This window comes from Centroberyx gerrardi, chromosome 22, assembly GCF_048128805.1.
Source record: "Centroberyx gerrardi isolate f3 chromosome 22, fCenGer3.hap1.cur.20231027, whole genome shotgun sequence".
NCBI lineage: Eukaryota > Metazoa > Chordata > Actinopteri > Beryciformes > Berycidae > Centroberyx > Centroberyx gerrardi.
Genome location: NC_136018.1, coordinates 21,472,969 through 21,617,147, shown reverse-complemented (window position 1 = coordinate 21,617,147; position 144,179 = coordinate 21,472,969). Strand labels below are relative to the sequence as shown.

At 41.4% G+C, this 144,179-nt stretch overlaps 2 protein-coding genes across 3 annotated transcripts; one reads left to right on the top strand and one right to left on the bottom strand.

Annotated features, from left to right (window-relative positions):
* The first annotated feature begins 1,708 nt into the window (after positions 1-1,708).
* Positions 1,709-38,496, top strand: snx7 (sorting nexin 7). Its single transcript, XM_071924067.2, has 9 exons — positions 1,709-1,872; positions 7,104-7,310; positions 7,994-8,104; positions 8,947-9,105; positions 10,883-11,081; positions 11,338-11,537; positions 12,628-12,714; positions 18,372-18,524; positions 37,198-38,496. The coding sequence occupies exons 1-9, from the start codon at positions 1,789-1,791 to the stop codon at positions 37,279-37,281; spliced, it is 1,284 nt and encodes a 427-aa protein (XP_071780168.1). The 5' UTR covers positions 1,709-1,788; the 3' UTR covers positions 37,282-38,496.
* A 21,178-nt stretch (positions 38,497-59,674) lies between these two features.
* Positions 59,675-124,989, bottom strand: LOC139930788 (phospholipid phosphatase-related protein type 5). Of its 2 annotated transcripts, none has more exons than XM_071924069.2 (6): positions 124,762-124,989; positions 102,462-102,594; positions 90,483-90,733; positions 74,476-74,652; positions 67,426-67,560; positions 59,675-59,704 (listed from the first exon to the last, which is right to left on the bottom strand). In XM_071924069.2, exons 1-6 carry the CDS (start codon positions 124,963-124,965, stop codon positions 59,675-59,677), a joined length of 930 nt encoding a protein of 309 aa, XP_071780170.1. In that variant the 5' UTR covers positions 124,966-124,989. The 2 variants fall into 2 exon arrangements, with proteins under 2 accessions (XP_071780170.1, XP_071780169.1); XM_071924068.2 differs by lacking the exon at positions 59,675-59,704 and adding an exon at positions 65,849-65,980 and having other exon boundaries at positions 124,762-124,965.
* Positions 124,990-144,179: the final 19,190 nt, after the last annotated feature.

Here is a 144,179-nt window from a genome sequence, read left to right as displayed (position 1 = left end):
CCTAGCAGGTAACAGTGATTGGTAGCTGTGTGTTTTATATAAATAGGAATAAACTGACATGGACACACAGGTGGAAGTAGCAAATTACAATTATTCTCATTACTTTAATTGAGTAGCTTTTTGTATAACTGTGCTTTTGGACTAGGCTATTGTTCATGGTTAGTACTTTTACTCAAATGTGTTTTAACTTAAGTATTACATTTTTCTACATTTTGAATAAATCCATTACAGACTACAGATTTTGCAGGCTTTCCATAAGCATTGCATCAGAAACTGTGTAAATGTAATTGTGTTGAATGAAATCATATTGATCCATTCTTTACTTTGTTTATGCCTTTTACTTTGTAATGGTTTTCTTTGAATGAAATAAATCTAGCTTGAACTCTCTGACCTCTCCTCCTTTTTCCATGGCTTTGGAAACATCACATGGAACAACATCTGTTTTTTAAAAGTAGCTCAGTAACTTATACTTCAGTAAAGTAATAGTAGTTCTGCTGGAGTAGGATATTTTGGTCATTTTCTACCTTCGAAGGCATACACACAGGGATTCTCGTTCATTTCATTGGGTTAAATCAGGATGTTTTCCACTTCAGAGACTGTCACAGCAGAGTATGGTTCTTCCATCATTTCTTTTCATCGGTTTGGAGCTGACTGGAAAAATAAAAAGGCTCCATAGCAGCTGAATCATGAAGGGAGGGATCCCTGCTCTGCTGCTTCCGGAGCTGCGCGCTGGGGGCTTCAGCTGCGTCAAGCGAGACAGTTAGGCAGGATGATACCGGAAGCATAACTATTTCGCCTTCAAAATAAAAGCGTACAATTTGTCACATCTGGAATAAAAAGGAAATTGAGTGTTAGGTTGTGCAGAACAACAAACAAACACATCAAAGATCTTAGTGGAATCATTACATTAAATAATGGATGACGACTATAGCAGTAAAACAGATACCAAAGAGATTATTTTGTATGATGGCTAGATGTAGTGGAGGTTAAATCTACCTTAATTTAGTTTTAGTTTTAATTTTTTGTAGCTTATACATCATAGTAAGTAATGTCAAAATGATGTAGAAGTTAAATGAGGATAGGGTCTTTTAGGGAAAAAAATATAAATTAATGCTTGATTGATTTGTTATTGATGCTTTTGCCTCATGATAATCACTAACTGGAGATCCTTTTTATTTACCACTACATCTGTGATTATGGTGCATGGTATGCCTTGTGGACATTGAACTTGTGGGCCATACAACAATATTTGGTGATAAGCACAAAAAATACCATCTGAGATATCTAAAGAACATAACAGTGCCACAATTTTTATTTTTGGTAGCCCAAAATATATCCCAATATTTACCACTGAGAGGGAAATTCAGGTGACAGCGGCATCCACATTAGAACAAAAAAAGTTTTTAAAACACAAAAAAATTACAAAGGGGAAGAAGAACAAAAAATAAAATACTCACACACATGCACTCAGTTTACAGTCAATGTGCTGAAAAGTGCATTTAACACTGAAAGTAAAGTGCATTTAATATGGCTACAAATATATGATGTGAAAAGAAATTTGGGGAAACAAACATCATTAATTAATCCTTAAATATATTCTGTATTTTCACTTTGGCACTTTATATTACCTCCCAAAAACATCAATGCGGGTTTTATTTTGAAAATTACCACCGGAAGTCATGTCCGTTGTCATTCTCGGTGTCTTTTCGCTGCTCTGAAGTTGTGATTGAAGTTTGTCTATCAGGTTTCTCTGATGAGCTCTGCTCATTTAGAAAGTTTAAATCTGAGATGAGCGGCCAGACGGTCCCTGCGGACTTCTCAGGACACATGCTGGACCTGGACGAAGACGAAGACCTGGAGGTTTTCAGCAAGGTAAAGCGAAACAAAGTTGAAAAGAAGCCGAAAGCCTCGGACTCCGAGCTTTCAGAGAGTTTCATTGCCATTCTTGCTACGTGGATTTTACCCAGGCGGTGACAGGGTCCGCTTTAGTTGTAACATAAATAACATATATGTGGATTGATATATATGTATTTCTCCCACCTTTGCGGATTTTTGTGATGGTCGTGGTTAGGAATTGATAGGCGTTAAGTCCTGGTCTTTTGGTCTCAGGTTATTGACTGGAGAGAAGGGAGGAAACCAAAGTGTATCAGCTGATGACCTGACCTTAGGACCTGCCTGACGGTCTGCTATTCATTTCTGTTGGTCTCGTGCATGGAGAGACCGTCACGCGGAACTCTATTCCAATTTAATGCAATTTAATTTCTTTGCTTATCGACAAAGAAATATATACCAGGTAGCGCATGGCGTAACAGCTTTCACGAATCTTTAGGATCCACTTTTCAATTCGGTGTGCATCCAATACACCAAGCAACAGTTATTTCAGTGCGATTTCAACTTGTAGCCCTGGGTCGCCTCCTATTTTCATAACCCCCTTCCACCAAAACACAGCGCGGAGGGCGTTAGCAAGTGTGAACCAATTCCAAAAAGTGAAATGTTATTGAAATAAACGCTGCTTGGTGGATTATATGTGTGCCGAATTGAAGAATGGCTCGTAAAGATTTAGAAACGGTCCGGAGTCATATTGTATGGGGTGTGCACCTTTACCGATAGTCAATGCGACATTAAAAAGCGAGATTTGTAATGTAGTTTGGCGTGACGTTGTCTCCATGCAAGAGAACGGCAGTGCTATTTGGCCACAGGCGGTGTAACAAACAACTCTAATGGACACTACTCTCTGCCTATTCCCTTCCACAGATTACAGTCAGTCTGTTAATCCTTTAACTGCTTGCAAAAACGTTTCTGTTCTACTCACTATTCCCTTGAAAATTTGTCACGTAGCTCAAACTTTTTGCTTTGACGTGAGGTGAACTCACACTGGAATCAAAGATGGTATGTTTTAGAAGAGGAACCACTTATTAGTAAAAAACAAAACAAAACTTCCATCTTCCAGTCTTTTAAAGTGGGCGTTAACCTTCACCATGCTCAGATAACCTTTGGTAGCTGTGGATGTTACCAACGCATTCGGTTTAGGTGTAATATGGTCCATATAGGCAGAGTGAATGTCACATCCAGTATAGACTTTTCTACTTTATATAGCATAAATAACGAAATATAAGAAGTTTTGATGTCTTGGACATTGTAGAGATTTCCCAGCATACACTTGACAAATCCATCTTTTCCTCTCCTTGATGTGTGATGTAAGTCTATAAAACAAGCAATCGTTTTTCACATTATAATGTTTGCAGTCCGGCATAAAATACACACATGTCAATAGTAATTCCCTCGCTATGTACCTCATGTTAGGAACCCAAACAATAGATTAATTATACAGTAGATGATGAATATAGATGATAGATGAATGATAGATGAAGTTTTCTCAGTACCAGTCAGTCTAAAAGTGATGGTTCTCACTTCTGACTACTTCCATCTTCCCTGAAAACACCATTAGGCAGACTAGACTGCTCCTTTTTTGGCTGGGAGTCAATGAAAATGTCTCTCACTCGACCAATATGCTTTTTCCTGTCATGTTTAAAGGTCTTGGTAAGCTTCAAATAGTGGCATGAGATCCAGACGTGTCATTGATTATTCTCTAATAATTATTATACATCTTACAATATAAATATAATTATTATTATTCATGAGTATTGTAATTTTAGACAGTTTTACAAATGTGCAAGATTATTTCCCCGCCCCTATGCATTTCCGCTTTAGCAGACAAGGGTTTCTATAGGCTGGAATAGCATGTGCAGTATCTTTCCTCCTCCAGCATCTTTGCCAGTACGTATCAACAGAGAACTTCCATAATAAACCCTTGATGTCTTTAACAGAAGATATTGGCAACAGTCGGCCATATGCCACTACTTTTCCATTAACGCCAATACACTAAGAGCAGACTCCGGTCTGTTTGGCAGTTCCTGGAACAGAAGGGAGAGTGAGCGCTCTCTGCTTCTTCCTCCTCTCTGCTGGAATGCAACATCAGATGATAAGGCATCAGAGGGAGAGAGAGAGAGAGAGAAGTGGTCACATTGTTGTAAGCTGTTGCTGCTGCGCCCTTTGTTTTCTAGCACGGAGCGGTCCAGGCGGGCGGGGCTGCGGGCTCTAATGCTGACTGCAGCAGCTTCTTGGTTGTTTTTACAGGAAACAGAGCCGGATAAGAGCAGCACAGTAACGCTCGTGCCGGTTCGTTGCAGTTTGCATAAGCCGGATGATTTGAATGCGACAACAAACACGATGTCCGCTGTGAAAAGGTCCTCACAGATGAATCACTCCGACGTCACAGCATCCTGTTTTTACTCATCCTTAATAACAGCAGGGATGGCAGCATAGTGATGAAGTGTTAAATCAAAAGGAGGGTAACTCTGACCTCCAGTCTGTGATCATCTACGACCAATATGAACAAAAATCTGTTTTAGAGAAGCATTGGTTGTACTATACATATCACTCTACTAATATAGTGCATACATATTACCACTTATGTAGTGTTAAATAAAACAGTCGGACAACTATGACCTCCAGTCGGTGATCATCACAAGATAAACAACCACCAATATAAACAGATATCAATATATTTTCAGTAAAGCATCAATTTATGCCCCCCCCCCCCCCTTTAAAGACCCTATCCTCATATCTTCCATAAGTTACTTACATGATGAAGCCTATACTTTGAAAGTACGTTATAAAGACTCATTTCAGCCTAAAAACGTGGCTTGACTCTACAAGCCACGTTCCACAAATATAACGGTGAGTAAACTGACTCTTAGGTGTGTTTATCCTCCACTACATTCCTGGTTAGTCACATTCGGAAAGGCTTTGACAGGTGATACACACCAAAATAAAGCGAGTCAAAACAAATCCAGTTCCAGTCCCTGTAACAAGGGATGGGGACTTTAGTATGTGACTCACACTCGAGTCGCACTTAAAGTCACAATGAAATAAAAAAAAAAAAAAAAGGTTTTCACCTTGTTAGCTAATTTTCCATGTCATAATATACACCTAATTAACAATAAATGCCAGAACATTTACAAAATTTTCATTTTCTTGTATTTTTATGTCAGAATCCCATTACTTTTACTTCCTGGAAAAGATTCTATTTTTAATGGTTACCTCTTGCTGTACCAATAGCCGTAAATAAAAAAAATCCAACCAATAATTCCATCACAGATCTTAGAACAATCGCATCTCACCCATCAAATAAAACTGCCATACTCTCCCTAACTGATATCCAAATGATTTACACTTTTAAATGATCCCTTTTCAATTTCAACATGTTCTCAAAATGCTGTTTAATTGGGACTTTAAATCACGTACAAATTGACTTCTGACTCGACTCGGACTCTAGATTAGTGACTCATGAACAATGGCAGTCTGAGAAAGAATGGCATTGTTGCACTCTATGAAAATAAGTGTTTATTTTTAGGTTTTTAGGCAGCGCATCTAGCGTCGCTCTGATGCACAGACTAACACGACAGCAGCACGGCATCAGCTGCGGTGCCTTTTGTAATAACTTTTGGACACAAAAGGACCCAATTAAAGGACTGCAATTTGTAAAGCCTGCAGTATCACAATAAAGGATGCTGGATCGATGATGTCAAACTTTATCAGACACCCGAGAACACACCAGGATAGGTCAGTTTTAGCATGACACCTGTGTTACTGTAGGTAATGTTTACATGTGTCACCACTGATTGAGAGCTAGCTGAGAAAGAGTTAGGAGGTTTCATTGTGTTTTTTTCCTATTGCAGGGTAGTGTAATACATTGAGTGATTATGTACATTTGGGGTTCTTATCTATACCTTAATTTAGGTTACATTATCATTTTATTTGACCAGTACCTGATATTCAAATAGCTAAATAAGACATATTATAATCAGCTGGCTGTAAATATCTTATAACTATGATATGGTTTAAGCAGACCGTCAGAGACTTGAGACTTGACTTGGAGTTGCACAAAGTGATTTGTGAGACTTTTTCTGCACTCTTTGCTGTAATTTCCCTTCTCTGGTGTTCATACCAGTTAAGAATGTCCAAACTCCGTCAAGTGCGAGCACAACTCGATCAAAAAATCCTCCTTAGGTGCACGGCCAAAGATTAATACATGAAGAAAGAAAAGCCAGCACTCATAGTGCTGGCTTTTCTTTCTTCATACCAGTTAAGAACACATGAAGAAATAGCTCAATATGAGCATCGGTCCAGACTTGGTTCATTTTGTTATGCTAGGCTTTACAAGTATGAGAAACTGCTGTCTGTCAGATGTCAACACCTGTCTCCTTCTACCCATAAACGCTTGCGTTTTGGGGCCGTTTCCTGTAGTTGGTTCGGATTACGTTCTCACTCTTAACAAACCCCATTGCAGTTTTCCTGGAAGACGACTGAAACTCTTAGCAGTTTGAATGGCGTTGTTGTCACCTGCCCAAACGAGCCAAATCAAAGGCGTAGATACTTCAGTGTTCCAATGAATTGCTCCAAACATGCTTGAACACGCCCTTAGAAGGCAAGGAAGACGCCATGACGTCTGTATATGATCATTCTAGGGGTCACAGCAATATTTGCTCCATCTGTTGTATGAGTGCTGTAACCTCTCTGGCCCTTGACGACCTTACTATTGTTTGCTTGTAATCTTGGTAATCTAGGAATTGAAGCTTATTCTACGCTTGCACTCATTGTTGTCAGCTGTTCTGGATAGGAGGGTCAACTAAGTGTCTGAAATGTCAAAAATGTAAATCCCTCAATGGAGTTTTCAGTGATTTCTGAGAAAACCTCTGACAACATTTGAATTTGTGTGTGTGGAGGGGGGGCAAACTAATTGGTGCTTAATCAAGTCCAAATTTATAATTGAGCATATTTAGCCTCATTTAAGTACTTACCCCAACACGCCATCTGGATAGGTTCGCAAATTGAAAATGAGCCCACAGGATCCAGATGGCATCGCAAAGTTAGCCGTCAAAGACAAATTGTAAAAATCCTGCTTGGAAAATCCTAACTTTTGAAAAGTCCCCCCAATATGGCTTCCAGAAGGCACGTCGCACCCCCTGAAAGTCGGTAGTCTTTTCTAGCCTGTAAAAGTGCCGACAGTGGTTCACAGTGATGTCTTACCTTTGGTTCAGAATACGTCCCTGACAGATGGAAGTCCTGTCCTGTCCCCCATGCCCAATTCTCCCGGCTCCATGGTCAACCAGTACCGCCTGGAGGAAGAGGAGGAGCGGGAGGAAGAGCAGGCGGCCGACACCAAAGACATCTTCATCACCGTGGACAATCCTGAGAGCCACGTCACCGCCATCGAGACCTTCATCATGTACAGAGTGGCCACCAAGGTGAGTGTGCAGTTGTTTGTTCTTGTGCCTGTACATGTGCTTTGATGAAACATTTCAGCATATAACACAGAAGCTTTAATACATACAGGTCAATCCTTAGGTTTATTCCATTTCCAGTTGCACTTTAGGTCATGGTTGGATATTTGACGATTGAGTGACTGAATAAGTTAAAAATTACTACAATTATAGAGCTTTGTTTTTCACTATTATTATTATTAAAAGTTATATACCAACTTTTGAAACACCTGGTATATTGGTTTGCCGATATATGGGGCAGATGCTGGCCTTGTATTAAAAATCAGATCTGGTTCAGTCAGTGTCGTCCACCACTGATATGATGGATATGATGCAGTTTGATTCATCACACATTTATTGTAAAATTGATTCATACTGCACTGGCTGTCCATGGGAAGCCCTTAATCTGAATTGATTCTAATGGAGCGTTTTAGTGCCCCATGGTCTAAATACTGTTTCAGCTTTTCCACCCTGGCAAGAATAAAATTCTGGGGGGAAATACTGAATACTTTGAATTTTTTGGAATTATTTGTCATGAAAGTGGTCAAAATTAAAGGTGTTGAATATTGGGTGACCCCAAAAACCCCTATTGTTCAAACCCTAGCACTCGTAAGTTGAATCTGCACGTCCGGTCAGTCAAGCACCCTGATATTTGTGTCTCCCTTCAGACCACGCGGAGCGAGTTCGATTCCAGCGAGTACGAGGTGCGCCGGCGCTACCAGGACTTCCTGTGGCTCCGAGGCAGACTGGAGGAAACCCACCCGACGCTCATCGTCCACGTATGTAGCAGCGCTCTGCTCTCATCACGTCTGTGGGGCATACTGATCTAATTTCCCCAAAGGGATCATTAAAGTTTCATCTCATCCTTAAAATTGGAAGGGAGTCCATGTCACAAGCACTGTGTAATTGAAGGCTTTAATTTCATTCCAAAACCCCATATATCTATTTTGGAAATAAAATTTGCTACCTGAAATCCTTTACGTCAATATTCCAGTAGATGATTTTATTTGAGAAAACATAGTTCAGTGACCAAAAGTCTTAAGATTACTTCAGTGCTAGGTTTAATAGTTAGGATGAGATTGATTTAACTATATTTTAGATATTTTACTGATTGGTTTATTGATTGCATATTTTCTTGCTTAATTTATCAATATTACACTGGTTGTCTATGTGACGTCTTTAACCTGAATTGATTCTAATGCATCATTTGTATTATTATTATTATTATTATTAATAGTAGTAGTAGGTGGGTTTTAATGGAGACTTTTGGTGTCCCATGATGGTCTAAATGCTGTTTCAGACGCCTCTCCACCTTGACAAGAACAGAATTCTGTTGGAATGAATATTTGTAGTTCTTTTTTTTTTTTACATGAAAATGGTCAAATTCAAGATATTGAATATTGGCGCAAAGTATCGGCTATCGTCAGCTTCAATCCAAACTAAACAAGTTGTGGGGACATATTTTACTCACTAATACTTACATACTCAGATGATCCACTAGTGAGGCAGCAGTTTCAACTGAGTTAGGCTTGGAAGTTTCTCCTCGTCTGATAGATGGGTTGATATATTGATGGACTGATTAGATGAATGGTGCTGAACTTGTGACCTGCACCGTCCTCAGCCGCTGCCGGAGAAGTTCGTGGTGAAAGGCATGGTGGAGCGCTTCAACGACGACTTCATCGAGACCCGGAGGAAAGCCCTGCACCGCTTCCTCAACAAGATCTCCGAGCACCCCATCCTCTCCTGCAGCCAGCACTTCAAAGTCTTCCTCACCGTACAGGTCACACACGCGCACACACACACACACACACACACGTTGAGAATTACCAATGTAAACCAAAATCCAATGGTGTTAATCTGACCAGTATGTTCTTCAATAAGCCACATTTTCATTGAACTTGCGAGGGCCTGACACAACTTCACACTTTTGAATATCATGAGTGTATATAGAATGAAGGTTTACTGATTTAAAAAGATGATTAATCTCTCTCTTTCATAAATTAAGTTAAGGATTTATGAGTTTACCCTCTGAGCCCACGCAGTTCTTTCTAGGTAATTCCTTCCTGATTTCCTTTTCAGCACTTAAAAAAATTACTTGGGTGTTGGGGCTGGATGGGAGAATTCTAATGCTGTCTGAATACAATTACTCTAATAAATGATTTTGCATCATACTTGATTCCTCACAGCACAAAAATTCCTTGCTTAGAAAGCTGCCTGAAACATCTTTTCCTGTTAAAAAAAATAATAAAATGGCGACCTGGAAATTGCAGGATTTATTCTTGCGATTTTGATGTTGTTTTGATTAACCAGCTCATGTCTAATAGCCCACATTCAGTAAGTCATGCCCATACACATCCAGCATCACCATACCCTGGTCCTCTACCACTAAAGTAGATTAGTAGCTTAATTGTTAGACTTTGGCTGTGCGTATGAAAGCTCTCCTTGTCCATGTCTTCAGTTACAGCCTGATTATGTCTAGACTGCAAACATAAATCATACTGTCTCAGTTTCATTCCACTAATCTACAGCTTTGCTCTCACTTTAAATGGAAATAAGAGCACTTGTTTTTGGTCTGTTGTATGTGTGTGTGTGTGTGTGTGTGTGTGTTTAGTCTATAGTTTTGTGAGGATAAGATAAACTGAAGGTTACTTCAACCTCTGCGTTCTTTACCAATCTTCTTTTGTGTCCTTTTACATCCCTAAGTCCGCCATTTCGCCATTCATCAACATCATCGCTCAGCAGAGTCACTGATTCAGGCAGAGTCTTCAGTGATCTTCTTAACAAAAGCACCAAGGCATAAACTGAAATCCTCAACCAGCAAATGGCTAGTGGGTTCAGAATTCCCCTATCCTATTTTAAGTTCCTAGCTGCCAGAGTGGTTTTCTAAGCAGAAAAGTCTGACAGAACACCAGCTGGCTACCTGTAGACTTACCAGCCACAGAAAAATTATAACATTAAATGCTAAATGAAATAGGAAATAGGGTACATAACAGGCTAGAGGATATTGTTTTTTTTCTTTCTTTCTTTTGTTCTGGTTCTGGGTGACGGGTGACGTCACCACCTGTTGAAGCTGACGTCACCTGGCACCAAAGATCAGCCAATAGCAGATGGCCATTTCAGTAGCATGCTTTTTGCCATTAGATGTCAGGCTTTACACAAATTTGGTTTTGGTTTTTAATTCCTCTTTAATGGACTCTCAAAAACAGCTTAACAGCTTATTCAGAATAGGTTAAAATAAAAACAGCTTATTCAGACTAGGTTAAGAGATAAACAACAGTGCGGTAGGGTTAGAGCCTAATAAAACAAAATGACATTCAGCCTGCATAGCCAAGGTTCCTCTTCTAAACAATAGCTGCTATGACTATGAACTTCCCAAATAGCAACATTTTCATCTCAGGAGACATTTTGCTTCCTACTGGAGGAGTTTCAGATTGTGCCAAAGCGCATGTCGTTATAGTATCGCTATCAGGACAGCTTCATTGGATGGACGCTGATCCAGATACCACAGATACTATTGGTGCACCTCTAATGTAAGGCTTTCTGTTGGACCGCTGTAGGAGTTGACGCCTCACAGGAAGCAGGGCCCCGGCTTCCTGAGCCGGATGGGGGAGACGGTGAGGGCGGTGGCCAACTCCGTACGGGGTCTGAGGAGCCGGCCAGAGGAGTTCACGGCCATGCAGGAGTATGTGGAGGACTTCAGCAACAAGATCTCCTCCCTGGACAAAGTCACCCAGAGGATCATCAAGGAACAGAGAGGTACTCAGAAGCTGTAAAACATGACCTCAAACACATCACTCACTAAGTGCGTCGGTTTTAAATGTGAGAAATCTGATCAGGAGCAGCTAATGTGTCCAGAAAAGTTCAATCATGGCATCTTGCCGGATTCGAATGACTTTGAACGCGAGAGCACTTCCAAGTCTAATTGTCAAGTCATTCCGACAGTTCTGACGTGAATGCAGCATGCAGCTCCACCTTGTTGCATTAGCGTTAACGTAGTCCTCTATGTCTCCAGAGTACCTGGACGAGCTGAGGCAGTACAGCCCCACCTACGACCAGTGGGCGGAGTCGGAGGAGGAGCTGGCGGAGCCGCTGAAGGGCGTGGCCGGCTGCGTGGAGCGCTGCGGCAAGGAGACGGAAGAGCAGATCGGCCATCTCTCGGAGGTGCTGGTCCCTGCGCTGCACGAGTACGTCCTCTGCGCCGAAACACTGAAGGTGGGTGGGAACGAGACTAGGGTTAGACCCATATATCATGTCAAATGTTCATATGGTAAAATCCACCCCTAAAAAAACACTTCAACCCTGTTTAAAACAGCTTTTAGCGATGTACCTTGCATTTCTGAGTCCATTTTGTTGTTTGGTGTATTTTTCTTATTCCTGTGGATAACTGGACGTGATGCCAAGTCGAGATATTTCCAGCAGCTACAATGGAGTTTAATGGCAGAAAATGTTTCAGCGATCTAAAACGTCAACCGTAATCATCAGGTTTTCAGTCCCTCAGAAACAAAGAGAGAGGGCTTCTTTCTAGAGCTGCCATTTTGCATTGTTCAACAATCGTACAGGGAGAAATCCATCGTAGAAGAGGCAGAGAGACCAACTTCTAGACCATAAAGGAAGGCATTCTGGGAAATGTAGGAAATCGCTAACTTAAAGGGTAACTTCGGTATTTTTCAACCTGGACCCTATTTTCCCATCTTTTTGTGTCTAAGTGACTAAAGGGGACAACAATTTTTGAAATTGGTCCAGTATTGAGCGAAATCGCTTCAGCCGGCAGCCGCGAAATGGGCTGCAATGTAATCCGACGGGGCAAATGTGAACCGTCAATGTACGTCCACTAAAAGTGCTTGTTTTTGCCACTGACAGGCTCAGATTGTTATTATAAGTGTCTGACAACATTATGGAAAGGACCCTACAGAGAAATGAAACGTTTCTCTTTACCTTTCTCTTGATCCGGTCTGTGTGTAACCAAGTCTTGCTCAAGTCTCGCGAGAGTTGAGTTGTTGCAGGAAGTTACACACAGACTGGAATGGATTGAACATCACATATTGATGATATACAACAGTGGAAGAGTATCTAAGGGTGGACCAGTGTAGTATTGGTCAATTCATTTACATCAACATATAAATTGCATCTGGGCCATAACCCATTTTTAATAAAAGGCTAATATCGGCCCAATATAGCGGCTAACCAATGTATAGGTCTAAATAGCAGTGAACTATTGAATTCAGTGAATTCTGTATGAAATGTGATTTTGATCATATTATAAGTAGTAACGCTACTTGCTCTGTGGTGGTTTCTCCACTAGGCTGTGATGAGGAGGAGGGACAACATCCAGGCCGAGTTTGAAGTCAAGAACGAGGCGCTGGCCTCCAAGAAAGTCGACCAAGAAGCGGTAAGTGCAATACACACACACACACGCTGACAGAAATCAGACACACACACACTCCCTCCCACCCTCCCCGCTTCCCCTCTAAGCCAGCCGATGCGTTTGTGTGTCCCCCCAGTCATTTTCCCAGAGATTAGGTGTAATAAAGTGAGGCACGGAGTGAGGCCTCTCCCATAGAGCCGCCTTGAGCTCATATTGGGGAGGAGGGGGGAGGAAAAGGGCTTCCTGGGAGGATTATCTAAATAACCAGGCTTGTCGGCTGGAAGTCTGTCCTCAGCTCAGCGCCACTCACCGGGAATAAGAGCTGTCAATATTATTTCACACTGTAAGCCCGGCAGCTAATCGCGCCGTAATGAAAATTCCCATATCCTTTTTAGATGATGGCTCGCTTCAAATGTCAGGAGAGAGAGAGAGAGAATGAAGATAGCAAGTTGGGAAGCAAAGGACAGAGCTATTTTTGACTTGAGGTGTGTGTGTGCGCTTGTACCCACATGCACAAGCTTGCGTATGTGTGCATTTACGTACCCAGGTGTGTATCCACCCCCACCCCTCCCACCCCCCAGCTGATATTTAAATCCATCTGTGAGATTTTAATTAAGGCGCAAGGCGGAGACGTTCACCTGCAGACTTCTATTATAACTTCCCGCTTTAATTAGCGATGGGTGTGAATGGACCGGCTTTCTTCTCGCCCTCCGTTTTGGAATATGTCATTCAGATTCTGCCTTTAACAGATCTCCGCTAATGAGAAGGGAAATGTCAAACGGACGCCTTTGTTACCGTTTCCAATGGGGTTCTTGATGAAGAAACTCAGGGGCCATAGCAGTTCCACATTTTGAACTGAGCAAGACCCCAGGTAACGGCGTTTCATTAATATTTAAAGGATCTGGCACTGATACCAGTAGTTTGTAATTAGTTGTGAGGTGGAAAACTTTCTAAAAAGGCCACATTTCAGGAATTAAGAAGATCACAGATGAAGCCCTGTGCATTTTAGAATTTTTAGGGTTTTTTTCCATGGCTTAACAGGTGATTGGGATGAAGTGTTTGGGTTTTTGAAGGCCAATACCAGTATTTTTGAATTGAAACTAATAGCCAAAATTTAGTGTTAATATTCATCATCTTTAAATTTGACCATTTCCATGGCAAAAAATGACAAGGATTCAGTGTTTTACCCCAGAATTTATCTTGGAACATCCCTTTGAAACTGCATTTTAGCAGCTGGTGACACTAAGGCTGCTTTCACACTGCAGCTGAAAGTCACATTTGACACAGATCTAATGTTTTCTATTCAGTATCAACATCAAAAAGCTGCACATAGTCACATTTTTTTTTCAATTGAGTTAAAACTAGAAGGCACACACCATAAAGCAGGATGTCTTTCTGTGTACTTCTACTTCAAACAACACAGACTAAAATCCTTACTGTGTAAATATTTACTTGACCTGTATTACAGAGAAGATACTGAGGTTTTTTTATGTAAGAGTCAGCCATTCAGATCCAGACTGCATGCGTTTGTCATGACCCAGTGCAGCCAGGAGAGGACGGTGCTGCTCCACTTTAGCAGCACATACTGTGGAAACAGGTCGATCTCTATTATTAGTGGACTGTTAGTCAATTACACATGTCTAGATTTGGCCTGGCTGAACCACACAGTCCATCTAAAAAAAACATTTAATCTCCTGTTCAGTTTTAAATCTTACTTTTCTTAAAACAGTTGAAAAATTCTGCCACTGGGGTGAGATAATTCCACTTGATTCCAATGCAGTTTGATTTGTTTTCTACTAACAAGGGTCAATATCTTGAGACAAGGCAGAATAAGGTGGATCACTCCACTAGAATTGAGAAAATGTAACTCGATTCAAGCAAACAAGTTGATTTGCATTGGAAACAAGTGGAATTATCTCACCCCAATGGCAGAATTTTAATTTAATTTAGAATAAGATTTTAAGACTGAATACTAAATTTAATTAAGATAGATTTTTTTTGTTATAACACAAGTCATCATACGTGCATTATAAGCACCGAAGTGCTTATAATTATAAACAAAAGAAATACATAGGTTCCAGTGAGTGGTAAATTATAAAACATCACATGTATTAAAAACTGTTGAAATATTATTAGTGCGTCACAATGTCTTATAAGTAATCCATGAACTCATATTTTATCACATATCAAGTGATATGTAAAAGAGTCATGACAACTAACTATATGCATTTGCATTTACAATGAGCTGTAAATGTCTTGCTGTTAGTATGGCATGCTAAAACTTTACTTGTTTCATCTCAATGTGACGTCTTTCAATAAATGATCATGAAACAAGGAATTGAATCTGGCAGTAAGACATTTATTTTAATACATGTTCCCCTGTTTCAAGCAAATATCTTTAAATAAGTTGTTCTGTTGGAAAAAAAGTTAAATATCTACAAACCACCAAAATGATAAGCTTATTTTCAAATTATCTCACTACAATGGCATGATAAGATACAAAATAAAATCCCTTGTCAAGCTTGTCATTTTTTGCAGAAACACAACTATAAACTTGCACTAATTTTGTGTTCTGTCTCTCCCACACTACTCCCACTCTCCTGACACACAAACACACACACACACACACACACACACACACACACACACAGTTGAGTCTCCATGGATGTGGAACAAGCTGCCTGTCAATCACCCTGCTTCCTCTTCTGCATAGCACATAGCGTGTGTGTGTGTGTGTGTTATCTTGGTCATGTTTGTCCCTCCACATGTCATCTGTTTAATTGTTAAACCAGTGATGTTGTTGAGCATCACCACAAACAGGCACTCAGTAGGGACACGCACACACACACACACACACACACACACAGTGATGGATAGAGCTGCTAAGGCAGCCACAGCCTTGATGAGGTGGCTGGATCAATAACACTGCAGTAACAAGCAGGCCGCTGAGATCTCCACTGTGTGTGTGTGTGTGTGTGTGTGTGTGTGTGTGTGTACATGCCCGTGGATAGGCCCATGTACAGCGTGCTTGATTGTGTTGTTGATTTTACTTCTGTAAATGCCATTGTCACTCTAAATGTCAGGCAACCGATCCATGCTGAGACTCGGTGAATACAGCTACATACAGTAGCATGATAACAATGTGATTATTACTGCAGTAAGACGGTTAATACCAACTTACTGGCAGTTGGTGTCTTTTACCATGCAAACCTTTCTCTGACATATAGAAACATCTGAGAGTTGCGTTAGCCTAATAACTTGGTGGAAGAAATTACGTCTTTTAATATCAACATATTGGATAGTGAAGGGCAGAGTTGATGTCTATAGAGGCTTTACAGTTGCGTCACAAATCTCCCAGCAACCACAGCTGGCAACAGGGAGGTCTACTGGAGAACTGGCTTTGCGCAAATAAAGCCTAAATACATAACAACCAGGCTAGAAAAGGAGAGATACCTGGAAAGATTGTTGTGGTGTGGATAAAGTTCAGTTCAGTAATGTTCTAATTAAAAGTGAATAGTGTGATAAGGTGGATTTGTTTCCAAATGTATGTTACTGTGACACAGTAAACTGTCTTGTCTTTAGCTCTAGTCTCTACTCCAAAACACTCTGAGTTGTAGCTTGAGAAGAGTCAGCTCAGTTAACCTGAACAAACTGTTAGCTAGCTAACTAGCCAGCAAGCTAATTTAGCAAAGCTGTTAATGTTAACGTGCAACAAACGTCAGTGTGGCCAATTGGACTGGATTGTTTTTTAAATACTCTTCACATTTATATTCATTATTATTTAGTATGGGTCCTCTACATGAAGACCTGCTCACCCAAAATGCAATCTAAGGGTTTGTGCTTCTTGTTCATGCCCAAGTTCATTGTCTTTCCATATCTAAATATCTATAGATATTTATGAAATGAAATATTTAGCTTCTCAAATATGTATGTGTTCACATCACTTGCATTCAAGAGTGTGTGTCCAGAATTGGCCACATCTCATAAATTCTGAGATTTACAGATTTACTAATATAAATAATACTCATGATAAGTACTTGAGAACAAATACTATTATGAAAGATGGTAATAAAACCTAATTTGTCACTGAAACAAAGCCTTCCTGATGCAGTGAACGTTCGCTCAGTATCTAATATCTATGTGGGCCCTAATGTTTTAGTGGCCACTAAATTGTTATGTGCCATTACACTGTGGAGTAAAACTTAATGTCTTCAAACTTGTGACTCTCCCAACTTATTCGTAGTGAACAGATGCACCGTGGTCAGCTATGGGGGTCAGCAGAGGGAGAAATCATTTTAATTCATATGGACCATTTATCCTTATAGTTCACATTTACTACCACTCTTTTAGTCTAAGTTTATTGTCCAGATTTAGGGCTCCCATTCTAGCAAAAAGTCCACATTAGCACTGTAGCACTGCTGTGGTTCATACTGTCCACAATCCACATCTCCACATCATGTTTTGAATAAAAATGAATAGCTGTTTCAAGTATACAATAGATTAGGGTTTGACAGATGTGGGGTTTTCAAGGCCGATATCGATATTTACCGATATTTTTGGATAGACACTGCCGATAGCCGACATTTTGGGTGATACAGAATTTTTATTATTACACAATAAATGTAATCAAACAAACTACATCACATCCCTCATATGGGAGGTGTATATGTATATAAAAAAAGAAAGAAACAGAAACTGAAACACCTTGGATCCAAAAGTGTTCATACCCTTCAGTTACTACTTATATTTATGTTTGTCACCTGAAACAAATACCAGCAACTTTTGTTCATGTAGTAGCTGAAGTGCTGCTCATGAATATTATGTGTCCATGTGATTTTCATTTGTGATGTTGCTTATATTCTATGTTGTCTGCTTCACTTATGTTTGCCTGTCCCTTCTTGGCCAGGCTGCTCTTGCATAAAGGGCCTCTTAATCGCAGTGGGACTCTGCGGTAGGAGTAAAGGTTAAATGAACATTTTACAGTGAGATTGCTGGGCTTTCACAGAGCATACTGTACGTGAGATGATCAAGGCTCTTGGGCACTTGTGGCATTTCTGGATCGTAATTGAATTTTCCACACTGGGACAGTCGGGGAATCTAAAGGTTGTGGAATTTGTGGAATATCAGGGACATGTGACAAATGATTCACTTTAAAACGCTTTAAACGAACAAAACAAAAATACAAAATGTACTTTTTGAGCTCTTTTGACAAAATATATTGTACCGTATGGCGGCCACCAGAATGGGTTTACATTTGAAGGTTTACAAACCGAAACGTGATATATTCATTTAAAAAAGTTACTTGAAATTCTTCACCCTCATTACTTGCAAAATCTAGATGATTTTTGGAAAAACAGATGGCAGGCTTGAAAGCTTCTTAGCTCCTGTTTGAGATGGGAACCCCAAATGGGTTAAAAAGCCTTTATTCTATTCAGCTATTCATTATGAAAAGTCAAGCCAGATGGTTTTCACATCACGTTTTTTTTGCAGCATATCCATGGAAATTCATGGAGAAGTCAGGGAATTTGACACAAACATTTGATTTGTTTGAGGGCTGGAACCCAAAATTAGTTTATTAGGACCATATGTGTTCTAATAAACAGATGATGGTATTTAGTAGATGATTGTGATGTTTTCTTTGAGGAAGCGGTCAGTCATTGGTTTGTGTGTTTGGTTGGCAGATGAAGGAGGAGGTGGACGGTCTGGCGGACCGGGTCGAGTTCGCCAACAACGCTCTGAAGGGAGACTGGTCTCGCTGGCAGGAGAGCATGAGGACTGACCTCAAATCAGCCTTCGTTTCCACCGCCGAGAAGAACGTGGAATACTACGAGAAGGTGAGCCGGGCCCAGATCAGTGTCCAACCTCAGTATGTGATACAAGGCAGACCATGCTATTTAATATCTTTAAAATTTTAACATTTTCATGCCAACAAATTCCAAAGTTGTTTCCTGCAGAATTTTATTATGGTCAGGGTGGAAAAGCCATCTGGAGACTGCTTTGCACAGAGTGATTAATGTTTCTTATTAAAATTAATGTTGTGCCAAGAAAACGAGAAATTTTGATTTTGATTTACAATTAATTAGTGCTGAAGAATTTAAATCTCAAATCATTAAGTGAATGAGCATTTAGACCATGGGACACTAAAACTCTACATTGAAACCCAGGATAATCATAAAATATTAATGATGATAAAACATTAATGCATTTTCAATTATACAACAAATGTGTAATCAAACATGCATCATATCCATAATTTTGGGGGTGGATAACAATGATTGGCCACGATCCAATTATGAATAAAATCCCAATATCAGCCTAATATGAACAAACTGTATGCAGGAAAGCTGAAAGGCAAAAGTTTTTTTTCCCCCACAATGTGACAACTAGCTGTAGAACTAGTGAAAACCAGCTTAGTACTAGTTTCAAGCTCACCAACTGTTTTGTCTGTGAAGCTGACCAATAGAACAGCTTAAAGTATCAAACCCAAGTATATCAATTGTACATTCAGTTGTACACTCAAACACACACACACACACACACAGCTCCCCTTAAATGTCTCTCCACAGTTATTAGCCTAACCACTACTATAAGCAGCTCACTTAAAAATCGGAAGATGTGCACAATACTATGGAGCTCTGAGGCAAACACAAGTTATCGGAGCAACATACACGACTCTAGAGTGATATTGTGCTGATTACACTTTAATTAAAAGATAGCAAATTTTAATTTCTCACTGCAACACGCTTGCAATGAGCTGAAAACAGTCAATATTGTCAATACTAGCCAAGTAGCTTAGAGTTTTTGGCCCGGTGTCCACCTCTGATAGTAGTTAGGTTGATTACATATGTATTGTAGAATTGATTAATACTACACTGGTTGTCTATGGGAAGACCTTAACCTGAATTCATTCTTGTGCGACATTTTGATCAGATTCCAAGCAAGTACATATAAGTATGTTTTATTATTATTATTAGCCTGGGTTTCAATAGAGCTTTAGTGTCCCATGGTCTGAATGCTGTTTCAGAGGCTTTTCCCCCCTGCCAAGAATGCATTTTTGAGGGAAACGCTGACTGCTTGTAATTTGTTGGCATTAAAATGGTCAAATTTGAAGATAATTGTCACAAAATATTGGAATCGACCCTCAGAAACCCACATCCGTGAAACCCTAGTTTGAATCATGGCTGTTTCGTTGACTTGCCTTGACATAAATTTCTGAGAGAGCGGATTTAAACTGAGAGAAGAGGAGGATAGAGAAGAATAGAGGCAGGAGGGGGGCGAATACAAGAGTAGAAAGAAAGAAAGTGAGCGAAAGGGAGGGGGAAAAAAGAGAGGGAGAGAGGAGTGGAAGATGCAGAGAGGAAGAGACAATCCCAGATCCAGATTAACGAGCGGGGAGCCCAGCAGAGACAGCGGGGAATTAGACGCTGCAAAAAAAAGAACAATGGAGAGAGCTGGAGCGAGAGAACATAACGGCGAGAGGAGAATGAAACGATGAAGTCGTTACGGTAACAATAATTTACTCCTTTATAGGTTTTGTTAGTCACACTGGAGTCTAAGCGTGCAGTTAGGGCAGAAATATGGTTCAATTTGCTGTGGATTTATTTCAGTCCTTGAAGCTGGAAGTTTGCCAGCAGAGGGTAGCAGCGCTTCACAAATAATTGGCCTTTAAAGGGGCTGTCAACTCTAATCATTCCTTTGGATGCAGTCGTGTCTTCTCCCAACAGTTAAAGGGTTTTTAATGTCTGCTGATTATCAAGCACTCGGCCGTAATTAGCTGTGTGTCTGTTCGCCTGGATTGTATTTGGGATGAATGAATGATGCAGGCCTGTTCTATCAAAGTACTCTTTAGCAAGACACTTAACCCCCCAACTGCATAGTTGCTGTAGCTGTGGTTGTACTGGGCAACTCCAACTGCCCAAAAGTGTAAGACTGGTTATACTGGGTGGTATGTGATATGATTGATATCAATATCACGATAAGCATAAGGATTTTTTTCAATATCGATATACATCAGTGATTCCAAAATATGAGAATATTTGTATTGTTAGATATGATGTTGTCCAGAATTCCATGACTATCTGTATTGTAGGTAGAGAGATAACAGAGAAACTATGATCCAAATAGTCATTCTTCTACATTCTCTAATCGTGTTAACTTCTTGTAAACGAATTGATGCTGAAGTTTAACAATTCATCAATTTGCTGGGGACCCCCTGGAACCCCCTCAAGGACCCCTGGTGGTCCCCGGACCCCACGTTGAGAACCACTGATATACATCATCATATGACTTACATATGCAAAACCACGTGTTAAATAATCACATCGAACTTCATGGTAGGTGTGATGTCAAACAAAAACAGATTTTCAAAGAATGTTCCTTCATCACCCATTTTCTCAGTTTTTAAACAAAAATTGCTTGTTATTATCAGTTTAGACAACAGAATTGTTTATCATGATATCACAATATCATCATATCATCGCCCAGCCCTACTGGGCGGCTCCCAGTGGCCAACAATAGAAGACTGTGGTTGTACTGGGCATCTCTTAGTGGCTGACAGTAAAAGACCGGTCATACTGGGCAGCTCCCTAAACGTGTGTATCTGTATGAATATGAAGGAGGGTGTTGCTGGAAAAACATTTGTACTTACTCAACCTTCCCTGTTCAACACGGTCTCCAGTGTTGACAACACACAGCGAAAGCCGGTGGTATTTGGGCGGACTGATCTTTTTAACAGCGAGTGTAATAATAGAGACGGCGCGCGTGGGAGACGTCCTTGTCATATTTCTGGTGTATTTCCAGTTCGTCTCTCTGCTGTCTCTCCTGGCCTTTCCCCGCAGCAGCCCCTGACACAAACACTCATCACTCTGCCAGGCTGCCCCCGGCAAGCAAATGCAGTACAACGAATGAAGAGTACTGGTGTGTGCGCATATGTGTCCGTGTGTGTGTGTATTCGCCTGATACAGCCAAAGGGCATTGGACGTCTGCACTAAAAAGCATTTCTAATGCACCCACTGAAAATCATTTGTTAGAATTTGGGCTTTAAAAGATTGAGTGTGCCGGTTTCATGGATACGGCCTTGGACTTCAGAAACTCAATGTTATACATACACACAAGAGTTGATAAATGATTAATAGTTTTTTAACTGGGTATCTACACTACACGCAGTAATACCTGAGAGGGCATCATTTTCGCTAGTAGGTAGTGTACATGGGATTTTGAAGGCCAATACCGATACTGATAATTTTAGATGGAAACTGCCAATAGCCCATATTATGTGCTGATATTAAATGTCTTTAAATTTGATCATTTTCATGCTAAAAAAAAGTACATGTATTCAATGTTTTCCGCAGAATTTTATTCTTCTCAGGGTGGAAAATCCTCTGAAACAGCATTTAGACCATCATGGGACACTAACACTTTTCATCGAAATCCAGGATAATAATAATAATAACCAAAACATATTTATGCATACTTGTGTGGAATCTGATCAAAATGTTGCATATAATACATTCAGCTTCCTATTGATAATCGGTGTCGTGTTAATCAGTTATACAATAAATATGTAATCAAACAAACTATCCATATCCATCATATCAGAGGTGGACAACACTGACTGGACCAGATCCAATTTTTAATAAAAAGCCAATATCCGCCTGTGCATGTTTAAGAATAAAACCCCAAAAGGAAGCAAGAAGGATTGACGAGTAGCTCCCTCGTTAACACAAAAAATGCTAGCTATTCTTTATGGGAACCATCAACACAGTGGGGATATGTTTTTACCCATCAGATTGTTCGGCTGAAACTACACAGAAAAGTCACATGGCACGTCCTTGGCTGGTATCACTGGTGGGCAGAGACATCACCAAATGCTCAGATCCACACAAACACAAAGGGAACACTGGTCAATTGGTGCAAATGTATTATTTAATAGAACAGAGTTAAATAATAATAAGCTACATGCAGCAAGATGACTCTATAATAGGCTAACCGTGCGTTCACACTGCGAGCCGCTTGGTTGATGGGTCACTCTGTTCTGACTGATTGTGGGCGCTGCAGCTAAAAAGTGTTGGAGGAGTTAACATTGCATTAATGGAAAATAAAAGAAATACTTGAGAGCTTAATGTCGACCCTAACAATGGACGCAACCATTTTCGTTTTTGAGACGTTTATTCCTCTAGTCTTTTAAATAAAAGTTGTAGAGAACTGTGAAACTTTGAATGGCTGTAATCAACTTGATGACCGCCAAGCTTGTTGACTGTCCACATATCAGCTGAGTTTCCCTGGTCGCTCAGTTATACAGCAAATGAATGGACTTCCATTGGCTTGTTGATTGTGTTGCTTGCAGTCTGAATGCACGGTGGAAGAGAACCTCGGCAATATTAGTTGAATGCATTAGTTGAAAATAATGTGATTTGAATTTTGAGGCTGTTTAAATGTACATTAAGTGCACCTCAACGAGATGAAATGAAATATTTGATATCATAGTGTCCCAAAACAGCAAGATATCACATAACTGAACTGACCAATTAACAGCAGTGGTAGTGTCAGTGTTGTTGGAAAATGTCCTGGGTCTATTTCTTGTATGTGTGTGTGTGTGTGTGTGTGTGTGTGTGTGTGTGTGTGTGTGTGTGAATAGTTAATTCAGTAGTTAATGATTCTTACCTGACAGGATCTTGGAAACCTGTCTCGTCTTCCCGAGTCTGTTGTCACTCCTCTTGTTCCCTCTGCCAACCAGGGAAGACTGCTAATCAATCCAGCTGCTTTTAAAAAAAAAAAAAAAAGTCGCTTCAAGTAGCTCATCCATTATCGGCTAAAGACAAAGAGAATCTAGATCTACAGCAGATAAAACCCATCACCCAGAACTTTTTCTCCTTGTATCGCCCCGGAGCTAGCCATGTTTTTGATGAAACTGCTGTGAGAGACAAGTTTCTCTTAATGCGAGCAGAGCAACTTCTTGTTTGAAGGCTAGTTTGAGGCACTGGGATCAGTCATGCCCTGTTTATAATGAATATTCTATGACTCGCATTATTTGGAGATGTTTGCACAAGCCAGTACATTAACTCTAGTTCTTAGCACAGTATTCTCTACATTTATTAAGCAGCAATGGCCTCCCCATTGCTACAGAATTGCTCCCATCACAAGAAAAAGGCAATCAACTCCATTACAACAGTCCATGGTGATATGAAATACCCTTGACTCTGAGATTGAAATCAGGATACAGAACCCAAAATGACCTCTACAACCCCCATACTCCAAAAAAACAGGGAGAAATACTGTAGGATCTGATAGGATAACCTAAAGGTTAGAAAAGCAGGCAAGTGACTCCAAGTTTCCAGTTTGAATCCATTGAGCGGCTTGGAAAATACAGGTGGGGAAGGGTAGACAAGAAAAACCTTCGTCCCAACAACATTGCCCTTAAGCAAGGCACCCAGTGTCCAAGCGGTGGAGCTGCTCAGCGGCCAACCGTAGAAGACTGTGGTTGCACTGGGCAGCTATCTGGGGAGAATGTGTGTAACTGCATTCGTAAAGCGGGGCAGTGCTGAAATAGAGCATGCATGCTCAGCAAAAAACCCTTCCTGGAATGAAGAATGTTTCAAAAAAATGTTATTCTGTTTATAGCATGAAACCAGTTCATAGAGGAATGCACATTATGGTCAAAAGAGTGTCAGTTCTTGCGCTCATACCTATAGGCCAAAGAAGAAAGGGTTACGCCAGTTTTAATGTGTTGAATGCACTTCTCTTCTCTCTAATGAGAGAATCCATGTTTAAAACCAGTGCTGTTTTGCCCCGTTTTGGACGACGAATCAGAGTTGCAACTGAAGTTTATGTTGCAATATGGCGATTGATAACGCATCTAATCGGCCTCATCTCCGTGACTCACTTGACTCGCAGGATCCTTAGTTGAACTCATAGTTTGCCGCAAACCAAACTTCCATCGAATAGAAACGCTTTCAACTCCTTAAGTGTTATCCTGGGGTTAGAGTTTGTTCCATACTACACAATCTACAAACCATAATTCTCTTAGTGCGCCATGGAGACCGATCAGAGGATGAGGACAGTGGCGCGATCATACCACTCTTTGGTATGTGGTGACATTGTTATTCAGGTGCAGACGTGGGCTACTGTAGCCATGGGGCTTGTGAATGATTTATGGGTGCAGAACGCAGACAGGCGGCCTATAAGAATCTAATAAGACGCCTGTACCTGGGAGGGTTCGACGCCACCTGGGTGTGGTAGAAGGAGAGACTGCGAGATGGAGGAGGAAGGATGAAGGCGGCTGGGGAGATGGGAGGAAAGAGAGCAGAGTGCATAAAAGAGGAGGCATAAAGGGCGAGGTGAACGAGGAGCGTCGGGGAGCGAGGGGGAGAGTTTCACAGGACGACTCAAGGAGAGACTCAAAGATGAAGGGAGGAAGAGGAGGAAATGGAAGTATGTGGAGGAGGAGGAGGGAAAGTAGAAGGGAGAGATGAGGAGAAGGAAGGATTCTGCATTCATGTCACATGGGAAAGACCATAGATATGATCTTCTTTCCGGAAAATACTGTTCACCTCAGCTTACAGCTATGCTACTTACTCAGAATTAGTAATCCTGATTTCCCCGACTTCCTGGATTCCGACATCACCAACAAGGAAATGCTTGTAGTCAAGTGTAGAAAATAATGTTTTAATTAAAATACCATGGCAGGACACAACTGCTTGCTGGTTTGTGGTGGACACTGCAATGTTTGGTTTGCTGTGAACTCAAATGTATCATCACTAGGGGTGTCACGATTCTCCAAATCCACGATTCGATTTGACTTTCGATTTTAAGGTCACGATTCGATTCGGTTTTCGATTTTAAACTTTTTTTTTCAGCACTGACGGCTATGCCATTGTTAGAATATCGAGTCTTGATTTGTAAAGATCAACAGATCATTGGTTTTATGCCCTGACAACTGTCATTTACATTTTCAAATTCTTCTTGAGAAAAAGATGGTATCAAGTGTGATATAACTGCCATATTTTTTTTTTTGGAATGTACCACACTAAGGCCATATGGTCAAAGTTTTTCCATTTAAAAAAACACAACTTTCCCTTTAATTTGGTAGCCTACCAAATACATGGCAAGGCGATTCAGGGCGTCCTTACTTCAGTGTCAACATTCACAGTATGACAACAAAACGGATCCTTCCCATCTTGGCTAACGATAAGCTTTCAAAATGCATACAAAACCTCCAGCGCTTCAGCCCACACAGTAATAAGATCAGACAATAATAGTCGCCAAACAAATATGGAAAAAGTCGCCAAACTTATATAGATAAAAGTCGCTGCAACCCGGGCAGTCCTCCTACCGGCTCTTCGGCGCACTGCCTCCCGGAAAACAGCGTCCGTCTCCGGCGGTGAGAGCAGGTAGGTCCCGCTGTTTAGTGAAGGTGATCTTGTGTCTTGTTTTATCGGGCAAGAACAAGCGATTTCGATCAAAAGACTTCAACTCACAATGTCTTCGTAACTTTCCACTACATACGGCGGGTCAGGTTCTGTCTCACAGCACAATCTGACAGCTTCCAGAAGGTTTTAAAAGCGTGACGCTTAGCCGGCGAAGCAGGTGGAGGACGACCAAACCCAGGGAAAATCAAACGTCTCAGTGTCACCAGATATACAGTATTTTCCGGTTCCGGTTCATCGATGACAATTTGAAGTATATATAAAACAAAGCTGATAACTTGATTTTCAGTTTTTGGTACATTTTAAATGATTTAAAAATGACGGGAGCTCTTGGAGGCTATAGTGAAATATAGAACGGGCGCTCTCTAGCAGCTACGCTGTGTCGTCATTGAAATGTTGTTTTTTCTTCAGACAAGTAGGCAGGGGTGGAGAGAAAAAAACACTGGGAGAATCGCGAACCTGCTTGTGATGTCGAAGGTCGAAATCGAATGCTTATTTCGATCGATTTTCGATTTAGAATCGAAATCGTGACACCCCTAATTATCACCAAGTATGACAAAGCCGGAACAAACAATTCTACAGAAACCCTTGACAGCGTCTTGACAGATTCAAACAAGTTTCAATGCACTTCCAAGTCCTTTGCTTTTAACTGTTGAGTCCCTCTGACAGTTATTCCCATATGACCCTGAATGCAGCATTAACACATGAGAGACTCTGACAGGGGAGGAGGAGGAGGAGGAGGGGGGAAGAGAGTGGGGGTGTTAAGTGGATGGCAGTTACGAAGTCACCATTATTTCACCAGCGTAGAGTACCTCTTGCCCTCTGCATGTCTACGCACACACTTCCTACTCCTCCTCTTCCTCATCAGTGATCTACCCTACTGATGAGGAGGAGGAGGAGGAGAGGCGATGAAGAGGGTTAGAGGCCGTCTAAGGGAGAGGAGAACACAAGAGCAAGTGTGGAAAGAAGGTGAAGCCATGAGAGCTGTGTGAGAGACCAGGAGCTAGAACGTGGGAGGGAAGAAAAGGTCTGACGGAAGAAACGAAAAGAGAGGGAAAAGCTGAAGAAGAGTCTGAGGCACTACCCTAAAACCAGGGCTAAGGAGCATGAATCAAAAACACTGTATTCACTGCACACATTAAATATAAAGGAATTTGTTGGGATAGAATGGGACGATATATCGAAATTCAGTATACCGCAATACAAAAATGTGACAATACGTATCGTGGGGCAGAAAAATGAATCGCAATATTAGCTCCATTTTATTCTGCTGTAGTAATCACAAATGAGACGCTTGACCATCACAATTTCACAAGCTCTTCTTGCAAAATTATATTATTTGCACTTTGTAATGAGATAATGATTTTTAAATTGTTGTTTACATTCTAGCGAGCCAGTACCATTGCTAGAAAGATTTGTGTCTCAGAAATAAACATAATTCTGCACAGTCAGACTTTGTTGTCATTGAACTTTTATTTATCACATTGTATCGAATCGTGAACCCCATATCACGTATCGAATCGTGAACCCCATATCGCGTATCGAATCGTGAAACCCATATCGCATATCGAATCGTGAACCCCATATATCGAATTGTATCGTGACATAAGCATATCGTCCCATCCCAAGAATTTGTCTTGGTGACACTACTGTAGAAACATATTGACAACTGATCGAATTTCACAGTTCATACTAACAAACATGGTACAGGACAACAGGACCTTAGATACAATGGAAAGGGAGCAGTGCAAGGTTCACAGCACACTATGCATATCACTCTATTTATAGACAGTAGAATATATAAATCACTTTACATGTAGATAGTAGGCGTACATCACTACATCACCTGCTACATCACACTCAACACGTGATTCCACCATGTTACCCTCAAGTTCCGATATAGGGCAGTTAGACTGTGTGTGACATGATTACCTTCATTTCACGTGCATATTTGATGTTCCCTGAACCCCTATGCTCGCTATTAGAGAACTTCCATCCCTTTAATGTCTATAATAGTCACATGCTACTGCAGCGGATCAGCACAGAACACTGGTTCCTATAAATATATGCGCTGTATTAGGGCTAAGCCATACTCTGATCAAATGGCCTTACGTGGGCGTAGCAGGAGAGGGATGTGCTGATATTTGCAATTCTGTTAGCATATGTATATGCTGAGCTGTCGTCACTGTTGTTCTTCCCACACTGCTCCGCATGCCGCCATACAGCAAGACAGACGAGTTATTTGTGTCTGCAGGTCCTTTTAAAAAAAGTCTTAAAATAAGTTATCTAATTTTAAGGCTTTTTTTTTTTCACAGGTTTCTTTGCATTGCATGTCCACTCTTAGATTAATACAGAACAGGGTTAGTGGTGCAATATGCATCATATCCACTTGCCTTAACACAATTGGACTTCATGTCCCTTAATTAATTCCCTGGTGTCCTTTTTCTTTAACTACCCATTTATTTATTTCTGAACTTTCATTAGCTACGTTCAATCGGAAATAGGCTGCTTTTGCCAGCTTTGTTTCTATATTGTGGTTTTAAAAAAGATTTTTAATTAAATGCCAGGTAGCATTAAAAAGGTCTTTAAAAACGTCTTAAATGAGGCTTTCTGAAACCTGCAGATACCCTGAATGAGTTGCACTTTGTACTATTCTACTAGGAAGTCACACAGTTAAAACATCCACTATGTTCATTCCAAGTCTCATTTGACAGTGAACAAAACTGCTTAACACCAGGTTCTGTAACTTGGCTGGGATCTTTCAAGATCGGACTGAGTCGATGCCAATTTGTGGGGGCCGTACAGATGATCTTGAATCTGGATAAGTCTTGATATTCTCCTGTATTGTGAACTGGTCAACCAGTTGCATCTCAATGGAGACCGGCAATAGCCAATGAGAGTTGTTCTGTTTGGGTGTTATAGTGGCATAAAAGTTCAGTGTTGGTTATGCAGTGATATTGTTATGCAGATCCAGGTTTGTGTCGAGCTGAGTGTGCTGTGTGTTGCATGCTCTGCTCTGCCTTCGCCATGCGTGGCAAAGGCAGAAACTTCCCAGCATTACCATGGTTACCCCATAGCAACAGGGGATCTGGTGGAGAATGAGACAGTTATAAATATGAGGATGTCGCCTTTTTTGTGTTTTAACACAGGCTGTAGTCTGGGGGATGGCGCAGAACCATTACTGATTAGTCTTTTTAGGGTTGGATTGATTTTTAGAAGATCAATACCGATATTTTTGGATTGAGGCTGCAGATTGTGTGCCAATATTCAGTGTCTTTGAATCTGACCATTTTCATGCCAAAATGGACAATGAATTTGTGTTTCTCCCAGAATTGTATTCTTGTCGGTGCGGAACACCTTCTGAAGCACAATTTAGACCATCATGAGACACTTAAAAAGCCATAATAATGAAATTGGTTTAGGTGGGTTAGCAGCTACTTAAGGCAGAGTGATGCAGGTTTCACTGCAGGTATTAGCTGCCAGTATCAGCCCCAGGTATCGGTCTAACCCTACTGTCCTAACTGTCAAGGTTCTCATTTTTAAGTCATTTGCCATTGTGCACTAACTCTAACAATGTATGTTACTGCTATCCAGTGGAACCTCACTTACGGTGATTTTCATGTTTGTTACTTGAATTGAGTTCCATGGCACATGTTGACACATGACACATGTTGCGTCCTTTGGGCTCATGAATCCATTTCTAAAGCCATTGTATATTTTCAGATTGTCAATCTAAAACTAAGGCTTCTTTCTCTTAATTCCTGATAACAATGTAGCACTTGATTCATCCCCATAGCGAAATTCTCTTTTCTCAATTGCAGATGTGAAGGGCTGATGAATAAATCACTATCAGTAATCAGATCTTATCCTTCTTTCTCCTCAAAACCAATGACAATTACACCGGGGAGCGGGAGGGTGGACAGGCAGCAACAGGGTTTATGAGAAATGTGGTCTTAATTTTGAGAAATAGCTCTAACAATACCACTGGCATGAGAGAGAGGCTACCAACTGTCATGCCCAGGGTCTCATTTGTTTACAGTAAGTATACCAAAGTATCAGAATTAATTTGACAATGATATATATTCATGTTTAAAAATGCTATACATGGCACTTTAATCTACGAGGCCACCCTGCCACCAAGAAAGTTAATATTTTGGAGATGCAAGGTTTCCTAACTGGCAGCCACAATATACTGTGTATATACAGTAGACTCACATGCATGTCAGGAGAGAGAGTAATAAGCCTATCTGATAAACAAACTTAAGTTCTGCTGTTGTCCTCTTATGAATTAGATTTTCTTCTTGATTTAAATTAAATTCTGCCACGCAATTGTGTGTGTCTGTGTGTGTGCATAAGCATGTGTGTGTAAGAGAGAGGTTGTAGTGTGTCCCCCACCATCTGTGTATGTTCTCCTGATTATCTCTGTTTACCTGTTTGCCGGCCGGGCCAGCGGAGCCTGGAGGGTAGCTATCGGCTAATGAGGCTAGCGCCTCTGCTTTCCTAATGAACCCTGTAATTAGCACTTTAGCCCTGGGTTTGCCTGCTTGTCCGTGTGTGTCTATGCACATGTGGATGAATGTTTGTTTGTTTGTGTGCGTGCGTGCGTGCCTCTGCATCTTTGTTTTTTATTATTTTCAATATGTGCGTGTTTTTCTGTCCGTGTGTGTTTTTGTGTGTGTTATACATGCATTTCTGTGTGTGTATGTGTGTGTGTGTGTGTGTGTGTGTGTGTGTGTGTGTGTGAGAGTCGGTCAGAGGAAATCTTTAGCTTCAGTTTACATTGCTAAACAGCTGGATGTGTTCATTTAGATAAGGAGTTTGTATCCAGTTGGTTGAAAGGTGTGGAGGTGTTGGCAGTGGTCGCCTCACTGTCAGTCAGGCATCAGAGCCATTATAGCCTCTGCAACTTCAGATGGGCCAGGCACAAATCTCCTTCATATTGAGGTGGACAACACTGACTCATTTTTAATAAAAGGCCAATATTGGCTAATTGAAATATCGGTATAACCCTAATTGCTGCGACTTGATGATTGTAGTAGCCCCGTCCTTTGTTAAGGCCCAAATGCACCGGAGCATTTGACGCACCTTATTTGACGCTTCTATGGTGCACTGCAGGCAGGAGATGTGAAGTGTCAACACCAAGGCATTGGCATTTACATTTCTCCACTGCGAATGGTAATATATAGTGAATACAGTACTGTGCAAAATTCTTAGGCACATGTAAAAAATATTCATAAAGCGAAGATGCTTTCAAAAATAATGAAATGAAAAGCTTCTAAATATCAAAAAAATGACTACACTACTACTACACTAATGCAGAAAACAAATAAAACAGACAAAATGTATATAAAAAATCTAGGGTGTCTAAGACCTCTGCATAGTACTGTATATAGTGTATATCGGGTATATAGTCTGCTCATTATACTTGTATGCTAGCTATTAAGTGAGTGTTACCTGTTGCACCGACTACCTCTGCAATTTCTCACCATGCTTTCTCTCTCGTCTTTTTTTTTGTTATATAAATGTATAATTTGCAGTCATATATCACAAGGCATTTTTTTAATTGTGTTAATTCGTTTTTCCTGATCCATGTCTTGCCAGCTTGTCAAGTCAGCTAGTTTGTGTAGTTTATCAGTCTAGTCTGGCCTCAATCACTGGTGTAAAAGAACAACATGAAGAGAATCCCAGTGGCCTGATGGCGTGAACACGAACATACCTATCTAGTTAAATCAAGAATACCCCTCTCTGGATATATTGCATTAACCTTTTAACTTTTGCACCGGGTCTCCAGAAACCTCATGAAATGCAGTTGTGCTGGTCCTTTGTTGGTGCTTGCAAAATGGAACCAAGTTCGGAGTAGACAGGTCAAGGCAGTTGCAGTACACTTCCAGTGCATCACTGTCTTTAGTCCTTTAGTTGAGTGATTGGTCATTATGGCCCTGTGACCCATGCCACAGCTCAATGGGAAGAGCAAGGCACTTACACTGCCAAGGTCAGGTGTTTGATTCCCACGAGGGCCACGCAAACTCATAATGTATTCACTCAACACTGTAAGGAGCTTTGAATAATGTTGCATGAATTTTTTAAAGCACATCTGCACAAATCCTGTATGTATCTGTTGTGCATAGTTACCAGATCTACAGAAGAATTGCATTAATTTGCTCAAGCGTGATAAATAATGCATTCAGTCAGTTTTGTATATGAATAGACTGTATGAATAGTTGTCAAAATGCTGTCAGTTGACGATGAGTTTCAGGCCGATATTGAGTGCTTACATGGCATCCCTGCTCATTTTAAAAGTAGGTTTAGATGCATGTGTTTCTTTTTTAGTTGGCGATTCTTTCCTTCAGCAAGACTGAACTAGAAAGCTCATTTATCCAGAAAGCTGACAGAAATCCCGGTTCCGCACAGTCAAATGCCACCATGCCACAGATTCATTGTCCTATAGGCCCCGGTTCCCTCTTCCTGCACTTTCTGTTGTTGTCAGATCAGTTTGGTACCATTTCCTTGCCTCTCTCTTTGCAGTCTGCCTCAGAGAAAGTTCCGCTGAGTTGACGACCCTGTAAATCCCGGGCCCTAAAACAGATTTAGCGCTTCCCCGGAACGTCTGAATCTGCTTCGTTAGAAACACTCCGGCCCTTATCGCTGCCCTGAGGGCCAAAAAACACCATATGTTTGAGTGTAGTTAGACAAACAGTACTAATCCGCACTTTTCCTTGTAGATAAGCAGGTTCAAATGTCAAATCGGGTGGGGAACAAAACATCTGCGCTAACCTGTAATGTTCTCTGTTAAGTTAATTAACAGGGAAAAATCTCTGCTGAGCGAGCTGAAAACTCTAGCTGAGAGAAACTATTTGTTTGGAGTGGTCAGGAACACAATGATGAAGTTAGGACATCACTGCATGTCTAGCTCAATTTAATATTATTTATGAACTGTTGTATGTTTTAGGTTGTTGTGTCACTCCAGATAAGAGACGTAATGTTTATAAAGAGCACACTCTGGTGATAGAAATACTGGTGATAGAAAGTACTCCGCCAGCAAGGCAATTTGAATAAATGTTCAGCAAATTCTCTAAAAGGTCAGCGATCACTCCACTCTTCTTTCCCATCGCAATTTGCTTTGATCTACCTCCTATCTTCTGCATTAATATTTCAGCCAGGCTGAGTGCCGAGGCAGAAATGGGCAAATGGTAGGTTTGGAGAGCCTTTGCTGATCTTTTTTTTTTTTTTTTGGTCCATGTATATCAAGCGTAAGTTCAGTTTGTGACTCCGTCAGCAAGTAAATAGAGATGCAGTGCCTTATAATAATGTTATTTGCTATTAGGTCCCCATAATAGGTTCATAGCCTGTTATGGAAGTTCTGGAAGCAAATTCAAGACTGCCTCATGACAGTTGTAACTTAGTCTATGACGTATGTTAATAAGCACATTAAACTACATTAGAAATCATTATTGAATAACTGCATGTTATGTTCTGGTTGACTGCTTCAAGTAAAGTGTAACCCGGCTGATTATGGATCAATGCATCAATTACAGAGTCACAGTTTCCATTAAGTTCCCCAATCATAGCCTCCGTCTCCGTTCTAAAACTGCTGATCCCAGTCTAAATTTGGAACAGCCAATAGGAACCTGTTGTTTTTAATCTAGACTTTGGGACGGCCAATCGGAACCTCTTGTTTTTAATCTGGATTTTGGAACGGCCAATAGGAACCTCTTGTTTTTAATCTGGATTTTGGAACGGCCAATAGGAACCTCTTGTTTTTAATCTAGACTTTGGGACGGCCAATAGGAACCTCTTGTTTTTAATCTAGACTTTGGGACGGCCAATAGTAACCTCTTGTTTTTAATCTAGACTTTGGGACGGCCAATCGGAACCTCTTGTTTTTAATCTAGACTTTGGGACGGCCAATCGGAACCTCCTGTTTTTAATCTGGATTTTGGAACGGCCAATAGGAACCTCTTGTTTTTAATCTGGATTTTGGAACGGCCAATAGGAACCTCTTGTTTTTAATCTGGATTTTGGAACGGCCAATAGGAACCTCTTGTTTTTAATCTGGATTTTGGAACGGCCAATAGGAACCTCTTGTTTTTAATCTGGATTTTGGAACGGCCAATAGGAACCTCTTGTTTTTAATCTGGATTTTGGGACGGCCAATAGGAACCTCTTGTTTTTAATCTAGACTTTGGGACGGCCAATCGGAACCTCTTGTTTTTAATCTAGACTTTGGGACGGCCAATATGAACCTCTTGTTTTTAATCTAGACTTTGGGACGGCCACTAGGAACCTCTTGTTTTTAATCTAGATTTTGGGACGGCCAATAGCAACCTCTTGTTTTTAATCTAGACTTTGGGACGGCCAATCGGAACCTCTTGTTTTTAATCTAGACTTTGGGACGGCCAATAGGAACCTCTTGTTTTTAATCTAGACTTTGGGACGGCCAATCGGAACCTCTTGTTTTTAATCTAGACTTTGGGACGGCCAATAGGAACCTCTTGTTTTTAATCTAGACTTTGGGACGGCCAATCGGAACCTCTTGTTTTTAATCTAGACTTTGGGACGGCCAATAGGAACCTCCTGTTTTTAATCTGGATTTTGGAATGGCCAATAGGAACCTCTTGTTTTTAATCTGGATTTTGGAACGGCCAATAGGAACCTCTTGTTTTTAATCTGGATTTTGGAACGGCCAATAGGAACCTCTTGTTTTTAATCTAGTTTTAGGAACCAGTAATAGGAACCAAGGTGATGTGATTTTGTCTTTTTGTTCAAGTAAGAATCCTTCCTGCTGGAGACTAGAGAGGGACTCTTGACTGAGGCAGGAATACAGAGAGATGCAGTATTCTAAGCCAGAAGAAATAAGAGACTTTAAGACTTTAATAGTTGGTCGAGGATCCCTTGGTAAAGCATTAAACACTTACCAGCAGCTCTGTCAGCTTGCTGGCATACCTCAGATATTCCGTTTTCCAACTGGCCATGGAGTCCCTGGAATATCATGGAATTTATAGAATTATATTCCAGACAGAGAAAAGGGAATTAGAAAAAAATCTCTGGGTAAATCAGGAAATATCAGGGAATTTTACAAATGTGTCACTTTACAGGAATATACTAGATTGCTCTGGATATAGAAATATCTCATTGGTTGAGTTAAACCGCAATGGACAGAGCTAAAGAACCACAGTTTTTCTGATTGTGAGTTAACTGGCAAACCTGAACGGCAAAGAAAGAACATATAAATAAAAAATATAAATGCAAGAATTTCTTTGCATCATTCATTCATGACCATGGCATTCATGGTCTTGGGAGGTCAGCAGCTATCAAACTAGCTATACTAGCCTATAGCTATCTAGGTAAGCTATAGGCTAGCATAGCTAGTTTGAACTTGGAAGGTAAGCTAGGCTAACTAGCTAAACTAGATAACTTAATATGGCTAGACTGCATTTCTCTCAGTTAGTAGCAACAGCGCTAGGCTTCATGATATTAGCTTCCTCCTCTCTTACCTCTTGCCTTTTTCATTGGGCTTCAGTCTGACATTACTATGTTTAAGTCAACCAATGAGATTATTTCTGCCTCCAGAGCAGCTCCGCCTCTGGGAAGTGTTTGTAGAACTAAAACTTCACTCTGCAGTACCACAGTGCAGACGGGGTTGCCGACGCTTGCGAAGAAAATTGGCTGTTAAACAGAGAGGCGTCAGGTGGAGCCTCTGACTTATGGCTGCCTCTAAACAAACCGCTATTACCCAGGAAAAACTGACTGCACTTTATTGATGTGTGGTGACAGACCGGTGCCCAAGTTCACAGATTAGGCTGTTTGTGTGTGTGTGTGTTGGTGTGCGCTTGTCATTTGCTGTTTGTGATTGCATGGGTTTCTGCCTCTCTTCCTGCTATCTAGATAACTGCTTTTATGTCATAAAAGTGTGATTCACTCGCAGTCAAGTCCTATGACACACACACAAACATATACACACATGCATACGCACACACAAACGCACACACACTCACAGAGCAACTGTCTCAGTGCCTGTGTCAGTGCAGTAATGTGCCTCCACTGATGAGATGGTGAGGGAGTTGGGTGAAGAAAGAAGAGAGTGACAGATCAAAAGAGGAGTGAGAGAATTGCAGGGATAGATGATTGGGAGAGCAGTACAGGCACAGGCTCAGTTTTATGTCTGATGATGGTGATGAAAAGACTTGTTTGTAGGGATGGGACGATATGTTTATCTCATGATACAATTCGATATGAGGTTCACGATTCAATACAACCACGATACGATGTAATAAATAAAAGTTCAATGACAACAAAGTCTGACTGTGCAGAATTATGTTTATTTCTGAGACACAAATCTTTCTAGCAACGGCACTGGCTCGCTAGAATGTAAACAACAATTTAAAAAGGTTATTACAAAGTGTAAATAATATAATTTGGATGGTGAGCTTGTGAAACTGTGATGGTCAAGCCTCTCATTTGAGATTACTACAGCAGAATAACATGGAGCTAATATCATGATTCATGTTTCTGCCCCACGATACGTATTGTCACATTTTTGTATCGCGATATATTGAATTTCAATATATCGTCCCGTCCCTACTTGTTTCCATCTTCAACCTAAGAAAGGTGATGCCAGGTGACAAATGCAGGACGACATACAAGTAATTAACGATAATGAGGATGTTGGAGTTTTTGTTGATGATGACAACAAATGGGATATCGGCCACCTCTGATATGATGTATATGACGCAGTTTGTTTGATTACATATTTCTTGTAGAATTGATCAATACTACACACTCTTAACCTGAATTGATTCTAATGGGACATTTTGATCATAATCCATAATATGTTCAATATTATTATAAGTAGTAGTATTAGTAATAATATCCTGGGTTTCAATGGAGGAATTTAAATTCAGCAATAAAATTCTTGTCAAAACACAACATTTTTGGCATGAAAATGGTCAAATTTAATGATAGTGAACGTTGGAACAAAATATGGGCACTCAGCAGCTTCGGTATCAGCCATCAAAAACCCTTATCAGTTGAACTCTAGGTGACGATGATGACGATGATGACGATGATCCGTTTTCTCTTCCAGTGTCTGGCTGTGTGGGACTCGTTCCTCGTCTCGCAGAGGACGGATCCCGGCAAGACGGAGCAAGACGGAGAAAACGCCTCTTAACGCCTGGAGACGTACCTCCTCCTCACACGCACCCCCACCCCTCCCCGTCACACACACACACACTACGACACCTCCTTCAAAACTACACACACCCCGAAAACACAGTTCTCTCTCCCCCCCCCCCAAAACACCAACTTTCACTTGTGCAAACACGCACCGTATACGAACCCAAGCACCCATGCACACTTGCACTCACACACACACACAACACACTTTCTCTCTCTCTCTCTGCCAGGGGAACCAGCCAAAGAGGTTAATCCCAGTCTCACCATTCCAATGATGATTGTAAATCACTGAAGCACAGACTGTGATGCCTATGATATCTGAGTTTACACGTGCATGGCCAGCCATTAAAGGAAAAATCCGCCCTAAACCAATGCAACACTGTTTAACAAACAGCTATTTGTGATGTACCTTGCATTTCTGGGTTCATTTAGTTGTTCGGTGGTGTATTTGTCTTATTCCCAGGGATTACTGGCCAAATGTCCATAGACCAGAATGCACTGCAGCCACAAGTCACATGTGTTTTGAGTAAGGAGGCGACTCTCTTTTTCTCAACTCGACAAACTCTCGCTCCTCTATCGCTATTTCTCTCTCCGCCTACACGTATGACCAAAAGCTGAATGCAACACGTTCACGCCTGTTCTCTGGGGGTTGTCGAAAGGCATTCTGGGAAATGTAGGAAAATCACTAACTGAAGGAAATTACTAACTGAAGTAGAAGTAGACGAGGCGGGTTGAGGGAAAGTGGGAACACCAAAAAAGTTACTTACAACACTTAATCACAAAATAAGTCCTGGAATGCATTGAACATCACATGACATAACAGTGTAACAGTATCTGAGGGTGGGTGTTTCCTTTAAGGCGAACTGTGGATCAGAATGGTATGAATCACACACAACACTACCATCAATCCACTGTTCAACACTAAGGAGAGATGGGTTAAACTTTCTATGAAATCTTCTCAAGTACGTTGAGTATTTGGTTACGTGTGCCGATAGAGATTTGTCTCGTTTACCTGTTTCATGATGACTCGCTACCTACAATGTCTTGGTAACAGAACGCTTAAATAATTTTGACAAATGTTTTATACTGTTATACTCTATTTTTTTGTTTTTTTTTCTGCTTTTATCGTTACTGAATATGTAAAAAATCCTGAATAAATTTGATTTTTGGATGCTGGCTTAATAATTAAAGAGAAATTTGGTACATTGAACTGGTGTGAATTGTGTTGAATAGGTTGTGAACGGTTATCAAAGTGATGTGAAAAGCAAACTTATTAAAGATGACAGGTTTTCAGAGCCGAAGTACACCGATTGGCATGAAAAATAAGCATTTCGGCGGCTGTTTTTCCACAACAGGCATATTTTGTCCTCCCTAGAGTCAAAGTGGCTCTTGCAAAAAGTTCTACACGTTGGCAGGGTCTAATCCTGAATGCGGTCTGATCAACACCTCGCAAGTCATTATTCTTCTTTTGTGACAGGTTATCGACTGAAACGTCTTAAGAAAGTGTTTTTCTAGCACCTGTAATGATTCCCGCTCCAGGGCCGAGCAGAAAAGCGTCGGATATCTTTGAAAAAAACGCTCTCGGCTTTTGACAACAAATCTGTATGACGGAGTTACGCCGCAGACACATACTTAGTTTTTATGGTTTATCAGTTGTCAGGCGCAGAGGAGTTGCAGCCAATAATGAAAAGCAGTTCTGAGAAGACAAAAAAAATGTGCTTAGCGCTTTTCCAAAACTGCCAGGCTTCAGCTGGGTTGATGTCAGCTGTTTTGTTTTCTAAAGCTTCCTTACACCTCATTGACTTCTTTACATCAAATGGATATTCATGGTATTTTTCTTTTTGTGGCACACTGAACGCAACAGTTCCAAAAATAGCTGGCATGAAATAAGCATGGCTATATGAGCTGACAAACAGATTAGACAGTTGAGATATGGTTGATATTTATTGTAGAATTGATCAATACTGCATTGGTTGTCTAAGGGAAGTCCTAAACCTGAATTGATTCTAATGAGACATTTTAATGAGATTCCACACAAGCATGCATGAATATGTTTATTGTTATTATCCCGGGTTTGAATGAGTTTCAGTGTCTTAATACTGACAAGGCTGACAAGAACAAAATCCTGGGAGAAACACAGAATTCCAGTCATTTTTTGTAATTTTTTGGCATGAAAGTGGTCAAACTGAAAGATATTGAATATCAGCACAAAATATTGGTTATCAGCTGCCTCCATTCAAAACTAAAAGCATTGATATCGGCCTTGAAAACCCTATATCGGTCGAACCCTAATTATAAATACCCACTACTGTTAACTAACAAGCCTTGGCAGCATCTGCTGTCAATAGATGCCCAGTGATTTTCACCATAAAAAGGCTTTGTCTTTGAATAATTTGCAACTGAGGGGAAACAATCTGTTCAGCCTTGGTTTTAGCATTGAGGCGAAAGATTTTTTTCCTTCATGGAGTGATTTGTCTCTGTGTGTGCGTGTGTAGCATTACGTTGTACCACTAAGCAGGATACCCTATGTGGCTTAATCACATTAAATATTAAAGAAGCCCTTTAAATAAAGCAGGGCCCTGTAAATTAGGCCCTTCATAAGCACTTCTCCTAATGCAGAGAGGAATACAAGTGAGAGAGACAGAGAGGGGGGATGGGGAGAGAGAGAGAGAGAGAATGTGTTAGTACTTGTACAGTATGTGCAGTCCATTACCTTGGTGATGTTAAGTATGTGGAGGACTGGTGTACTCTGCTGTTCACTGCAAACTACTGAGTGACAACCATGTAGAGGGAAAAAATGCATTGTATTAACTTGTGTACAACATGTGCATCGCGTGCACGTGATATATAAAACATGAAAGTGATGTGCATACTTGAGAAGCTAAATGTGAAATTTCATATCCAAATGTGTAATTCTACAACATCCCTCCAGTCTGCATATTGATGACAGTAGAGCTCATCAGCTCTCAATATGCTTTTCATTTGTTTCTTAGTAACAATAACGCCTTCAACTCATTTTTACGAACTTTTTACATGAAGTATAACTAATTCATTATGCTTTATCAAATGCCTGATTCAATTAAATAAACAGCTGCTCCACAGAGTGCCTTTATGTTGAAAGAGGAGCAGAGGGTAAAAGTGTCAGGACCAGATTCATCAATTTGCAAAAATATAGGTTTGGTATTTTTTCACTTTGTGCACAAATGGAAACGAAAGCTGAGCGGAAACAAACTACAGCCAGACACTAGTAGGTTACAACAGTATGTTCGTCATTTTAATTGGATATCTGCGATTTTTGAGCCTTGATGCTTCCATTGGACGCAACGCAATGCCAGCACTTGGGCTTAAATTAATGACTGCAATCAACTAAATTCAACAAATTATGTCAAGTGGGTGAAACTAGTTTGAAACTTGCTGAATACGCTAAATTGAGTACACGCTTAAAAAAGTGTACAAAATGGCAGCAATTTTGTGTTGATATTCAGATACTTTAAATTTGACCATGTTCATGTTCAAAACATTCAAAGTATTCAGTGTCCTTAGAAATGTATTCTTGTCAGGGTGGAAAAGCCTCTGAAACAGCATTTAGACCATCATGGGACATTAAAACTCTCCACTGAAACATCTATTACTCCTACTCCTTACTGCTACTATTATTAAATTTTGGGTACAAGTTAATTTGCTCTCATGAATTGTGAAATTATGCACACAAAATGATGAAAATGAGGGCAGGGATTAACCAAAGCAGGAGGGTACGAGGTCTAACTTGTTTGCATACAATAGCATCTGGTGCCCTCAGTGTGGTAAACCGTGGCCTCCGCATATAATTTTCTTTCCTACGCTCTGTTGGAAACTCCCTCACTGGACAAACAGCTGAATAATGTATTCTCACTGGAGTGGCGGTCCATTAAAACTCTGGTTCTGCTAGGCTGGTGTCTCTCAATCTCTCTGTCTCCCTCTCTCTCACCTCATTTCTTGGTGCCTTTTGCTAGCGCTTCTTTTTGACTAATGGTGTATCCCTGAGGTGGATGGAAGATTCATAATTTACCAAACGAAAAAGAAAAAAAGAAAAAAAACAAATTCTCCATGGCCACAGCATCGGCCTGGCATTGGACATATGGAAATTAATATTCCATTAGCGTAGATGAGTTTAAGCCAAGTGTGCTAGTATGACAAGGTTAGTATCTCACACACTGCATGCTCAGTGTGTGTGTGTGGCAGTATGGAAGGGCCTCTCGAGATCCCTGCGGCTTGGTCTGTGGGTGTAAATGTAAGTGTAAATGTGTGTGTGTGTGTGTCCATAACACTTCACCAGTTAAATGTATTTAGCGGTGCCCTAGTTCTTGTTCTCTCTTTGCTTCCTATATAGGAAATGCATACGGAATATTACAATACGGTGTTCTTTTGTGCTATATAGGGGAAACAGGAAAGACAGTTGCACAACTGAGACAGAGGATGAGTAGGGATCAGTATAGAACCTTATAGAACCTTGCATTACTGAAACACAATATGAGTGGAGCTGGGTGGAGGTTCACAAGAACAGTGAACTAGTAAGTGAGGTCGGTTACTGCTTGTACATGTGGCTGATTGATTGTGAGCAGGTAGAGTTACACATTATATTCTATGTTCTGTAGTTTATGTTCTATGTACATTATAGAACAATAGGTTTCGACAGATATGGGCTTTTGAAAGACTATATGATACTGGTATTTTTGGACTGAAACTAATATTTTGTGCCAATGTCTTTATATTTGACCATTTCATGCCACAAAATCCCCCCCAAAAAGACAAGTATGGAGTGTTTCTTCTAGAATTGTATTCTTGTCTGGGTGGAAAAGCCTCTGAAACAGCATTTAGACAAAACTCTTCAAATTACTACTGCTGCTACTACTACTACTACTTGTGTGGAAAAGGTTAAGGTCTTCCCATAGACAACCAGTGTAGCACAATACCATGGATTCTAATAAACTGCATCATATCCATCATATCAGAAGACTTTGACTAGCTGATATCTAATCTAATGATATCTAAACCTAATATCTAATAATCTAATAAATTGGTCTAATGAACCTGCCAACCCTGCCCATATCTGGTACAAACGAGCCACCAGTAGGAGTTTTACACCAACAGCACTCCATCAGCCACGTTTCATAAAAAAACCCTTTCAAGACAGCTCTCTTTCATTGCGTTGGGGTCACCTCTTACATCTGACACCCTGGAGAGACATTCAATAACAGACCGAGCTGCTTGAATAACAGCCGCCTAGAAAAGAGAGAGGTCGGGGAGTTCGGCTCTCGTCGAACGCACTTCCATAAGAAAGGGTCTGCGAAAGTGGCGAGAAGAGATGGAGAAGGGGACGGGGAAAAAATGTCTCTCCAATTCCTCTCTTTCCATTGTACGTACTCTATTGAAATACCCGCCTCTACCAGACACGCGCCTTCTCCGCTCGGATGCCCGGGCCACGCAAGCGCGGCGATACCGGATCAGGCGTGACCGAGGTTCCTATTTGCCGCTGTGTGCCGCGGTAATTACTGTGAAATTGTACGAAGGCGAAGCTCCGGGCGGCCCGTTCACGTCGAATCTTCGGAACATTTCGATGTACGAGGCGTTCGCGGGAAAGGCTGGGGGGGCATGAGGGACAGAGACGTGGGAGTCTGAGAGAGAAGAAATGTCTAACAATATGTCAATATTAGGTTCCTAATAAGGATTAGGGCTGGCCTTTGCCTTCAGAGCAGCTTCATTCCTGCATGTACTGCTGACATGCTGCATCCTGAACGGTGTGTAGTGGAATATATCAACTTTCTTCAAGAGGGAACGTTCTTTGAGGAACGAAGGAGGTGGTCCCATGAAGGTTCAAGGATGTTTAGATCTGCTGGTTAAGGAGGTGATGGAAGACATGGAGGTTGACTTCATCCTGCTGTTCAATCAACATCATGAGGGAACAGTGTTAGGGTTCCTCTAAAATGACCTCACATTCTTTGGCGACCATCAGACCGAATGACTCCCAGTACATCCACAGATCCACCACCATATTTTACACTCGGTAACAGACATTGTGGGTTGAAGGCTTCCTTTGTCTTTCTCCAAACCCGTCTGGATGGAGGAAAATGACTGAAAGACTCATCAGACCACTTGTTCCCATTGCTCAAAGCTCCAGGTTTTGCGCGCCTTACACCAGGTTCTGCATTCTTGTGCATTGGCCTTGGATACAAGTGGTTTCTGAATGGCAGCCCTGTCATAACTACCAGCTTTGTGAAGCTCACAGCGTTTTGTTTTTTATGATGTAGAACTTTTCCAAAATGAGGAATCAAGCTTATATTCTCACTGTCAAATCATTTGCCCCATAGGCTTGGAACCCACTAATGGACACTTGCAGCTATATTAATATCCTATAATATATATACAGTTGCTATATTATCATTATTATTATTATTATTATTATTATGTGTAAGCATTGTGACTCCAACAATACAGCTGCCCCCAAGCCAACTGAAATTAATGGAAGCGACACTGTTTCATTTTCTTGTGCCGGCCATCTTGTTTTCATCTGAACCAGAGAATTTGTACTTGAAATGAATCATCACATTTTTTTTTTTTTATTCCAGGCTGCCTGCTAACACTGATAGCCCAGCTTGCTCTTTCTATTTCTGACATCATGTGAATGGTGCATCCCACACAGTGTGGCCTGAGGCCAGTGGAGGCCCAAACTCACTGTCAGGGTGACATAATATGACTTAATGACCACAGCCCACTCCTGACATTACACAGGCGTGACCATTTCTCCATGCTATCTTCTTAGTTTCATTCCCTCAGCCTGCCCTGACCCTGTCGATGAGGAATATTTGGTTTTAAATATTGACACAATCACAGAGTCAGTTTAACACAGTTTGGCACAGCTATCAATTTGATGGTTTGGAAATTTGTATCCTTTGTTTGGGCAGATGAAGTGAGGGAAAGAAGAGTTGCATTTAGGCTGCTACAATGTTCATGGTCACATGTCAATGTGATTTGCTGCCCAGGATTTGATCCAGGGTGTTATGGAGCTATATTTCCCCCAAAACAAATCGTACGTAAACCCAACGATTGTGACATGGTTCAGTTGTAAAAAAACAAATTTGAAATCCCAAAGTCAGTTCTGTAAATCTATAATCAGGATTGTAACCCATTTTTTACAAATGAAATCCTTAAATTACGACTACGAATTACTGTTAATGCCTTCAGTTCTCATTTTGCGTCTCCGTTTATAGGTATAGTATACGATTCTTTTTTTTACCAGACTTTTGGCTGTTTGTATCCCCACTCGTAAAACTCGGTATGACTAATTCCTGTTGTAGTTTTTCTTTACAAGTTATGTTTCTCTTTTGGCTTTAATATATCCGCCAAAACTCAGACACAAGTGTAATTGAGTGTTTCCAGAGTTGTAAAACACAATCTGTCTGTCTGTGTGGACGTAAATGGTGATTCGTAATCGTAAACTGAGGATTGTACCTGTGAAACACGGGTTACAATTTACAGAACTGAGTTTGGGGTTTTCAAATTAGTTTTTTACGATTTAACCATTTCACAATCTTGGTTTTTACGTACGATTTGTTTTGGGGCAAATATGCCGCCATAGGATTTTGTCCCTCAAAAGTTGAAATGAAACCTACACCCTCATCTGTGACTGTGTGAAGATTCAAAGGGAATCCTACCTGATGCTGTCTTCATGCAGTTGTGCCTTTGCTCTGCCCTAATCCACAGTCTAGAAGCCTTGCCATTTAACAAGACAAGTGAGTGTGTGCAGATTGGATGTGGATGATTGCAGGAGCCTGTTATTGAGATCGATATACAGCCATATTACTTTGCAGCGACTCATCGGCCACAGACTCCCGACGCCAAAGGGCCTTGGTGAGAATCCTGATGAGCCGAGAGAGAGAAGTGGACCATCTATCTTGCTCATAATTATATTGGACAACTTATGGCCCTCCCATAGCAGTTACATTAAAGCAGAATTAGGCCTAATCCTTCATTGGGTTTAGTTGATGACTCAAATACATAGAGCATTGACATAAGCCATGAAGAAACTTTTGGTGCATCGTCTTCATATTTGAATAAAATGTGTCAATACTCTTATTGTATTGTGAGCCTACCTAAATCTGTCATAAGCACAGCGTGGCTTATCATACTAACAGAAAATGAATCCTACAGAGAAAAGCATGTTTTCACAAAACTCCCTTTACATATGAATTCTGTTTACCAGTTTGGCGCTCTTTTAAGTCATCAGTACAAATGAACAATGAAGGACTTACAAAGGATTTAGCCGTCTGCATAATCATCTGCCGATAATGCCGCCGTGTGTCTTGTCAACAGTTTTCGGTGTCCTCTGAGAAGAGTGTTTTCTGATAAGAATACTTGATTCTCCGTGTAGCGCATCGTGACTCGTGCCAGCATCATCTGACAAGAGCAACACAACACTCGCCTCATTAAAACCATTCCCGTAGGGCTTATTGTCAGTCATCTCCACCTGTTACATTCAGCCAAGCCCCCTGTAGACGCCAGTTTCAACGTAATTGACAGTGCGGGGGATTTAGCCTATGGTAATGGGAATACACACTCCTGAACCCCAATTCCCTAGTCCCTTACCCACCCACCAATCCACCCACCCTCTCTCTGTCTCTCTGCCTCTGCAACCCTATTCTCAGGAAAAAAAAAAAAAAAGGATGAAAGCGGCAAACCTGGTAGGCGCCCGGGAGTCTTGGGAGGCAGATTATTGACACGGCGGTAAGTAATCAACCCCCCATTCAGCCTGGCAGCCTTTCATTCACGCACACTGTGGCAAGAATGTCAGAATGTCAGCTGCCTCCATCCGTTGGAAGGCAAGGTACGCAGGGCGGCTGATTTCTGCTCGATGGAAGCATGGTGAATATAACAAAAAAGAAACACCGGGAAGAAAGGGAAGTATGATTACACGCCTCACCCCCGATGTGGAACTCCAAAAAAGTCGATTTTATGTGATAAAAGTATTCTACCGCACACTGAAAGACAGAGACACACCCAGTTCCTTTCATATCTTTAATATCGCTTGACATCATCAATAAATACGTTGCGGCAAACGGTGCGCTTCATCAGTACATTACACTACAAGTGTTTCAATAGTGTGTATTGACAGAACTCGTCACTTTTCAAACTATGAAAATGTGTACATATGATATTTTTAAAGGTATTCATAATTATAATACTTTTATAAATCAACATATGCTGTCAGAGGAATACAAATTTTACAGACTTTTTCAAGTTACGTAATGCTTGTTGTGACTTAATCACTTTAGTTCATGTCAGAATATGTTATATATATTGTGTATACTCTTCATGTTAAGTAATACACGAAGAGTTAGGGTTTCAATCTAGACAATACATTGGCATTAAACATTTATAACAACATTACTTAATGCAGTTGTTTATTCTGCATTTATTATGAACTCATCTTTGTTAATGTCACTGTTCACGCTTAATTCATGTTAGTAAACACATTAACATTATTAACAAACATGTATAACATTAATTAATGCAGTTCATGTGCATTTAACATTACCTAATCTTTGTTAATGTCGTTATTCATGTTTAATTAATGTTAGTAAATGCATTAGTTAACATTAGTTAATGAACACTTCATGTAAAGTGTTACCAAATACATTTAGGACAGTGATAGGACTAATAATACATGTGGAAACAGTATTCTGGGCTTGACTATCAGTGTTCCATCAGTTTGAAAGTGATGATGCTAGTGGACAGTAATGGAGTGAGTGTGAAGCCAACAGTCTGCAGTAGAGTAGAGCTTATATTCAAGTAAAGTCAGTGACAGTGAGCTGGGGGAAAAATGCTCATATTCATGCATTTTAAAAGATAACTGATTTTGGTAAGTATGACAAAAATGAATCATGAAGGCTGTAGCTAATTGGCCCAGCACACACTGACAAACCTCAGTACTCTAACCTTACTTGCAGCAAATGTTGAATGAAGTCCTGGTTCAAGTGTGTGTGTGCGCGCGTGTGTGTGTGTATGTGTGTGTGTGCATTTAGCATGTGCAAAATGAATCTACTGTATGTACAAAGCTCTCAGTTCCATACAGTGTTTGTGTGTTTGCTTATGTGTGTGTGTGTCCACATGTGTGTTGATCAGCGTCCAGCCACAGCAGGACAGGGTGTAATTGTACAGCGAGACTGAGGGCTGCTGCTGGGCTAAATGATGGGATCAGGAGGCCTTCCATTATGTGAGCTGGGAGGACAGATGAGACAACAGACTCCTCTACTGACGGAACAACAGGCATTTTGCCATTTGACAGACACAGCTGGTGCTGCACTAGGCCTATAGCCTGGATAAAGGGCAGAATCACAAAAAAGGGCTTGACACAATTCTTATCTGAATGTGTGTGGTCACTTTCCGGTATGGTCTGATTTTGAGTGTTCAGTTTTAACTTAAACTAATTTGTTTTCTGCACATCTAGTAATGCACACAGAAATCTGCAGGTCTGTACATACAGCAGTAGCCTATCTACTGTATATCTGTAAAGTGAAGTGAATATATCTGGAAGGTGTATGGAGGGCTTTCAGGTGACGTAATGCACCCTTTGGCGGCCATATTGGAGGTGCAGAGTGTTTCGATGTCAGCTTGTTAGCTAGCTAATAATATCTGGTTAGTCATTACTGTCTTATTCATACATCTTATCTGCACACTAGCTAACGTATTCAGTAGAAGCTAGCATTAGTAGTGGCTAGCAGTTACGTGTTAATGCTGAAATTAGTTGCTTTGCTAAATTAGCTTATAGTTAGCTAGCTAACAGTTTGTTCAGGTTAACTGAGCTGACTCTTCTCAAGCTACAACTCAGAGTGTTTTGGAGTAGAGACTAGGGCTAAAGACAAGACAGTTTACTGTGTCACAGTAACATCAAGGACACAGATGAAAGGATTTTTAAACTTTGCGACATGGATTGTCAGTTATGTAAAACAAGATCAATATTAGAAAGGTGGTACACAGTGTATATACTTTATTTCCTGGCCTTACACCATTCATTTCCAGTACAACATGATCTCATAAAAAGGAACGTAGATTTGTGTACTGTGAACACAAATTATGTAAAAATTACATTCCTCTACCTTGAACTGGATTCTCTGGCAACAGCATTGGACGAGGCATTTTCAGCTAGGCAAGTAAAATAACTTTGGTTAAGGTTATGGTAAAGTTTAGGCAACTAAATCAACTTGGTTAAGGTTAGGGAAAGGCTTCATGATTAAATAAGAAAAACTTCAGTGTGACTACTTCCTGTTTATATTTGTGTCTATATTTCACGTAACCGTTTTGTTCTGGGAACATGGAATTTTAACACTTTACGTGCCACCAAGATGTAATTTGGTGTTAACAAGTCGTGCTCATTTCACGTATTTGTGTGACATCAGGTTGTTCCAATATTGCTGCCTTTTCATACAGGGAATTGTCAAGCATATGATGCATGATGATGCTCTTTTAATCCATACCGTAGCCTACAATATTTGTCCCGGATTTCTTAAAACTCAAGACACCTCCTGATTTGTCAACATCTTCCAGGAAGGAACACTTGGTAATCTGTAGCATAAAATGCCATGTTAAAGGGTTTAGGATGGTGTCATGTCCTAAATGGCACACTGTGATAGTAACCGTATTTGTATGCATGTTAGGTGTGAGGACAACCAAGGCCTTAAATCTGATTTCCGTGTTGAAAAAGGATGTCCTATTGATTTTGTTCACAAAGACACATTTTAGTAATTAAGGCATTTTCGTGCTTGCCAAGAATATTTGCATATTACAAACACACAGACGGTTTAGGATTGTGATCATTTCTAATCTTGTGCTTACATTTGTTCTCGGTTTTGCTATGTTGGCACACAAGCTATTTCATAAAATATGGCTGTTAAAATAAGACTGTATCAATTGGACTTTTGCTGCAGGCACAATGACAGTCATTCAGCTGCGGTTTATTGTTCCAAGGAAGTAGAGCTGTTCCTGCAAATGGGGGGTTCCTGTTAGGTTTGACTGATAGTAGTACTGATGTTTTTGGATTGGAACTCATGATAGCAGATAGTTTGTGATATTTGCTGATATTTGCATTCAGATCATCATAGGACACCTAAACTCTCCACTGAAACCCAGTACTACTATTACTCTCATTCCTACTACTAGCACTACTACTACTACTACTAACCTATTCAGGAATGCAAAATATTGCATTAGAATCAATGCAATGCAAGTTATTCCTGGGTCCATTTTGTTGTTTGGTGGTGTATTTTTCATATTCCCGTGGATAACTGGCCAAATGTAGATGACTTGATGTCACGTTGAGATATTTCCAGCGATATTCCAGCGCTAAATCTGAAAACAACTTGATCAAAACATCAACTAAATCAGTCTGTCAGTCAGTCCCTCCAAATCAAGCAAGGGCTTCTTTCTAGAGCCAGTATTTTGCATCATTCAACAATCATACAGGGAGAAATCCATCGTAGAAAAGGAGAGAGACCAATTTCTCCATGACAGTAGCCTCAATAGACCAGAATGCAATGCAGCTATAAGACATGTTGCATTTTGAGTAAGGGGCGACTCTCACTTTTTCTTGACTGGAAACTGCTATCGCTATTGTTCGTCCCATCTACACAACCTGAATGCAACAAGTTCACACCCCTTCTCTGGAGGTTCTCGAAAGGCATTCTGGGAAATGTAGGAAATCACTAACTGAAGTAGAAGTAGACGAGGCACAAAATAACTCCTGGAATGCATTGAACATCAGAGATTGATGATATTGAACAGTATAAGGCTTGAGTTTTTCCTTTAAGGTTTTCCCATAGACAACCAGTATTGATCAATTCTACAGTAAATATGTAATTAATCAAACTGCATCATATCCATCATATCAGAGGTGGATGACACTGATAGAGATCTGATTTTTAATACACGACCAATATCGGAAAACCAGTACATTGGTCTAACTCTAGTTGCTGCACATTTATTTTTAAAACACCTCGGGAAGTGCTGCACCAAGCCGCCCACGGTTTCAGACGAGAGGCTCGGTACAGTCATCCGTCAGGGTCTGGGTCAAGGTAGACTCTGTGCTGATGTTTATAGTCCCAGCCTGTGATTCATCAGGACCCAAGCCCAACTGTGATGGAGAGCTCTGCCTCTCACCGCTGCAACAGGAGCCCCGGCTCACAGACAAGCTTATCTACATGAGAAATATGGTGGGACAGCTCGCTGCTTTGAGTGGAGGGGGAGGAGGCGTGGAAGAAGTGTGTGTCTTTGGGGAGCGCAGTGTGTGTGTGAGGAACAGAAACCGAGCCCATAACCCAGCCAATTCCAGAAAGATGTCTGGTTATGGATGTGACCTTCTGCCTCCCCTCCGCTGATGAGGAGAGTGAAGGAGGATGTGGGGAATTGAACAGGCGTGAGAGGGGAAGCTAAGTCCAGTTGTTTTGATTTGGCATGGTTCCCTATAGACACTGTCCCTCACTGTATAGTTTGAGATGCACTTTATACTTAGGCAAGGACAAATAATATTGAATTAAAGGAGAACACCTGTGTTTTTTTAACAACATAGACAACTGTTTTTTTTTTTGCCATTCGTTACGGAAGAGGATTACGGCCACATGTGAAAAATGTATATGAGTTCTGAGAATAAAGTCATAATTTTGAGATTATAAAAAAATCAAAAGTCAGAATTCTCCGATTCGGAAGCCATGTGCTGACATTCATTCTTAAAAAAGTAACTAAACCTAAACCCAAACCTGTGGTGAAGCCTGACATCTAATGGTGAAAAGTAGGGTACTGAACTGGCCATCTGATATTGGCTGGTCTTTGTGCCAGGTGATGTCACCTTCTATAGAGTACAACAGGTGGTGACATCACCTGGCACAAAGACCAGCCAATAGCAGAAGGCCAGTTCACCATTAGATGTCAGGCTTCACCACAGATTTGGGTTTGGGTTTAGTTACTCTTTAAGAATGAATGTCAGCACATGGCTGTGCATGACTTTATTCTCAGAATTCTGAGATTAATCTCAGAACTCGAATAACTTTTTCATATGTGGCCCTAATCCTTCTGCAATTAGTCTAGGTTCCCCTCTCCTTTCCATTCTTCCTGCTGGTCTCTGCACACAGTCAGCATAGTTGGAGATATCAAGGCTGGTTTTCCTCTCTTCAGTATGAAAAACAACTTCCACAGAGCGACATAATCCATCACCGTAGACATGAAGCCTTCATTCGGTTTTGTCAAACTTTCTGTTTTCTCCTTATTTCATTGTTCCTTGTTTTCATATTACATTACTCTCTAAAACCTTACTGTCTCTGTGTCTTATCCGGGACAGCAGTTACTTTCAAGCTAAGTTTAACACCATAAAGTTCATAATTTAAAAATGGAGAAAAAAAAAAAAAAATCTAATTACATACAACACGCACTGCAAAATGATTAAAATGCTGCTTGATTCGGTGATTTCACCCTTCTTTTGTCAGGCACGGTACCAGTGAGGATGTATTCTCTGGATACACACTGTACTCTTGAAAGCGATCATAGCGGTGTTGAAAATGTAAAGTGACATAATTTTTACTGAAAATACACTTTAATGAGTCTCATTAACCAAGGTTCTCGGTGTGTGCATGCTGATCAGTGGCCGCGGCACCACGGCCTCATTAATTATACTTCAAAGGCAAAACCGATCACAGATTAACATTCCTGCACTGAGCTCTTGATAAATGTGGGTCAGTGGGCGCATATACATATACTAATATAAATGGTAGCACAATGCCGCTTCCATATACTATAGTTATGAGCGGTATGGCGTACCCTCCCAAGTCGTTAACTTCATAATGATGACATTTTCTTTGTGTAAATGATCCACTTCATCTTCGGTGCCGTTGGATACGCGATGGACTGATTTCATCTACAGCGATCCAGCGCTCACGCCCACAGATAAGTAGCAGGACCAGATTAAAGCCATTCGTTTCACACTCTCAACAAGAATACATTCTCTCTCTCTCTCTCTCTCTCTCTCTCTCTCTCTCTCTCTCTCTCTCTCCTGATCTTCTCGCAGATCATGATAATGAGTTCCGCGCAAGCCAGAGGGCGAGACGGGATCAAAAAAAATCTCAAATGCGGATGTTTTGAATGTGTGGACCGTTGTGGTCGCTATGCTGGAGAAGTGGGGGGGATGGGCGGGTGGGCGGGCAGGGGGAGAAAAGCACATTTCAGTTTCATCTATCTGGCTTGTCAGTCCGAAGCCGCCTGCCAGGCCCCCATCAGCCCCTGCTGGGAGCAATTTAACGTGTCCACCCCCAGCTGAGCTGAGGCGCCGGCCCAAGCACGCCCCTCCGTTTTCCCCTGCGCTTCAGAGGCTTCGCCGAGCTCAAAAGTCCACCGTCTCTGCCAACACGCGTCGCCCAAACCGCAGCCTCGACCAATCCCATTCAGAAGTCGCTTGAAATCTCCGCGGATGCAGATGCAGATGAGGATGAGGATGATGAAGCGGCGGCCCAGCGACAGCCTGCGACGCTCCGAGGGATCAACGTCTGAACCGAGGCTCTTTTCCAGCTCGACAGACCGACGGCAAAGTGCCTCGGGCAAAAGACTGGAGCTTTGCCACCACTTGACCTCAATGGGTCTCTCTCTCTCTCTCTCTCTCTCTCTCTCTCTCATATACATCTGCCAAGGGTGACTATCCCTGCATTCCAATCCAGAAATATTTACCTGCTTAAGGCCCTTAGCAGGCGATGAAACATTCTCCTCCATATTCAATGTGATTCCCATGCTACTTCCATACTGTTGCGAAAGACTGAATTCAATATTGAACTTTCTAAATGTTCAATAATTTCGCCAAGCGGGGGGCATAAATGTGTAGATGGGACATGGATTGGAATAAAGGAGAAGAGGGATTGGAATAGACAGAATGCCAGTCTGGCTCTCGATAGTTCCACCTCAATGACAATAATAGAGAGAATCCAGTAAAAGAAGGATTTTGAAAGTAACAGATGTTATGATTACGCTCTGATGTGCAGGTCGTTGTAAAATCGCATTTGCATTTTCACAGACAAGTCGCACCTTGTTGCCCACACAAGTAAACACAATAACAATTTCTAAGCAGTTGTCATTACAGCTAATATTAATATTAGCTTTGCGAAAAAAGGTGGGGTTTTTTATAACCCCTGTAGAGGTAGCGCTTAATTGGTGCATTATTTATTGTGGCGGAAATGTTAGAAGAGAAGTAGAAGAAGTGAGAAGTCACTTTGTAGGGAATATTATTTGTTATGTTTGCTGTCAGTGCACAGCAGAAGTAGAGCAGCTTACCGGACATAGCATGAATCGAAAATAGAAATGACCGATGAATCGATGGATGCAGCCGTTCTCCAAGCATCTTTATTTCTGTAGTCTTTCAAATATAAGTTGTAGAGAACTGGGAAGCTTTGAGCGGCTGGAATCAACGTCTCATCCATTTTGCTGTTGCCAGGCGGAACTATTGTTCATGAAACAAAATCACATCAGTAGGGAAGGAAGCACGGAAATCTGATTGGCTGTTCATCAGGAAGATGTCAGGTTATTAGACTCAGGAAATGTTCAAAGACTCAAGAGTCCAACTTCATATCAATTACAAGAGCTTGTATTGCTGCCTCTAAATTAACATTTTCCCAGGGTTAGGCGTCGATGATGGGTATTTTCTCAAGTGAGGAGTACTGCTATGTAAATTCATAAATAGAATAATTGCGTTAACTGCTAACTAGCTCCGGCTCTAATGATGATTGTGATAATGACTGGTATGGATCATGTCAGAAACCGGCTTCTGAGTTCATATACAGTGTGAAGTTGCTCCATTCCCAGCTGTTATTTGTTCTATATTTAATGCCCCCCCTAATGTCAATCTGTCTGCTTTTCCTTTTGCCGTTTTGAAGAGAATACCCAATGCAGATTGTGTTCTCCCTTGAAGACACAGTCAAGTACAGTGTGGTAAAGACCTAGTTCAAGGACTAGACAGGCTTCAGTACCCTTTGATGTCATATGTGAAAGGCCCAAAGCCAGCTCTGGAAAAAAATAAATAAAAACAATCTGAGGAATGGAAAGGAAAAAGACTGCGGTTGGATATTAAAACGGCATCAACAAGTTACTTGTGACATTTCTTTCATCGTAGGCGACAAAGAATCTCTGAATTCCCATTTTGTCGAGCACCTGTTTGATGTTCGCACAACAAAGACTTATTTTTTGCAGCGCTCCAACACTGCGCGTTCAAAAACATATAGATGTTTGTCTTTCAAATCAGTCATTTTTCACAATCTATTTCAGTAGACAACAATGCTGCCCTGACATTAACGTGGCACTTCGTCGTATTTGCAGAGACGCAAGCGCCAGAAGTAACATTCAGTTCCTCAATTACAGCATGTACTGCCGCACCTTCACTTTGTGACATTTGCTTAAGCTATAGGGCGTCCCGGCTATTCTCAAAACTATTTAATTAATATGGAACGCACAATTTGTCAGTTTGTCATTGGGCTGAAGGTAAAGCACTTTGTACATCGCGGAGAATAAATCATTGCGGTACATTGCCGTAACAAGCTTTTTATAGAGCCTTACGATTCACAATGCGTTCACAGGCAAGACTCTCACCTGTTTCGAAACCTGTGTTCTTTCCCAGTTTGAAACAGGTGCTTTCAGCGAGGAACAAAACTCACAAGGGCATTGTGTGTGTGTGTGTGTGTATTTATAGTGTGGCGGCTTTGAAAAGAAGTCAGCGCAACACGGAATGGTTATGAGCCAAGGAGGTCTTTGTGGAGATAATGGTAATGGTGTCACAATGGCACAATTTAATCCTCCGAAAAATGGGGATCCACTTTATAGTCATTTATAGATGATTAATATCCATGATAGCTATTTATAGTTGAGAAGGGTTTCATGAGGAGTGTGCTGTAAATGCTTTATGCAGAGAAATAGATATGTAATTTAAATGAAAGAGGATGGTTTGTATAGAACAAGCTATAAGAGGCCTTTTTGGGAATGTTTTCTATCATCAGAATCATGTTTACTGTGGTCTACCTTTTAGCTTTATGTCTTCTGTAATTCATGTCTTAAAAAGAAGAGGGACCTTCCTTTCTTTCCACAACCAAGTGTAGGAAAACTACCATCCTTTTTCTGCCTGTTGATGCTCTTAGTCGAGCTGCGTAGCCGTAGCTATGTTCAGTCTGCTATTGGGCACTCTATACCAACACATAGGCTATATTAAAGAAACTAGGATGCCTTTTTCAAATTTGACCTAAAAATGGATTTGAATGCATTCAGAAAGTCTCTCAGCGAAGGTTTCTATGCGCTCTGAGATGCTCCAACACAAAGGGCTTCTCTTGGGGAAACGCTGGTGAACTCCAGCTCAACCCCCCTGGGGAAAGTGGTGTATCATCTGCATAGAGTGACAGAAAGGAACGACGTCACAAAAGGGATTTTGTTTTTCAGTGCCCCTCTCTCTATGCCAAAGAGTGACAGATACAAATGGATATTAAAAGAGCCGATCCATCACAAGTGACAGGTGGTTTGTTAATTTGTCCTTTCACAGGACAAAGTCTCCTACAGTCAAGTCAGTATTTTCAAGTTGCATTGTCTTTTATGTTCGATCATGTAGTGGAGGTGGCTTTTCCAAATATGTTTATGCTGTTGAGTGTATCTCATTCCTCCTGTGCACAGGATGGTCTATTCTTCATGTCATAGTTTGAAAAAAACTCTTTTGAAAACTTCCTCTGTAACATTCAAAACTAGCACAAGTCTTAAAAAACGTTATGGTGCATTGTCACTGTATTACTGATTTGAATAATGTTTCTCGTGGTAAATGAATTAACACTATTCAAACCGGGCGAGAATATTTCAGGAGACAAATGTTTGATTCATTTTTAGCGTTTTTTATTCAAAGGCTGTAAATTTCATATTTTATACAGTGTAAAAGGTCACAATTTGAATGTAAGTTGAAAAGAAGGGAAGAAGTTCTAAAGAAATATGAATAAAGTAAAAACAACTGGGTTACCAGGATAGCAACAACATCCATACAAAATGATTCACTAGAGGCAAACAAATCACGTGATAGTCTGAGAAAAGAGATAAAAACCACATGGTTAGAAAAAGATCAGTAGTTTGCGAGTTATGTCCAAAGATTTCAGAACAAGCTCAATTGACAGAAAGGTGTGGAATACACAGCAGGGTATGGAACATAAGAAATATTAACATAACATGAATATCAACACTATTCACAAAACATAGTATAAAAAAATGTAACCGTAATTTTCAACAATAACATGAAATATATCTCATGTTAGTAAAATGACATGAAGAAGAAGAGCAATAATAGTTATCCGGGGAATAAAAGAAACATTTAACATGTACATTTCTTATCGTGAACACTCACACACTTACAGTGCACAGTCATAAGAAAATAGACAGCAGTAATGTATAATATGACCAAAAGGATATATCTTCATTCTTTTAAACGTATACATTTTATACACTTCTGTTTTCATTTGAATATACTAGGATACTTTAACAGGTCTCGCGATGCACATTTGAGCAGATTTCATTTTTTTTTTTTTTTTCGGAGTCCTGAATATTCTGTGTAATGTGTGTTTTCAAGCAGCAGCGACACGGGCGGCCATTTTGTTAGCGATGATAAGAGTTGTAGCTGGATTTAAAGTGCTGCCATTTTGCATGTTCCTGCCTTAGAGTCCTTTATTTATTTTTTTTATAAGTGCTTCAGTGATCATTACAAAAATAGAGATTTTAAGGGGCAACGGAATTAGACTTTCAATTCGTTCTAATCCTCTCTCCTGATGGGAAAGAAAGTCCTACGTGTTATTGCTACTAAAGAGAACGCTTTCACATGAACAAGGGTTGGCACTTTTACTTGTTCTTGCACACTACAAATGCGTGTAAGTGTCACTGCAAAATAGAGACGGAGATCGGAGACACAGCTGCTTAGCGACTTTCGATTAGCAACTTTACACCCATCATTGATAGAAATATTTGGCCAGCTCGGACACAATCACAGAAACGCAAACATAAATGATCTCTCTGGTTTGTTTTTTTTACAAAAAAGTGAGAAATGTGATGTCGATGTTTTGATGGCCGGGGCTACAGAATGCTGTCTCCAAAATGTTTCTACAAGGTGACATATTGACTTTTGTTGTATATTAGAATTTTTAATTGGTATATTTGATCTATGTTGCACACATTTAAAATGGCTTTTATCACCGCTTGGTCTCCTAACTTGAGGGGGGGTGTGACTTAGGGTTAGACCGATATGTTTTTTGAAGGCTGACGCCAATTGTTTTGGACTGAAGCTGCCGATAGCTGATATTTTATTCTGTATCTTTAAATTTGATGCCAAAAAATTACAACTATTCAGTGTTTCCTCCCAGAATTGTATTCTTGTCAGGGTGGAAAAGCCTCTGAAACAGCATTTAGACCATCATGGGACACTAAAACTCCCCATTGAAACTCACACTAATGTAATTCTTTTAGACATATAGACCACGGGACACTAAAACTCTCCATTGAACTGCAGGATAATAATAATAATAATAATAATAATAATAGTAGACAACTAATATAGTATCAATTATACAATAAATTTACACAATAAAACACACTGCATCATATGAGGATGATGCTGAATGGCCGATGTCTGATTTTTAATGAAGAGCCGAAACCTGATATATATCGGTCTAACCCTAGTGTGAATATTAATCATGTACTACCAACCAGATTCTAGCGATGACTACTTCAGCATGTGAGTATTCCTCAAACAGCTACATGACTTTTTTTCTTCTGTAAAATAGAGTGCAACAAGAGAACTTGTAATCTTCCCAGTGATCAAAAGCGCTCGTGTCCCGATTGGCCGTGACGGGACAGCTACAGAGCGTGCCTTTCCCCGAGTGCTTTCCCAGCACAGCGTGTCTCTATTCTTCTGAACGCGTCTTTGATATTTGAAGACACGGATCATGAATAAATACTCTGTTTTTACTCCGTTGTCTCTGAGCGACGAGGAGGACGTGGTACATTTGGGGGAAAAAAAAGCAGAAAAAAACTTTCCACGCTCAATCTCCGCCGCTGATTTTCTTCAAACAACACTGGAACACAGTTTAACCTGATTTGACGTAGCAAAGTGGAGGGAAACATCAGACGTGGGACAACAACAGAACTAGCTATATCTGACCGATAAATGCCTACAACAAGAATCTCAATTTTGGCCTGTGAGTCAGATTGACCATTGTTTTTTTTTTTCACATCATAAAGAAAAAAGCAAGCAGATTCCGCTCTTTCGACGATGGATTTCAGAGACTGTTGTGCTCTTTTCTCCACGTCCATTCCATCATCTACAGTGTTAAGACTACAGTGCCTGCTACCAAATACCCTTTCATCTTAGCTCCAAGACAGAGACAGACAGAGAGAGCGAAAGAGAGAGAGAGAGAGAGAGAGAGAGAGAGAGAGAGAGAGTGGTAGTGATTGTCTGGTGCGGCTTACAAACCCTTTACAGTTTTGTTAAAACACAGTAGGAGCGAATGGAGTTTCATTGGTTGGCTCAAGTGGACTGAATCTACCCAGACACCTACACACACGCACACACACATGCTCACACACACATGAATACTAGAGATACATTACGTTTTCCAATTTTCCCAACATTTAGTTTGACCAGCAGGCCTCAATCTCTCCGGCATTTGATGTCATTCCAAAAGAGCTCCTCTATATGTGATGAAGGTTAGCTGGGATAATGGGAATAACCAACTTTTCAAACGAAGAAATCAGCTTTATCGACATGAAGAGAGTGTTTTCCGTCTTCCTCTCTGTTCAATCTCATTGATCTCGCTGAACTTGACAATCTTCCCTACAGCCGTCTTGCCGGAGGGCCGTTCAGAAGCAAAAAGGGGTGTTTCGCACGCAAAATAATCAAATAACCCGTGAGAAAATATTTCACCTGTGCAGACAGCTGAAATGGTGCAGTCTGGTTCTTCACTCGTTCCTCTGGCCTAAACCGCCTCCCGCTGTGTGCAACGAGCCCGCGTCGGGCCTTTCTCTTGACTTGAGCTTCATTTGGGAGGCGAGCGTCCAAAAACAATTCAGAATAAGTGCATAGATGGAGAAAGCAGAAGCAACCTGTCCCGCTGAGTAATCGATTCTTCTCTTTTTTTTTTTTCCTCGAATGCAAGAAGCTGCAAATGACACGGGCCTGAAAAGACGACATAGAACAACATACGGCAGACCAGACAAGATACAGAGAATGTTTTTTTTTTTTTTTTTTAGCGCTGCACTCCGGCTAATTGGATTGGACGGTGAAGAGTGTGGACGTCCAATGGGTCTGCCACACAGCCGACTCCACGTCATGTGACCTCAGCGAAGGCGATGTGATTCTGCAAAAAAGGGAGGGAGACGACAAGAGCACAGTGAGAACAGTGGCAAGAGAAATTACGTTTGGTCGATCAGGACACTTTTATTTGGATGAGCCCCTCTAAATGATCTTAAAGTTGCACTTGGCAAGAGTTTTATGTAAAAATGCAACTGTCTTAACATCATAAATCGCAACTGGTGGGAAATCCTCTCTACAAAGGAGTGAAATCCAGAACTTTTTCCTAAACAGCAGAGAAAGCTGGACTTGCCAACAATGGCTAAACCTCTTAAGCACCTCCAATCCACTAGACGCTAAGAAGAAGAAGAAGAAGAAATTTAGGTCAAAAGAGTGTGCAGTTTACTGGCATCACATTACATGATTTCCTTCAAACTTTCAAAAATTCAAAGTGATCTCCTGCTACCTCTTGGAGCTGCCAAAGTGGGAATTTGCCTAGTCCAACTTTAAGATGGGTTCAGCTATCAACAACGTATCAAATAGAGCTAAGGACCATTGTTGACCCCTATAGTTTGAGTTCAATTCAGCTACAAAAACATCTACGAGGGGAGTCTCCAAATAAAAGAACCAACTGAGGTGGTTTTTGCAGCAGAAAAAGAAGCAGAAAGCTACAAAGGAAGAGGGTTAGAACCTGGGGAGGTTTGAGCCTTCAGTTCTGCATCAAACTGAAAACGATCATGTTTACCCATCATGCATGTAAAGGCAACAACATGTCAGCTCAGGACCAGGGAAATCCTCCATGGAATGCCGGTGCACTGCGTTACAGGCCTGGGTCGGCACACTTGCACCTAAAAACACATCTTAATCGTCGTGTGGGATGGATGAAAACATGCCTGGTGCGTTAGAACCGACGACGGACTTCCACTCACTCAACGAACCCACGACATATTTCATATTAGGATTAGACCCAGGCCTGACCAGCAACCTCCACAGCTTTTAGAACACATAGAAAGAAGCGGGCAGTGCAGGGTTGTTCATGGATGCTGGAAGCTGTGATTTTCTAATCTGACCTCGGTGACCTCAATGTTTGGCAGTGGAGCGAGAGAAAGGCTTATGGGCGACGGAGGAGGTAAAGGTGGAGGGCTTTGAGAGTGCTTTTCCCTCGGCTTTCTCGATTGGCTAAACTACTGAGCCCGGGAGTGGCTGTCCTATAGGGGAACAAATGTATTTCTTGGTAGCAAAGTATTAACCTGCGAGCACTACATACGATATATAAAACACTCCAGTTGTACTAAACGAATACATAGAGCCAACCAAGCCATTTCATGAGATGTTGGAGAGCTCTAAGGCTGGCGCTACACTTGCTGCAGAAACTAAATCCGACTCGTCTATGGAGGAAACACAGATCCTGCCTTCACAGTGATTGTGGGCTTGCTGGATGCACTAGTCAGAAGCTACCACCGTCTGTGTGACCGCCTTGCAATTGGTCTAAGTTATCACGATCGGTTGTGTTGCCTCGTGGGAAAGCGTCTCCATTTCCCTTTTCTGGTCCATCGCCACTGTTTACATTTCTGTGCCAATACCGCTTCAGTCTTCATGCACTCCCACTGGCGTGAAGTGTCAGTGAATGATAAAAACAAAGCCACTCTTGAGTGTGCGCACATTTGTATGCAGCGCCGCCTTAAGTATGGGCCGATACAAATCCTCTACGAAGTCTAACATCCCTCCAGCCTGCATATTAATGACAGCGGAGCCCATTAGTTCTCAATATCCTTGTCAGTAGTTTCTTACGAACAATAACAGTTTGCATCACGAAGCGGGCAGTGCCTTGGTAATTCATCTCCTGAGTGTTTTACTTTTAGTCAAACATGACTTCAGGTCCATTATACTTTATCAAAAGCCTGATTCAACTGAATAAATCTTCATTCAACAAAATACCAGGATAATTAAACTAAGTATATCAATGCAATCAACTACATTCAAGTAATTATGGTAAGTGCATTACATAGACTGTACGTGTTAAGTAATTTGTTTGTACAAATTATGGAATTGTGTGCGCAAAAAAATAAAAAAGAGTACCAGACAACCAAATTGTGGGAACGATATGTATCTTGTGCAAAAACGAGAACCCCAAATCTATCTTGTGCGCACGCAATAGCATCCCGTGCCTTCCATGTGGTAAACCGTGACCTCAAAATATTATTTTCTTTTGCTGCGGCCACTCCCGGGCTCCATACTGAACGCGGCGCCTGAAGATGAATGACAGAGCAATCCACTTTTAGCATGGTCTGCGGGGTGGTGCTGGTGGAGCCATCCGCTACCAAGTGCTGCCTGGTAGCTGGAAGCGGCCATGCAGAGTTACTGGGGGTGGGGTGAGGGGCGGTTTGCGGTGGGTAGGCAGGGAGAGTTCAACTGTAGCATGGGCTCGCTACAGTACCTTGGTAATCGGCTTCCACTGCCATATAGCCCCTCTCAGCTCCCCAGATCTGCAACCAAACCAGACCTGGGTCAGATAGTGCCTGATGAACCAAATACCTCTACTGACAGAAAAGAATCTAAACAGCTTATATCATGTAAAACCTATCTAATCTAAAAGTTCTGGCTGGAATGACTTGCTGTATTTTGAGTTAAAGGGACAATAAGTACGATTTGATGGGTTTGATGAAGTTGTTGATCATTACCAATACCTCAACCATTACTTTGCCAGGTGCTGAGATTTCTGGCTTTCAGAACTCGCTGGCTCGTACCGCTCCAACTGCTGTATGATGGATGATGGTACGAGCTACCAGCGAGTGGCGTCACAACACATTGCAGCTATGAAGGCTAAACAGCCTGGTTCTTAAGCCAATAAAGCAAATGACAAAGCAGCATCATTATTCCAGTATTTAGCGTGGTGATATATTAGCTCTTCACTGGAAGCTTCTGTTGGATCTCTGCTCTAATTAGCTAGCTTACTCCTCTCTATTGTCATAATGTGACTTTTATATTTCTGTCCCTTACAGGCCACTAAGCTGAGAACTGTCGATGTTGTTGCAATTTGGTACATACAGGTTAATAAAAGTCATGAATTACTCCTTTAACTCTAATATCATGGGGTCATTTTAATCCCATCCAGATCGACTGACTGTTATTTCACGCAATTACAGCTTGCAGATTTCCATGGTCATTTTAAAAGGGAAGTGACTCCAGACTGCTGAGGTTGCCTTCAGCTCCCTGTGACGCATCAGCTCACTATCTCTGATGTGGTCCAGATGTGGACAGAATTGTAATTTGATAACGATTTTGCAAAACCACTCATATTTGAAACCATTTAATTCAAACCAATAATTTAGCTCATCGGGTGTTTGAGTAGCCTCAGAGGTGAAAACAGGGTAAGGGTTCATGATTGATCAATACTAAGATTTCAAATTTAGTACATAGAATTTGTATGAGCAGAAACAAGTGGTTTTGGTGCTATGATGGATATTTCATGACACATTATTCATCATGAACACACCCTGTGTATTTGAGGTACATGAAGTTGTTTTGAAGTATAAGGCGTCATTTTGACCGTGCCATGGTTAGACAAATGGTTTTGAGTACACACTCCAACACACAGTCACAGGTCAGTAATACAATTCTGGCAAGCAGAAAATACACTATAGAGAGGAAAACAATAGAGAGAGACAGTGTGCAGTGTCACTTGCTATGACTGTAATAATAAAAATGCAGAAACATAAAAGGTTTTGTTTGAAAAGCAGACTTTTGTCTTTGTTATTTTAGTTTCTCCCCATTTACAATAAATGTACACTGCTGTGAGAAAACCTTTTAAATTCTACTTGTTATTTAGTTTTAAATTTGACCATGGTCATGCGCTTACTACGTTTTGTAATCCCCATTAAAACTATTGAAGAGCTTTATAAAATTTGCACCTACTCTTATGAAAAGTATTGTTATAACATTATGAGTTTCTGCTAAAGGATAAGTTTTGGACCTATGTCTCCTACATACCTGTAGTACTTGGACCCTCAGAGAATATTGACTCCAGAGTCATCTGTTGGTTTTACCTCCAAAAAAGCCTACAAATGGCTTTTTTGGAGATGAGAGTAAACATGACACAATTCCTCCATTACACACACTTTCACTAATCAGGAAATCATGGAACTATTTTTTCTCTGCAGCAGCACAGACTGCTGTGGGGTGAAAGTGCGTTACTAGCGGAGTGATCTAGTTTTGGACGGTCAGGTCAGATTGTAAACAGTAGAGTTTGGGAGAAGACTATCCACTGAGTGGAAACGGAGCGGTGCTGCTGCTTCCTGGGCCGTGAATATAAATACGTCGGTTAGTCACCATATTGTTGTCACAGACTGACTTTTTGATGGGGTATTTTGACAAAACCCATTTGGACTCATTGTTAGCAGCAAGAGGCCTAGCAATGGAGCTTGCCATTTCAACCGACAGCTGACTCTGGAGCCAAGTACTACAGGTATGTAAGAGACAAATTATATATAGGTCCAAAATCACCAAACTTATCCTTTAAATCTTGCATAGCCACACCTCCAGTTCAAACAATGGAGGTCTGGGCAAATCCTTGTCATTGATTGGCTCTGAGTTTGAAATAGGATTGTTGCACAAGCCTCCAGAAACAGCACCTCTTTTTTGTTTTGTCCCAGATAGAAGAAGTATCTGTATTTTACTGTGAAGGACTCTATGATGCATGGCTCTGTTTATTATCGACAAGGACATCTTAATTGGTACCGAGTCCTTGCGGTGCTCATGTATGTTAAGTCTCCATTTCTCTTGCGAACTAAAGCGACATATGACACGCATTCAAAGCCAGTCATACATATAAATGAGTACATGCTTCTGTGCTCGAGACTTGTGGGGAGTAGGAAGATAAATGCAGGAGATAAGGATCTCTTCATCTCGTCAAGTTTTCACTTGACTAAGGAGTGCTATTAGCATTTATATTGGTGGGAAAGTTCTCTCACATGTGACAATTTTCCCTATCATCCATCTATAATAATGCAAGCAATAATCCACAGTCTAAACTGTGGAAGCATTATTTCCTCCTGGGTGTTTTATTGAAGCCAACAAGTAAACTATTCAATCTTCCACAAAGCAGACTTGGCTACAACAATCTGAGATTAAACCAGTTACTTGTTTCGCTCATTTATCTTTCGGGGAAATCATACTTAGCCAGTAATAGGTTTCTGACGACGGCTTCTTCCAGGCGAGTTCAGCACGCGGTGGCGAGACGTGAATGAGAATTAAATTGACATCGCTCTGCTCTGCCAAAATAAAAAATAAAAAAAAAAAATGCATGGGATTCATTTTTTCGCGGCTAAAAGGTTTCTTCCTGCCCTGGCATTTTGTGCACCGTGGCTTGTTCAGCTTCCAGGCATCTTTAGGCTGCGCTATTTTTAGAGCAGGCAATTTTCCGCCGTGCCTGTCGTAGCCGAGGTGAGATTTTCTGCTCTTTGCCAGACAATTGAACACAGGAGCTCAGCGGGAAGTCGTGAATTGAATCATCAGATACTGTGGAAGCCGTGTTTTAAGTTTCTGCTGCTAAATGTGCGACTTGTTAGAGAAAGAGGAAAAATACCACAGCGGGCTACGGTAAGATGAACACACCACTGTTAAAATCAGGCACTGAACGCCGAAGATGGGAAGAGTTGGAAACTGACGAGATGGAAAGAGAAGGGAAGAAGAGCACTTCAACCACGCACGCCAAATACTCTGGACGGCGGTAGGACTGGCTGAATTAGCCTCATCCTCTCTTTGGCTTCGTTTGGATACAAACTGTTTTGGTAACTGCGGTGGCTACAAGCCCAACAGATGGCTAGTCAGTGGGCCAGTGAGAAAGAGAGAGAGAGAGAAATGTGGAGTAGGGTTCCACCAATATGGGCTTTTGAAGGCCGATAGCGATATTTTTAGATCAAAGCTGCCAACAGCTGATATTGTGCCAATATTCAGTATTTTTAAATTTGACAATTTCCATGCAAAAAAATATTCAGCGTTTTGCCCAGAATTTTAACAAAAACCTCCATTGATAGCCAGTATGATAACTATAATAATAACAACGATAAAACATATTAAATATGTCTCATTAGAATCAGTTCAGTTCAGTTTAAAGGCTTCTCATAGACAACCAGGCCTTGTATATTGGTCTAACCCAGAGAGTAAAAGAGAGAGCTAGAGTTGGGTCCAGAGATTTGGCAGAGCTGAGACTTCACACCAGTTCATGTGTGTGTTGCCTTTTGTTTCTCAGGCGCTGGAACCAGCTGAGGCCCCGGAGCCAGTGGAGGAAGTCCTGCAGGCGCTCTTTAATGTAGCAAGACTCTTCATCCTCATCATCCGTCTCCTACAGGAGCAGCGTGTGTGTGTGTGTGTGGTGAACAGATAAGTGGAGGATAGCAGCAGTGAAGTCTTACAGCAGACTTAAAGTAATAATTTGCGACATTTTCATATAAATAAATGTCAGTTTTGCTATTCTCTATCACTGAATGCTATAACGCAATAGTGATTGAACCTATATCCAGTTCATGAAAACTTTTCCATTTGCTGTTCTAAACACCTGGTGTCTGGTAGCTCATTCCAGGGAAAAATCCTCTGGCACACAGGCAGTGATACTTTTACGTTTTACAGTTTGTTTGGAATAAACAGAAGAAGAACTGGGTAGTTGCAGCAATAGCCACCATGGCTGAACAGACAGATGAACATGGCGGTGCATTGCTGTCAGTGATGTAGTGGTAAATAAGGAGTTGGGTAAACTATGACCTCCAGTCGGTGATCATAGTTCAAGTTCATAGTTCAATACTTTATAGCCATCTCAACATGGTTGATTGGGATATGTTTTGGCAAGCTCACTTAAAACAGACAGAGAGGGACAAAGAATGGTTAAAATGAACCACAAGACGTAAAACACTTAAAACACTAAAACACAAGGTAAGACAAAAAAATAAACAACAACAAAATAAAATACCACAAATAAAATACCCTAACCCTAATCATAAGGAACAAACAACATAAACCAAAAATAAATTGTATGTTCAGGAAAGCATTCATTTATCATTTTTTTCTTTACAGACATATCCTCCTATAACTTATATCAGTTTGATACTAGTTACTATGATGTATACCAGGGTTAGACCGATATATCGGTTTGCTGATATATCAGGCAAATATGACCTTTTAAAAGAATTCTCATATTGGCCAGTCATGTCGTCCACCTCTGACATGATGGAAGTAAGGATATGATTCTACTCAACAGCTTTAGCGGTGTCAGTCATTAAAACTTGCAATGAAACCTGCCTCACCCTGCCTTAATGCAATAGAAGTTTTGGGGAGATTGGTCTGATGGTTAACTAACCTGTTAAGTGATGAGAACATTGACACCAAAATCATCCTTCCTACATTGTTGAGTGATCATAGGTGACTCATTACTTCACAGGTAAGTTGACCAATGGTACAATCACCCAAAAACATGTGTTTTCCTTTAAGGAGCTGCCAAGCCATTCATTAGTATGGCTTTCAGTGGAGAGTTTTAGTGTCCCATAATGGTCTAAATGCTGTTTCAGAGGCCAGGTTTTTGGCATGAAAAATGGTCCAATTTACAGATATTGAAAACTGGCATAACATATTGGCTACCGACAGCTTCAATCCAAATATTGGCTCTCAAAAACCCGTATTGGTCTAACCCTAAAGTATACTATAAACTGACCTCGTGAAGGTGTATGTCAGGCTAAACAGGTGAGTAAACTCTACTCAGCGAATAAAAAGGTGTGTGACCTGAGTTTGAGTACCGACCTGTGAGGCGATGTATTTCTCCAGAGGACTCTCCACTCGACCCATGTTCATCATGGCGGTGTTGGGCAGCTGCTCCGCTGGCAACTCTTCGCTCAGCAGTAACTTGCCTTTGAAGTTATGCACCACACACACCACCTAGGACACACACACACACGCACGCGCACACAGCAGGGGACAAAGAGAGGAAAGATGATGCAAAAACGAATGAAAATGTACCCACAGCCGTGTGCAAACACACATACGTACACACAGACAAACAAATGAACAAACGAAAAAAAGAGGAGTCGCACACACACTCACACATACTAACACAGGCACACAAAGACTCTCACTCCAAATCCCCTACACAATGAACATACACACAGACACATTTCCAGGCCTGATGCAGATTCACGAGTGGCTTGGTTTGGCGTGAGAAAGTTGCTGTAACACAAGTATGTAGGTCATGTGTGTACGTGTGTGTATGTGCATGTGTTGACGTTTTCCTGGGAGGGACAAGCTATGATGGATGCTGGCATTGCGTGGCTCCTCTAATAAGGAGCTAAACGTGGCTTTGAGTTTCAAACTGAAGTAATCAATTTCAAGTTAAGTCAAGTGTAACCGCGTGTTCACACTGTTAGCAACACGATCGACAAGTCACCAGAAGTCCATTCATTTCCCGTAGTGCTGAGAGACCAAAGAAACTCGGTGTCGATGTGTGGACGGTCAACAAGCTTCACATTCATGTGGCTTGAGATTTCAAGTATCTTTTTGCAGCGGTGCAGTAAAGGTAAGAACCTACACTCGAGACAGAGGCCGCTGTCTTACAGTAATACCCTAAAAATAAATATTTTCTCTCAATAGGTGAAAACTATTGACCTATAATGGTCAGCTGGGTCTACATTACACACCAGCCAACATCCACAAGGCAGCTTGATGATTCTTCAGTCGACTTGTTATGCTTTCAACTCAGGAAATTGATTCCTTTAATCAGCCTGCAATGCCTTACGGTGACGGGATTCTTGAAGTTGATCTTCAAGTAGAAAATCTGTCCTCACGATATCCTTTGGGAAACGCATATGAAAATTTCAAGAACTTCAGGAAAATCTGAAGAACTCGAAGTAGCTCGTGAAGTATGACGTGTGATGTGATTTTGCTTAATGAACAATGGTTCTGCCTGGCAAATGAAAGATTAAAGGAATAAACGTTTCACAAACGATGCTTGGGGAACGGTTGCATCCATTGTTGGGTTCAATGATAAGCTCTGAAGTAATTTTGTTTTTTTTCTGTTGATTTTCAATTAATGCGACCTAATTAGCATTTGCTATATAGCTATGTTAACTCATCAAAACAATGTAATGCTATGAAAGGCAATATCAAATACCACATGTTCGTCTGCCGATATATCAGGCTGATATTGATGTTTCACTAAAAATTGGAATTAGTCATGTCTACCTCTGATGACGGATCTTTCTCCCAACCAAGTCGAGTCTTCAATGTTGAAGTAAATACAGGCAGGAATAACCTGCATCTCTGGCTACAGATAGCACCCATGCTTGTTATATAAACACATGTGGTATGGAAGCGTACATGAACTGGTGATCATCACCCACCTAAAAGAATTTCAAGTTTTGGTGTCCCATGGTGGTCTAAATGCTTTTTCAGAAGCTTTTCTACACCTAAAACAACAACATTGTGGAGGAAAATTTTTTGGCATGAAAATGGTCAAATTTGTATTGGCATTTAAAAACTCATGAGTCTAACCCTACTCTACCACATTTCTGAGCGCTCCTTTCCTCTTTGCTGCTGTAAATTAGAAGGCTTCCTTTTATCAGTTTAATTTCCAAGAGCCTAAACCATTCTGTTATGCATCACAACCCATCTGGAGGCCATTTAAAAGGCCCTAATACTACGCTTTATCGCTCCCGATATATTAGCTGGCTCTTCTGGAAATAATTGGTACATATAAAAAAAGCATCCCTGCAAAGCCAAGAGTGGGCCAATCTGTTCTTTCATACTGTTTGCTCAGTGATAATGAGAGCCATTTGTTTGAGGCATCCCTGTTATACTATGGTGGGGTGACGTGGGGTGAGAAAAGAACAGGGAGAAGACAGGAGAGGAGAAGAATGGAGTGGATAGGAGAGTAGAGGTAGACTGATCCATCCGTTTGCTAATATATTGGGCAGATACTGGCCTTTTATTAAAAAATAAACTTTTGGCCAGTCAGTGTCGTCCACCTCTAATATGATGGATAACATATTGGATGATTGCATCATTTCATATTTATCATAGAATTGATCAATAAAACACTGGTTGCTTATGGAAAGCCCTTAACCTGAATTGATTGAATTTCAGAGGCTTTTCCACCCTGCCAAGAATAAACTTCTGGGAGACACACTTAGTACTTGTAATTTTTGGGGGATTTTTTGGCAGGACAATGGTCAAAGTTATTCAAGATATTGAATATTGACAATCCATAATAGTGGTATCGGCCTTTAAAAAACAATATTGGTTGAACCCTAGAAGGGAGGGGGCCATATAGGAGAAGGCTTTGCTCAAGCTGCCCTATCCTGTCCTACCCTTCAAAAATATGTGTTCATTTCCAGAATTGATTTGATTTTCCAAATTCCATAATAGTCAAGCCCGAGAAAAGAGTATGATAGTGTGTGTGAGTGTGTGGTGACAGTATCCTATAGTGTCCTAGGAGAAGGCTCTGTTCCAGCTGCCCTATCTTGTCCTACCCTTTGTAAATTCATGCGTTGGTATCCAGTATTGGTTTTATCTTCCCCCAATACCACTTTGGGGTTTTAATACACCCTCAAGCCCGTGAGATGTAAAGCATTTCTTTAAAATGCATTGAAATTCAGGAGGTACACTGTAGTTCATCTTCCCAAATCAAATCAATAGAGCTTCTTGATGTGAGAATGACCTCGACACGAGCCACCCAACGGTGAAACGTGAAAATCTGCACTTCATCGCTCCGGCGTACTTATTAGTTCAAGAAATGCATTGACATAAACACGCTCGCTGCTGTCGGTGGCACTCCTGGAAGTCGGTTCGAGAAGTGCTTCTTAGGGTGCAGGGATGATATAGGATAGAAAGAGTGGCTTCTTTGTGTCTTTCCTATCTGTCTCCGTCACTAATGGCACTGTAGTGTTTTTAACCGGGTCCAACGTTAATGGAGCTCCCTGTAAAGAGGCTGAGCGAGGCCTTATCACAGATCCACTCTCTCCAAGCCCTCCAGCCACGGCAAAGAAAGTATTGGCCTCTCTCTCTCTTCGTCAAAAGAAAGGGGGAGAGAGAGGAAGAAAGAGAGAGAGATTAGAGGCGAGAGAGGCCCTCTGACAGCTCTATCTTCTTGCCTCCTTTTCTTTCAAGTGCTGCTGGAAAACATGCCATATCTAAAGCCCAGTCATCATCACTGTCATACACTATCTGTAAGAGTGTGTGTGCCTGTGCGTGTGTTTAATGATACCATTCAGCACAGCTGTGAGGGGGAAAACAAGCCTGCATATACATCATATCATGAAAGAACATAGACTATATGAAACGTGTGTGCAATCATACAGGGAATATAGAAAGATAGCAATTAGGTGTACACCTATGCTTCTGTTGTATAGTGTACATCTAAACTATGATCTTGCTTTATAGTGTAGATCTAAACTCTATGAACCTGCTTTATAGTGTAGATCTAAACTCTATGAACCTGCTTTATAGTGTAGATTTAAACTCTATGAACCTGCTTTTTAGTGTAGATCTACACTCTATGATCCTGCTGTATAGTGTGCATCCAAACTCTATGATCCTGCTTTTATAGTGTACATCTAAGCTCTATGATCCTGCTTTATAGTGCAGATCTAAAGATATAGTGTACATCTAAAATGTAAGAGTTAAAGGGACAGCAGTGTTTCAGTAAGTATGGGTAACTATTTCAAAGTTGATGGAGCTGCACCTTGCACCATGTCAAACTCTTTGTTCCAGGCAAAAATAAAGCAATTCTTGATTGAATTGAATGACAGAAGTGTATGACTTAGGCTAGGCTATATACAGTGCATGAGTTGTTGATAAGCAGTGACTTTGTTTCCTGAGTTTTGCATGCCAGATGGCCATATTACATGCAGTGTAAAGTCCTCCATGCATATACACTTCACCAAAAGGATCAGAGCACAGCTGGAGCATGTTGGCGGGTTTGTGTCTAAATCACGGACACTTTGTTCCTGTGAGTTGCCCCCACATATGTGATAATATATACAGACGAGGAGGTTACATGGAGGGCATGAAACTATTTCCTCAACTGGCCATAGTGACAAGTGCATTCAATTTATTTGATGTCAATAATAGAGTAGCCTAATTCTGACAACCTTTCTACCTGCTATGGCTAAATTTGAACAGCATTTGACTGGTGGCTAGTTAGTTTCAAATCCTGGTTACAAGTGCACAGTAGCACTCATACTTATCAAGTCTATGGGTTCCATTTTCACCAATCAATGGCGCACGGCATAGACAGTCAAAGACGTACGATGCGAGCGCACAAGGTGTGGCAACTGATTTTGGGTAATATTGGGGCAGCAATGTCATTACCATGGGTAGAAACTTTCATCATCGCAGGTAGAAATGTCATCAACATGGGTAGAAATGTCATCATTGCAGGTAGAAACGTCATCATCTTGGGTGGAAACGTCATTGCCATGGGTAGAAATGTCATCACCATGGGTAGAAATGTCATCATCGCAGGTAGAAACGTCATCATCTTGGGTGGAAACGTCATTGCCATGGGTAGAAATGTCATCACCATGGGTAGAAACGTCATCATCGCAGGTGGAAACGTCATCACCTTGGGTAGAAACGTTACCACCATGGGTAGAAATGTCATCACCATGGGTAGATATGTCAGCACCATGGGTAGAAATGTCAGCACCATGGGTAGAAATGTCATCACGATGGGTAGAAACATCATCACTGCGGTTAGAAATGTCATCACCATGGGTAGAAATGTCATCACCATGGGTAGAAATGTTGTCACCACTGGTAGAAATGTCACAACTCTGGGTAGAAACATCACAGCAGGTAGAAACCTTGTCACCATCGTGCAGATCGCATTTTAATACCAGGTTGAAATGAGGGACAAGAATCCTGGCCTGCCTCCTTCCAGAGAAGACAAGTTTAAGGTGGTGGGAAAAGTGTGGTGTTGAACAGCCTTGAAAACAACTTTGTCCAACATGACGGATAGAGAGGACATCCACACTCAGGCACAGTTACTTCTCATTTGACACTGAACTGTGAGGGCAATGTGCATGTGTGTGGGTGTGTGTATGTGTGCGCAATTCCATCTCTGCCTTGTTTCCATCTAGTTTAAGCCAAGCCACTCTCCGATCCGTGACAATCCCCTCTATCTTTATCTCCTCCCTCCTCTCACCAGCGATGGACGGCATTTATCCAGCACCACAGACAGACAAGACAGACAGACAGCTACTTTTGCTGGGATTCCCCAGGATCAGGCTACAGGGAGAGTCATTTTAACTAAGCAGGATGGACAGTTGGCAAGAATGGAGAATATGAGGATATGGAGAAGAAATGCTGGAACATGGCCCGGGGATGAGAATGAGATGAAGAGTTGAGGAGTTGAACTGAAAGGGGCCCGAGAGTAAGTTTTAGAGTCGGTCACAGAAAATCTGTCTCTGAGGGAATAGGATTGTGAGTGTGAGTGTGTGTGCGTGTGCGTGGCTGTCTACTGAGTGTCATATTATTGGCAGTCACAGTGTGGAGAAGGTGCTGCTTTCTCTACCCGAGAAGCACTTTCTGGATTTGCTGCTGACTGTATGTGTTATGAATAGAGGGTTCCTACACATTTTCCCTTTCAGAATTCTGCACTTTGTTGACATTTGAATTTCTCGCCTGGATTGTAGGCAGGGTATCTGCAGGTTTCAGAAACCCAAATATAACACATTTTAATACCTTTCAATGCTACCTGGAATTGGATTCAAGACCTGAATAAAGAAACAAAAAGCTGATTAAACAGACTATTTTGGACTGAACATAGCTAATGAAAGTTCTGAATGTTTGGCACACTGTATTAATGCTCTGTATTAATCAAAGAGGGGACATGCATAATGTGACCAAATGGAAGTGAAAGTAATATAATAAAACATCAGAAAATAAAACTGACAGTGCTGGTCCCATTCACATCTTTGGTGAAACTACACATTCGTGACATTTGTCTTACTTTGTTTGCCTCTCTTTCCAACTCTGCCTTGACTAAATACCACCAAGGGTAAAGAATCTGCCAATGTACTATCTACTTTTATAGCTGTATCACAAAAAACTTAATTAAAAAACTAAACCTGCATTCCATGGGGGAAAATTAAGACCTCTTTTTTCTTATTTGACATTGTAATACTTTTGAAGGCACTTATGTTTAGATTATTTAAGATTTTTTCAGACTTTTTAAGGACCCACAGATCCCCCACTAGAGATTGTGTGTGTTTGTGTGTTTGTGTGTGTGTGCGTGTGTGTGTGTGTGTGTGTGTATGAGTGCACATGTGCCATGTTTCCTGACCTTCTTGCATGGTTGGTGTGAATCAAACGAGCAAGGTGTAGCAGCCACTTAAAGATCATGCACACCCCGTCCCCTCAATAATACATTCATCAAACCTATCAAGTGCAGCTCTCCCAGAAATGCACCTACAGGTGCTCTGTCCATTTAGGCAGCTGGAGTGGAATTGCAGGTAGTTATTGGAGGCAGTTATGGGAATGTGGCTATTACATGTATCACTCAATTATCAGCCTCCCCCCGCTGCTTGATCTCTCTAGAGGTGAATGCGGTCGTTATGTGTTAATGAACATAGCTTCAGTGGATGAGGAGATTGAAGAGGATCCTAATCATGCAGTGGAGATATGTATTAGTATACGATGCATACGCTCTCCAGTCTCCCTCTGGGGATTAATAAAGTATATATGTATCTATCTAGTTAGACGCCTGTCATCCCCACCCCCCAGAACCCCACAATCTCTCTTTCTCACACACACATACACACATACCCCCCCCCCCGCCCCCTAGGGTGTAAGTCTCACCAGGAAGGTGGCGATGGCGATGCCGATGATGAAGCCGGCGATGACGTCTGACCAGTGGTTGCGGTACTCGGCCACGCGGTTCAGGCCGGTCAGGAAGGCCAGGCACATGAGGCCGAGCGACAGCACCGGCTTGGCCAGGCGGGTGCCCTTGGCCTGCACCGTGCACGTCACGTACATCTGGAAGGGAAGGCGGACGCACGGGATTAGCCGATACAACAACAATCACAATCAGTAATCGCTTCTTTGTGTGTGGCTTTAGGCAGGAACAAAAAACAATCATGTGAAGTTTACAATGATAGAATACATTTTGGAGGTTGTAAGTGCCATAATATTAATCTGCCAGGTTGTTGGGAAGATTTTTGCAAAAGCGAATAAGCAATGAGTGGGAATAACGGGCAATTGTAGTAGGGTTAGATCAATATATTGAGCCAATATTGGACTTTTATTAGTTAGTCCAGTCAGTGTCGTCCACCTCTGATAGGTTGGATGGAATTTGATTACATATGCATCATATAACTGATCAATACTACACTGGTTGTTCACACAAGTATGCATGAATGTTTTATTACCATTATCTTGGGTTTCAATGGGGAGTTTTAGTGACCCACGATCTTCTTTTCCACCCTGACAAGATTAACATTCTGGAGGAAACACTGAATACTTGCATTTCTTTCTTCTTTTATTTTTTGCCATGGAAATGGACAAATGTAAATATTTTTATTTACATTAAATTTTAATTGATTAATGAAATTATTTTATAGTTTAGTCCAAGTTTCAGTCAAACCCTAGATTGTAGGCAAGGCTGCTTGAATGGATCTTGAGACAGTGGCTGGTCAGGAGAATGGCATCTTCAACCTTGGTCTGCAACATCTCCTCACAAAGCCGTCAATATTATCAGCACCATTTTACAACATCTAACCATGAGAAGGAAAAGCTACAGCATATGGAGCTACTGAACAGGTTGTGGAACTCCAGGACGTCTACGAGGACACAACCTCTCGCACGCAGCATTCAGCATTGGAGAAGAGACTCTGTCTTTTCTAGCTGCTATAGTCTTGACACAGTGCCAGCGCAAGCGAAATGCTACGTCTACTGAACTGTTCTCACATGTAAAGAAGTAAGTTAGAGGTCCAATGATAGTAGTTTCACTCGGGAGTTGGATCGGTGTCACAACTGAAGCTGTCCCAGTATCAATGGATGGGAGCTTTCATGACGTGAGCTTTGGTGCAACATACGCTTACAAAAACGTCACGTGAAATTTCCCATTTCCCATGTGTAATTACGTTTTCGCATGTGAAACAAATATTGTCACGTATAATGGCAGGTGAAAACGTGAAAAAAACCCACATGTGAATTGAAATTAAAGTTAAAAAGTCACGTGACATTGGAAAACAACATGAAAAAAATTAACATTTGTCTAAAGAAGTGCTTTAAATTCACATGTGTATTTTGTTTTTTTTTCCACATTACTTTTTTGTAAGGGTGAAAACTTTTTCGGTGGGAGGAAAAAAATCTCCTGAGGTGAAAATGCTGAAAAGCTGCTACTTTATTTTATTCTGTTTTGAGTTTCACAATTCCTTAAAAATTCTAAATTCCTTTTCTGTGCTACTAATGTTTTATTAAAAATATGGGGGGGAATACCACCAGAAAGCTGTGGCTATGTGTAAATTTAAGGCTTTGTTCAAGGAGTCTTTCTCTTCCATTTTCTCCCCTGTATTTAGAGAAGTGATGGTGCATCTACCACTGGAACAACAGAATGAAAAAATGAGGAAGAAACAAAAAGGAAGTGAGGAAAGACAATAGATGGAGGAAGAAGCAGATGGAGAATAATAGATGGATAGAAACAGGCGGGAAAGACAGACAGAGAGACAATGCTGGGGAGGAGAAAGGAAAGAAAGGGGATGCAGAGGGGAGAGAGAGAGGGGAAGAAAAGAGGAGACAAGAGGATAGGGGAGGAGAAGATAGAGGAGGAAAGAGAAGAGAGGAGGAGAGAGAAAGGGAGGAGATGAATAAAGAGAAGCGGAGAGTGGAGGAAAGGACAAGAGAGGAAGAGTAGATGAGGAAAGGAGAGGAGAGAAGGGCAGAGGAGGAAAGGAAAATAGAGGAGAAAAGAGTAGAGGAGGAGAGAGAAAGGGGGGCATAGAGGAGGCGAGGAGAGGAGGGGAGGAAAAGAGGAGAGGAGGAGAAGTGGTGAGGAAAGGAAAAGAGGAGAGGAGGACAGAGGGGAAAGAGAGGAGAAGGAGAAAGGAGAGGCGAGGTGAGAACAGGAGAAGGAAGAAGAGCGAAGGAGACAGGAGAAAAGAAAGGAAGAGAGGGGAGAAGGTGAAAAGGAGAGGAGGAGGTAAGAGGAGAGAGGAGCGGAAGGGCAAAGAAGAGGAGAGAGGAGGAAAGAAGAATAAAGGGGAGGAGGAGAGGAAAGGAAAAGAGAGGACAGAAGATGAAAGGGCAGAGGAGAGGAAAGGAGAGGAAAGAGAGGAGAGGGGAAAGGAAAAGAGGAGAATAAAAGAGAGGAGAGGAAAGGAAAAGAGGAGAATAAAAGAGAGGAGACAAGAGGAGAGGAAAACAGAGGAGGATAAGAGGAGAGACAAGAGGAGAGGAAAACAGGAGGATAAGAGGAGAGACAAGAAGAAAGGAGGGGAGGAGAGGAGGAAAAAGGAGACCAGAGAAAAAGAAAATGACAAAAGACAATGAGAGAGAGAGAAGAGAGAAGAGGAGAGGCAGAGAAAGGAGAGAGGAGATGAGGATACAACTGGAGTAGGAAGTCCACATCTGGCTTCGTCTAGCCACAAATGAAGAGCGAATGAGTCAAGTGGAGAGAAGAGAGGGACCCTGAAGCATCATCCTCCTCTCCTCCTCTTTTCTCCTCTTCTGGCCATCTGGGGCTCAGATGCACTGCCTTAAATAATACATCATTATCATAAGGCCTGGCCACACAGAGTTACAGTGAATTCTACACAACCAGAGAACGGTCAAGCATCAACCAGGGTTCATCTAACATAAGGTTTGACACCCTTGGATGTTAGTTTACAGTAAAAAACGAGTGAAAATTGTACTATTTGTTGTTTTGCCTATGTTGTATCCCTTACAAAAAAGTCACATGTGAAAACCCACATGTGAATTCAAAGCACATGTGCTTTCTGGACACATGTTGGTTTTCGCATGTGAACATTTTTCTCACGTTGTATTCTGACGTCACATGACTTACTTTTCTTTACATGTTCACATATGGAAACCAACATGTGTCCAAAAAGCACATGTGCTTTGAAGTCACATGTGGGTTTTCACATGTGACTTTTTTGTAACGGTATGTACAACATGTCACAACATGGTCGGGTTGTGATGTAGAAAGCTGACTTCACTGGAGTCGACCAATCATCTTACGTGGCTCTTTCTGGCTGCCATACACGCCCCCAAAATGCCCTGTAGCTATGTAGGTAGGAGAGAGGTACTAGAGAATAAATGAATAAAAATATTTATAATTTTCACAAACTTAACATGCTTATTTCCTAAACTCAAAGTAATGATATAAAATTGCAAAACAAAGCAAAACAATACCCCCTTTAATGCCAGTTGCAATAAAATATAAGACCTATTTCTCAACTGGAAAAAAGAAAGGTGAAAATGAAAACAACTGCAGACCTATGAGTATACATCTCTGCATGACTGGGCTGATTTCTCATCGGAAAAACAGCACACCAAGAAAGCACAACATTTTCTTAAACTGCTATTTTTAACCGCATGCGAGACCTTTCAAGGCCTTGAGTTCAGACAATATGATTTGGGACCTGCAGGCACCCAGGAAAATTAAACAATCCGTGTGGGGAAATTGGGTCATCGCTGCAGCAAAATACTAATAGGATACCACAAAAAAAAAAGAAAAAAGACTATAAACATGGGTATAGCGAATGGGGGGATTAAACATAACACGACCGACAATTCCGATGTTTCGAGAACAGGAAATGTATAAATAAAAGGTATGAAAAATATGAGCAAAACACCTGTTGAACATGCTGAGACAAAGAAGAATAAATTAAAATATGTCGGATATGATTTCTTTCAGCAGCCACAGCCTTCCCCATTTTAAACCTGACTGCTAAAAAATGGAAAAATGGTAGAAATTCAACACATGGCCGATTCCATTGCATCTCAATACATATATTATTTGGAATTAGATCTTAGGTACAAAAATAATTGAAAAACTTGGGCCAGGACTTAAACAAGGCTAGTAATCAATCACAAACTTCAGCCTCCAATCCCAGAAAGAAATACTAAAACACACTTCTGCAGACCCAAGCCTTTTAATTTAACAACCAGACTCAGAGGTTTTTCATCGCTGCTTTCAGTTGAGGAGAAAATTACATCAAACACAAAGGGGACATTGAAAAAAACAATTTGGCTAAAGTCAAATATCTCGATTGATCCTAAACTCATATTTTGAAAGAACATGCTTGCACATGGTTTTATATTTGTAAGAGACCAAGCCAATAAAACTGGTAAAGTTATGTCTTATAAAGGGCTGATGTTTTACAGACTTTGCATTATGTTATTGCAGCAATACCTTGAAATGGAAAGAGGAAACTGTCTTCCATAGCAAAGAAATATATGTTTTTGCTTGTTGTTCTCATATTAAAGAGTAACTAAACCCCAAATCCCAATCTGTGTAAAGATCACCACCTGTTGTACTCTATAGAAGCTGACATCACCTGGCACCAAAGATCAGCCAATAGCAGATGGCCATTTCAAACATGTTGTTTACCATTAGATGATGAAGATTTGGATTAAGCTTTGCAAAAGTGTGCCAACTAAAAAATATTTAACACCAGGGGGATATAGAACAAAATCTGGCATGGACAGACTTTTCAATAGTTTTATATTACAGATGGGCGATCTGCTTATCTCATGATACAATTCGATACACGATATGGGGTTCACGATTCCATACAACCACAATACAATGTAATAAATAAAAGTTCAGTGACAACAAAGTATGACTGTGCAGAATTATGTTTATTTTTGAGTCACAAATCTTTCTAGGCATTAGCTTGCTAGAATGTAAACAACAATTTAAAAATGTCATTACTAAGAGCAAATAATATAATTTGGATGGAGAGCTTGTGAAATTGTGATGGTCAAGCCATCTCATTTGTGATTACTACAGCAGAATAAAATGTAGCTAATATTGCAATTCATTTTTCTGCCCCACGATACGTATTGTAACATTTTTGTATTGCAATATATTGAATTTTCATATATCGTCCCATCCCTATTCTCATCATCTTTAGAAAAGTTGAAAAGTTTTTAATTTGAGTGTCAGTAGTGGCTTTTAATAGTGTGGGCAAAGATGAATGGGTCTTTTGGACTGCCTTTTTTCTGTTGTCTGCCATTATGATATAGTTGTGAGTCTTTTCTGTATCCTTTCTGAGTTGTGTATGGATGGATATGGATTCTTAATATTTGCTGAGCATTTGAACATCAACACAAGCATTTGAGAATCCAGAGGCCCGGTCCCATGAGGGTGCATTAGGATCTTTTGGACTGCCTTTTTTTCTGTTTTCTTTCACCTTTTCTGTGTTATGCGTCGATGGTGCTTTTCTTTGAAGAGTAGAAATAGAAAACGACAGACAGAAAAAGAACAAAAACTGCCACTAAAAGCCTGAAAGCCCATCTGATCTCATCTTAGCACCGTGATATCCATTGATTTCTCTTGGAGAGAGGTGGAGAAAGAGAGAGAGAGAGAGAGAGAGAGAGACAAACAGACAGACATACAGGAGAAGAAACAGCTATGTTTGGCTCTAATCACAAATACGTTGTGTTGCGGCAGCAGACAGCCTCTAAGGGGCTAATTGTATTTTTCATTAGAGTGAGCAATCTCCTCCAAGGGCAGATCACAATGTTTCCGTTTCTCTCTCTGTAATTCATTTACTCTTCCTCTCCTTTCTTTTTGTTTTTTCAAGACTTATATAAATATAACATTTTACAAACTGCAATGCTAAATGGCTGGGTGGCGGTTCCAGAGACCGTCCTGTAACTGAAAGGCAACTGGTAGGGCTCGACCGATATGGGATTTTGAAGGTCGACAATACGGATATTTTTAGGTTGAAGCTGGTGATAATATTTTGCACTGCTACTCCATACTTTTAAATATGACCATTTTCATGCCAAAAAATAAAAATAAAAAAATCACAGTTTTGCGCAGAATTGTGTTGGAAAAGCCTCTGAAACAGCACTTGGACCATGAGACACTAAAATACTAATAATAAACTGTACTACTACTACTACTAATAATAATAAAATCAAACATATTCATGCATACTTCTGTGGTCTCTTTAGAATCAATTCAGGTTAAGGTCTTCCCATAGACAACCAGTGTTCATATTGATGAATTCTACAATAAATATGTAATCAAACTGCATCATATCCATCATATCAGAGGGGGATGACACTAAAAAAAAACAATATTGGCCCCACAGTCGCAGATTTGATCCCTGACTTGATTCCTCAGCAGTGCTGAGTCCTGTCAAAGTGTCCTTGAGCAAGACAATGAACTTCAACCTGTCCAACCATTGAAAGTCATAAGAGTGTCAACTAAATGCCTACAATGTAAAGGTAATTGTGCTATGGAAGGTCAGCCTTCAACCCCACATTATTTGGGGGGGAAATAAAAAAATACTTACAGTGTGTACAGTGAAAATCAAACCTATTGCCAGTGAACATCAACCGTACCAAGGGCTTTACCCCACTTAACCAGCCCACTGATCAAGCTTCCCTATGTCAAGTGGTCTCTGCAGTCATGATTCATGTTACCCTTACAGCTGTTATTAGGTCGGACTGGTTGTACTAGTCTACTAGTGGTGCATGGTGTGTGTGTGTGTGTGTGTGGCTGTCCCCAACCGGGTCAAGGTGATTTCTCCCTGTCTTTCTCTGTGGCTTGTGTGAGCTGTCAAAAAATTATCAATTTTACACTCAGATGCACATGACAACGTGCTAGTGGCCCTCTCTGAAAAAAAAACAACACTACACACACACACACATATATATTTTAATATTTCTCTGCGGGGGCTCCATTCGACCAAAAACTCCTCAGGTCAACTTGATTCAGAGTCGTCTTAATAGCCTTTGCGAGCGTTTTACAGATGGGTGTGCGCTCCAACCTATATTTTCCATTTAATGTCAGACATTAGCAGCCGTTGGCACCCTCAGTATATCAGAGGCTTGTCAGCTAAATGGGGATTGCGACATGATAAATTCAACCTGGGGAGACGAGCCCGAGCGACTTGTCCTCCGCTCGACGATGTTTCAGACATCAATCTCTCCGTACCGCAAAGTTCAAACGGTGTCCTCTGGTATTATTGAAGGGGGGATCTATGGAGGCAGAGGCTGTACTGTGGAGGCAGGAGACACTGCTGTATTAATATATTCAGCTTTTAGACTGATTTAAAGGGACATTTCAACCGGATATTTTACTCTGGTAGGACATTCTCAATTTTATGGCCCAGACCTCTATTAGGGTTAGACCGATATTAGCCTTTTATTAAAAATGGGATAAGGTCCAGTCAGTGTTGTCCACCTCTGATATGATGGATATGATGCAGTTCCATTGATTACATATTTATTGTAGAATTGATCAATACTACACTGGTTGTCTATGGGAAGCCCTTAACCTGAATTGATTCTAATGAGACATTTTGATCTGATTTTACGCAAGTATAAATGAATATTATGATTATCATTATTATTAGCAGTAGTAGTAGCAGTAGTAGTAGTAGTAGTAGTTGTAGCAGTAGTAGAAGCAGTATTAGTAGCAGTAGCAGTAGTAGTAGTAGTAGCAGTAGTGGTGGTGGTAGTAGTAGTAGTAGTAGTAGTAGTAGTAGTAGTAGCAGTAGTGGTGGTGGTGGTAGTAGTAGTAGTAGTAGTAGTAGTAGTAGCAGTAGCAGTAGCATAGTAGTGGTAGCAGTAGTAGTAGTAGCATAGTAGTAGTAGTAGTAGTAGCAGTAGCAGTAACAGCAGTAGTAGTAGTAGTAGTAGTAGTAGTAGCAGTAGCAGTAACAGCAGTAGTAGTAGTAGTAGTAGTAGTAGTGGTAGCAGTAGCAGTAGTAGTAGTAGTAGCAGTAGTGGTGGTGGTAGTAGTAGTAGTAGTAGTAGTAGTAGCAGTAGTGGTGGTGGTAGTAGTAGTAGTAGTAGTAGTAGTAGTAGTAGCAGTAGCAGTAGCATAGTAGTGGTAGCAGTAGTAGTAGTAGCATAGTAGTAGTAGTAGTAGTAGCAGTAGCAGTAGCAGTAACAGCAGTAGTAGTAGTAGTAGTAGTAGTAGTAGCAGTAGCAGTAGCATAGTAGTGGTAGCAGTAGTAGTAGTAGCATAGTAGTAGTAGTAGTAGTAGTAGTAGCAGTAGCAGTAACAGCAGTAGTAGTAGTAGTAGTAGTAGCAGTAGCAGTAACAGCAGTAGTAGTAGTAGTAGTAGTAGCAGTAGCAGTAACAGCAGTAGTAGTAGTAGTAGTAGTAGCAGTAGCAGTAACAGCAGTAGTAGTAGTAGTAGTAGTAGTGGTAGCAGTAGCAGCAGTAGTAGTAGTAGTGGTAGCAGTGGTGGTTATTAGTGGTCTTAGTGTTTTATGGTCTAAATGCTGTTTCCACCCTAATTCTTGGGGAAACACTGCAGAATTGTTTTTTGTTTTTGTTTTTTGTCATGAAAGTAGTCTGTTTTAAAGATTAAACATCATCATTTAAATATTATCTTCATTCTAAAAAATACTGCTGTCCATATCAGCCTTCAAAACCCATGTTGATCAAACTTAAGCTCTATACACCGGGGAGCTTTAGTAAGCACCAATAAGTGGGTTTGCCTTGTTGCAAGTATCGATATTGAGAGCTGGGAAAAGCAGCCTGAAAGTCAGTAATGACAGCAGATTCCCAGGACAGCTAATGTTGGAAGGTGACTGCTCCTCAACTCCGAAACCTGATGGAAAGTCAAAATGTTCAGCCAAGGTGAAATTACTTAGAAGGCAGTGAATGTGAAGTCAGTTTGTTGAACCGTGACTGTCAGGTGAAGTTTTTATGCTTGCCAGTATGTTGCCTGTTAGTAACCTATATATACCAGCTGATGCTCCTGCTGACACTAGTTTTCACTGCAGTTGCATTGGAAGATTGATTTTTCCATTTCACATTCTCTACAAGTCAAATAGCTTGTGGAAGTATTTAGCTAGCTAGTAGAAGATACATTTCACGTTCCCTGGTTTCCTGATAAGGTAAGTTGTGTCATTTTACAACATTAGATTGATTTATTAGGTTTTGCATATTTTTTGTTGGACTTCTTTGCTGTAAGTGGGCTTAATCTTTTGTTGGGGATGTAACATTAGCATAGTAGGCCGTGCTAAGTGTATACACATAAATACATTTTCATTTTGCTACTCTCTGTCGCCAATTGACATACCACAATAATGATTCAACCTATATGCAGTTCATGATAGCTTTTCATTTGTCAAGACACACACAGCTGACAAGCATGTAACTAGCACCAAGCTAGTTTTCACTTGTTGAGTTTTATTGAAGTTCAGGAAAACATAAACTGGGTGGAAAATAGTAGGGCTGCCCCCAACCAAAGATTTTCCTAGTCGACTAGTAGTCGTTAGTTCAAGCCATTAGTCGACTAGTCATCGCACGTTTATGATATTAATTTAATTATTTAAAAAAATTTTTTTTTGAAAAAACACACCCAAGTCGCGGCTACTCGCGGTCAGAAACACCGGTGAAATACACTGTGGTTCACCCAAAAAAAACACACAATAGGCGTAGGCTATCAGTCGCTTGCTTTGAGCCCCGCTGCTGCACAGAGCGCTGTCCGCTTGTTTATTCAAAGTTTATTAATATTGAACGTGTTGCGTGTCCAAATTGCACCAAATCCGACACTGCACGTCCTTGGGTCCCCAGCAATACACCCACCAAGTGCAACCCTGGTCTAATAACTTTTTAACGACAAGGCGCAGCTCCGGAATGGAGTTTGAGGGTTTCTTTTTTTTTGTTTGTTTTTCCTGCGACTAACTGACCAATGAAAACTTGGTCGACTAAGACTCTTCTCATCGACTAACGTTTGGTCGACTATTAGGGGGCAGCCCTAGAAAATAGGCTTCAACCCTGTCCTATATCTGTGAATTTCACATCATATCCGATATCGCTTGGAGAGTCTTTGACATCTCAGAAATTACTCAGCCATATAGAATAGATTCAGGCCACAACATTAAAATAAATAATTCCCAGCTCTAACATTATCATTTGAATGGGGCAATTACAGCCTAATTTGGATAAATCCTTGGGTACAGCGGATGCTGGATGGGTGTGTTTTGTCCTGGCATGGCTGGAATGAACGAGACAATGAGCGGTTGAAGAGGGGTAATCATCATCTCCACAGCGCTTCAGGATTGTGTGTGTGTGCATGTGTGTGAATGTTTGTGCCTAAGGGCATTTTAGCATCAAGTTGTTATGCGTGTGCTTTATCTCTTGCTTAGGGTTTGTGTCTGTATCTGTGCATGTGCTCTTGCTCTGTGTGTATAACTGTCTGTGTGTGGAAGCGCGTGTGTGTCCTATGCACCGAGCTGTACAGACACAATGGCCTTTGCTAAATGACCTAGATAACAAACCCAATCTGCTTTCCCCGTGGTGCAGGGGAGTCATCGGCGGCCCAAAGCCATACATCCATCGCTCATGGGCACTCAGGCAGACGCTGGCACTCTGACACAGAAAAACAAAGCCATCACTGAGAATCACAACCATTCTGGAAACGTGTCATTTGTTGTGTTTCTGTGTTTCTGACAGGTTTTGGGACGTTCACACTCCCTTTTTTGAATGTCCTTGTCAAAAGACTACAGTCTATGAACGTGTTCTTTTATTTCTATACTTATGAGGACCAAATGTGCTCACAAGGATAGAAAGATGAAGAACATCCTCCAAAGTGAGGATTATTTTTCAACTTCCGGCATTGCAACAAAGGCTAACAAGCCTCTTTCTCAAGCCAAAAAAAACCAAAAACAATTACAGTATTTTGCATGGTGATATATTACCTCAGCAGTAGAGGTTTGTGTTGCATCTGTCCTCTAATTAGCTAGCTTACTTGGGAAAATGCGACTTCATTGTTTTTATCAATTACAGGCCACCGTAGCTCAAGGGGAAGGAGAGGTGAGACAGATAAGATGAGACTAGATAAATTGAAGTTGGCAACTGACCGATCAAAAACGCTAACGTTAGCAGTAATGATGTCAGACTCTACATCTGATCTTCCATCTACAACTAAGAAATGGCACACAGAAAAGAAACTTGTGCATGCCCATTCTCGGCATTGGAACAAGGGTTTTCCAGTGACAAAGAGCTTTAGCTACGATCTTGCTACACTAGTGAGTGAACTTTTGATGTCTTTAGCATTCTGATTAGTGTTAACATGCTTGCTAGCCAGCAAGGTTAGCTTTTGCTAAAAACAAACTGTTTGCATTCTGGATCGTATATTTTTGTAATTCCTCTTGCACAGCTGCGAGAGCACAATTTTGCAGATTGTAGCTTTACCTTTAAGATTAGAATTTGACTTTTTGGGAGTTTGGCCCATTGGTCACTTTACCCAATATGTGATGACCAAACAGAACAATCTACCAGAGAAACAGATCTTGGTGCCAATCCTCCAAACTCCAAAAAAGTTGGTGTAATTCTTTAAGGCTATTACCAAGCTATTGTGCTCTGGAACATCTCTAAACTCATGCTTTCTAAGCAGGAAAATTTAACTTGAGAGGAATGGGAAGGGAGACGGCAAGTAATTCTGAGAAACCGCTTTCCAGTGACAGTATCTGTAATCTACAACTGTGCTCTGATTCCCTTTTTGTCTAATAAGACAATTAAGTGAGAAATTAATCTGAGAGTTAAGTGCGATAATCACATTAGACGTCAGAGAGATTAGATGTGAGGTCACGCACACTAGAGCCTGCAGTTTAATTGCTCAGTGCTCAGATGCTGCGATAATAGATAATAAACACTTTGACATAAGGTGGTTCAAGGGAGAGACCGCGCAAGTTAAACAGTCCTGTGTTATTCCTCTGGCCTTGGAGCCTCTAATGAGTATTTGTGAATATGAGCAATAGATAACCAAGACTCTAAACATCAAGCTGTAAAACCTGGAATTTCTTGACACACTCTGCATTCCCAAGAATGCTTATTTGAGCTCTATACATCTGAGTGAACTTTATTTTTAGCAGTGCTACCAGTTCTCGACTGGAAAGTAAGTCTATATCCCCAAATATTCTCCTGGATTCTTTCATAGTCAACCCATTTTATTCCAGCTCAGGTTGTACAGAACATTGGTGTGACATGACAGTATGAGGGGTGGGACTATCTGTTCCCTACTGTTTGCTATGAGGGACGGTAATGAAAGTTCACTAACATTAACTAAGCTCTTCTGGGGCAAAGGAGGAATATTTGAATGGTCATATTGTGAGGTATTCCTCTTTAAGCCAATGACAAACACCTACATGAATTTAAGCACCGCATGCATCTACACTAGGTGTATAAATGTAAAACTATTCACCAAGGAACTATGTTTGAAGTGAAAAAATTAGCTTTGGTCAAAAATCACAAAAGAATACTAAAGTCATCTAGTTCCTTGTCATAGTTACAGCCTTGCAACTACAGCTGGGTTTCCAAAGTTTTTATGCTCTCTTGAGATGGAAAAGTTTTTTTTTAGATTAAAGATGCAATAAACGCAGATGAAAACACATTTGTTGAATAGACAATGATGTGGGCTTGCATGATCGGCTCAACCAATGGGTGAAACTCATTGCAAACAGTTCAAAAAGGGGTTTGGACATCTTGAATTGTCAGCAAAATATCTCCACAACAGCCTCCCAGAAATGCATACACTGTCATTTCCATGTATAAGGTGCCCATTTTGAATGTACACTATGAATATTATAATATTCCAAAGTTAATTTCTTTTTTTGTCTTTGGATGAAAGCATGAAATATGGCGAACATTAGACGAAACTAAAGAACAAAAACATTTGCCCAATATTAATCAATTCTTGAACGATCCCATTTTTCTCACTGACCTAGTTTTATGCTCAGGAAGCCTTTTTATTTGCTTCAACCCAACGGAGGGAACGCACCCATTTTGCATTTTAATTTGTACAACATTTTAAAAGTTTGCTTACAATTCATTTGACAGTTGGATGAAATCATAGTTTATGTCTACTGGGTAACTCTTTACTTGAATTGTTGGCTATAGCACATTAACAGTCATCATATGCACATCATTAGCGTGTTAGAATTAAATTAGAACTGCATCAAAAAGTGCCACAATACACTATAATGCATCATGAATCATGCATCATGAGCAGGTTATGAGACAATATATTATGGCATGCAACAATTAGTTTACAACTTTTGATAAAATTAGATCCATATTATGTGCCATGCCTATCTTATAAATGTAGTTCATCTTTACTTTACATCTTTACATCTTAACTTTACTAAAGCAATATGATGAGTTTATGAAAAGGTCTACTAACCATACTAACAAGACAGTCACATCTCATAGTAAATGTAAATGCATATTACATGTCAATCTCTTACAACAGATCATTTGATGTCAATTTACTTTAGATAATATATGTGTATGTATGTGAAATGGAATAAGAACTGCCTTTGGAGTGGCCGAGACATCGGGGTCTAAAGTTAAACAATTTTAATATATCAGCTAATTACTAAAAATCTATATTGACTGCATGATATTTGCGTCTAAGCATTCAAAATCATCACCACCACAGCTAGCAACATCTTCCACAAGCCTAATATCTGACCATTGAATCATTCAGTAGCCTGGCTTTAAGGGCTGGACTGTGCAAGAATCACAGAGATAATCTTAAAATAAACTAACAGGCTTATTCAGCTTGGTGGGGGAGGCTTATCATTGCAACAATATTAACCTACATAGTCCAATCCACCCCTAGATTAACGTGGCGTCAGCTCTAGAGGTATGATACTAGCCAAAGCAGAAATCCTGATCCGCCAATAGTGTTTAAATAAGGGCATGGTAAAACCAACAGTGTTGAATACATGAGAGGGGGCCCAGAGCCAGTGTGCAATATTACAGAGAGACTGGTCGTAAGTAGAAAATCCTATGGGAGATACTGTAGCAGCATTCTGTTGTGTGTGCCAAGCAAAGATGGTGAATTATACCGTGCGCTAACCAAGGATTATGACAATGTGTGCAAAAATGCCCTTGAAATCAAGATATCTTTTTATAAGTACCTCTTTTTCTCTGAAACTGCTCTGTGCTGCAAACTCAAATCACCCCCTGCTACGGAGAGCAGTGTGAGATCTATGAATATACTGTAAATTCACTGTTTTTCAGTCGCATTAGTTTTCTTGTTCCCAGGTTTCGGCTTCATCTCGGAGGAAGCGCCCAGTTGGAACGATCCATTTTTTGGGCTGAGACCAGACAGATAACTGGATCCTGTCCACGAGACTCGTCCAGATTTTCCTCGCGTGAGTCCTTCGACAGTGAAAACGACGTGTTGCGATGCATCCCTATGGCGCTCCACCCATGAGGCTGCCGCTTCACTAATCTGTCCCTTAACGGTTTCTGATACGGCGTGTGCATTGCAGGTTCGTGGCGGTTCTTGGCCGCCGCGCCGTAGTGTTGGCTTGATGAAACCTGATGGACTGCATGCAAATCCTGCATCTCCGCTGTGGCTGCTGGTGATGTAACCTGGTTCGCCTGCCTGCATATCTGCTCCTCACAGGCTTCCACCGCAACGCCTAGCTAGCCAAATGAGGAGCCTATCCAAAATACATGCATGACGGCTTGGACCGCTCTCTAGCCATGTATTAAGTTTGCATACAGAGGCAAAACAAAACACTGACAAAGATGACTGAATGATGAAACCAATGGACACAATGTTGAAACAAGTAGTTAATGTGTTGCATTTAGTGTTACATGGTGTATCAGCACTGGTGCTATTGTAAGTGGTCTTTTGGTGCAAATAAATCTTACAAAAATATATATAATTTACTGGTTTGATCATTGCTTCTCAGTCAACTCCTTCCTATGACTGAATACCTGTAGCTCTAGCTCTTGCTGTTGTTCAATAGCTGAACCAGCTAAACTGACTGAGCAGCATGCTTTATCCAAAGTGCTCTGGGATGAATCTGATTTGCATAAATACATCGCTCACACCCTTCCAACTTATAGAAACAACACACATCGGAGAAGGGAATCTTGGGATTGGAAAATTCAAAATTAAACTCACATAACCTGACTGGGCAACCAAAACAATAACATGAAAACAGAATAAATCAGATTTAAGATTATTATATTCAGCTCTGCCTGTGTTATGTCAGTGACATTCAACACCTATGAACCCTATGCACATTCTCCTGTTCTTCTGCTACTGTTGTTCTGAGCACTAACCTCCTCCCACTCAGGCAAAGTTGGCTTCCAAATCATTCATTCATTCCATCATTCCTTCAGTCTTTCTTTAACAGAGCTGACACACAGGTACAGGCTCTCATTTTCAGCCATGTCCTGGTCACGTGGGTACATTTAAAGGGACCCTATTACTAAGTACTTCATATTTTCCTCCATACATATTTCATCAAAATTGGAGACATTTTGTTTGACTGGATAAATCTAAAGTAATTGCACTTTAAAAAATCCATCCTTTTTTACAGGCAGTTTCAGACTAACTGCATTCCACGCATCACAATCCCCTCTTCATACAATTGATAAATCAACCAATCAGGAAAGTTTGCAGCATTTGAACTGGCAACCCCCCTAGCATGCCTCCAGAATTAGAGCAGCTGTGGTCAGTGTAGGTGCAGCATGGAGAGGGCTTAGTCTTCAAATTCATTCAATACATACCCTTAACTAAACTACATATAGTCGCAAAACATCATGAAGAACATTATTCTTACCCTGAGGCACTGTATGAAAGCACAGAATAATACAATGTGAGACCTTTAAAAGGAAGAGCAGATGAACTCACCGCCAGGTAGAGCGCGCCGTAGACGCTGAGCGCCGCCTCCTTGGACGGGAAGGTTTTGCGGGCGCGCAGGACGTCGTCCGGGTTTCCGGTGCAGGGCTCCGGGTTGCTGATGTAGCGCAGGGCCTGTTGGCAGCCCAGTGCCGTGTAGTTTGGCTTACAGACCGTCAGGAAGTAGGGCGCCAGGTTCCCCGTCACCACCTGGCCGGCGTTGACGAAGATGTCGACGGTGAAGAGGCCGAAGGTGTAGACTCCTGGGGAGACGGGGGAGATGTTTAGGGGTGAGGACAGATGGGAAAGTGAGTGCCACTAGATATGCAATTTCTCTTCCTTATTATGATTCGATTTAGATATATTGGTTTACTGATATATCAGGCTGACATTGGCCTTTTATTAAAGATCAGATATTGGCCAGTCAGTGCCGTCCACCTCTGATATGATGGATATGCTGTAGTTTTTACTGTATGATAATGGTCAATACTACACTCTAAGGGAAGTGCTTAGCCAGAAATGATTCCAATGCAACATTTTGATCGGACTCCACACAAGTAAGCTTGACTATGTTTATTATTAGTAGTATTAGTATTGCTATCGTAGGTTTCAATGGAGAGTTTTAGTGTCCCATGAAGGTCTAAATGCTGTTTCAGAGAATTTGCCCGCCATGACAAGAATTAAATTCTGGAGGAAACACTGAATACTTGTGAAAATTGGAATCATTTGGCATCAAAATGGTCAAATTTTAAAATATTGGATATTGGTACAAAATATCGTCTGCTGGCAGCTTTAATCCAACAATGTTGGAATTGGCATCGGCCTTCAAAAACCCATATTGGTCAAACCCCGGAGGTACGATGGAGGAAGGAAGGGGCGGAGAAGACACTGAGAGAGGACAGATGGAAGGTGGGAGCTAACATCAGCAATCTATGGGTCATGGTGACACTACTAGATATGCATTTTCTCTTCTCGTCTTTAGGGTTAGGGCAGGTATCGGCCTTTTATTACAAGATCAGTATTAGCATTTTCATTCTGGGTTAATTATGCAGTGGCATCATTACTGCTGATGGTAGCTCCTGCTTGCCGTCTCCTCTCTCCCTAAACATCTAAAAAGAGACACCGTGTTTCTGACTTCGGCAAAGTGCTTCTTGAAGCAACAAGGACGGGGCATAAATCATTCAACCGCCTTGTGTTTTCAGTGTGAATGGAACCGCGCTCATCCCCCAGCAGAGGCCCGCTGTTCCCCGCGACGTGTGACGCCGCATAAAACAGGCCGACTCTAATGCGACGCTCTCTATGGGGAGATCTCAGCGCCGGGAACATATTCCCCCGCTGCGCTCGCCAATACTGAACACACACACGCCCCGTTAAGAGTCCCCGATGCACCGGTGTCCATTCCTATTGCTCTTAACCAACACAGCCGGGCTTTACGTCTCGGTGATTGAGGGGCTTTAACAGAAATGATTGCTTTCCTCCTAGGAGAGCCCTGCCTTCTGTCACACTAAATTACCAAACAAGCGCTTAGTCAGACAACTCTCTCACACACACACGCACATACACTGGCAGAAGTGCTCAAACAGAAGCAAACACATACACACATAGACAAAGACACTATTCCAGGATGCATTATTTGCTGGGGCAACAATAGGAGCTTTTGCAATCGCTGTCAAGTGTTTGTGCCGGCGCACGCTAATTCAACTCGGCCTTTGAAGCGCATTTAGCTGGAAGACATCCATGAAAATAGGCGGCAAGTCATCATGGCTGTTGAGCATGGCGCGTCTTTCTTCTTCCCCCCCCTCTTTCTCGCAAAGTCCTTGTTTTAAATGTCACCGTCGAAGTCACTGCCTTTCTTCTCTTGTTTATCGTCACCCGCGTGAGGAATGGTGTGCGCCGAGAGATGCTGACAGGTCCGTTTTTTTAACAGCCATCAAATAGATTTTGTCAATTGTCGGCGTGACTCACGAGTTGAGCGTTCGCCACGAGGACTCGGGACTCATCGTTCCGACGTTGTCCCACTTTCGCCGACACAAGCGCGGAAACGTGGGCACCTCGGCGTTTTGCGGCCGAGTTACAGTCGCTAACAAAACCCCACATCCTGGCCGGCCATGGGAACAGGGAGGAGAGGGATAACGAAAATTGCTTATTAGGGCATGAATCTTATTCGGTTTGCCCGGTTCAAAAAATGGCATGATATTTTGCAGCGTCGCTGTGTGCCCATGCGTGTGTATATGTGTGTGTTTAGTCGTGTTTAGTAGAAGTACACAGGCATGCTTGTTGGGTATACGAGTGATCCCATTGTGTTTTGTCTGGTCTTTGTGTATCTGTACGTGGGTGTGTTTGTGTGTGTGTGTGTGTGTGTGGGGTGGGGTGGGGGGGTGGCAATGCACCTATTCTTTGATCCAATGCCAGCGTCCCTCCAATGCTGCAGTCTGATGCACAACCCAGTCAGTCTCAAAGTTATCACAGTTTCCCAGACTACCCCAGTACATACACACACACAGCCGTGGAAACACACACACACACACACACACACATACACACAGACACATGCACATATACACACTCACGCACACATATGTGTGTTGAAAACGAGGATGCGAATAAGCTCTACACCCCAGAACTAGACACATTATTAGAGCGCGCATTTATATTTCATTGACATTTATTCATTGGAGAAAGCTATTAAATTTGGAGTTAAATTTTCTCTTTGAGCACTGAAACAGAATCAATCAATAGTTAGTAGTGTATAATTAGTATGGGTGGAGAAGCGCGTTGTAGTTAACATTTGTGGTTGTGTGAACTGTTAAATGAGTTAATTTATTTGCAAGAGAAAAACTCGAAGAAGTATAAGCTTTCAGAAGGTCAAAATAGGACAGGCTGTTTGGTTTGGAACCATTGGCTCTGACAGAGCAAAAGAACAGGCATTAACTGTAATCAGGACAACAGAAATCGTTAGACTGGCTGCTCAGCTGACTCACAACCCTGAGCTGTTAAGGGCACGTTCACGCCAAGCATGTTTGGAGCGGTTTATGGGAACTATATAACTAACTAAATAACAACCAAATAACGGCACCAAGACGCCAGAAAATGTGAGTCTTGGTCCTCTTCCAAGAGAACTGTCATGCAGTTCATTAGGAGTGAGAACGTAATCAGAACCAACTACAGGAAACCACCCCAAAACACAAGGGCTTATGGGTAGAAGGAGACAGATGTTGACATCTGATAGCCAGCAGTTCCTCATGCTTGGAAAGCCTAGCATAACTAAATGAAGTCTGGACTGATGCTCATATACAGCTTTTTCTTCATGTGTGAACCAAATACAAAAATGCAACAAAGTCAACTTTCCCCTATGCGTCAGACCAAAGAAAATTAGCTCCAGGTGTGTCATCGCACCCTAACAGACACATTCAAATTTGGTGTTTGCAAAGAATCAGCTGCAGAGCAGGCCCAGGTAGAACTGCAGGGTTGGGGGTTCAAGTGCCTTGGGTTAGGGTTAGGGGAATTATGGCACTGGTGTACCATCTCAGCCATCTCAGCAACAGTTGTATAGAGGCTAGCTCCTGGTATCACACTGACCAATGTTTCAATAAGTGGTGTGGTGGTATATCATGTCGGTCGCTCACAGTCAGAGATGTCGGCGGTCTTCCAGACAGCAGCTTTTCTCATGAGTGCATTCAAGGATTTAGTTAAGGAGGTGTCAAACTTTTGTGTTTGTGTACACTATATTAGTGCTGGGATGGTGCTGGGATGGTGACTGCGGCCACAACTAAATGAAATACCGCTTGCAAAAACTTCTTGCCAGTATCAGCTCAGTAACACAAGTCAAGACTTACTGCACATTAAGAACATTTCCATCTACCTGCCTACTGATGGTTTAACTTTTCTATAAGTCAGCAATCTTTCTCCCAACAAATACTAAGCTGGTAACCTTGCCAGAACTTCTCGATAGTGTATGTGGACCTCAGGCAGGTGGGATACACTTGGAGTAACTCCCTTGCAGCTGTAGTGGTGTGCATTACATTAGTAGTTCCTCACTTCCATAGAGAAACCCCTGTAACCCCATCAACCTCAACATGGTCAGAGCATGTTTGGATATTTTGCATGTAGTGGAATGAAATCTTGGATTAAGATTGCATCATCCACATTGAATTGTTTGATTCTTAAATTATTGAATTTTTGAGTTTGGTACTATAACTACCCTGCTACTGCCTTTCCCAGCTGCTCCTAGCAGCATTAACGGCGGAGCTCCACTACCAGCGTTGTGTCGCGTTGCCATCAGAGTTGCGCCAACGTGACATTCTCCCTGCTCCACAGAGCGCATTGACTTTGAATGGATTCACCAGAAAACAATCAATTCAACTTTATTCCAATACAGGAGAACGCGTGCGTCAGCCATCGAGAATTGAACCTTGACGATTGTTTCGCTTGGACGCAGCCATCGGACGCAACGCAACGCAACGCAACGCAACGCAACGCAACGCAACGCAACGCAACGCAACGCAACGCGGACGCAACGCGGACGCAACGCGGACGCAACGCGGACGCAACGCAATGCGAGCAGTGGAGCATCTTTCACTGCTGGTAAAGGAATCATTCCTTCAATGGCTGACGGCTGATGGCAATGCCTGATGCCCAATGGCTGTAGTAGAGCAGGGCCGTAAGAGTACAGTTCATACTGTGTGTATTTTGTGATTGCATGGTGTTACATTGTACCAACTTTAGTGTTAACACCAGAAAGCCCAAACAATTGATATCTGTTTTGAATTTTTGAATTTAAATATCTCAGCTTTCAAAATATGTGCATCTCTGTCCCTCCATGACTTTTCCTTGGTTGGTATAATTGCTAAATCATGCAACAAAATAGCAATCACAATTACAAATTTAGCCCTTTTCACCAATTGATAGCACACTTTGACAGGTCATTCACATGGAATAAGACTCAGTAGCATCATTCATTGTTATGGTGACACCAATTTATTTTGTCCTATGCTGTAGGCAATAAACATAGGCAATGTGACATGGAATATTTAAGATCTAATACATGAGAGGGAGTGCTATTCTGTGAGATACTAGCACTGCTGTGCTGCAGTCACAGGCATGAGGCAGAAGACAGAAAGTGTTCTTTTATTTATACGTGATCAACACAACAGAATCCATGCCCAGCCATTTTTTTTCAATTGACTAATATTCCCTAAAATTATTAAAATGTTAGTTAATGACTATTTTACTTTATTTTTATCTAGTTGGCGCTATCATTAAACCCTTTTTTAAATTTCATTTGCATAGGCTTATGATCACTGCTTTTACTGTATTCCAAATGAAATTGAAAAAACAGTCTGAACTCTTTCTAAGGATGTGGGCTTATTTTATTTTCAGCGCTGTTGCTTTCGGTAGCGTGACAATATATGTATTTTTGCAGTTGTGCTATTGTGAGAACAGCCTCCTTCCCCCTCGGAATTCAAACTGCTGATGAGCATAGCCAATGGGCATCATTACGGCAATTAGTCTTCCAGTATTGATATGAATGAATCACAGTAGAATTATTTTGCTCTGGCAACGATGAACAAGCGGCAAAGAGAAATGCCACCCATTGCACATGAAGATAGTCTGCTTCATCATTCAGCTCCACAGTGGTGCAAACTGAGAGAATAACTCACCCTCTACCATTGCAAACCAAAGAAAAATGTCTGATTTCTCAGCACTACACAGCAAAACTATCAGTGTTGGTCTCACTCTGAGATAAACATTAAACCTATGCCAGTGTTTATATGAGTCCAAACCCATTTAACATTTAATTTAACCTTTAGATAGTTAGATAACACTAACACTGGAAAATTTGCTGTGTATGCAGCCAAGTTGTTGACACCCTAAATAAATGACCTGAGACAGTGGGTTACCACAACAGATGCCAGTTTGGCAGAAGAAGAACTGGGTAGTTAGCATGAGCGGCGATAGCCACCATGGCTGAACAGACAAAGAAAAGAGAAACTCAAACTGCATCAACAGAAAATCCAAGGAAAACGACGTCACAGGACTGGACACACTGTTTGACTGACAGGTGATCTCTGGGAAGTGCAGTGCAGAAACACCACAGCAATGAGCGCTTAGCACCAAAGATGGAGACTAAATGAAAAAGTGAGGAAGTTGTTGGATTACCACTTTGAGAGACAGTGTTTTAGAGCTTTCTGAAACTGCAGTACAACCATGGAAAGGAGGTTGAATCCTACCGGAGGAACAGGGAGGGATGTATCACTACTGACTGAAATCAGACTTTGTGTCGCTGTGGAGTTCTGCTGCAATTCAGCAGCCACAAACACTTTAACGCCACCGACACTGCAGCCTCTGGAGACTCCGTTCCTCACTTGACAAAGTTATACGACAGATCATGAAACAATGATGCTGTCGAGGGAGAGAGATAATTTTTTGTGGTGTTGCTGAGTGTTGATTAAGGAGGAAAGTTCTTGGAGAGAAGTGCTGTCCTGGGCCATCCCGCTGACTCAGTGGATAGGGTCATCTCAGGGTGTTCCCTGCCTTCTGTTCAACCTTAGACTCTCAGTGAAGACAAGGAAAAACTCCCAAGAAAACCTTATTAGAATTTGTGTCTGCTGGTTTTCTCTTGGACCCCCAAAATCCATTGCCCTTCCCTGGACTGTAGTTCTTGAGTCTGGTGTCAAGAACACTTTTCTGTAACTTGGACTTGTCTCGGTCTCATGTCTATTTTTACTTCTTGGGTCTTGGCCACTATACTGGATGGTGAGTCTACTTTTTCCTGCCTATCTAAAAGTTAAAAAATGGGTAATTTTACTCATGGTTGGTTTATATTTCCCCAGCACTACAAACAATTTAAGGGAATACAACTTGTATGTAATGGTTCTCAAAGTTCTATGAATTGATTAGTCAGTACCTACACAGTGATTGGTTGGATATTGAGGGGTATGTAGTAGTGCAAAGCTCCTGCAGATAGATCTACATGTCTGATGATCCTTAAGAAACTCCATCACTATTTTTAAATTTGGAAAGAAATGTATTTGGTTTATTGCCTATTTTGGCCTTTGTCTTGAATAGGACTCAATTTGTTCTGGTCTCAGTCTTGACTTGTTCTCGACCCCCTTTGGGCCTGGTCTTGGAATTGACTTGGACTCGACTAAGGTGGTGCTGACTACATCCCTGGTTCTTCCTAGTAAAAACGTCAGATAGAAAAAAAGACTTCCAGATAGAGTAATCGCAGGCTAAAATACAATAACATGGTAATGGAAAAATCTAATCTAATCTAATTCTCTAGCTTTTTGAAGGCTTGAGAGTGAAACCTTCTATTTGTGAGGATGTATAAGATGATTTTATTTTTCCCCTGAAGAGCAGGTCTTTTGACAAGAGTGATGGTGTGCTTTAAACTTAAATTGTGTTAAATAACAGCACTCAACGCGTAGCCTTTCATTATTGTAAGCATTTATGTTATATGGACTTGTCTGCGTACTGTCACTGACGGAGGGGGCTGTGGATGAACTTGCAGGCCTCCCAAATCAAAGTTCAACAGTGCAAAGGAGGAGAGAGGCAAAGTCTTAAAATGCAGGAGGGTAAAGACACATTGGTGAAGTTGAGTGTGTGCGAGCGCCACGACCCTCGGCTGTGTTCTAAATTTAATCTTTCCCAAACAGCACGGCCCTGTGAGTCATTATGCAAAGCAATGCTAAGCAGAAGTGAAAAGGGTGGGCTGTGGTGCTGTGAGACGGCCGGGCTCACGTGATGTTGTGTTGCTCTCCAGCAGATGCAAACGCTGGCAACAAGCATGTGCAAGCATACATACTGATGCACATGAGTACACACACTCAGACACACACACACACACACACACACACACGTGAGCACCTACACATAACTACGCACATCCATGCATGCACATGCTCGTGTGAACACTGGCACATGCTGACATTATCAAAGCGAGCCACAGAAGCCAGAAAAATACAAAAGAGAGAATCTGGGAGCAGCTATGCTGAAAGAATTCGGCTTCTGCGTGATAGCTGTGGGACACAGCAGACCTAAAGGCAAAGCATTATGGGTGAGAGAGAAAGAGCTTCTCACTGATGTTGATCATCAGCAGTACCTTCTACTCATCAGAAACCACATACACTGTAAGGCAGGGCTATTAAACTGTGTGCCATGGAGGGCCAAGAGTCTGCAGGTTTTCGTTCCAACCAAAGACTACAGCAGGTGATTTCACTGATTAGCACACCTTGAACCAGAGAGGAAGAACTAATCAGTGAAATCACCTGGTGCAGTCTGTGGTTGGAATGAAAACCTGCATACACTCACCCCCCATGGGACATGGTTGAATAGCCCTGTTGTAAGGTATGCTCGCATTGTACATGACAAGCTAGCTACCGTAAGAGTTAATTTGAATAAACATGAGGTGCTGCAGCCTGCAGCTATACGCGGTATCTCTACAATGTGATTCCTCACCATCAACCTGCAGCTCAGACACTAGGCATTAAGGAATATCAAATCCAAGAATGTCAAGTCAACAAGTGTGGCCTTGTGGAAAATGTTCTTCCCAAGTTTTCTTGGCGAGCACAAACGTCTCAAGAAAGCAAGCTCAAAGAAGCATCCTTATAGTTTGAGATGGACGGTGTGCTTGATATGCGTCAATCTTGCAATGAATCTTGTGGCTTCCCATCCATTCTCGTCGGCCAATCCACCATCTGATACATCCTCGGTTGGCAAGTAAACGTCTGGTTTCATAAACTTCTGGACGCATCGGATGGTGACTTGGCGGAGAGGCAATCCAATGGGTGGGGTGTTTTTGTTCCAAAACAGTGTAAAGACCAGAAAGCGACTTTTAAAAGCCAGCAATCTCAGCACCTGGACACGTAATCATTGAGTCATTGGTATTGATTAACAACCCTATCAACCCCTGCAGATATATTATGGTCATTTAGTGCTTTGGGGCAGTAAAAATCGTACTTATTGCACCTTTAACTCTCTGCAGCTTTCAGAGAGTGGCACAGAGGAAACGACACATCCACAATTAATTTCTGGAGTGACATTCGCATGACAGGCTCTCTCAATCCGGCTACTTGAACAAGGGAGGCACGCAGCTCCACTGTTGCTTTGCCAGCAGGTGCAGCGTGAGCCCGGCTGGACAGTCGAGCCACTGTATCCTCGTACCATCCTCGAGCTCTAAAACCTTTAGACTAATGCCCTCTGATCCCTCACGCACAGATCCCTCCACATATAACTCAAAACAACTCAGGAGGGCCAAAGGCTCAGAGAGAGGCAGGCTAGCGACGGTGCACAGCATCAGGAGGGAGCTCAGCAGTAGCGAGAGACCCGACTCACCCATCTCCGTGCAGCAGTGTTTCCGCGATACGCATTCAGCCGTGGTCGCCCACTGTGCCAGCAACACTGCCATAACACATTATCAATAGCCACAAAGCAAATGTGCTGTAATATACAGATGCAAACCCATGTAATGTGATTTCCAGATTGTCTGTGTTGAATAGCAGTTGTACGTTTAGGAGAACTGCTGCTGGTAATGCTGCTGTAAAGAAGCAGCGACAGCACACCACAGACCCATTAGCTGATGTTGGTAAAGAGAAGCAAATGCCTCACCTCCTCTGCAGCTCGCATCAGTGAGCAGTAAGCATTTAGTTAAAGGGCAAAGGCCCTTTTCAGCCTCTCCCTCCCAATAAAAATCATAGGACATTTGTCTCCTTTCATCCAGAGCATGCGGTAGAAACCGCTGTCTTGGAATGAACTCATTCCTGTTTGTGTTTCAGGAGGAAACCGGACTAAATTAGCATATTATATTTCTTTAATTTAATGAATATTTCCTCGAGCAGTGACGGTGGTATTCTTGCTGTGGCGATCCGACGCTGCTGAACGAATACAAAGAAAACACAATAGTTGAAGCCATTTATCCTCCGAAAGACAATTTAAACAAAAAAGTAATTGCAAAGCGCACTTTGAGATCACACCAATTAACACCAAGACAGCCACCTCAACACTGGACTACAGTATTATGCCTGATAACCAATTCAGACGAGTTTCGTAGGGATGAGAGGAGCTTTGGCTTGGAATGAGAGGCCTGTTAACGTTAACGAGCAGGGTGAATGGCATGCTGGATGTGTAAATGCGAGGGTAAAGCCGGGCCACCAAGTGGATTCCCCCTCAGGGATCTAGGTAATAATCCTCTTCTGCAGCCTTATCTCGTCCTCTCACTTAAGCATGAGAGAGAGGAGGAGGAGAGGCGAACATTTAACTGCAAAGTGCGTGTTTGACAGATTGTGCATGCACGTGCGAGGGTGTGCGAGTGTGTGCGCATGTGCTCGAATCAGCGAGAGTTTATTGGCGTCTTTTGGCATTTATGGGTGTATCTGCAAGCATGCATGTCTGTGTGAGTGTGTGTTTGTGTGTATCAGCTTCTTTTGGTGTGTATGGGGGGGGGTGTATCTGTATCCATCTGTGTTTGTGCGTAAATGTGTGTTTGACATTAATGCCTTGAGTGAGACAAGAAAGTAAGAATAAAAGACATCCGAGGACATTCAGGTATGAAATTGGCAAACAAATCCTTGTTTTGCAAATGGCGGCAGAGCAATTAATTCAGAATAAATAAGAGGAAAAAAGTAATACCTGAATAAAAGTACCTTGCTTTGACGGGGTATTCAATGGTCTTCAAAAGCCTGAAAAAATCTTAAAATAAATTACCTAAATTTAAGGCTTTAGAAAGCATTTAAGTATCTGAAATCCAGTTATTAGAGGTCTTTATTTTTTTCACCATGCAATGGCAGGTTTCTTTGTCCACTCTTTGATTAATCCACAACAGGGTTAGTGGTATAATTTGCATCTTATCTGCTTTACTTAACATAATTGGACTTCATGTCCCTTAACTATTAATTTCCAGGTGTCTTTTTCTCATTCTGACCATTTCTAGTTTCTGAACTTTCATTAGCTATGTTCAATCAGAAATAGGCTAATAATGCCAGTTTTGTTTCTTTATTTTGGTTGTTAAATTCCTCTTAAATTCAGTGCCAGGTAGCATTGCAAAGGTCTTAAGTGTTCAATCTGCATATACCTTTCTGAGCAACATGGCTAAATTTATAAAAACAATTTCATTTCTCTGAATAATTTTCTCCCAGACTCACTCCATCAATGATTATGTTTACATGCGCACAATAATGCCACTATTGTCAATACTATGAGTGAGGCAATCGTCCAATTCAGCTGCTTACATTATTCCACACTCTTCATAATAAGTACGAGAACTAAGTGAGGGAATCAGAAGCTCGGTAGTCCGCAGCCTTCAGTGCTTTCCAACGGACACAAACTTGTTCGGTTGTTCTCACAAATCACCCCTCCATTACTTTTTATGGCACTCATCTAAAAATGTCACCATTATGGTGCTTGTAGTCCGTACTGGTCTAGCCCAGCACAGACACTTCCCTCCAGCCTCCACATAACACCATGAGCTATGCACATGCCCTAACTGTTGTCTGTTAATGTGAACAAAATCGTGCTCCACATATGTTATTGCCATCATGCTTACTCCAAGAGCATAATCATTTAAATATAATCAGAGTATGGTGTTTACATGGGTCCAGGCTTACTAAAAGCATTGGCGTAGGTTTCATTTGAACTTTGGGGGAGGGAGGAGGGACACACTCTGGATCTAACTTGAGCCAGCAAATCACACTGACATTCTATGGGCATGGTAGCAGCCAAAATGAAACTCTGCTTTCCCTTTTGAACCAAAAGATACACATTTACACAAGAAAAGTCTGCAGGTATGAAAGAGAGCGAGGAGAATTATTGGTCAGTGTGAAATATAGCAGTCTAATTTGTTGGCAAAATGCCTTTAAAGGCAATAAAAGGAGATTTAAACAAGTAGACGAAGGGCTCTGTTTTGCTTTTGGGGGTGACAGTTCATTCTTCGCCTAATATTGAGAGGGTCTATGTCCCGCCTGCCTCCCCCCCGAACTTATGCCCATGACCTACCTAGGAAGCGGAAGGTCCTGCGAACCAGCGGGTTGAGGTAACAGCAGTCCCCGGTGGCCACCGTCTTCTCCGACCGGTCAAACTCTTTGGACGTGTACTGGACCAAGAACAGCACCGTCTCCGTTACCGTGATCTGCGAGGGGAAAAAAGAGAGAGCACCGGAGACAGAGGGAGAAGGGGAAAGAGAATGCAGATGAGCCGAGTGACTGTTGATCTGTGAATCGGAGTTGGCGTCGCGGGCGAAGCCATTTTCTATACTGTCAATCTGTCACACGGCCCAGAGCTTGTCTAATTGTTTTCTCTGCGGGCGCCATCTGTACCGCCGCAGCTGTGGGATACATGGGAACATATTGGAGAGAGGAAGTCGGTTCACATTAGTGCGAGACAAGACGGCCAGGTGTGTGTATGTAGGTGTGTGTGCGTTAGGGTTAGACCGATTTATGAGGCTGATGTTGGCTTTTCATTGAAAAAACAGATCTGGTTCAGTCAGTGTCATCCACCTCTGACATGATGAAGTTTGATTGATTACATATTTATTGTAGAATTGATTAATACTACACTGGTTGTCTATGGGAAGACCTTAACCTGACTTGATTGTAATGCGACATTTCAATTCAATTTTTCAGTGTGAAAATGGTCAAATTTAAAGCTATAGGAAGCTGCACTAGGTAACTTTGTTGGAGGCTCCGAATGGCAGCAAAAAGTAACTGTTTGAAAAATTTGAACTTCAATACCCAGAAATCCTGTAAAGTGAGGTCAGTAAACGGCCAGTCTGTGATGCTTTATACCAAAGGAAACCAAAGAGACAAGAGAGGATAAAGATCTAATGTTGTTGAGTCCAGCTTTCTCTGGACGGACTGCTAACTCCCTGCAGTTTAGGCCATAGTTTGAACCCTAGTTTGTATCAGTCTGTATTAGCAAGTTATGTGTAGTGTGTGTGTGTGTTACCAATATTGGTGCACTGTCAATAAGTGACAGCTAACATAGTTTCCTGCCAGCAGCACCACAGCTTGCCAATCACATTACACCGGCTACTGTTCTCCATCAGACTGCAGCCACCGGCGACCCCGAGTCTACCGACATACAGCGTTTAACGAGGCGCCAGCGGCTCCGAGATCAAAACCGCTCAGTGTGATCAGTGCCAAAGGCCCAGCGGCGGTCCAACTGTGGTGCACCGACTATCTGGACCCCGAGGGCGAACAGTTAGCGCTGGGACGGCAGCCACCAGCAGTCAAGCCACGGCTCACACCCGACCGTCGGCGTCCCGCATGTCCGCTGTCATCGGGATTATTACAGTGTACAATATTTAGACATGAATTATCGTCTAGATCGTGGATCCATCATTACATGAAGCGAAGCGTTTGGTGCCAAAATGAAACGTCTGCAAATTGAAAAAGTGAGTAAGTGTCACTTTGAAGCTTCCAATGAAAACAAATGGCAGTACTTTTTAAAGGCTAAAAGGCAATTTAAATTCTTGGTTGTCGAAATGATAACACTATTTATCCCTCTAGATATTAGAGATAGTGGTTGATGAACTTTTAGGAGAACAGGTGAAAATGTGCGAGAAAAGAAATAAATTATTTATTGAAGCGGCCTTCTCCACATATCTGTTAAATAATTGATCAAAATGCAGATTGAATTATTCATATCTCATTTATTTGACCTGTTCAGTTATTTATTTGTGTATTTATTTCTGTATTACTTTTTTATTTCTTTTTTTTTTTCTGTGAATATGGTAATAAGGAGGGTTCAGCGGAGAGGAAAATGCAACCGCAATCACACTGGTTTTCTCCAGACCGTGAAAAACAGTAAGGATTTGCCGGTGGCTTTTGGCCGGGCCACCGCTTGTAATCTGCCACGAAACGTTAAAGCTAGATATGAGAGAATATTTAACCGTGCAAATGAATGGCTTTGGTCAGACAGATGGCCGACAAATGGATTGGAGACACTGGAATCACTGGTAGACAGAGCAGGAGAGAAGAGCCTGGCTGATCTTAACCTGGTTTAGGTTTCAAACCTAAATGGTTTGAAGTTGAGGAAAAACTAGTTGACTTTTTTATTTTCTCCTTTAATTGTCAAGGTTGTACCATTCAGATGCGGTTTGGATTGGGTTTAGGTCCAGACTGAGTGTAAGTGTAGGAGTGATGGACATTACATCCAACAGAAAATTAACATTGATGAAGCCAGATAGTGCAGTTTGGTTTGGACTCTAGTTTCTGGCAGAAACACAGTTAACATTCCTTCATTTTATTTTGCAATTTTTGTTACCTAATCAGTGGTATTTTGTGCAGTGATTTTGCATTATATGACATTGCAGATGTACATCATGTTTTACAAAGTAGTTTGAACAACTTTTCCTAAGTAACTTTGCTTAACAACACTATATTTCTCTAGAGGGAAACTTTGCTCTAGTTCAGCTTCTTCCAGTGTGAACTAACTGTAGCTTGTCGAACTAAACTTTTCACAGCGGTGTTTCCCCAACACTGCTGTGTGTGTGAATGTCAACCTAGCCAGCAGCTGAAACCTGGGCAATGTATAAAGGCCCTTAGCAGTTGTCAGTAATGATATACACAATGCAGCCTCTGAAATAGCCTTGCAGGAGGGGATGTAGCTTAAGTGCATAAGATATAAACTACACCAGGGTTTGTACTATGGCCCCTAGGTGAAATTCCATGACTTTTCATAACTAAGTTGGAGCACTTCCATGACCTAAAAAAATTGTTTTTTCCTGATCTTTGGTGCCAGCTGATGTCACCACCTGTTGTACTCTATAGAGTGACATCACCTGGCACCAAAGACCAGCCAATAGAAGATGGCCATTTCAGTACCCTACTTTTCACCATTAGATGTCAGGTTTCACCACAAATTTGGGTTTGAGGTTTAGTTACTCTTTAATGTTGTTTTTCTAAAGGGGTGAATGGTCTGGTTTCCAAAAACCACTAATGCAACTACTGTGCGTATGTGTAAAATTCCCACATATTCCCTGACTTCCCAGAGAATTGATCAAATTCCCTGACTTTCCCTGTCTGGAATACACCTCTCAAAACTCTGACATTCAAGGAATTCCATAACCATAGAGAACCCTGGTATACTGACTTACTCCGACTGCGTAATGCATCACATCTAGAGGAAATGCGGATTGCACCGCATGCTGAGAAAAACGGTTCAATATTCAAAGCTCTTGCACCTCGCAGACAACCTTATTTCAAACTAAATGAAACCCTATAAACTGACGGGAAAGACAAAATAAAGCCGCTTTGTTTTCCCGTCTTTATTCTGCACTCTGCTGAAATAGGGCAAGACTGAGGTGGCGGGGGCAAAAAAAAAACAACTTTGAATCAACAAATAATAATGAAAAAGGTCTGAGTTCATTCCCTCAACATCTTCCCCAGGCTATCGTCATGGCGGACTGTCTGCTGGGCTTTTTGGCTGCTCTGTGCTTCCCTTGCCGTGGTGAAATGATAAAACTTAATAATAACGTCTTCATTTATGTAACGTTTTGTTATGTCGGACTTGAATTAGAGCAAGGTTATATAAGAGGAAAACAAAATAAAGGCTAAACAACAGGAGAGCAATGGGCGAAATCCAATTACATAAAAGCCGTAATGTATAACTATGTTGCTTTCTGTACATATGTACGGCCCTCTATAGACCTCTGAATGTGAATACTGTACACACATATTTTGCATATGCATATAAGATGTAAATTCACATATTTGTTTTCTCCATATTCTCATAATCTTTCTCATTTGTGATCAATTGCATATATCTTGATTTTTTTTATAATTTCTCACTTATGTGATACTGCATACATTTCATTTTTTTGTATATTTCCATATTGTACATATTTTAATTCATTTTCTTTGTCTCAGTACGCTCTGTTGCAATTGCTTTACCCTTATAATGGTGTGAGTCACATTTTTTCATTCATTTCTACTTAACCTGTTCTTGAAACATTGGAATTGTTGGCTGCATTATATTTAATATACAAGTTTAGTTTAGTTAAACACTGAGGAGATAATGAAAATGTCTCACTCCAGAAGAGATTGCGGGGAAAAATTGAGATAACAAACACAGACACAAACAACATCTAAGACTCGACAAGTAGAAGTTTATAAAAACAACTTAGGCGACTCTTTCAATAACAAGTTAGGGAAATGAAATCAAGTGAGAATGTGGTAGTGTGCGGGAGGGTGTGGGTGTGTGTGTGCTGAAGACGGAAAGGGAGAGTATGTGTGTGTGTGTTGTGTTTTTGCAGGGAAACAAACCTGTACAGGCTGTTCAGAAATGTCTCCATATTAAATTTTTGAGAGGAAGATTCATTATTATAGATGTGACCTCATCAGCACTTCAAAGGGAGGTATTCGCCAATAAAAGGAGCAACGTGTGTTTTTTTGACAGACAGCAAATTAATCATATGAACATTAGGGTTTGACCAATATGGGTTTGCCGATATTTTGAGCTGATATTCAGTATCATTAAATTTGACCATTTTCATGCCAAAAAAATTGCAAAATTCAGTGTTTCCCACATAATTTTATTCTAGACTGGATGGAAAAGCATTTAGACCATCATGGGACACTAAAACTCTCTATTGAAATCCAGCATGATAGTAATAATAGCACATAATAATCATGCATGCTTGTGTTGAATGCGATCAAAATGTGTCAGAATCAGTTCAGGTTAAGGGCTTCCCATAGACAATCAGTGTAGTATTGATCAATTTTACAATAAATATGTAATCAATCAATCATTAGTGTTCAGTATTCCTTTAAATCAGATTGAACCAGAGCCTGCAGAATATATACACATATATATACAGAAGCAAAGTCATATAAGACTACTGGAAGAAAGCAAGCATCTCAATTCCCTCGGCGAGACGATGTGTTAAGTGTTACGTGGCTATATCTGTAAAGAAAAGCGCTCCCATCCCCACCTGAAACTGTTAACATTTACTCAGGTGTTGAGCCAGAATTAGAATCTAATTTGCAGTTGCCAATGGAAACCGGCTTGTACCGAGCCGCGCGGAGTGGCAAAACAACTGTACTTTTTTTTATACGGCGGATTGCAGGTACAGTGGATTTACCAAACTGGGGAAATAAAGACCTGTACGGTATAGTAGAGTCGATAACCCCCCCCCCGCGGTTGTTGTGTCAGCGGGCCATTTTCTAACAGCTCTCTGCAGGGAGAGAGCCGCATGGGGCTGTTTCAGAGGGAGGAGACGGAGGAGGCCAGGCTGGAGGGTTGGACTGGCGCTGCTGGGTAAAGCTCATTGTGTTCTCAGTAAGCTGCCGTGACTAGAGGCCTGAGATAGGAAGCGCTAAACGCTATTGTGGCTGCTCACGCCCCCCGCGCAACCCGGCGTCTTCTGAGCCCGGGACTTGTGCTTCCAGCGCTTGGCTGATTTCGCGGCCGGAGCGAACGGAGGGATTAATCTTTAACTCGCAGGTTCCCCCCGCCGGGACTTGTGCCGACAACCTTCTGACCTCGCCCCGGTCTACAGTCTAGCGTTTCCGCCTGGCTGGACACCCGGACGCGCCGAGTTCTGTCAGTGCGTAGCGGCAGAGGAGCATGCCCAAGAGTGTGTGTGCGCATGCATGCTTCTGTGTGTGTGTGTGTGTTTGCGGTCAGGATAGGCCTAAGGACGAAGCCTTGCAGTGCTTGCCCCGCACTCAGGTGCTGCCATGGTGATTTATTCAAGATGACTAGCAGAGAGGGGGGGGACAGGCGGAGGAGGAGGAGAGGAGAGAGGAAGACAAGGTGATTAGAGATAGCTCGAAATGGGTTTTGAAGGCCGAGACCGAGATGTTTTTTTGGATTAAACCTGCTAATATTTTGTGCAAATGCTTTTAAATTTGAGCAATTTCATGCCCCAAAATTTCCAAGGATTCAATGTTTCACCCAGAATTTTAGTCTTGCCAGGGGTGGAAAAGCCTCGGAGACAGCATTTAGACCATCATAGGACACTAAAACTCTCCGCTTGAAACCTAAACACCCAATTGAATCCAAACCTGAGCTACTGCTGAGTTTACCCACCTCTTTAGGCTGACATACACCTTCATGAGGTCAATTTATAGTATACATTAGGGTTAAACAGATATGGGTCTTTGAGGGCCGATACTGGGATTTTTGTCATTGAAGCAACTGATAGCGGATATCAATTTCATTACATTTGACAATTTTCATGCCTAAAAATTCACACCACACTGGAATGATTTATGTGGTCGGACATCTGATATAAAAATAATCACAATATTCACTAGCTGGGGTCAGGGAGGAACCTCCATCATATCAGCGGTGGACCACACTGACTGGCCAATAGCCAATATCGACCCCATGTATCAGCAAAGCCATATATCAGCCTGATCCTAATAGAGACTACGAGGACAGGTGAGTTAGACTACAGCTGGATGGGTAAGAGAGAGAAAAAAACGTGTGAGAGATAGAGTACTAGAACAGGGGAAGGCGGAGGATTGAGGCCACACAAGCGCATGAAAATCTCCCGCCTCCTGCCTGTTCCTTTGCATCCTCCTCCCTCCTTTTCTCCTTCCGCTCGACATCGATCTTTTCCTCCTCCTCTTTTTCGAAGAAGGGCCGGATAAGAGCCCCCGGGCCTCGCTGGAGCCCACGGGCCTCGGAATCTAGGTTACAGACACTCTAGTTTGGTCCGGCCAAGCCAGCCTCCTCACTCGTCTCCTCTTTCCCATGAATGCATCTCCTCGCACTTCTAAAGAGCTTCCCGGCTAGAAAGTGAAAGTGTGGCTAATGGGGCAATAAAGCAGAGGCAGGGAAAGGTGTTGATGAATACCTAAGTCTTGCATCATTTGGGTGCACTCAAGTATTACTACCTGCGTCTTGGATGGCCACAATCAATGTACTTTGATTAAAACGGTTCTGGGACTTTATTTATTTGCTATATGCTGAAGGTAAAACATGAAAATCACCAAAACTGGAATTACAAGGTTTTAACTTGACATCGACAAAATTTGAGTATTACAAAATGTAAAACAGCATCAGTCTTGTAGCAACTGATGATGTAATAACTTGTCAAAATATAATATGATGTAACCCTAACCCTAACCCATTACATTGTAAAACATTATTACAGCTATTCCAGCCATTATTACATTACAAGGGATGTAACTTTTTTAATTATTAAAATTTCAGTCTGAAGAAGGTATTATATAATCTGGCAATTTATAAAATGATCAGGTTTTATTACACTTTTGACCCGTCTCAAAGGACATTTTATTACATTTTGACAAGTTTTTTCATCATCCAACATTATCAGTTGCTACGAGCCTCTATAACTAGTTTGTGCTTAAAAAATAATTCATGTCTGAAGCATCTTAGCGGCTCAAAGGTCAAAGGTATTTATAATGTCATGGATTCTTGCCGGTGACCTTTTTTACATGTAAGCCCTCCCTATCTCTCTTTCTTTCCACCGTCTCCTATCTCACAAAGTGGAAATACCATGAAAAAAAGTCTGTAAAAAATGAATTCATTGTACTTTGTGAGATCAGTCTATACTCTATCCCATTACCATGGCCAATGGCATTAGCAGCAGCAGATTAAATGCCATGGACTATGTTTTACTGCATTAAAACAACAGTGATCAGGGTATGGATTAGCCTTGTGCGACCCGCCTGTGTAATCCTTTGACCGTTGGCTGACTGCTGGCTGTGAATGTTTTCTATGGGTCATGCAAATACAGAGGGATAATGACAGGATTTGAACAGCCTGTCAGGGGAAAAATGTTTTTTTCTCAGCATGATGAAAACATTTTTACAGCAAAAGAGGTGGATTATCCTAAGGGTGTGCTTATGCACAATTGGGCTTGGTACAAAAGGAGGGACTGTATGAGACAATCTCGGTAGATGTTACATTGGAAAAAGTGAAAAGGGAAATAAGTCAGAAAAAGGATGTGAACAATGTCCTTTTGAAAGATTCATAAAACTAACTTTGCAGCTATTTTATGAGGTAAATGGCTTGCGGTTCAAGCAACAATAACACACACAACCGTATTTTTGGGTCAAAATTAGAACGTAAAGAAATTTGTGTCCTTTCTTGGGAAAACTCCATGGCATCATTTTATACTTAAAGGATAAGGCTGGTGTTTTTTAATGCATTGCTTACCGTCAACAAATCCTATGAAAATAACAAAATCAACAATGCGTTTGCTCTACTCCCGTTACTTTCTGACTTCCCACGTACCGTTTTTAGCCGTCAACCCAGAAGTCATTGGCTCCAATTGTAAGCTAAAAACCTTGAAATACAGCTCACAAAGACATAGTTTACATTTTAAAAATCGCTAACTGTTACCATGAAAAGTCAAGCTATCGTAGTTATTACCAAATCAAATTCAAATGGGAACAAATTCTTCATTACGCCGGGGACTATTTTCGGTGCTACGGAACTACTTTCCTGAGATCGCAAACGTGTTTACAGCCAGCTTATTAAGTTGTTTGAGGAAAAAGTTGGCCGGCCCGGTGCATCGTGATGATGAAATATGTTGCCCAGAGCAACGGCATGGCTCTTTGACGTGTTTTTAATGTTTTTTTTAATACAATGGAGTTCTATGGCTGCTGGGACATGGCTGCATTGGGCACCGGCTACATGGACGAGACTTGTTGGCAAAACAAAATCATTGCTGATTTTGTTATTTTCATAGGATTTGTTGACGATAAGCAATGCATTAAAAAACACCAGCGTTATCCTTTAACTTAACTAAAACAAACAAAACTTTAATGTAATAAAATGACATTTCAAACGAAAAAATCAAAATTTTTGCAGATGATTCTGTATTTAGGTTTCCTCACAAGAGCAATCAATAGAAGGGGGTCAACAGTGATGTGTGAAAGGGGGGATTAGGCACAGATTATTGTTGAGCATCCATTTCAGACACTCAAAATACACTGCATAATGACACATAGTCTATCATATTTAGGGCACTGATAGCCTCCATTGCTCTGCTGATTACATTTTAATGGGTCTCAGTACACAGAGAGCCTTCTGCTACAGATAGACACTTTTCCCAGGGTTTTAAAGAGGCTTACGGGGTAGCATGACCAGTTTGGTGGGTTTTGTACAGAAATGGGGGTTGAGGGGGATTTAAGACTGCCTTCAGGAGGAAACATTACACTTTACTGGACTGCATTCAGAAGGTCAAAGCAAAGAAGAGATGTGGATTTCATTCGCAGGTCATATTGCAGTAAAAGATGAGCCACCGAGCAGTTAATTGGAAGGAAAAACCCAGAGATTGAGATCAAACTCATGTAGCTCTTCTCTCCAAGAGTCAACACCCCATCACCAAAGTGCTCTCTCTCCCTTTACGGCATCATCAGTTTATGATCTATCTCGTATAACTCTGGCTGAAGGATGAGTGAGGGACAGAGTCTCCAGAGGCTGCGGTGTTGCTGGTGTTAAAGTGTTTGTGGCTGCTGAATGCAGCAGAACTCCACAGCAACACAAAGTCTGGTTCCAGTCAGTAATGATACATCTAGCCTCTTCCTCTGGTAGGATTTAACCTCATTTACAGGGTTGGAGACTAATAGATTACATGTGCACTTGATTACAGTAATCTAATAGCAAAGCAATGGTCCATTGCAGTTACTAAAAATAGTAATGACAAATTACAAATACTTGGAACAAAGATTGATACTGCTTGTAGATTACAATAACACAATTCATGTCTGCAAATAAGAATGAGTACTTTAATTAAATATTATATGGACTTTTGGAATTAAGATTTTGGGGCCTGAGAGAATTGATGGCAAACTGTAGAGTGACACACTCTCAGTCTGCAGAAAGGAACAGCAATGGCAACAAAAAAGGCCAACAAAGTTTGAGTACTCCAGTGGATTATATTACTACTATTTGTATTGAATTTTTTTGTATTCTAGTCTATTCCTTTTTCCCGCATTTCCCTTTTTAGATGTCTGCGGCCAGTAGAGGACATCCTACAAGGAAAAGGAAAATGTCAAATGCCACTCTTGTGACAACTCAAATACGGCTTTTGCCTCTCCCTTCTTTGAGACAGTCGTCCCCACTGCTGTCACCAATCCTATTATACCAGGTTAGAGACTTTTCAAAAGGAACATAAAGGAGGGATAAGGGAAGGGCTGAAAGAAAGAAAGAAAGAAAGAAAGAAAGAAAGAAAGAAAGAGAAGAACTACAGGTAGAGCACATAAAAAGATTTCGTTGGGGTTGCAGTCTTGTCTGAATGGCGATGGGGCTTGTATCTAACTGCTTCCAGTGACATTATTACACTCTATTTATGGCTTTCTGCTCCTCCGGCTCCACCATTCTCTCCTCTGCTAATGGTAAATGAATGGATTTATGTTCTGCTTGGTAGCCTGGCAACAAATCCATAAAAGTCAGACTCCATGAGAAAGCAAACAGGCTAATAGTAGACATAGTTGGCTGGACACAACCCGCCCATACAGATCGACGCAGTCTCATCAAATTTGGTGAAATGAGCACAAACTCTGAAACGCGTGCATGTTGTGTTCACAAATTATGTCAACACTTTGTTCCTCCACCGCAAATTGGATTATGTGACAACAGCACAAACTGGACATGCCATTTTCGCCTTTTCATCTAGCTAACGGTTAAGTTTAGGGAAGTAAACAACTTTGGTTAGGTTTAGGCAACTAAAACTTTGGTTAAAGTTAGGCAACTAAAACAATTTGGTTAAGGTTAGGGTATGGTTTTGGTCATGGTTAAATATGTAAAACTTTCACTAAAATGAAAACACTCACAGTAGAACTCTTTTTGGCAATTGAGCAATCTCCGTTCAAGAGCAACACCCTCCAGTGGGTGAAGCTCGCGGCCAGATAGGCATACATTTTTGCTTTCGGAAGTTACTGAGTGGAAGACACTCTGATCCCCTGTACAATTAGTGTTAACATGTATCCTAGGTGTTCATATTGTTTTATCTCAGCTGGTTTAACTAGAAAGGTCAATGGGGAGTCTAAGAGGGCCAACAAAGTGTCAGTTGAAATTCAACAGTCAGTTAATGGCGGCTTGGCCCTTCCGGTGTTAAAACCACTGCAACTCCTTCTATTCATCACTCAGTCAAAAGTCTCTCATGTTTCCAGCTTGTTCAGAAAACAGCAGCTAGGATTTCAACTGGTGCCAAATGAAGAGATATATAATCACAGATTTTAGCATCTCTGCACTGGCTATAAAGTATGGCTCGGTCATCATGACTTGGCCCCTAGCTACACTCGTTCCCTCTTAGTTCCCTATTGGACATGAGCCCGAAATCCTCTAGAGCCGAAGTACTCAATTCCGGTCCTCGAGGGCCGGTGTCCTGCAGGTTTTTGTTCCTCCCTGGTGGTTAGTGAGCCTCAAGGACCAGAATTGAGTACCTAGGCTCAAGAACCTCTGACTGCCCCTCAGTCTAGACTCACGACAAATGGTAATTGATTCTGACTGTCCCTCAGTCTTTTTAAGGACATCAAAGCTAGTAAACCTGTAAGGTGACGTCAGTAAAAAACACACAGCACACTCATGTTATCACGTTTGGACATGTCACAAATGTTACATGTGACATTTACCAACCCGGCCAGTCTGTGATGCTTCATACCAAAAGATACCAAAGAGACCAGAGAGGAAAAAGATCTAACGTTGGTAGGTCCAGCTTTCTCTGGACAGAGACTCACTGCTGTTGAGGAGACAGCTTGTGTCTCACTCTTTTCACTTGTTTCGATTCATCACTCCCTGTGTGGAGAAGATTTCCCACCATTGACCATACCCAAAACCATAATTTCATTTGGGCAAATAGGGTGAATCTACGACGTTGCTGAGGATGAGAGGCTCTTCTCTGTTGCAGCCCCACTGTGTGATTTAAGCCGATAAGACGGGTGTATTCTTACATAAAAATCTTGCCTAGAACAGCTTTAAAACTAGCAAGGAGTTTTGAATAGTAACTCATCAAAATCAATAGTCGGCATACTCATGCGCAGGAAACGAGCGAAATCACGTGTCTGCTGACAATTCAGTTTGACAAACTTTATAGTAATGACAGCCGCTGTATAAAACTGCCTTCTCCTCAGCTGTTTCCAACTTCATCCTGTGTTTTGAAAAGTAAGTGCATAAAATAATGCAATTTCCCCAACACTTGGCATCTTTCTAATGGAAGTATAGATTTTGAGTGGAAGTGATGTGCACAGCAAGCTGCGCTCTGCAAAAGAAAGAGCAATTTGACTTCGGTGGAGACACCAGAGATGCTCGTTACTGGCAGGTAAAATTATAATCATAACTAGACACAATGTGGACATGAGATGCATGCTGATGCCAGGTATAAACAAGACCGTAGATACGCAATTACACCTGAACCTGATCTTTCTAGGTCTCTTTCTTTTGAACACCATGAGAGAGCAAACACACTAGACCTCATTGGCCGGGCAGAACCCTCGCATACCGAGATACTGGATGACATACAGTAATAGGCCGTACTCCGAAGCAGATGGAGACGCGCGCGCACACATGCACACAAAAGGGTTGCTGGCGCTCGGCAGCGACGGATGAATGTTCGGCGTGGCAACCGAATGTGTCCTGGCATTGCTGTGACGAAGCCGCGTTGCCATGACAAGGTGGTGTGACACCCCTCGCCAAGCAACACTGATGGCCCGCTAGCATCCAGCCAGCTGCTCGGCTCAGCAGCCCATTCACTTCTCGACAATTTTATGGGAGGGGGGGGGGGGGGGTGGGGGGTATGGGTCAGTTTGCATCGGTTCGTTCCTTTGTTTATGCTATGATGCATCTCACCAATGCGTTCCAGCATTTTCAAAATTACACTGTTTGGCCCGAGGGGAGGCGCTACAATTATAGGTCAAAAAAAGGTGACATATTTGTTACTGATTGGCCCAGAGGGGGACTGCACCATTTCTGGGAGACAACATATTTACTATTGCCTTGTTTGTGTTGTGTCCCTGTAATAACAGAACATTACGAGCATTATGTTGCAACAACGTACTCCCAGGTTGTGACTTTCCACTCTGCTGCCAGAGTGTGGTAGAGTGATTTCTGGTGACCGTTACAAGCATTTTATTTTGGTGTACAGTTCGAGTTTAACTAAAATTAATTTATAGGTCCATACATTTTAAGCCATTTACATATTTATATATTCTTCTTTCAAGCTATTTTCTCGTGTCTCCCATTTTTATGTCATGTATTTTACTATTCCTTCTCGTTAAGCACTTTGCAAACTCTGCTTTTAGATAGGTGCTATATAAATATAGTTTATCATTATTATAGCACTTGTTCCCGCATACTAGTGTTGATCATGCACTGTTATTTTACAAGCGGCAACTTATTGCAACTTATATCATTGAGAACGGCAAGAACTGGCCAAAGGGCCGCCTGATTTCCCAAAAGCCTTAGCAACACTGTGACAGCCACAGGCCATTTGTCCCACTTTCTCATCGGCAATAATACAAACTGACAGGGCCACAGTGACAATGTGCTGCTTGTTTAGTCCCTTAACTACCTTCCTGCCCTCTCTCTCTCTCTCCGTCTCCCTCGGTGCAGAGCAGTTCCCTGCCGGCTAAGTCAAGATGACAGTGCCAGGATGACTGGTGCTGCTTATTTACTCAACTATTCTTCTGGTAAGGGCCAGGCTCTTTCGCTCCTCTCTCTTTCGCTCTTTCAATTTCTGTTACTCTTTCTCCCATTCGCCGTCTTTCTTCCTCCCTCTCTCACTCATTTAACTTCATAGTCGTCGATGTCAAGCCGCTCATCTGTCTTCATCAGCGTGGCGAGGCAGAGTGCAGCCAACGGGAACAAAAAGGCATTGACATTGAACCAATATTTGGGCAAGTCTTTCCTTGGTCAGTGTGCATGTCTCCTTTCCCCCAAGGTTTTGACAATAAAGGACTATGTCTCAATATGTCTCCATCTACAAGTTAATTGGGCTTGCAGCGGCAACAGGTTTGAAAGGGATGCCGAGGCAGTGTCTGTCAGCGAACAACAGACAAGGCCTTTCAGCACACCGATCCAAAGGGACTGAGAGGACAGAGGGAGAGCGGAGTATTTCATTTTCAGCCACGGCGGCATGAATCAAACCTCTGGCCTCAGCAGTCCAAAGGCTGTGATAAATGGACGACATCTGTGGACAAGGTTGATGGTTAATTCTGCAAATAGCTATGACAGTTTTTTCAGAGGACTGTTCAGAAGAAGATGTATCACAGCCTTTGGACTGCTAAGGCCAGAGGTTTCAAGCGGCAGTGGGTGAAAATGAAATACTCTGCTCTCCTTTTGTCCTCTGTGATCAGATAGGAGGCTTTTTGTGTCTGTGAATGTCGCTGGTAACAGAGAGAGCATGAAGTCAAATGGCAGAAGGAGTGGTACATCATTCTTGTTGCTATGCCACATAAAGTTGACAACAACTTACAGGCTATCTAATTAGTCCTCCTTGAAGAAGAGGATGAGCAGAGGATGTGCGTACATGACATCCTCCTAGATAGAACGGAGCACCGAGAGCTTTATCATCTCGTCCAGGAGCTCCACCTAGATAGAGTCCGATAGTTCCAAAAAATGCCCTATGTGGCCTTATGTTGTTTATGGTCCTCAAAACCCACTGTGCTATCCACACTGATTTGTCAGTGGTACTGCTTCCAAACCCTGCTGCAGCATTGGACGCTTGCCTCAAAAAGTCATGTTGTCCATGTATCACGGACCGAAGCGCCCCGACCTTTCATGTGAGGCAAAGTGAATTACCATTTCCCACTATCTGCTGCTCCATATTGAGATCCATGCCTGGATTCTTCAGAGAGGTTCACTGGACTGTTGCAAATGAGCACGATAATCCTTTACTGAGTTATTATCCTGCGGAGGTTAGAGTGTTGCGCGTCTCTCTTGGCTCGCAGCTAAGCCGCCGGCTCTCTTACTCTCTGTCTCTCTCTCTCTCTCATTCTGCCTTCCTTTCCCTCCCTCCCACTCTTCCTCTCATGACTTTTTAAGTGCAGCATCATGCAGTAATATTTCACAAGCCCCTAAAGCCAATGTGTGGATTGGAATGCTAATTACAGTGGCAATCAGAGATATGGGGGGGGGGGGGGATTTGCATACTCGAGGTCATACATTAATAATGTCGGCTGAAATTGAGGGGTCGGGGACTTGACCACAAACTGCACCTCCGGGCAGATGGGAGGTCATAACAAGAATGCCTAATATTCCTAAATTATGATTTTTTTATTTTTTTATTTCAAATGTGCCATGTTAGATCAGCCACAGAGTTTGGCTTCGGTCTCCGGGATTGGTGGTCTAAGCCATGTCACTGCTATACACTAAATGATGTGTATAAAATATTGGAATCTGGTTGTAGAATTAAAGGAGTAACGCAGTAAGGCTTAGACTTGCCATTGCATTACAGAATTGATTCCCCTAACAATGTTGTTTATGATGATATTCAAATTGCATTTTCTTGGCCCCTAGGCTACAGTTGTTGTATTCTCATTTGGCAACCACTGCTGAGACAATCTACTATAATATGTTCTATAATCTACAGCCACGCTTGAGAAACGATCATTACTGAAGAAATCTACTATAATATGATCTATAATCTACAACCATACTTAGGAAATGATCGTTTTAGACACCCACAACTCTGATAAAATGGTAAAATTCATCAAGACATTTGACACAATTGTGCCAGTTGCAAGGCACGGCACAAACCCTAGCTGTGCTGAGGGACACAGATCTCATCTTTTTCATATTCTTTTGGTTTTTTTTGGGGGGGGGTTTTCATGAGGCCGACCCTGTGCCTCTTCAGTCTGCAGGTCTTACACTCATTCTTTCGACTATAGGTTTCTACTATCACATATGCTGCAATGTGCTCCTCGCGTGGAGAGCAGATACACTAGAAATCCCATTAAGTACACATAATCCATTGGCAGTAAATAAATCAGAGATATTTCATGCCACCTTCCCTGTAATCAAGTGAGTGATATTATTATCAGCAATAACAGTGCGTCTTTTTTCAGTACAAGGAGTATTACATGCTGTATGAATGTGCGTATTTACCGAACAAATATTCATCTCAAACACTTTAAAATCAATTCAGCAAACTAAACCTCATTATGCTGTAAAGTACACTGTGCCAGTTCAGTTAGTTCAGTGTCTTTAATTGCACTGTAGAGCAATTGCACACAGTCATACATTGCTGTTCCTTTGTGCTTCGCAGCGAGAACTGTTGTGCTTATCTTTGGTGTTTTCGTCGATAAGGAGTCGGTGTGTTACAGCCAGACTGACAGCTATCTGCTGTTACATCTCCATTTAAAAGGAAAATCCCACCCTCAGATACTCTTTTATGCAGTGTTGTATATCATCGATCTCTGATGTTCAGTGTATTCCAGGAGTTATTTTGTGATGAAGTTTTGGTGTACCCACTTTTCTTCAACCTGCCTCGTCTACTTCTACTTCAGTTAGTGACTTCCTAGATTTCCCAGAATGTCTTTCACCCCTTATTCAAAACACAACATGTCTTGTAGCTGCATTGCATTCTGGTCTATTGAGGCTACTGTCAGTAGAGAAATTGGTCTCTCTCCTCTTCTACGATGGATTTCTCCCTGTATGATTGTTGAACGTCTCTTGGTGCAAAATAGCGGCTCTAGAAAGAAGCCCTCGCTCTTTGATTCTGAGGGACTGACACCAAAACCTGACGTTTACCATTGATGTTTTAGATGGATTCATTATTTTCTGCTATCAAACTCCATTGGAGCCACAAGAATAAGAAGAATACACCACCAAACAATAAAATGGACCCAGCATTTCAAGGTACATGCAATACAGACACACTACAGAAGGAAAATACCTTACTGAGGTACAGCGGTGGCAAATCTGCTGTGACAGTTCAATATTTGTCAGTTGATTTCCTTCATAGAGTGGAGTTGAAATACTCTACAAGGGCACCACATTGTCTTCTACATCACTAACCGAAGGCAAGCACTGTAGCAATTAATCTCCTGCAGTGTTTTATCTTAGTTATGGAATTTTATTCTTATGTAAATCTATCTGTCTATCTATCTGTCTGTGGACTAACCTTTATTATTTTAAAGTGCATTTTACACTTTGCACACCTGAAAAATTCCTGAAAAATATCTGCTGCTACTACTTTGGACTTTATTAATTTTTTAATATGCACGTTTAATATGCACTATTAATATGTACTTTTATGGTATACATTGTTGCATCTTATTTATGAACCTCACTAGTAGTCAAGTATTTATATCTTTATTCATTTAGTCACTCTTCTTCTTAGTCATCATAGCCTCTTGTGTTCTTATCTGTTTTAATGTATCTTGTTATCTGTGTTTTAATGTATCTTGGCTGCTATGACAATTCAATTTCCCTCCTGGGATCAATAAAGTTATCTATCTATCTATCTATCTATCTATCTATCTATCTATCTATCTATCTATCTATCTATCTATCTATCTATCTATCTATCTATCTATCTATCTATCTATCTATCTATCTATCTATCTATCTATCTATGAGATTCTAATTTCCAGAAATGAAGACTTCTGTCTCCAACACAATTCATCTTAAATGCTGTCATTAGTTGGTCCATGGTTGGTTTATTCTAGGCTTATTTTCCAATTGGTACCCCTACCATGTTCAGTTTATAATGTCTAGTGTCATTGGCTACCATGGCAAGAATACATGCAGTACAGTATGTCTAAACAGGACCACAATGGCCCAGAGACAATTTGACCTGAAAATATGCGCTCATCTTCCTGTAAAAATCTATCATCAATTTGGTTGTAGAAATAAGTCCAACTCATGTTTATCAGATATATGTGAAAACCAAAAGAAAGTTGCGTCACACAGAGCAGGTTTTGACCATTTCATTATATCTAAAGGCTTGTTGACTTTGGTGACAATGTGTGTGACAATGTGTGTGACAATGAGTGTGACAATGTGTGTGACTGCTACAGCAATCAGAAGTCTACTGGTCGCCCGTGGATTTCTTCGGAGAGGGCTGTAACATGTGGGTGTGCCGCTGCTCGGTTATGTGATTTTGCACTCAATTTTACTCCTTGCCCTTCACAACGCTCAGATTTGGCCGTCAATCAAAATCAGGGTAGGGATGAAATCACGGCAATATCAAAATTGTTGACTAGACCTGTAATATCCAACCTAAGTCCTATTCACACAGGACCAGCATTATGTGGGGAACTCATGTAATTAATGAATTACCCCCCAACCACTGCATTTCATGAAACGCATCCTGAAATCGCCAGTGTCCTGGATACACTTTAATAAGGTCAAGATTTTACAATTCGTCAGTTCCAACTTTAGCAAAGCAAAACATGCATTTTTTGTGTATCAAAACCTCCACTACTGCCTCCAGAAGACAGAAATCACACATCTAGAAGAAGAAAAAAGGAAGAAAAAAAACCTGTGAACCAAAAAACAAACTATGGCTGAAATTAGCAAGAGTTAAATTCACACAGGTTATGAGGAGGACCTCTGTCTTCATCATAGTACGGGAGGTAATCTGTGCCAGAAGTTTTACTTTACAAATCACACAGGATTAAAATAACCAACAACTCTCCATAGTGATTTCATTCACTGAGCGTCCCCAGGTAATATCAGTCCTGTGTGAATACAGCTGTAGAGACACATTCTCTGTTTGAGTCCATCAGGAAAAAAAATCACTTCCTAAACGCAGGACGGCACAAAATCACACACACAACACTGTCGAGCAGATCTCTGATAAACATCAAACGTGTCGTATTTTCTCTTGGAGAAAAAAAACATCTGTTCAAGTTGACTCCGCTTACACGCAAGACTGATTGGCACGACTTTTAACCGCAAACATTTAATCCACCGCGCTCCATCGGGATTCCTGACAAGCGACTTCTAACAAGTCGACTGGATTTCCTTCCCGATCTACAGGACGTGTCAGCTCCTTTCATGTTGCGCCTCTGAAGCGCCGCTAACCTTCTCCTCCAACCCCAGCTGGGACTGCTATTGGCTAGAGAGAATATTCTATTATTTTCGAGCTGCCAATCACGTACATCGCTCATCTGCATGTGGATTCGGAGGGCGAACGCTTGTACGCGGACTACTGAGGGGATCGTGCGGAAACAAGGACGCGCCGTGTCGAAAAAAGTTTGAAAAGACGCTGGGAAAAAAAAAAAACGGCATGATCCGTGTTGAAAGTAAAGTCGGTAAGAAAGTTGGTGAAATCCGCAGATGCATAGTTGAGAATAACTTTGTTTTGCTGGGTGGTTGGATTCAATTTCTGCAGAAGCGGATGTGAGATCTTGTCAGGCTTGACAGGCCCGCTGCGCTCCATTTTGAAAAACGGCGTGCAAACTTACAGGCTTGAAAAGCTGCGGTGCAAAATGGGTCTATGTTGTAGCTTAGCTTCTCATCCATAACTGACTTCTTTATCCTCTGTATCAGGTACTACATTGTGACAGCTCTGCTGAGTGGGTAGATGCTATCGTGTGTGTGTGTGTGTGTGTGTGTGTGTGTGTGTGTGTGTGCAGGCACTGCTCGTTGTCTAATTGGAGAGAGGCAGTTACACATAGGCTTATCTTATTGTGTTGTTTTTTTGCATTGCCTGTGATGGATTGTCTCCTCGAAGTCTGAATATTTCAAGCCATTACTGCATTTTACTGTGTAATTCCGGTAATTCCAACACCTACCGGCTACTGCTTTGCTTGCACTGGGTTGTACTGTGTAAATTCAATTTAATATAATATTCCTCAGTTCTTCAACTGTCAAGTTTGACTACCAGCAGTAATTATGAGGGAGCTGTCTGAGCTGTCAAGCAGGGTGTTGCTGAAAAAGACTAAATCCCTCACCTGGAATGAATAAATATAGAAAATACAGCAACAAGATACATTCCTATTACACTAAGAGCTTAGTATGCATGATTAAGCAACATATGGTGTTTATTACTGTGTGACATAACCTTAGAACCAAACTATTTGTGCCATCAAATTATGCGCTGAGCCAGTAGCAGGTTGACTTGATGTCATGCCCCGAGGATTAAATCCTTCTCACAGCACCTTAATGTAAATCCGCAACATTTTCATATGAATAAATGTGCATTTTGCTTCTCTCCAAGGCTGACTGATATAACATAATAGTGATGTGACCTAGAGCCAGCGCGTGAAAGCTTTTACATCTGCTGTGCTAAATACCCGGTGTCTGGTAGGACTTTCCTGGGAAAAATCCTCTGGCGCACAAGAAGTGATGCGTTTGTTGGAATAAGCTGAAGAAGAACTGGGTAGTTAGCATGAGCAGTGTTAGCCACCATGGCTGAACAGACAAAGGAAAGAGCGCCAACTACAGACACTCAAACTTCATTAAGACATCACACCGTTTGATTGACAGGTGATCTCTGGGAAGTGCAGTGCAGAAACACCACAGCAAGCAAACATGGAGACAACACTTTACAAAAAAAAAAAAAACAGGATCTTGCAGATTACCCCTTTAATGCAGTTGGCCACTATAGCTAATCAATGCAACAGCCAGTGTCGGTAGGGGAATTAGACAAATATAATTTTGGTCTACAAGTTGAAAATGAAGATAAAAAGTAGTAGTCTATCGTTCCGTCCTACTCTATTCTGATTGAAGAATACATGAATGAAGGTGAACATGCCATCTCTTCTATCCTGTTGTACTTTAATCTCTCATGCTCTGTTCTGTCCAAATCTATGCCTGTCTTACACTGAAGCTCCACACTGCTACAGTACATGCAGCAGGCGTTGGCAGCTTGAATGAGAACATCCCAGACTTAATTACATCAAAAAGTACTATGCCGTGTAATGAAGGCTGCCATCAAAGAGCAACTCCCGCGGCAGCAGAGGAGATAGAGAGGAACTTATGCTGCTAAATCTGGTTAAATGTAATATTGCTGCTTTGAGACCGCCGTCTGTCGGACATGCCAGGACGCTTGGGCTGTGTTCAATTATTTGCAGTGATTTCTAATGCATGCGTGGCTGTAGATGGAGAGACTGACACACACACATACTGTACATAGCCTAATATATGCGCATACTGAAACAGGCATATAGACAGTTCTATATCCTGAAATGTTGCCAAAGAAGTGTGTGTAACCACTTGGCTTGCAGTGTCAGCTTAAGTCCAGCAACCGCAGCAACAATCTCTGCACTTAACATTCAAGGCGCACTGTACCTCCATCGGTTGCATTTTATAAGTTCATTCCCCAATCAGCCGGTAATTGGCAGAGCTAATGAAAGAACAGTGAAACATAAGTGAAGCCATCGACCGCGATAGCACAAGCTTCGTTCGCTCCATGGGCGTCAAACTGGGTTTGGCACTCGCTATACCCAAGTTCAAGTTGGATCTTGTAGTTTTTAGCATTATAATGGAGAGGAAAGATCAAGCAAAAATCAGCAGGAATCTACTTGGAAGCCATAAAGAAATCACATCAGGGGGGGAATTCAGGACCAATGTCCCCTCTAAGCTGATAGTTTGCTTAGAGGGAACATCGAATAATTTACCACATTGACCAAATCAAATATCTGCTCAGTCATCAGTCATTGCTCCACTTTGAATAAATGTAGTTGATTTATTCAAGCTAGTTTTGGTACGTTTTGGTTGCAAATGACATTAGATGCAGAGGTTATGCCACACCTTCGCCTAAGAAACTCCAAATTCAGGACAAATGTTCCTGATAAAGCTGATACGTTGTCTAATAATTGATCACATTGACCAGATACTAATATTTTGCCAGTCCTTATTGAATGCCTAACCACACTGTGGAAATATAATAATTATAAATACGTGTTTCAAGTACAGGAACACTTTCTTGTGCTCCGGGGTCAAATACAGCCAAATTGCTTTTTTTTTTTTCTAGTTTAGCATGTATTTTTCAATTTCCCAAACTGACACACACTGACCAAATAATAATATATATGCAGTTTGGTGACCTAGGACTAATAATTGACCACACTGACCAAATAACAACATAGAGGCAATAATTAATCAAATTGATCAAATACTAATATCTCAGTCAGTTCCTACATCTAAAAATTCATCACATCAACCAAATAGGAATATGAAGATAGTTCGATGATATAGGTCTAATAATTGATCATATCAACCAAATAACAGCATCTTGTCAGTTCCTACATCTGATAGGCTAATTGATCGCACAATTGACCAGATAGTAACAACGTCTTAGCAATTGAGTCTATTTGCACAAACAGGTTTTTGGAGAAGTTTTAGTGGTATTAATGCATGGAATCAGATGCAGGGGACGAGGTGGTATCTAGCAGCTACAAGCTGTCAGTGGGTTTAGACTCACCAGCAGCGTGGGCAGCCCGGCCACCACGGCGTACAGCAGGACGGGCGGGACGGCGCTCCGGTCCTCCGGTCCCAGGTAGGGCTTGGTGTAGGCGGTGTCGTAGCAGAAGAAGCCCTGGAGGTGCACCGTGAACGTGTCGGTGTACTCGAAGTAATAGGCCAGCATGACGGTCCCGGCCATGATCACCAGCTGGAAGTACAGCATGATGGAGATGGAGAGCGAGAGACATTTAATTCAACACGCAAAACCTGTTTTCCCTTTCTCTCTCTCTCTCTCTTTCTCCTCTCTCTCTCTACCCTCTCTCTCTTCCCTCCTAGCCAGCCTCCTCCTCCTCCCTGACGGTACCGACTCCCGGTGACCGGCACATGACGGCTCGGCGGTGCGCGAGGAGCCGCGGTCTGTTTTTCGCGGTGGAAGGCTCGCTCGCCCTTGCTTCCTCTGCTCGCTGCTACCGCGACTCTAGAGTGTGTGTGTGTGTGTGTGTGTGTATGTTGAGAAAGAGAGAGAGAGAGAGAGAGAGAGAGAGAGAGGGAGGGAGGGAGAGAGATTAGCAGGGTATGTGAGGGTGTGTAAGCGTATAGGAGATGGGGAGGCTTGACTGCTCCCTCCCTCTGTGTGTGTGTGTGTGTGTGTGTGTGTGTGTGTGTGTGAGAAAGAGAGAGGGGGGGGGGCAAGAGCGAGAGACTGTGTGAGAGTGTGTGTGTGTGTGTTTGTGTGTGTGTGTGTGTGTGTGTGTGTGTGAGAGAGAGAGAGAGAGAGAGAGAGAGAGAGAGAGAGAGAGAGAGAAAGAGAGAGAGAGAGACTACTGAAGTGTAGCAAAGGGACAATAAAGAGACATGCATTGCTTCATCCATTCAGAAATGGAGAGAAAATAGAGAGAGAGGGGTGTGTGTGTGTGTATGTGTTACAGTTTGTATGTGTAACACTATTGAAGTGCAGCTAATTATGGACATAGAACCGAGACACATGCATTGCCATGCTACAGAGAGAGAGAGAGAGAGAGAGAGAGAGAGAGAGAGAGAGAGAGAGAGAGAGAGAGAGAGAGAGAGAGAGAGAGTAGGCGTCAGCAGCATCTGGTATCACTGTCATCCCGTTTTCAAGTCATCAGAAATCAAACGTCCACGTCTATGCGCGTCACTCAGAGAGAGCGGAGCGCTCCGCTCTAAATTTCATCAGACATCAGACATCAGACAGATGACGTCAATAAGTGAAACTGAATGAGCAGAAGCTGCATGGCGTCACATTTATCGATTGGATAAAAAAAAAAAAAAAGCCCTGACTGACTTGAATCGAGACTCTCTCTTTCTCACTAGTTTCCATGTTCTGACATTGCGAACAGACCACAAGGCACATGCACCCTTGCACATTGTCACTTTCCTGTAGTTTTCAGTTTCCTCTATCTGGAGTTATTCATAAGGTGAACAGCTAGTTATACACATGCAAATTTGCGTGTTCTGTACATTTGTTATTTATATACAAATTAAACATATTTGATGAGGTGAATAGTTTTTTTTTTACACCTAAAGACATTCTGCAAATATGTATGTATTATATGTGTTTACGTATTATTATATGTATTATTGTGAATACAACACATCGCATCATGTGCAGTAGGCCCAGCACCATACAATACTGTGTAATAAGGTGTAATATTTTGAGGTTTAATATTTTGAGTGTGCAGCCTACAGAAAATAAGTGTGTCAATGCTTCTTTCTTTTTGGTACTATTTGTTACTAGATATCTTTGACTGCAACACTTGTCAAAGTTGTGTTTTTGTTAGATTCTGCATTAGAAGACCCACAAGTTACATTTGTGGCGTTTGTTCTTTGCCTTCGAAGTTACATCGCATTTGGAGTTATTTGTAGAGAGATACTTCACCTGCAAATGTTGCTTAACATAAACAGAAGCTAACATTATTGTGTTTGCCCAAGAACCTGACAATGTTGCCCTACATCTAATTGACTTTCAGTAGGAAGGAAGTAGAAGTAGATACTAGAAGTATGGTTGCTTGCTCTGTTTGATTACTAAATCAATATGCCAAACAATACCTCCATTTATAATAATAATGTTTATTGTTTATTAATATTTATTGCTAAGGAGACAGCATAGAGAAACTAGAAAACTAAGTGTGATAGATAATCATGCTAGCTAACACTTAGCATCAAGTATGGTGATTCTGCTTGTGTATTTTGATTAAATCAATATTGCCAATAATGCTGATATGTATAAACAGTGATTTGTCGTTTCCACGTTTTTAAAGAGTACTGTCCATGTCAAGTTAAGAGCTTGTACTCTCTGTTTGAATCATTTTAATGCAGCTTGTTAGCATTAGCTAATGCAGAGAAAAGTTGACTCAGCGAGTGTTTTTTTTTAATTCTAGGGCCCTATTTAAACGATCCATGGCGCATGGTCTAAAGCGCATGGCGCAAGTGCATTTAGGGCGTGTCCAAATCCAAATTGCTAGTTAAACGACGCACAATGTGGGCACAAAGTAAGGCGCAAGGCGCAAAGGGGTTGTACTAAGTCCCTTAACCTCCTGAGACCCGAGCTTTTGTTTGGTATTTGGGGGGCGGGGACACACTGTAACGGAGATCAGTATGGATGTATGGACTATTAGGCTGTGTTCACACATAGTGTTTTTTGATGTGGAAAAAGCGCTGCCTGGAGCGCTTTTTGTGAGGAGAAATAAAAAGCGGATCACGGCAACGTCACCTGACGTTAGCTGAGCAGCTGCTAGCTCACTAACCAGCTGGTTCACTTCTAGCAGACAATACAGTGTTGTGCAACAAGCAAAGGCTTACCAGATATTTCCAATACATGTCCAGTATAATCCATACTGCCTTTAAGATCGCTGTTGCGGTAACAGAAATTCAATTATTACAACGTCCAATTTCTCCACCGGCACTTTCACTTTCTCCATATTTGTTGTTGCTATGGGAAACAGCCAGCGTCTCTGTGATCGCAATTGGTTGGCTGGAAAAAGCGGTTCACGTCACCCGGCGCTTTTCTGAAAAGTTGAACATTTCTCAACTTTTGAAAGCGCTACGCTCTGACGGAAAAAACGCCGGCTGCAGCGCTTTTCGGGAGCGGCCGCCTTTTGTGCGCCTTGCGGCCGCTTCCCATTGCTTTTAATGAGGAAAGGGCGCTGGCTGTTGGGGAAAAAACGCTATGTGTGAACGCAGCCTTATTGCAGAGTTTTTACCGGCTGGCTTGATGCATTTGGGACAGAGGGACCGCAGTAAGTCAAAACAAACACACACAATCTATACATTTATATCATATTGCCGTATATTTCCATGCACATGCGCGAGCTCTGTCCACCTGACAGCCCTCTGTTCTGTCGGCGGAAAGAGAGAGACAGAAGCATGGAGGTTTCGACGCATCGGTCAACGCTTCCCAGAGGTTCCCGGTGGCACGGTGGCGTATGAGAAATACGAAGATTTACGAAGAAAAAGAAAAAAAAAAAAAAGGGTGCGACCAAATCATGTGCTGGTGCAACCAACTGAGAAAGTTGGTAGCACCAGTGCTACCAGTGGAAAAGTTAGTCTGGAGCCCTGTGCATAACAGTTGCATTCAGTTTGCAAGCATAGGAACACATTACATGTCAAAGTCACCAGTGTGTAACAAAGTATAAAACTGTTCATTGTTCATTGTCACTGTTGTTCATTGTCACTGTTCAAGTATAAAACTGTTCAAAACTGTTCATTTCAATGCCTGAACATGGCTGTGTAAAAACAAAATTGCAAATAATGCAACATATCTAAAAGCCTTGTGATTTGTTCATTTTGTAACTCTGTATGAATTTTCCTTGCTCCATACTCCAAACTAGGAATGCCCTTTTTGTCTGTAGGAACAGTCTGTCACACCTATTTGCCTATGTGAAATGCTGCATTCAGTTTGCAAGCATAGGAACACATTATATGTCACACACCGCACACGAGATTTCCCAGAGCAGCCTTTTTCTCTGCAACGCATTGGGTTTTTCAGGTTGACCATCTCTGGAAGATGTGCAGCAGAAGTTGTGCGGACTGAGACATGGGGTACTGGAGTGACCTGATGTTTTTTGCCTTGTTGTGAAAGGTGTGCATTCTCTTCCTGTTAGGGCTGGGTATCGTTTAAAAAATTACGATACCAGTACCAATACCAGTACCCTTAAAGTGATACAGATACCAACAGATTACTTCATTTGATACCTTTTTTTTTCCGTTTTGGTGGCATCTCGTTACGCTGAACTGCCAACTCCGTCACATACACCGCGCTCGACTTCACCACCACAGACTGTATGGGTTGTAGCTGCTGCGGTAGTGGGCCAATCACACGTCGCATTAAATCGAAGAACGCTTGCGGTGATTGGCTGCGAGCAAAACCATACAAATAGTTATTTTTTTCTAGATCTGTGTACAAAAAGTATCGAATGCAGGTATCGTTTGACTGGAGAAGTTTCGATACTACTTGGTACTGGGTTATTTCAGTCGATACCTTAAAGGTATCGAGTACCGATACCCAGCCCTACTTCCTGTACATGTTCGACATCAGTGTCACACTTGGTCAAGTATGCCTGAGCCACTGTCATGCGAAACTCAAGGAACTGCATTACACCCTTTCTTGGTGTACCACGTTCAGTGTTGTCTTGGCGATACAATAGCCAGCTGTTGGCTAAAGCGAGATCAGTGAAGTGCATCAGCATCCGAATTGTCCACTTCTTGGTTCGGACGCTCATTCGGTAGTAACTCATCATCCTGTCTACCAAGTCAACCCCACCCATCTTGGAGTTGTACTCGCGCACAATACTTGGTCGTGTAACAGTCACATATTGTTTGTCTTTCTTGGACCATCGCTGGCAGGTGTCTTCTGGCTGTTCAGCATGAACAACGGAAAGCATCAAAACTGGTTTGTTGTCATACCACTTCACTACACATACCTTCCCATCTCCCCTGTTAACTGATGCTGAGGTACCTCTTCCTTGCTGTTTCATGGTTTGGTCACTTGGTAGCTTCTGCAGTGCTTTGGTGAGCCGGTTCTTCATTACTGTACCAGTCAGGTACACCTGCTTCTCCAGCATTTGATCCACAGCTTTCATGGTTGTGAAGAACTGATCACAGTATACGTTTGTAGCCAGATGTTCGATGACCAAGGCTCCCAAACCCAGTCCCTCCGCTTCCTGAACCTGTGAACTCAGTGTGTTTGCACCTTGATACACTTCAAAGTCCAGCACAATGCCATCCGCTAAAGCCAGCACAAAGTTCTTCATGCCAACTGGATTGGGCTTTAGTGGCACATACTGTCGAAATGGACAGGCTCCTGTAAATGGGATCATCTGCTCATCAATTGACACACATTCCGGTCGAGCCTGAAGCAAGCAGCCTTTGAGAATGCGATTCATAAAAGGCCTCGTCTTCCAGAATCTGTCAGTTTTCCTCATGTCTTCTGAAATGTCATTATCAATGACTACTTTTAGATGTTTCCTCAGTTTGAAAAATCTGTCACGCCTGATTTTGTCGGCATTCATAAGGCATTGGACCAGAACATCCTCATTTGTGGGTAAGGCACGCAAGACATCAAAATTGATGCTCCAAAAAAATGATAAATCTCATCAACTGAAGTGTTGAGAGAGCTACCACTGTTAGCTAGTGACATAGCATTTGTGCAGTCAGCAATGAGTTTCATCAACTCTGTGTCAATGTACTGCTCCACATAGTCCAGTGGCTGCCAATCTTCTTGCTGATGCAGCCTTTCATCTTCAGCCTCAAACTGAACTAAGTCTGGAGTAAATTCACCAGACTTCCAGCGCTCTCCACGTCCATCGTTGCTAGGTCCTGGCTCATCATCAATGTCAACACTTTTACCACGCTGACGTTTACACACAGGTCCTCTGGATCTCACACAGTGACTGTCATCACGTTCACCATGTCCACTAGCTCCTGGCTCACCATCATTGTCAACACTTTTACCACGCTGACGTTACACACACGTCCTCTGGATCTCTGCATGTTTAGATGCATGTGGACAGAGTTGTGGCTCACTGTCACTATCATCACTGCTCTGCTGATCAGATTTTGGTGAATCAGGTGGAATATAATCTTCATCACTTAGTTGTTCCACACCAGGATCATCAGCATCACCATCAGACAAATCCTCCACCTCAGAGTTGTCTCCTACTATTGCATTCAGCAATCTTTCTGCTCTTGACAGAGAAATATGCCCTGGAAATGTATCACATAAGAATAAAAAATAAAAATCAATGTAGACTAATTTGTACCACATGCAAGAACTATTTATACTCTTGTAAACTGTTGGTTTCTTCCCAAAAGCTATATTTCCTTACTTTTACACCTTCACTTTGCATTAACGATAATATGATAATAAAGTCCCAATGTCCTCATACGAGTACTTCCTGATTAGCAGCTTCGTAGCTTGTTACTATTGCTAAAATTTGTCAAATTTGTATGCCATATCAAACTACAAACATTATTAAGCATAAATAAACAAGTTTCAACCATAAAATTTGATGAGGTTTTGTACCTTGTCCACTTTTGTGTCGGGATTGGCTGTAGAATGACTTGGTTGAGATGGCCGCCATCTTGTTTTTACACTGATTAGTGTATTGTGCTTTTGCTACCACTAGATGGCGCCAGAAGTGTCTACGAATGAGGACAACAGGTCTAAGTTAAGCAGAATGAATTATTATGGTGCAGCAAACCCAAAATGTAATGTACCCATATGAGGACGCAGGTGTGTTTTGGGAGTAACATGAACTCAACCAATCAGAGTGTCATCTCCCATTCCCTTTAAGAGCCAGGTGCGCTTGCACCTTGGCGCATTGCTATTTAAATGGCGGATTCGGCAAGTTGGAGAAACGAACGGTTTTCTGCCGAGGAAACGGATCTGCTCGTGCGCGATGGCGATGTGTGTGCGCATCGGGTAGGCCTATGTTGTGCGTCGGGTGAACGTAAGATGCCTTTGCAGTTTATTTTCATGACTTTTTGTTGGGCTGTGCTTTTTACATATTTACTGTGTTGTTTTTCTTGGTTATAGGTTGCGTATTTAGCAATTGGCAATGTGTGATGATGGTTAACGGGACATGTACATTGCGCATTTGGCACTGCGTAATGGTGAAAGCATATGGCAACAAAATACATGTCAGGAACGAAGTAAAGTGCAAATTTTCATAGTAGATGATCCTATTTTTCTATTTTGTATGGTAACGTTGTGTGTGTGTGTGTTTGAGAGAGAGAGAGAGAGAGAGAGAGAGAGAGACGCATCTTACTATCTGAATAATGCGCCCTTTAAATAGCAGGAAAATACTGCGTCAGACTTTAGACCAGGTTTTTGTTGGTCAATGGCGCAATCGCATTCCGCTGCCTCAAGATGGCAATGCGCCAACAATGCGCCTGATCACACCTCATTTTAAGACAAACACGCCCATGGGCGCAAAGATGGGCGCAAGTACATTTGCTATTTAAACAACATGGGCGCTGGGCGTGAAAATGACAACTGCGTCGGTCGGAAACTAGCAATGACACTTGTGCTGCGCTTTGAGCTGCTTTGCGCCGGGTGTAAGATAGGGCCCCTAGTGTCAAAAGTGTCAACTTTGCCATTAGGCATGCTCGTCATTCTTTGTTTTGTGTAGTTCTGATTACTAGGTCGATATTGCCAACAATGCTGAAATTTTAACGTTATAACAAGTTTACTTTTGTGTCAAATCATCACATCTTTGTCGCATGTCATCCCTCTCTCTTTCCCAGTCTTTTCTATCTCTCTCTACTTTCATCTGTCTAATAAAGGCAGAAAATGCCAAAAAATTATATTTAATCTAAAAAGACACCAACTTCTTACTACCTAGTCTACTTGCAAACAATATTACATGTCAATCCAAACATAATCTATGTGTGTATGCATGAACATACTGCTCTGCCAAATAAAGTAAATGAAAGTACAATATAAACATTTTTGTCCTTTTTCTTTGCAATCTCATTTTGCTCCCACTGATTTCAAGTGTTCTGTGTAGCTTTTCCCCCTACCTAAGTGCATTAGCTAAACTATGTCTGCTGTAAGAATAAGTAAAAACCTATTAAATAGCAGTCCCTAGCAGCCCAGCAGCTGCTAGGGACTTACTTATTCTATGCTACATATACTTTTCATCTTCATTTTTTTGGTATATTTTGAAATTGTACATACTTACATTGCTTTCTTCTCAGCATGTTCTACTGCTGTTATTTTGCAAACCCTCATAATGCTGTAACTCTTCATACACTTCCACTTAAAAAATGTTCTTGACATGTTGGAACTGTCAGTGGCGTTGTGTTCAATACCCCCCACTGGCTCTATTCTTATTTATATCCTATTTTCTTTATCTAATTAATTTTTTCCTGCTGCAGCGACCCAATTTCCCCACATGGATCATTAAAGTTTCATCTTATTTCCTACTCCATACTCTCTCTCTCTCTTGCATACCGGAAACGCATCTATTTCATTTACGGACACGTTGAAATCCGTAAGTGAAGGCTGTCAGGAGAGAAAGAGAGACGGATGGAGAGAGATAGACAGAGATGGAGATGGAGAGGGTGTATGGAGTCAGGTGGGGTGCATTGTGACAGCTCCTGAGTAATGGCTGCCATTAGTGTGTCACTCTGTCACCGCTGACTGGGTTTGTCTATTGCTGAATGAACTCACTATCCATTTTAATAACAACTAGGTCAAATCTATAGGCTCCTGGATCCATGCACAAGTAAAAAAAGAACATGTTAATGACATCATAAGCGTGTTATTCAAGCATGCTATTCTTAAATTATAATAAAATCAGAATATGTTTCATTATGGCATGCATACATTATGAATCCAGTATGATTGTGTTATTATATTATCAGCAGGCTTCGCAGTGCATATTTGCACATCATTGCCAATTATATCTAATTTTAATTATAATGTCCGCATAATGTTCTTATGATATGATTATGATGCCTTATAATCTTATGAGCAACACTTAAAGTGTTAATAATTTCCCCCCCAAAATGAAATAATGAAATGAGGTAATGGCAATATATATTTTATTTTTTATGTATTATGTATTTTAAGTATATTATGTGTATATAATTGTATGTTCTTATTATAATAATTATAATAATAGACACATAGGCAAGCACATATATGGACATATACGTGAACACAAGTAGTGTTCATACATACATGTACAAATTAAAAATTTAAAAAAGATACATGCAGTGAGTGTGCCATGTGTGACTCATACACACACACACACACACACACACACACACACGTCCAATCATGCAGAAGGGAGGCTCCAATTCCAACCAATTAGAAAGCAGTACATGTGAGCAGCAGTGACTGTGTTAACACAGTTGAGGCCTCTGAAGACCTATAGCTCCATCTGTCACTGTTCTGTTCAGCCTATACGGAGTGACATGTTCATGTTTCTACTGCTGAGGCACAGCTAAGGGTGCACACAATAAATCTGCTTTTAATAGGCAGGGTCAGGCCGACACTGATATTTTTGTATTGAATCTTTATATTTTCCATTTTCATGCCAAAAAAAATGACAAGTATTCTGTGTTTCCTCCCAGAATTGTATTCTTGTCAGGGTGGGAAAGCCTCCGAAACAGCATGTAGACCATCATGGGACACTAAAACTCTCCATTGAAACCCAGACTTGTGAAATTCTTTTAGGTCAACAGCTCTTAATAGCAGGGTGACCCGCTGTACATATTCAATGGTAAGGGAAACTCTGGCTACATTACTGGCTTTAAATTAAGAATTTATGGAAAAAGATATGTTGGTTAAATAAATGAATCAATAAAATGTGCAAAAACATACAATATCACGTCAGGTTTTCCAGACTGTTGTTCTGTACCTGTGCAACCAGGGGGGAACCTCCATCATATTCGAGGTGGACGACACTGACTGGTTCATATCCAATATTCAGTAAAAGGCCAATATTGGCCTGATATATTGGCCAACTGATATGGTCTAACCCTACTCTCTACCCTCACTGTTAACATCTGTTTCAAGTCTAAACCTGAAATGGCAGCTGCCATTTCATTAAACCTGATGTTTTGGTTCAATGGCACCATCTATAGACGGTACTCATCTATAGACGGGGGGTTGATGCAACTGAAGGGATGCAACATATTACGTGTTGGCGGCAAGTAAAGTGTTCAAATTCTGTGTTCTCAACACTAATGCGAAGGAGCCATATAAACAGGAAGTAGTGTCACATTGAAGTAGCGCAATGGAAAAGTAAGGGTGTTGTGGTCAGGGTGCTGGATGGGCAGATGAGTTTGCCTTCAATGCTGACAACCGGGGTTCAATTCCCAGCTTGTATCAGGGAAATTTCTACCATGAGTCAAATTTTAGTTTTCGGCGAAGGTTTTTCTTATTTAAACATGACCAAAGCCTTTCCCTAACCTTAACTAAGTTGTTTTACTTTTAGCCGAAAATGGTGTGTCCACAGAATCCAATTTGTGTTATCGTGACAGATTCCAATCCGTGTTATTGTCACAGAATCCAATTTCGTGGCGGGGGAACGTAATTTTCACACAATTCATGTCCACAGCACGTAAATCTGTTTGTGCTAATTTCACGTCTTTTTATGACAGCACATTGGGATGATGAGGATCAGCACAATGAGGATGAGGTCACATCTCTAAGGACAGGGCGGCCCGGCGGTTAGAGAGACTGTCTCGAAACCAAAAGATCACATATTCAATCACAATGATGGCCGGTGTCCGTCCCCGTCAAACTGTCCTTGAACGAGATGACAAACTGAGCTCCTACCTGCTCCAGGACCGGCCTGACTCCTCTGGACAAACAGACCTAAGAGTTACACTTAGTGGACATTTCTCAAGGAGATATGCAAAATAACGTGTTAGTAATAGTACATTTTGAGGATCAGTTGCTCTAAATCCGTAAATGATGACGACAAAATGGACCTTGATTTGTAGTGTTTCACAAATGTGTCGTGGGAGGTTGGGTGTCAAGTCAAATTCTCACATCATAATATATATCAAATTCATAATATGAATCTACTTAAGCCAACAAAAGAAAAGGTTTATTAACATTTTCATTACAATCTTTAGGGGAAACACTTTACTTGTGTTGCTCATAAGGAATATGATAAGCGCATTACGATTATTATCATCATCAGACCATATGGATAGAATGCAATGATGCACACAATATACAACAACTCTGAAGGTTAAATACTGCCAACTATACAGCTGAGCAATCTAATAACACAATGGTTCATAACATGCTTATAGTGTCCTTATGATGCCTCACAATGCACTCCCAGCCATCATTGTAAATAGGAAGCATGATTTAACTGACTTGCCAGGTTAAGTCTAGGTTAAAAAGCCAAAGTAAATCACTTTCAAAACCAAGCAGGAGCCAAATTTCAGTTGAAGTTTTGAAAGAAAAAAAATAATCCTAGGTGAAAAAACAAAACAAAAAAACAAAGGAATAAAGCAAAGGATCTGGCATTCTGCTGACTTTTCATGAATCCTGCATGAAAGCAGCAGGGAGGCAACTTTGCATCTAGCATCTCAGGGTACCGGTACTAGTAGCTTCCTCTGACTCCCGAAAATACAAAAAAAGAAACTATCTGGGCTGATAAAAAGCTGCCACAGTAAATTAGATATCAAAGTATGGCAGAGCCCCGGGCATATTTTCTTTGTCGTATTCTCCCCGTAAGGAGCAGAGGAGTGTTCTCTCGCCTCCCCGGGGAGCAACTAATGAGCTTTGTTGTCTGGTGAATACAGGTGTCCCACTGCAAAGTGGCAATATTACAACATGAAAAGGCTAGGAAACTGACGGATAGATTGGAAGGGAAAATGAAAGCAGAGTCACACACCTGTATGCAGTCACAGACAGTATGCAATAAGTAGTTAAACTCAGACCAAAGCGAGATTTTGATCACTGACACTACTAACTGGAACATTTGCTACTAACAGTGTGTCTACACGGTAAACAACAAAGGCCCATTTATTCCCTGTGAGCTAAGACTGGAACTACCAGTGTTAAGATCACCAATGTATTAATTAACAATAAGAAATTAGCATGGTACGCACCCAAGTAAACTATAGTTTAACTATAGTATATGGTATACCATAGTTGTACCAGGTAATGATATCACCCCTCAATAGTGTTAACATCATGCCATCTGTGCTTATATTCTGGTAGCTACACAACAAATGTACAGTACTCAGGTACAAAAGTCTCAACATGGTAGGTATAGTTTTTCCCCTTTATATACCACATAATATAAAAGTAGGACATGCCTAAGGGTGTGTTCGGACGATGCCTTTTGAATGCGTTTAAGCACACTCCTTTTCATTGTTTTGTATGGAGCCATGCGTTCATGGGATCGGCGATCTCTCCTCTGCCGAAGTGTCGCGCCTGAAATTAATCCATTTGAGCCTAAAGATCCTGGTGTAGAACTCTGCATACTAATGTAGTGTTGTTATTGAATAATGGGCATTTTTGATTGTTTTTTCAGTCGATCAGCCAGTCAAACAACTGCGGTGGATCATTTTTTAGTTACAACTAGATTGAGCTAGCAACACAGTTTTTTGCGTAACAGTTGTGGATTTTAGTTTAGTTTTAAGTTTGCCCAATGCTAATAAAATTACACTGTCTTAGAAGTCTGTGTAATTTGATATGGAGCGTAACAAATTGCTTAAAAGTGCAATTAAAACATTTACCACTGTTAGCACTGCTTTGCCATGTGAATCACCATTTCTCAGTGTGTCCAACATGTGCGTAAGCATGGGTCAAAGTCTCCACTAGGGCTGGGTGCCAAACTTCGATACTTTTATGGCACCGACCGAATTACATCCGTACTACCGAGTACCGATTCACGTAAAATCAATCGGTGCCAAATTTCGGTAGCTGAGAGCGCATCTGGGTGAGAGAGCAGAGAGAAAGAGAGAGAGCGAGACTGCGAGAGCGAGATTGCGTCACCCCTGCAGCTTGTTGCTTGTTGTCAGGGCAATGGCGAGCCGAAAGCGGTTCCAGGTGTGGTTACACTTTTCAAAACTTGACGCAGACAACGCTCGCTGCAATATTTGTGATGCGAAATGCAAAGCTGGCCATGGCAACACGTCTAACCTGAGGAAACGCCTGGTCAAACACAAAATATTTCTAAAAGCTGAAGAGTGTAGCCTACCGTATTTGATAGCCTGAAAGCCAAGTCCCCCGCAGCAGCCGCAGCTAACGTTAGCAGCACGCCTGCAGCCAGCGCCGGAGAAGTTGAACCCTCCATGGACGACGAAACTTTAAGTGAGGCATCGACAACTTCATCGACATGTTCAGGTAATTAATTAGCTAGTTGGATAAGTTGTTGTTGGAGATAACTGGGCTTTTTTCATTATCTTGGCTGACGTTAGCTTAGCATTTTTACTAGCGTTATCATTATCATCAACTCGTGAGTCGTGTTGTTTACACTCTTGCTTTCATTGACAGGTCACCCTGTCCCACTCTCACCCCGCCCTCGTGTCACAGTGAGAGCCGCTGAGGTTACACCCTTCACCCTGGCGCAGAAGACGTAGTTACCCCGCCAGAGAGTCAGTGAGTGCCACAGGGCAGTGACCGCGTTCATTGTTAACCTCGCTGCTACGACTCCTAGATCTTGGGAAGGATATCACATGTGCTTCCTCCGAGACACACAACAGCGTTCTCACGATATGCCCTGGTGGTGGCAGACTATGACAGGTTGGAGGTTGTAGGGATGGGTTTGGGACTTTGGGAGGGGAGAGGGAGGTAGGGAGGGGTTTTATTTTGTGTGGTGTGTAAAATGTTCTAAATAAATAACAATGTTGAAATTGAGAAGTTTGGACTTATTTTTTACAACTGAAATTACATTTTTGTTATTATAGAGAGAGTAAAGTACTGAAAAAAGTATCGTTCAGGAACCGGTATCGAAGTCAAGGTATCAGTACCGGTACTGGTATCGAACATTTTTGAACGATACCCAGCCAAGGGCATAACTTTGGTTTGAGAAGTGGGGGGGACACAATAAAACGGGGAGTCTGGGGGTAGTCCCCCAGAAAAAAATTTGCGATTTGAATCCCATTTAGTGCATTTCTACATACATTTAGGGACTACGGTAAGTAACCAATACAAAATCCGGGAAATAATTAAGTTGGTCATCATGCTAAATTCTGCCAGAATAGTACTAAATATGCATAAGAAAAACTGTCTTACTTTCTGTATTGTTTAACCCACAACTTTACTGAACTTCACATGTTGAGTTATTCAATTATGGATATATATTGAAGAATAGGACTGACAGATCTATGGTACATTATTGTGGCACTATCGATACACTGTTACGGCCTCGCCAACTCCTCACCAATTCTCTAAAAAAAAAACTCAAAGTTACAAATCACAAAAAAATTAAGAAGAGAAGGCCCAGCCAAACAGAGCAAAACAGTGGAAGAGGAAGCTCTGGGCCCACCGCATTCGGAGTCCTTTAAAAGGGTGGACACAGGTGCAATCAGTCACCAATTGAGAACACCTGGGGCCTCATTTATAAACGTGGCTAAACGATGTGTGACAAAAAATATTTTTGCTGCCAGTATTTTAGTTACAACTAGATTGAGCTAGCAAAGTACATTTCATGCTACTTATACCTCAGGATACAGAGTGAACATTGAAAGCAACATATATAATAGACCAATTTTCACCACGAGGGGCTCATTTTCCTACAGCCATTATACTATGCTATCAAAGTTAATCTGAGAATGATATATTGAGATACATATTCTACACATAGGGGCTAAAAAACTAAAATTTCAGCAAAGTAGAAGTACTGCCACTCTTTCCACCCCTAAATTTCCCCTTGACACATTCAAATGACATTAAGCCACTGAAAATGAACTGATATGCTACCAAGACAACATCACATCATGTTGACTGAGACTCTATAAATAGGCCTGTTGTGGCTGAGATATGAGAAATGCTTACATTGTGTTTTATTACACCATTATGCCAAAGGCAGCACTGCGACCCAGATACAGTAAATACATCACAGAACTAGGCATGCAAAAATACCTTAGCTAACAGGCACACCCATCACTTTGAAATGCATATCAATCTCTCTCTTGGTCCGCACAAATTAACATTGAGAGGTTTTTACACAGAATCGAGCAACAACCCACGAGAGGAACATGACTGGGATTAGCAAAATAAATGTTGATTATCACAAATACGGGCCAAAATGTATGGCTTTCCGATTTCCGCAGGCGACTTAAGTGTAGCGCATGAGATTTGATTTCATCATCACGTGTGAATAAACAGCTCTTATTAAAAAGGCAGAGCGGTGGAGGAGAAAACTTCAAAGTAGCATGCTTCAAGCAGCTGAGGCTTATCTGGCATGTCACACTTCATAAGAAATTCATGCAGTGTCTTTCTTGTGACCCGCCTGATGTGAAGGCGGTTCCTGCAGGCCCCCTATTCTTGAATGAAAATAATTGTGGCAGGCATGGGGGAAGCAGAGATCGAAGGCTGGGGCAGTTTGGGAGAAAGGCAACCAGCACTGCATTTCCAGCAGAGCTATGGTCTCTTTTTACATTTTGGAGTCATGAAGGCATCAGTGTTGTTGCTTATACCTACACTGGAGATGTGGATCATTATGAATAGAGTTTTGAAATTTCCTCACTGTGTCTTGTGATGACACTTATTACATGAACTTCCCTTTATAACACGTTCATAATGCCTGAGCAAGAGCTTCATTACAGCTACGTGACACATACGGAATACTGAGTAAGTCTTACATCAAATGTTAACGTAATACTTCACTTGTGAAATAGCAGTGGAAAAGTGTGTCACTTTATTGATTGGTTGAACCAATGCGGCAGTTTATTAATCAGTTGAATTTAGATTGTAAGCACAAGTCCAAGAGAATGAGAAGCATGTGGAAAGGTGTTAACAAGAAGAGGTGTACAATACAGTGTCTCAAAAATGTCACAATACAAATTTTCAAAGCTAAACACAAGATATGTTTTTAAGATAAAAATGGCAAATACCAGGACTTTTATTGTGAACATTTTACTCAATAAATAGACCGTTCCAAGATGACAGCTGACATAAAGACTGAATCAGTATTCACGAATGTGCCATGTAATAGTTATGAAGCTCTTGGTCAGATTCCATAAATGTGTTATAAACAAAATACTACGTTATATGCTAGTTCCTGAGACTATTCCAGGATATCGCTCTTGTCCTGTGAAAAATTTGTCACCAATTTTGGTGACTTTGTTCAAGTTTTCACTTAAGTTGAAGGATTCGATGCTCCTCTATAGGTTGACAAAATTCTATAACCCTTGGTCTTATGAAACCGTTTCAGTACGCATGGGATTAACTCAAAAATACATGGTGGTAAAGCTGAAAACAAGACTCCTGAAAAGTTGACATTTTGCAAGTTTTCACCCAAAAGTGACAATATTTACTATTGTCACATCATGTATGTACTAGTTATGTGCACACATTTTGGTCATCAAATCAATGCAAAGATTGCATTAATGCAGTAGTACAGTGGCAGCTGTATGACATCATACTGTATATATCAATTTGGATAAAAATGCATTGACTAAATTAAGATTCTCTTTTTTTCACTGGTATACTAATCTAGGGTTCAATCAATATCGTTGTTGGCTCCATGCTAACACTTTAGCATACACTGTGTCGAATGATAGTAGGTCACTAGCATTATCATAAAAGTGAGAAAATGAGAACTTACACAAAATATGATACAAAAATAAAATATTCTTTTGAACTACCAGGGACAACTTTCCCCAGGAGACGGTGCACAACAAAAAAAAAATCACTGTGCAGGAGATGAATACATGGCTGCACACCAGAAATAGTTCCAAAGATAAAGCTGGCTGCACCAGCTACACTGAGTTAATGGTATTTCATTTTTAAAATGTATGAATCTACAGGCCATGTAATAAAAACCACAAGCAACTTTTTATTTCTAAAAGGTCACTTTTCTAAATTTGGGTAATGCCAGTGGCCTGCTATCACTCAACATAGTGTATGTGTTAGCAGTGTTAGCATGGAGCACCGGGATCAATTATCTACTGGGGACACACAGATGATTTTGGCGTCTATGTTCTCATCACTATACAGGTAAGTTGACCAAAGGTACAATCTCCCTGAAACTTGGTGTATCCCTTTAAAGTGATTGTGGAGCACACTAGATTCATGAATGACGATCTCCTTTAGTCATACCTCGAACTACTCTGACTGCACTGGCGAGTCTCAAAGGGAAATGAGGTCAAATGTGTTTGTGTGTGTGTGAATCCACGCCTGTTCATGCATGTACATTAGTGTTGGTGTAGGGCACACCAGGTCTCTCTCTCTCTCTCTCTCTCTCTCTCTCTCTCTCTCTCTCTGATGCTCTTTCCTGGTGACTGATGAGCAGATAATTACAAAGTAGATCAAGACTCTCCCCAGGGTTGTTAGTGTTTCAATTAATGAAACGTCCAAATAAAGCCTTCAGGCTCGCTCGCCAGGCCCCTCCTCTGCCTTTCCGTTTATCTCCCCGCTATGTCGCCTCTCAAATCCACACTGCTTTTTGCACCCAATAAGGATCACTAACAGTCAGTTCAAATGGCTCAGGTTTGGGAGATTTTGCTGGACTGTACCTCCAAAAAAGGCTAATAAAGGGTCTTACAAAGTTCTACGACATCTCAGTGTGTGCCACAATCTCCCCTGCTACAGAAGTTGCTTTAGGTCAACAACATATGGCTGTTGTTGGATGAAAATCTCACACTTCAAAAAGGTCAATTTTTCAGAAACTGAGAAAAACAGATCAATGTCCAGAGTGACCGCTGTGTGAGATTATACACTGGGTTCTGCTTGGATTTTGTGGGTCCTAGAGGACTTGCTCATGGAACAATAATGGACCACATAAAGGTTTAACTGCATTTAAAAAGAAAGAAACACTGTTATTAGAGTTACAAGGTATTCATTTGACAACAGAGATGGCTCTTCACACGTCACTTATAAAAGAAAGAAAAAGATGACTATTCTATGGCTTATCCCACTGCACTTTCTGAAATAAACGTAAACAGTTCAGGCTTAGCTGCCCACAGTCCTTGCTTCGATCTTGACTGCAGCTCAGACTTTTCTGATTGGGATCGCAGCACTTTGTCTGTCTGGCAGATTAGTCAATCAATACCAATATCCATGTTTCCAAACCAGAAACTTATCTGCTCGCATAGGACCCGGAAGACAGAGTTTTATCTGACTACAATTGGAAAATTTTCAGTACCTAAACCGAATGCGTCGCTTCAAATTTGGTACCTTTGTTGAATGAAAGAAACAATGGCGGTGATGGTGTATGGTAGCGTTGGCTGTCTTGATGAAGCCTTATCCTCTGTTATTTAAGAATTTGAGGGTGTAAATGCATTAAAAGAACAAATAACTACACTGAAGGCATAGTTTTTTATCGGAGCAGATGATGTTTTCACTCTTCTTTCTACCAGATTTGGCAAAAGTTTGCTCTATCAGATAGCTCCGTTGGTGGTGAAGTAAAAAACATGAGGCAGAACCAAATACTCATTATTGTGTCTCCCTTGGTTGCAGTCATGGTGGACCAAATCCGCAAAATTGGGTATCACTGCCATGCAACTTGGTGTTAATAATGACTCTCAGATATCACATTGTTTTCAGTAGCCTGGTATCTTGGTTGCTGAATGATAAACATGCGTTCATCTACATTGTAACAAGGAAATCAGAATGAGATGGCTGTGGATTAAATTTATGTCACATATAAATGGCGTATTGGTGCTCTCGTGCTAAACTACGTAACATTGTTTACCAGCTAACTTTGTGATTTCCATGACACAGATTGGGGACTCGAGTTTGCGACTTGGACTCGAGTCGCACTTAAGTCGCACACACAGTGACTTGAGACTTGACTTGAGACTCGTCCTCAAAAGACTTGAGACTCAACTCGGACTCGAGATTTGGGACTCGTGAACAATCTTTATTTATTTATTTTTTTTGGCGCATTAACATTAAGGAAATGTCTAACGAGCTGAATGTCATTCCCTCCCTTATTATCATGCGTAACCTTACGCATCTGGTGCGCGTGGCCACAGATGACTGTAAGCTGCAGCAACTACACCATGGCGAGCACACCTGCAGCTGCTGTGCCATTTGTCATAACATTTGGCTATAATAACTTCACACAAGGCCCAAACAAAAGAATCGCTAAATGCAACGTCTGCGGTATCAAAATAAAGGATGCTGGATCGACCACATCAAACTTTATCAGGCACCTGAAAACGCACCCGGATAGGTCAGTCACTTGGTAATGTAAAAGTTAACGTTAGCGCCTATGGACGGTTAGCAAACATGTTTAGCTCAGCATCAGCTATCTAACGTTAGCTTGC

Excerpts from the sequence above, each read along its gene's own strand:
- LOC139930788 (XM_071924068.2), bottom strand. The coding sequence starts at position 124,965 with ATGCTGTACTTCCAGCTGGTGATCATGGCCGGGACCGTCATGCTGGCC. Across the intron at positions 102,595-124,761 it reads CCGGGCTGCCCACGCTGCTG|ATCACGGTAACGGAGACGGT; the intron begins GTGAGTCTAAAC and ends TTCCCCTCGCAG. Across the intron at positions 65,981-67,425 it reads AGAAATACATCGCCTCACAG|GAGACGGATGATGAGGATGA; the intron begins GTCGGTACTCAA and ends CTGCTCCTGTAG.
- snx7 (XM_071924067.2), top strand. The coding sequence starts at position 1,789 with ATGAGCGGCCAGACGGTCCCTGCGGACTTCTCAGGACACATGCTGGAC. Across the intron at positions 1,873-7,103 it reads ACCTGGAGGTTTTCAGCAAG|AATACGTCCCTGACAGATGG; the intron begins GTAAAGCGAAAC and ends CCTTTGGTTCAG. Across the intron at positions 11,082-11,337 it reads GATCATCAAGGAACAGAGAG|AGTACCTGGACGAGCTGAGG; the intron begins GTACTCAGAAGC and ends CTATGTCTCCAG.